The sequence below is a fragment of the Labrus bergylta genome, chromosome 3 (assembly GCF_963930695.1).
Source record: "Labrus bergylta chromosome 3, fLabBer1.1, whole genome shotgun sequence".
NCBI lineage: Eukaryota > Metazoa > Chordata > Actinopteri > Labriformes > Labridae > Labrus > Labrus bergylta.
Genome location: NC_089197.1, coordinates 7,928,866 through 8,050,761, shown reverse-complemented (window position 1 = coordinate 8,050,761; position 121,896 = coordinate 7,928,866). Strand labels below are relative to the sequence as shown.

The following is a 121,896-nucleotide window of genomic DNA, read 5'->3' as shown; positions in this document are numbered from 1 at the left end:
GTTGAGACCCTAAGGCAGCCATGCATGCACTTCTTGGATTGTCACATGGAACAAAACAATAGCCATTCGGGAAGCAGGCAGACTAAATACAGAGGCAGAACAATGACTGCAGAAATACATTTTTATTCACTTCCTGCTCAACATGTTTCAACATGTACAGTCCAACTTCACGCCATCCTTAAGTCTGTACCCATAGTTTAACTTTTTTCCTCATGAATTTTCATTGAAATTCTCCCTGGCCTATAGCTACCATGTTTGCTTAATCTAAGTCACGTTTGACTGCAAGACATTTTGTGAGATTTCCAGTTTTTAGAGTCAGGACTCTTGAGGACTCAGGTCTTTTACTGTTCTGGTCACATTATTGCTCTCCACTCACTAAAGGTACAAAAGTGCTTAATCTATGATTATTTGTCGTCATGTGTGCATGGGGTTTCTCTCAATTTTAAAATGTGTTAAGATTTTAGTGTGTGTCAGGCTTTAGTGACTGTCCGCCAGAAAGGAACCATGGTGCTGAAAAAGAACCAAGCAGTAGGTACTCAAACAGGCCACAGGAAAGGAACCAGACTTCTAGAAGGGATTGGAGTTGCTAAAAGCGAGACAGGCTAGTCATGGGACCTGGGTGCTTAAATGGCAACTGACTGTCAAGCTGGACTGCCAGAGGGAAACCAGATTGCTATTAAATCAGGAACCAGGCTGGTGGGAAGCATCTGGGCTGCAGGAAACTATAACAGGGCTCTAGTTAAGAAACGTTCTGCCACATGGGACAAAGCTGCTGAATCTCAAACTGTATTTGTCAATTTTGTGTTTAGAAATATCTCATTATACATAACTTAAGTCACATTCAACTGAGAAGTCAAGATTAACGTCTTATTTCATGATTTCATGATTCATATTTTCAAATTATAATTGAATGGACTGGTCAATCATTTGAACTTCTGAGGTCCTTCTCTTAGAGCATCTATTTATGGAGCGGCTGAAGTGTCCTAGTCTCCTTCTATGTAAAAAAAATCTGCCAATGGGGCAAGCAAATTTTACTTTTTAAGTGTCTTGAAATGAGATGTACTAATTCATTTAGAAAGTGCATCTCAATTCAAGATACTTAAATAACATGTGTCTTGTTTATCTTGACTTGTCGGGAAGTCTAATTAGATATTTCTGACTAAAAATAAGACAAATACACTTTCTGGGATTTGAGTTTTTGCAGTGTAAGGAAGCGGACTGCAGGGAAGGAGACAGGTTGCCCAAAGGGAACCTGGTGTCTTGAAAGGATCCGGCTCTTGAGAAGCACTGGGGTTGCTAGAAAGGAGACGGGCTTCTGAAAATGATCCAGGTTGCTATAAAGAAAGAAAAGTTTGAAAAAGGTGTCTGCCTGCTTGAAGGTAATGGAAAATGAATGCAGTAGCAGACCTAAGCAGCCAGAAGGGAACTGCTAATAAATAAGTGGGCTGCTGGGGAGAAACAAGGCTGCAGTTAAGGAACCCTGTGCCAGAGGGGAACCATGCTGCTAAAGCCCGTTGGATCAGAACCAAGCTGCATTAAAGAAAGAGGTTTCTGGAAAGGTGCTTGACTGCTAGAAGGTTGCTAGAATCACAACCAACTGCAGGAGCAAAACTGGTCAGTCAGTAGGAAACCAGACTTCTGGGTGGAGTGGGTTGCTGTAAAGGAACAAGGTTGGTGGGAAGCATCTAGGAAGAAGGAAACAAACAAGGCTGCAGGTAAGAAATCTCCTGTCAGAGGGAACCATGCTGCTAAGAGAGAACCTGGTTTCTTGAAAAGACTCTGTTAGAAAGCACTGGGGTTGCTCAAAAGAAATCATGCTACTGGATAGGAACCAAGTTGCTGTAAAGAAACAGATTTTTGGAAAGGTGCCCACCTGCTGGAAGGGAACCAGCAGGCTGGAATGGAGGGTGACCGGGCTGCTGGAAGGTAACTAGACTGCTAGGGAGTGACTCGGCCGCTGTAAAGGAACCAGGCTGGTGCAAGGCATCTGGCTGCAGGAAAATAACTCTCATGAAGATAAAGGTCCAGGCTGCAGGATAGGAACCAGGCCTCTAAAAAGAAATCCTGTTCCTGATAGTGACTGAGCTTTCAAAAGGGAACAAGGTTGCAGGAAAGAAGCCGTGCTACTAGAGAGAATTTGAGCTGCCAGCAGAGAGCTAGGCTGCTGGAAATTAACCAGGCTGCAAGGAAGAAACCCAGCTGCTTGAAAAGAAGTACAATGACAAAAACCTGCGACTCCCAGGTGAACTTGGCTTCTAGAATGGAAACAGGCTGCAGCAAAGGACCTGGGTTCCTGGGAACGGGGTTCCTGGAAGGGGACCGGGCCTCTAGAAAAGAATTAGGGAGGTGAAATGAAGATCCCAAGCTGCCCTAATGCCCTTGGCAGGAAGAAACTGCAGAAAACCCAGCTAAAGAAAGAGACCTGGACACCTGGGAAGGCCCAAGCTGTTTGAAAGGAACCAGGCAGCAGGAGAGGAAGTAGGGTGGTTAAAATAACCTAAACTGCCCTGATAAACTTGGCAAGTAGAAAGGAACAAAGCTCTGAGAAAGGAACCAGGAAGAAGGAAATGAATTGGGCTACATGAAAAGAAGGAAGAAGGTCGGATGATCCTTAGCTGAACCTGGCTGCAAAAAGAACCATGCTGCAGGAAGTTGTGTCCTTCTGTGCATCAAGAGTGACAAAATTTGACGTTTACATGACATCATCACTTGATGCTTCACAGGATAGGCCTCCATATTGCTGTAGGTGAATTTATACTGAAGTACTTGTAAACTGGTATTGAAGTAATGTGGGAAGAAATGAAGATCACAATCTTTACACGTCAAATAAACAGAACAGAAAACCATTGTGAATGTGCTTCAGTTACATCTGGTCTTGGGATACAAAGAATATTGTTTGTTTTTTTTTAAAACCTCTCTATTGTGTTTCTTTGTTTCCATGTCTTTAAGAACTCGAAGAAAACATTATATATAGCCTTTTAACTCAGGTTAACTGCACCTTAAATTCTGATTGATGGAAGTCATCACAAACAAATAAACAGGAAGAGAGCCTCAGGACTTCTTCTATGGTTTTACAGCAGCACTTAAAAACAGATTAGGGAGCGCTTTATTTACCCCTGAAGGAGGGAGGTCAGCTGCTGCACAGGTAATAGAGCAAACAGCGTTTATAAAGAATATACAAATCTGGGGAGATATTCATGAAACTCAACATTAACAATCTATAAATAAAAGAGAAGCATGTAAAGAAATTAAGAGGAAGAATGTTTTGGATTAAAGGGGGAAACTGTGCCCAGATTTCTGTCTGCAGGCGTTTCTCTTTACGACTAGAGTGATAGTGAGCTGATTTACAGTTTACACCTGAGCTCAGACTGCCAGGTGATCACCTGCAGGCTGGACAGGTGACAGAGAAAGAGGGGGCGGAGCTTCTGCCTCTGGTCTGTCTGATAACCTCAAGGTGAACAACCTGCTTCCTGCTCAAGCTGCTGAAAAGTTCAAAAAAGGTCAGAACAGAAGGGTTTTTTTGCAAACAGGACTTTATCTTACCAAAATAAGATTGAAGGAGTTATTTGGTTCTTTGTTAACACACAGGCTACATAAGTCCAAGTTGCAACAGTTGCAACAGTTGCAAGCGCTAACTATGGTGGCTGGGAGGTGTCAGCTGAATGCATTTACAAAATCGCTTTGCAAACTACACAACACAAATGCAAAAAGCTGTAACACAAATGCAAAAAGCTGCAAAAGGAATTCAAGCGGACCTCAGCTCATCGCTTCCATTGTGTAGAAACTTCGTCGTCTCATGTCTCAGCAGATGCTGAATGTATTTTTAGGTAGGTTACATTATTTCTACAGTTTCTGCGGAGATGAGGATAAACATATCTTCTGTCTGATGATGTCGTTCAGACTGAATGTATACAGAGCAAATTTACAGTGTTGATAATTCTTCTTCTAAAAGATAGCAGACGGTTAGGTTTCTATGTTTGCAGCGTGTGCTTATGTTTCTTTAAGAAGCAGCACCCAATTACAAGAATGAAAGCATCGACAGTATCTGTGGGGTTCAGAATAATAAACAGGAAATGGCTTGAATCACCATCTTTGATTTATTGTCATGAACCGTCAGCCTGTTTGTTTTAAAACCTGAGTGGAAATTATCACATTATTTGTTATCACACTTTCTTTTTTTAAACCTTTGTGACCTTTTTCAGGATTCTCAAGGATCCCTTTCTTTTTTTTTTTCTCTCTCTCCAGTTGGTTGTTGGCCGGGCTCTGGGCCATGCAGCGAAGGAAGGCGATGGTGATCTACCTTGATAGATGGATGGATGGATGGATGGAGTTATCGATTAATAGATGGGCACTTACCCTGATATTTCAGGGATGCTGAGATGAAATGTAAGGAGACTTCAGCCCCCCTAGAAAGGGTCTAAAATCAGATATGAAAACAACCTAAACTCCATGTTTCAGTTTTGATGCTGTGATGGTGTTTTAAGGATGGACTGTATGACCGCTGATTGGATCATGTGTTCATGTTTCTGGATCGTCACAGTTATTCATTGTGTCTTAATTCCTGGTATTTCTTGACTCAGACTGGCGTCAATGGGACAGGCAGCATCAGAGAGCAGTGTTTCCCTCAGCGTGTTCTGACAGGCATCAGCTCTGTCCTCAGTGTTTCCATGTACCGATGGAAACAAAGACAACAGAGCAGACTTTTTCCATCTTTATCAGAAACTCTCTGATTAATGACTGACAGCATGCTGCCTTCAGGCTCCGTTGTTTACAATATCTTCAGGAATGTTAACAGTTTTCCACTTTATTCTCTGTGAAGACAAACCGGAGAGCCATAAACCCTCATCTCCTGCAAAGTGCCCTTCAGCCGGATCATCGCTGCAGTATGAGATTCGGCTTTAAAACCACCTTGTTTGTGAACGTGTGAAGAATCTGGTGACAAATTGAGTCCTGCTTTCAAACACTGTGATCACTGACTAATGGAAACCATTTAATTTGAAACAGGGTCATCAACAGGGTTTCAGGGACCAATGGAACGATCTCACAGTGGGCCCCTCCTCCACAGCTTCGGCATACCCTGTGATACTGCTTCAGTACACAAATTCACCATTAAATCTTTACATTAAAGGAGATCTATTAAGCTCACTTTCACCATTCATGATGTGCGTCTGGGACACCTGTTGAGTAGCGTTGTTAGATGCGTAGCTCAAAAACCTCCTTATTTATCTGACACTGGCATCAGTAAAATCCCTCATTTCATCCTCTGCCTGAAACGCTTCATTTCAGCTGCTGTCTCTTTAAGGCCCCTCCTCCCGACGTCCAAACTCTCCTCTGATTGGCCGACTCTGTTTGCAGTCGCAGGGAAATTTGAGTTAGCTTCTGTGTCCTCAAAAGAGCTGCCGGAGGTGGGCGTGTCTTACAACTCTGCTCCATGATTTGCTCTGATAAGTCAGCAGAACCTGACGCCGGGTTCTGGTCTTATGTCTCGTTTAGAGCAACAGGAAACCACGTCCTGGGATTACGCCAACAACTGTGTGTCTTTTTAAATGGACATCCAACAAAAAATTATATGTATGTATTTAAATATGAATCAGCAGAATAGATGGTTCTCCTTCAGTACTTTTCGATACCACACACATTCTAAAAGGATGCCATCTCTTCTGGACGCTATCAAAAAGAACTGTAGCTTCATAAAATCTGTGACTATTTAATAAGAAAAGCGTGTAGGAGAAGAATGAGTTCATCAGAAGTTGCAGGTAAACGCCTTCACATTGTCTAAAGGGCACAAATATGTTGGCAACGTGCGGGTACTGTTAAGCTGCCTACATACCGTAATGTTGCCAGTCACAAAACATTGCCAACATATTTTTGCAATTTCTTTATTTAAGGCTTCATCCATCTTCGTCTTCATCCTCTCTCCTGGCATCCCATGGTTCAGACTCCTTTCTGATCTCAGATCAGATTGATGATCTCAGCAGATAATAGGTCAGACGGATTTTTACAGTCTTTGACCTCTGGAGCTCAATCAATCGGAGTCACACTGACATGCATTTTCTTTGATGTTTAGCTGTGGTTAGTGTGGTAGTGTGCCTTGCTGAAGGGGACCTCCACTGCACGTGCTCAGGAAGTGAACTGGCATCTCTCCAGCTTCCAGACCAGTTTCCAGATTTGGTCCGAGCCGCGACTCAAACCGGCAACCCTCCAGTTCCCACTCCCAAGTCCCTACAGACTGAGCTACTGCCACCCCAACCTCTATCAACATCAAGGATGCATGGTGGGCTGTATCATCCATATGGAGACACTGAGCAAAAGGTGAGCTTGGACAAAATATCACCATAGTCTAAAACTGGTGAAAAAAAGTTGCAGCAACACGACGCTAAAAGAAAAAGTGATGCAAACAAAGTTATAAACATGTCCATGTCCAAACTTTTTTTATGAACATGCTGCTGGCATCAAATTCAATTCAGGTGTATAATTTAAAAAAGTATTAATCATAATCCAATCGGTTTGAATGTGACATTTCATCCCAATTTTTCAGGATTCGGGGTTTGTGCGTTTTATAACTGTAAATCCAAAAGAAGCATTTGATGGAAACATCTGACCAAATTCAGGAATGAAGAGATGAATGTTTGTGTGACTATAAACTGTTGCTTCTCTCTTTGTCTCCGTGCACCTCACCTGAGGCTCCCTGCTCAGGAATGCATCTCTGTGTTTAATACAAAAGCTCCATTTAAAAAAACAGCCTCATAAAACTGAAAACAGTGGTTAGTCTGAGTGATGGAGTCTGGGTGGTCTGAACCTCCACCCAGGCAGGGTGGGGCCTCAAGGGGGGGGTCAACACATGATTTATGAGATCTGATACAGTTTTTTTTTTTGTTTCCATTGTGCAGTCGTGTTTTTACCGCCTCACTCTGTTGTTCTTTTTAGAATAAAAACATCAACAGTTTTTTATCAGCGCTTGGTCAGGTGTTGACACGTCTGCTCGCTCTCCACGTTTGGAAGTTAAAATCCTCTAAGTGAGACTGAGCTCGGTTTTGTTTCTAATAACAAAAGGAAAAGGTTTACATGTGTGAATAATAATCATAACTTTGATGTTGCATGAGTCAGACTGTTTCATCACTCTGAGAGCAAGCTGTTTGCATGGAGATAAAACTCACAGCAGACCTCTGCGGCCCACTGCTCCACTCTCCTGCAGGCAAAACGCTCGGGGCAGAACCGAGCTCACACACAACAATCTGAGAATGAATCAATAAAAGTCTGATCTTCTGTTCGGCCGAGCAGCATCTCTGGATTGTCTCTAGAATTTGGAGTTGATTCATTTATTTGTTTGTTGTGCCTTGATTGTAGAGACAGGTCAGAGCAGGGAATGACTTGTGGGAAAGCAGCCACAGGTTGGATTTTGAAGCCGGGCTGCCCGCTTATAGAGGACCACAGCTCCTGCCCATGGGGTGTGCAAACTGAGGGTTGGAAGAACTTTAGGGAACTTGAAGGGTCTATGTAACTTGTGGGGCGTGGGGAACTTCAGGCAACAGAAGTATTCGAGGAACTTAATGTGCCTTAGAAAACGGACTCCATCTTGACAGCACCTTTTTCACCTTGATACAGAGATGTGATTTATTGATGTGGGTGAGGTGAAGGTTATCATTATTATTATTTCCAAGTTTGGTATTAAAGGATTGAAAAACAGTGATTTAATGCTCCGAGTTTAGAGCGTGCTCTGCGACACAAATCAGACACACCCAGAGAGTGTTTGTCATGTCGTTATCATCACAGGGACTGCTGCTTCTACAGTTATCTATGTGTGTGTGTGTGTGTGTGTGTGTGTGTGTCTGTGTGTGTGTGTGTGTGTGTGTGTGTGTGTGTGTGTGTGTGTGTGTGTGTGTGTGTGTGTGTGCGTGTGTGTGTCTGTGTAAGTCAGAGGTCATTGGTAGCGGTTTATTTTAGGGAGCAGCAGATATGAAACATCCTTTAGCTCCAGGAAGCCTGCAGGATGTTTTCTCCTCTGTGTCCCATCAAAGAGATATTTCAAGGTCGTACAAGTTCATTACCATCTCTGAAGTCGACTAATTAATACTTTTCTTTAAATTCAAAGACAAGTTTGAATGTGTGGACATGAAGGGGGCTCACAAAGATGCAGGGTGAACAAATATATGAATAATTCCACTCAAGTGAGAAAAGCTAATAAAGATTGAAGAGTGCAGATGTTTGTGTCTCAAGTCAAATACAGAGACCTGACACTCTACGTCCCACCTTTGAGAGAGTTAGACTCTGCTGAGGTTGTGGAAAAACTAGCAGATTCATGCTCTTAATTTTTATAACACACGTCAAAGTTGACACTATATTTGAGAAAAACTGATTCAAATTGTAATTTTTTGCAGTGTATCAATAAACCATGCTATGTTTCCATCAGTACTGGACACTACTGTGACCTGTCACTCTTTGCGCTGGTCTGGTACCCAGCGTGGTTCTGGTCTGGTTCTTCTGTCACTTCTGGTGGTGTACAGGTGAGGGTGCGGAGGCTGCACGTGTCTGGTTTCTCCTCCGGGAGGGGCGGGGTCAGTTCGGGGGGGCGGTGATGAAGAGGAGGAGCAGCTGGTCTCGGTTCAGTCTGTCGCAACGTTTTCTTCTTCTCTTTGTTTCTCATGAAAAGTTCTGATGGACTAACTCTGACCGGATCAAACCGGACTTCAGACCGATCTAACCTGGATTAAAGAGTCAGGATCAGCAGGACTCGGAGCGGGACTCGGACTCGGTGTGGGATAGAGGAGACTGGACTCTGCTGCAGGTCTGCTTTCTGGGGTGTTTGGATCCAGACCATGGGTTGGTAGAACGGACTTTTGTGGAAACTTTTACTTTTGTCTCCATGGAGATGACTTTTTCCCGCCACCTGCGGAGCTGATCACACTCTGATCAGGTATCGATACTCTGCATTGATCGTGTATTGATCGGCGGGATGGCCGCGCTCCTCCCGCTGCTGCTCGCGCTCTGGACCTGCGGACTCGCCAAGAGCGCGTTCCCGCAGAGGAACTCCTACAGCCTGTATGCAGGCGCGCACACGAACACGCACGGAGCTCGCGCCGCCAGCAGACACAGGTAGGCTGACACGTGCACGGAAAGCCTGACGATGATGATGATGATGATGATGGCGTTGTTGATGATGAGGGAAGAGATGAAGGAGGAGGAGCTGACGTCAGTTTGACTTCACCATTGTGTGTGTGTGTGTGTGTGTGTGTGTGTGTGTGTGTGTGTGTAGGTCCAACAGATGTTTTATTGTGAAACAGTATACAGGAAGTGTCAGTAGGCTGCTGGTTTGGATCCTGGTCTGGTTCTGCTGCTAATGTCATTGTGATGTCACAGGATTGATACCTGTGTTGGGTCCCCATGGTAACAGAGCTCTCAGTGGCTCCTGATGCTGTTTGTTACAGTCAAAGGGGGGCGTCAGCACGGGAGGGAAGACAATGAAGTAAAGACACTTAAAGAATGGGTAGTAGTTTTTAAAACAGTCGTGCTACCGTCGCTTAAATGAATTTAAAGTGAACTATAAATAGCTTTTAATTTTGCCTCTGTGCACAGCCTTACCAACTAAACATCCAGACAGATTTCAGGCTGAACGGACAGACGACAAACAAAGAGAAGACAATTCTTGACATTTGCATTGGCGTTTCTAGAGTCTGTTTGGGGTGGGGGGGGGTCCTTGGCAAAAACTTACAGGGGGCCCCTCCAACCAGCCTTCATCAAACATTATGTCGTAAATGATCTGACACCAACAAGAAACAAAAAAAAAATAAAATGTGAAAATGTTGTTTATTTCCAAAGTTCACATTAGTATATTTTCAAAATGTTCAAAACTTCATTTTCTTCAATGTCTTTAATTGACAAACTTTGATTTTTCACAGCAATAACATGTGCAACTCTTAGCAGCACAATGAGAATGAGTTCTGTAAGATCTTAGGGAGGTTTCCCACGCCCCCGTTTTCACCAAGCGGTCCCATTCGGTTCAGTACGGTAAACCCTGACGTTGCTTGTGTTTCCACAGCCAAACGGACCCTCACTTGGTAAACTGAGTGTTAGCTGGATAGCGATAGTTGTGTCAGCTGTGTAATACTGTGACATCATATCATAACGACACATTGTAGCCCTCCAATACAAGAAGATGAAGAAGAGCGTGACGCAGAAAACAAAGGGAAACGATGCAGGACGTCCAGTAGAGGTCTGCACCTATAAGGTCGTCCATGGGGCGATGCTATGCGCTGTCATTAATCCACAAAAGACAAAAACAGCCTTGAAATTTCACTCTTGAAATCCATGGGACATTAGCCCTGTCACACAGGAAGTGACGCTTCTTTCAACAAATTAACAGACTGCTGTGATTAGCTCTATCTCTTTAGGTTCAGATGTGGTACCCTAACAGAAGGGGACCAAAACTGTCAGACAGTACAGGTCAGTTATTTCTCTACCATCCCAAATTTCTGACAGTTGAAACGCCAATGAATGCAAACTGCACCAAATGAAACCGGACCGCTTGGAGGAGATGGGGCTCGCTCTTCTGTCAGGCCGTTCAGAGGTGATGGGGCTCGCTCTTAAGTCTGTCTTGTGGTGTAAATCGCACAAATGAGATGTTATGTGCATGATGAAAAGATGATGTAAAAGATGCATCAAGACGAAAATGAATAAAAGGTCAAAAGAGGCACCAACAAAATGTGATGTTTTGTGGCCGACATGGAGAACTTGTTGCTGCATGAATGAAAGTGAAGAAGCAAACATAAATTAGTGATTTATTTGCATGAAGTTAATGCTTATTATTTTCATTAGTGTTTTCTATGAGAAGTAAGAATCATTTAAGGTTGACGATCTCCCAAACATGAAGTGAGGTTCACTTAACTTTCAAACGGCCAGAACGGGGGCAAAGGAAGCAAAAGATGTTCAATCCTATAGAAGTGTTTCAGGTAGTGAGCCTACTTCGCGCTTAATTTATGACCTCACTAAATATTTTCCTAATGAGTGTATGATCCCGATCTTTGTTTTGAGTCTTCTTCAATACAGCATGATGTTCATTTGGTAATTTATGGTTCCTTTAAGAGCCAAGTATGAGACGAACAGAGACCGTAAAGCAGGGTATGCTTGAGGGCAGGGCATAGTTACCTATCACTGACAGGTCCCTACCTTGGTGATCAGTCAACCAGGGAAAGGCTGTATCCATCTCTTTGTCCAAACAGGATTGGTTGTGGTTGTAAAAAAAAGGGCCAAATTGCTAAACAAGTGGCAACCTCTGGTGTTGAAAATGAAGCCAACATGGAAGTGCAGAAAACATGAGAGAACAAAAAATCCCCATTAAGGCCGACTTTAACGTTGTAGTTAGCCACATGAATAAACTATTTTACAATATGTACACAAATGGCTTTGGTCTCTATGGTTAATTTCTCTTTTAATGACAACAGTTGAGGGCCAAATTTTTATAAAAATCACCTGTGTTCATTTGATTAAAGGTCACATATTCCTATATTCCTATATTCATACTCCTCCTCTTCAATCAGTTTAAATAAGTCTCAGAGCTCCACAAAACACATGTGTGAAGTGTCTAGTTCTAAATTCACTCTGATCCTGTATTTGATCATGTCTATAAACCCCTCTATTTCAGCCCTGCTCAGAACAGGCTGTTTCTGTGTCTGTACCTTTAAATTTAAATGAGCTGTGTCTGACCACGCCCCCTCTCTGGAAGGGCTTGGGTGTCTCGGTGCGGTGAGAAGGCAGACTCAGAGGGCAGAACAAACACCTAGCTGTGGGAGTGTCACCCACCTGGGGGAGGGGTTACTGCCCTTTGTGATGTCATGAAGGGAAAATCTCCAAGCGGACTGTTTTCGCACATTTTCTGAAAAGAGGAGACAGGCAAAAGACGGAGAGAGTGGACTTTTCTCATCATTTGGGGGTTTGTAGACGGACTAGAGACACATATTAGAGTTAAAAAAACAGGGTCAAGTGGATTTTGGGAGTGTGGGCGTTTTGATTGACAGGTGGAGTCCTTTGGCTTTCTAAATCAGCCAATTCAGTCACTCAGAGTAACTCCTTGAACGTAAGACATGTTTGTGTTGTTGGTGGGAAATATTTTGTCAAGAAAAAAGAACAAATAATTTCTTTGTTTTCTTCTGTTTTTGAGTTTTTGTTTTTTGTACTAGCAGGCCGTCTCTGAGGCCGGGACTCATGCTTTTCTCATGAATGATATTGTAGTATGTTTGCATTTTCAAGCCTGCACTTTGTAGAAGTGGTGCTCACCGTACCCGGCTTGTTTGCTCATTCAGTGTTTTCATTACATTTATTAAATTGTCATTCAGTACATTGAAGACTGGATTGTTGATGGGTTTTTTTCCAGGACAGATTATAGAAATGATGAGAAGCTCTGAGCTTCTTTACTCTGAAAAATAAACAGCTGTCGTCAGTCAACCATCACTGTAAATGGAAGAAAGATCACTCTCCAGCTCATCATGACTTGGCCACAGATGTGGACTTTTTAGCATCTGTTTCTGGTGAGTCTCAGTTGAACAGTAAATAGTAAGTTACACAGACGCTTCACACAAGCTTTGTCAGTCTGTCCTGAAGAGGAGAAGAAAACAACTTTTAAAATGTTTGTTTGTTGAACGAAGGTCAATCATTCCTGCTGCATTCGAGGAAGTCAGGAAATCTAAATGCTGATTGGCCATTGAGACAAAGCATCAAGCAGATTGTTTGCTCAAGTTGAAGTGTTTGATGTTGAACAGTTTTTAAGATGCTCTTGCATGCAGATATCTCTTTGTAGAGATAAATAAGTCGTCATCAGATTACTGTCGAGGGAAGCCGAGATGTCAGTTCCACAGACTGCTTTACTACCTTTCTCTGCTCTGCATGTGGATTGTTTTTCCTGCCTTCATTAAAGCCTGCTGATCTGTATTAACCAGCACGACTCTTTTGTATGTTCCCTTATACTCGGAGTCAACCAATATCGGATTTTTGGGGCCGATACCGATTTTGGGGAAAGAAAAAGAAAACATGCAGAAATATTGGCCGATATCTTTCTAAGATCTATGTTCGATCTGCAGAGATAGTTAAGATAGATATACACACATGTATTGTGTTGATCCCTCAAAGTCATTTATCAAACACTTTTGAAAAGGATATTTAACGAAGACAAGATGGTCACTCAACTGGAAAGTCACTGAGCATGTACGTGCATCACGGCTCTACAATCTGGAGATTGATGATGTTTGTTGTAATCCATATAGCGCCCTCTGCTGGTGAAAGAGAACTGCTAGTTTGATACAATAAAGCTCAAATTAAAAGCTATTTATCTGGTGAATAAATCTATCTCTATCTCTATACAATTAGCCGATACCGATTGTCACTTGACATGCTAATATCGGCCGGTATTATCGGCTGGTCGATTAATCTGTCTGACTCTAATATCAACAAATTCTACATTTTTATGTTGAATCTGTAAATAGAGCTTTCCGCTATCTGTTCAGAGCTTCCTGGTGTGTGAAGTTGAACCGTGGATGTGGGGATGAGAAAAGGTCAAACATGGAGTATAATGAGGTAAGAAAACATCCTATCAGTGTAGAGTGATGAGGGGAGTGTAACCTTCCTCACACTAATACATTAAACGGACACTAATGTCATATTTATAAAATGTTTTCCACATGTTTTTCCATCACTTGAGCTCTGACTGTAACTCCCTTAATGACCTCATCGTCTTCTGCAGTAGTTTAACCGGCTCGCTCTGCAGAATGACATCCACACAGTCACGTTTTCACTTGGAGGATTTTCTGGAAATTCAGTTAAACGTCGAGTTTCGTTTGGATGAAACCCGACGACTGTTCATCACAGGGCTGCTGTGGATCCGATGGATCAGTTCCCACGCACACATGTTGACAGCTGGGTTTGAAATAGTTCACCGCTGTGTGTGTGTGTGTGTGTGTGTGTGTGTGTGTGTGGTTTGGTGACAGAAGGTCATGATGATAAGGGTGGCTTGTATTCTGGTGTGTGTGTTTGTAAAGATGATGTTAGATGCGGTCAGTGAAAGAATTTTCTTTCTGGGTGTGTTTTTTTGAGATCAGTGTTAAATTGGGGGACAGTGTGGGAAACATGTTAATGCTGTTGTGCAGTTTGTCAGAGAGTACATTTTTTGAGTGTACATTTTTTCAAAAGTGTCAAATTTGATAGGACAGAGGATAGAGTGTGGAATCTGGGAGAGAGAGAGAGAGAGAGAGAGAGAGAGGGGGGATGAAATGCTGGAAAGGAACCAGAGGATCTAACCGCCCGCTCAGAGGACTGTAGCCTCTGTTCACGGAGTGAGACCTAAACGCTCTTTGACCCGTTTGTGTAAATTTTGAGTCTCGCTTGCTGATAAAACATTTTATACGGGATTGCATTAGGCAAATGTTCAATTTGCAAAACCACTCATCTGAAACAACCCGATCTCTCTTATTGTACCAATCAATAGTTTTGAAACTTATCTTCAATCGTATTTTAAACCACAAGGCAAAGAGAGAATTGTTTAAATTAGGACTGCAAATTTCAGTCATTTTTTTTTAACTCATATTAAACACGTTAACAATCGATAATCAGTTTAATCATTAATGAGCTACAAAACTCAAGGACAGGACTTGAGCAAGGCCCCGAACCCCCAAAAGCTCAGGAGCGCTCGTATGTATCTGATTGGCTGATGCTGAGACAAGCCAGGTGACATCATGTTGCACACATCAGCTGTACATTATACCGCTGACGGGTCACTGTCAGCTGCTCGCTTCCTGCTGCAGCTGCCTCTCGTTTAGAGCTGCTCACCTGCAGACCAGCATGAGGCTTTTATTGTGAAATAGACACAGTGGTTTTACTTTGGTAATCACAGAAGTAGCAGAAAGTATTTAGCTACTTATATTATACTCCTTTGATGAAATATCTAGCTCCTGTGTGGGATTTTTAAACACTTATAAAACAGACTGATGCATGCTTGTGACTCATGAAAGCAAAAGAGACCATAACAGTCATTTTTATTGGCTTAAACTGCTGCCAGGGGAAAGGTATAAGACAAAGAGAATAACAGGACACTGAAGAAAAAAAGACAGAAACTCTGTACTGAAGGCAGTTTGGTTTAAATAGAAAGCAGTATCAAACTTCCAACATGGCCAAAGTTTAAAACTCAACAGAACAGAAGGCTCAAAGTAAAGAGACAACCAAAACAAGATAAAACAATCTGTGTTAGAGCGATAAAGACATCGGGAGTCTGTGTTAGTTTGCAGTTATCAGTTTTTATTCAGGGGCGGAACTCACACACACACACACACTCACGCACACACACACACACACACACACACACACACACACACATACACACACACACACACACACACACACACACACACACACACACACACACACACACACACACACACACACACACACACACACACACTCACACTGGCACTGAAGCAGCAGTGATGTCACCAGCAGAAAACTGAAACAAACGCCCGGGTGACTCATTTCCTGTAGAGAGAGAGTGACATCAATCACGCACGGTGTGTGTGTGTGTGTGTGTGTGTGTGAGTGTGAGTGTGTGTGTGTGTGTGTGTGTGTGTGTGTGTGTGTGTGTGTGTGTGTGTGTAGATGTGTGTGTCCTGCAGGCATAAAAATCTGTAGTTTTCTCCACAGATTCCGCTGCACGGTTAGATTTTCTCTTCAATATGAAAAAGCTGAAACATCAGTGGTACAATGTTTTGATGTTTTCTACAGAACAGTTTCCACACTCAATCCTGCTCTCTGATTGGCCCTCACAGAACTGATGTTTTTTTCTGAGTCGAAATATCGAATGCAACAGCACCCATCGGTTTGTGGACGATTTTTTTGAAGCCTCAAGTATCGAAGCGAGGTTTTGGACGATGGATTTATTGCTCTGTCTCTATCCTGGTGGCCGGCCTCGCACACACTGAAAGATTTCAAAAATCTTGTATGATTTTAAAAATGTGAGAGAGCCCACACATGACTTGACTGTCGTCACCATGGTTATGTTCGTTGTGCTTCCTGCTTCAGTCAGCTTGCTTCCCGATTGGCTAGTGGCTCCTTCCATGTAAGTCTTTGATTGGCCATCCTCGGTGTTCTCCCCACACAAAAGGATTTCTGATCGTAAATATTGAATACGAGATGATCGTCTCTTAACCGGAAGGTTGTAGGTTCGATCCCCAGCTCCTGCAGCAATATGTCCGATGTGTCGAGCAAGACACTTAACCCCCAATTGCTCCCGCTGATTCGTCTGCGGTGTATGAGTGTGTATGAATGGGATTAGTTACCTCTGATGGTCTCTTTACACAGCAGCCTCTACCATCAGTGTGTGAATGTGTAGGTGTGAATGTGTAGGTGTGACCAGGTCTGACTACTTTGAGTAGTCAGAAGACGATAAAAGAACGATACAAGCTCAAATCCGAGCAGCCCGATCGTCTTCCGAGCAGATCGGGGAGGTTAAAATGACTCGTAAAACACCTCACACCACAGGAACATCTGGCAAGATCATCTTGAGAACATCAGATGATCAGGTCTTTGCTGACTTCTGTCTGAAGAAGGGAATGTGGTGATTAAGGGACGTGTCCTTTTGTTTCTGTATCTTTTTGTGGCAATTGTGGCACCCATGGCTCTTTTGCATTTAGGTCATTTCAGAAAGAAGAGGCTAAATTTGCTTTTTTTGGCACCAATACTTTCAGATTGCACATTGGAAGAAACTGAAAATGCTTTTCTTGTAGAAAAGTTTTTTTTCTTACATGTGAACTTGTCAAATATTGTTTCCAGGGTATTTTTATTCATGCTTTTTTCCTTCTAACGGACGTCCTTCTTTCTGTTATCAGCTCTTTTCATTCGGTTCTCTACCTCTGGGTTTTGGAGGTCGAAAGGACACAGCTGCTCCTGATGCAGAGGATAAAATGACCGGAGATCGGACCAGGGCTTAACTTGTCTCTATGAATACTGTGGAGTCATTCTGTCCGAGGAATCTGCAGCTCTTAAACCTCTCTCTGAGCTGTGTCAGCCGATCGTTGTGACTACTGTTTTTGTTCTGAATCAGACACATTGAACCTTCAGACTCCGAGCACATCGTCACTGAGGGGTGTAGTTCTTTTTTTAAAGATGAAAGTGGAAGTCAAAGATGTCCTCCTAGATACCAACGACACCATCATGGCTGTCCTTTCAAACACAGGTGCAACCTTTCCATCAGTTAGAAGTAGGGCTGCACAATGAATCCCAATTTATGTTTATCAGAATATGAGATTCAACTTTATTGTCATTACACATATACAAGTATAGAGTAACGAAATGAGGTTTGGCATCTCACCAGAAGTGCAAATAAGCAGAAAGTGCAAGAGTCTGTGCTATGTACAGTAATTACAAAATTTACAGATGTAGACTAAAAAAAGTGAATTATTAGGTATAAATGGATGGCTGGATTAATGGGATGCTATAAATATAAATAAATGCTATAAATATATGAGCATTTGTAAATTACAAATCGCAACAGTCTGGATTTATCGCAGTAATTTAGAACAAATATTTCATGGAAACAAACAAACAAAGCTTTCCACTCTCCGCACTACATTTTCCCTGTTGAATGGAGGCCTCAGTATTGTGGCCATGCTGCACGATCAATGTGATGCAGCCAGGAGAAGCTCAAGCTCGTTCAATCAGGACAAATGTATCAATCAATCAATCAAACTTTATTTATATAGCACCTTTCAGACAAATTAAATTGCAGTTTAAAGTGCTTAACAAGAGTTGCAGAAAAGTTATTGACGAAAAGTAGTTAATAAAATTGATTAAAAATATTGAGAGACCAATGCACACCAATAAGAATTAAAAATAAAATATATGTATAAAAATAAAATATAATAAAATATGACACATAAAAGCAACAAGATATTAAAATAAATACATAAGAGGAAAATATTTAAAATTGTAGTGGGATAAAAAGACAATACAGTAATGTTACGATTTGAATTGATATAAAACACTATATAAAAGCCAGACTGAATAAATGAGTTTTAAGACTGCGTTTAAAAATCTCGATATTCTGGGTTCCTCTCAGACCCTCAGGAAGGTCGTTCCACAGTCTCGGAGCGTAACAGCTGAAAGCAGCATCGCCTAAGGTTTTTGTCCTGCTCTGTGGAACAACTAAGAGAGAGGAACTGGAGGATCTGAGGGGCCATACTGGTTCATAAGCTAAAATCATATCTGATAGGTAGTCTGGTGCAAGGCCATGTAATGCTTTATAAACTAATAAAAGAATTTTAAAATCAACATGAAAACTAACAGGCAGCCAGTGTAAAGATTTTAAAACAGGTGTGATGCGTGCTCTCCTTCTGGTCTTTGTCAGTACTCGTGCGGCAGAGTTTTGTAGTCGCTGAAGCCGATTTGTTGTGTTTTTTGGAAGACCAGAAAGGAGCTCAGAGCGGTTGTGTACTCTCTCTTGCGTTGTGTGATGAATCAAACACACGGCCACTCTTCTAGACAGTAATAAGCTCCAACACTGCTAAAACAGAGAAACAAATAATTGAGCTAACTGTTAAGCAAACGACACCACGGAGATCAGGAGTTACAGTTTTAGCTAGCAAAACACAACAACGTGGCGAGCCTAAATGACTCGAAAACAGTAATATAATCATAGATAAGTTTGACAATAATTTCAGACATTCTCTTTAACATATTAAATGGAAAAATATTACTTTCATCAAGAAAAACGAACTTATTTTATAGTATTTTTGCGGAGCTTATTTACACATAAACTTACCACGGGGACAGCAAAGTGCAGACATGGGCTGCACCGCTCAAGTCTGCACGAGCCCCAGCAGAGGGCGCTCATGTTACAAAGGGCATCAGTCCCAGTTACTCGTTAGCATAAATTATAAACAGTATTTACACAGTTGAATTAGTAAAATAAGGACATTCTATGCTATTACAATGGATAACATGAAAATGTATGTGGGCCAGAGCTTAAAATAAACGTAGTTATAAAATAATTACATTTGACTGTATGATTCAAATGTTAGTTTCCCATGGTTAAGCCTACACATAAACTCACTGAATTTATGTGGGATAACTTCTGTATTTATAACAATATTGATACGTATCGATTCTGCAATTATACAGTTCACTTATCAGACGACTTTCAATCCAAAGTGACAAACATCAGAGAGTACAACACAAGCGAGGATCTAGAAAAGAGGAAACAACGTCAACAGCTTTAAGTCCAATTGGACACACAGGTGCTGACAGGAAGTGACCAGAGTCAGAGCACAGTTGTTGTTGTTTTTTAAATTGAAGTTAATATTTCGTCATCAACAACAACAATCAGCATCATAACCATCCTAAATATCGCCATCATCATCATTAAGTGTGTACATGTTCAAGAAAGAGCTGGGTCTTTAGCTTTTTCTTAAAGGTGTTGGAAGTATCTTATTTCCTTCCTTTGCTTCTCCCTGTGAAGCACTTTGGTCAGCTCAGGCAGTTTTCAATGTGCTATACAAATAAAAGGACTTGACTTGACTTCTGTCAGACCTCACGTTGACTGCAGTCTTGCAGGAAATGTTTAGTTTTTGATGAGTCAGCGTTTCTGATGTCACTCGCCCTATAGGCGTACATACATTTTATTTGAAGGTGAGACAAGCCAGTGGCTTCCGTTGTTTTCTCAACATTATTCATCTCGTTATCTCTTAAAAACAAAGCTGTTTTTTTTCCATGATAATAAATGATTTCTTCATTTCTTGAGACACAACAGAAATGAAGTCATTATCCCCGGAGAAGCAACTTTGTTATGACAAGATAAAGAGATAAATATGTTGAGATCTCTGAAAAACAACCAAAATGTGCTTGTTGTCAGGGTAAAACTAAATAAATGTATTGATGATTGTCCTCTTCATGCTTCCATACCAGCTTTGTAAATGTATTTTTTCTTTTCATCAGATCGTTCATCTTTAAATCCAAACACTTCACTGACATTAACAGTTCATTTGTACAGACTTTGACAAAAGAAACAACGTTAGAAAATGATTTAAATCACGAGAGATGAGTAAATAAAGTGAAGATGATTATTTATTTGAACAGACGATGAGGTATTTAATTATTGTCAGAACGTTTTAGCGGTAAGAGTCCACAGGGAGATGTTGTAATGGAAGGGCGTCTGCTGTGAGCAGCAAGGATTTATCCCCACGTGGAGTCCAGACGCGGGTGGTGGAGGTGTCGGTGGACGGCCGCTGCCAAGGCGGATGAAATAATGATGGTGATGAAACATCAAAGACTTGGCACAGATGGGCGGTGTCTCTGGAAACAGAGAAAGAGTATTTAAAGACACAGCAGCAGTTTTATAGGCTGACAATGAGGGAATGTTACGCTGCTATTGGATAAATATGAACAGCTGATGTCTGCAGGAAAATATGAGCGAGCATGCACGAGAAGACAGAATGCAGACTGCTTTATAAACAACAGGCCCAGCATGCAAAATAGAAACTGACTCACTCTACTTGTGATAGAACTTCAGCAGTAAATAGTAACCATCCATCCACTCTCTATATCTATACCATTATCAGAGTCACAGGGGGGCTGGAGTCGATCCCAGCTGTCATTGGTCGAGAGGCGGGGTTACAACCTGGACTGTTCACCAGCCAATCACAGAGCTGACATATAGAAACCAGCCACAGTCACATTCACACCTATGGGCAATTTAGAGTCACCAGTTAACCTAATGAGCATGTCTTTGGACTGTGGGCGAAGCCGGAGTACCCGGAGAGAACCCACACGTGAACGGGGAGAACATGAAAACTCCACACAGAGAGGCTCCTGTCAGACAGGGATTCAAACCAGGAACCTCCTCGCTGTGAGGCAACAGCGCTAACCACTGCCCCACCATGCAGTGTGTGCCCATGAGGACAATAACTAATCGGTCCTATTTGTTTTTTTGAACCAGGCTGTAAACGTGTTAATTTCTGCTGTAAAAACTGCTTTTTAGAATGGGTGTGTATGTGACCTCTGGTGCTTTTGCAGCCAGCCTCTAGTGGACACTCGAGGAACTGCAGGATTCTGCACTCCAGCATTGACTTCATTTTTGAAGACCGGAGGTTGCCGCTTGGTTCATCACCAGGGCATACAGGATATTATAGTAGAAATCACTGATATAAAATACGTTTTTAAACCTCTTACTGTAGAAAACGTAGATTTAACTCGTCTGTATGGACTTGTGTTTGTTCTGAGGTCTTTTTTTCCCCTTTCTTTGAAGTAAAAGCAGCCTCGTTATCTGGACGTTTGACATCAGTTTGTTTCTCAAGCTGCAGAAATGTAAAGTCCTGCTTCCTGTTCTGCAGCCCGGAAAAAATAAATCATCACAATTAAATTAAGACACAAAGACACACAGTCCGTTTGCTCCAACATGGCCCACAGAAACACACTCCTCATTATCACACCACGATGACATCAGCACCATGCGCTGAACATTTCCTGTGATTTCAGTCACAGTATGACACACACACACACGCACACACAAACACTTAATGTGTACGGCTGTGTTTAATCGGTCTCTGTGTGTGTGAGAAAGTGTCAGATGATCTGCACAATGTTTTCATTTATACACTGAATTAATAACCGTAATAAAGAGTTGTTAAAGCAGAAAATGCAGCCGCTGTGCCTCGGGCTCTTTTGCTCTTTTCATGTGCTCTTTATTTGAACTTTAGTTCAGCATTTGAATGTCAAAGCGAGTCAAAACCCTCAAAAATGTCAGAGAACAATTGTTGCCCTTGAACAGCTCTAAAGAACTCGAACATTATGGTTTAGTGGACCGACCTCTGTGACTGATTGTTTAAGCATTGTTGTAAGGAGAAAATGTCAAAGATTTGTCTGAAATGAAAATCTTATTTTTGCATGAATTCACTGCAAGTGTCCTCTGGTAACTTGGGCTTGTTTTTTAGTAGGTAGGGTTTGTCATTTTCTCCAGATACACTTTTTAAGATTTTGGTTGAAATTGTCTTTAGGTCCTGACAGAAATTAATAACTCATGTTCTCTGAAAAAGGAATGAAGAAAAACCGTCATCTGTAGCAGCTGTAAGCCTGTAAAAACTTCAACCAATGTCTGCCACGAGGTACCAATCTGATGAACCAATCAGGCGCCTCTCTGTCTCCCTGCTCGTTCTCTACCCCTTGCATGCACGAGCCCACACTCAAAGCAATGAGCTGAGGTCCGCTTTTGGAACAACGGCGCTTGTGCATGTAAGTGAGGGGGCGTGGCTTTAGAGGGAGCACAGAGGGGAGGGGGGTGGGTGCAGATGGAGCACTGAGGGAATGCTACTTTCAAAATCATGCTAGTTTTTGAAAATTACCAACCGTGCCTTTAACTATCTGTGGGAGTAAGGGTGTCACTATACCAGATCACTTTTAAACTTCTGATAAAAAACAGATACTATTGGTGCCTGTTTTGTTACTAAGGCAACAACTATATAAGTCCCAGGTCCCCAGTATTGGGTCATTTTCTTTGTTTTTATATACCAGACATTTCAGGCAAACCTCTGCACACTGGTTAAATTCCACAAATACTTTGGCAACCTTTCATTACTGAAAATGTTTGAATGCAACTTTTGATGAATTCAATCCTCTTCTAAATCAGTGATTTCAGAAAGTCCCCTCCAAGTCAAATACCAACTGTTATTAAATCAGCTGATATCGAGATTGTGGAGAGCGACAAATATCTAGGTGTTAGATTGTGTTTTCAACTTCATGACGACACTACCTCTAAAAAGGTTCAGCAAAGATTATTATATTTGAATGTTCCTTCTGAGATGATGACTCTCTTTTATAAACATTTAATTGAATCTGTTTTACATTTTTGTATCGCTGCATGGTTTGGAAGCTTAACCAATAAGAACACAGTTAGGAAGCTTGTCACAACAAGCAGCAGAATATCAGGGAGGTGGTCAGGCTGGGCTTCTGACCATTTATGACCAGCAGGGCCTGAGGAGAGCTAAGGCTATACTGGTCTACTCAAATCACCCACTTCAGAGTGAGTTTGACCTTTGACCCTCAGGTCGTCGTTTTAGAGCTTCTGTGAGGACATTTGCACACCTCCACTTTGCACTTTACTGACTTGGAATTCCCATTTTGGTTTGAGCTCTTGACTGATTTGGTATTCAATGTTTTCTATTTCTTGTGTTGTCTGATTTCTTAACTTTGTCATAATTTAGATTTTGCGGTGATATTGTCCTTGTGTTTTTGTTGTCTTCTGTGTGCTCCTGCTGCGAAACAAACTTCCCCTCGTGGGACAGTAAAGAATCTGAATCTGAATCCTACGCACCTGTCTTCTGAAATAGAAGTTAGTTTCAGTACTATTCATCATTAAAATAACAAATAATGTATTGTTTTAATACATGTGGTAAAGTATTGAACATTTCGACACCCTTAAATGTGAGAAACATTTAAATAAACACTTAGAGATGAGCTGTGTGGAAAAAAGAGACACTACTCCAGAACATCTGCACATGCTCAGTCCTGACCTCATTTGACCCAAACAGATGTTTTTTGTTTAACGAAAATATCCTTAAGAAAGGTTTTTTTAACCCTCAGTGTCGCTGAGTGATTGTAATAAGTCATGTTGATAACAGGCGGAGCGAGACACTCTGTCATCAGTGTTTATAACAAGAAAGGAACAGAGTGAGACCTCCCTTATGCTGTATATGATTGTTAAGAAAGGTCATGAATAAATTAGACAGAGTCAGACCTCCCTTAAGTTGATTGTTAAGAAAAGTCATGAATAAATTAGACAGAGTGAGACCTCTTTAGTTAAATATGAGTATGTAGGCTTTGTAGTTCAGGTCAGTGTCATAGACTGTATATTAAGATGGACGGAGCAACAGCCGCCTAAGAGTGAAGCCAACACTTTAATAGCTCCCCCTGCTGGCTGGATGTGTATAGATTATAAACCGCACCCACTCCAATTGTTGTTTATTTTGTATTTTTGTACTGTTTTAAGCTCGGGGTATTTTACTTCCTGTTCGGATACAACCCTGCTTTTATTTTGAAGGGGGGACTAGCGGTAAACTGAAGTCAAGGTTACAACATTAAGAATCTTCGGATCAAAAAGTGAATGCAAACGGTTTTAGAGGACGGATAAAAAAGTTAAATGTTTGAGTTCAAGAGGTGGATATTACTATTTATTGGTTATCTGAGACGTCTTACACCTAATTTCCAGAGCCAAGGTTTTGTTCCGTCCTGCTGCCCCTGGATTCATTTCTGGTGAGCGCAGCTGTACACACATCACATGAGAACTACAAAATCAGAGTTAAACATGCAAGCATGTTGCTTTGTCTTTCTGATGATGATTTGTTCTTCATTCTGTGTCGGTTTTTGACGTCATGTTGATATAAAGTGAAGGAAAATACGATCGTGAGTCCGTATATTGTGTTTTATTTTGAAAATAACTGGACACTCTGTGCATTTCCTTGTCTGACTTCGTGTCCAGGTCGTTGTAGTCAGTCCAGCTTGACAAAACATGAGAAAATAGCACACGATCAATACCAAAAAAAAAAAAAATGTATGCATTGATTTCAGACCTTTATCAAATTGATTTGACAAGGAGGAGGCGGCTTAATTAGCTATACTGCAGCCAGTCAGCAGGGGGAGCTCCATAACTGTCATGTGGTAAATGTTTTTATTCAATCATTGGTGCAGATCATGTTCCCTCAAAGCTTTCAAGTTTAAATCACAATCTACACCTTATCAGTTGTTTCTGTTTGTCTTCTTTCACACCTGTATATCCTTTAACATCCTCACCTGTCTGATTGGGTTCAAATGTGTTAATGCTGCCTGCAGGTAACTCCTGAATTAACATCTGTGTGTGTGTGTGTGTGTTTTTGTATCAAACAGGAATTGGTGTGCGTTCGTGGTGACAAAGACGGTGAGCTGTGTGGTCGAGGACGGAGTGGAAACGTACGTGAAGCCTGACTATCATCCCTGCAACTGGGGGAGCGGACAGTGCAGCAGGGTGGTGGTGTGAGTACACACACAAAAACAAACACACACACACACACACACACACACACACACACACACACACACACAGATATTGATCTAACCTGTCATGGCTTAGGTCGGTGTCTGATACTTTAGTTTAGTTACTGATGGTTGAGATCACTGGTTGAAATGAATCGTAGTTTCTTTCCATTTTTACCAAAATAACAACAACAAGTTTAAGTTATCACATACACATTGCTATGGAAACCTGTAAATGAAAAACGATTATTTAAAGGTCCAATCAGTGAGATGTGTAGTGGCTGATATTATAAAGTGAGCTTACTATATGATCAGACATTAAGGAAACATGTTGAAGTGCTGGCTTCTCTGACAACAATGCAGCAGCCAGTATGTCCTCCTTCTAACTTTAGACTCTGGTCCTGAATGCTCTGGATTTGTTTGGACCAGAGAAGTTATGCGCTTTTAAGGCAACCCCCACACGGCCGTTTTGGACTCCCCTCGGTTTGCCAGATATGAGAGCAGTTATCAGGTCAACAGGTGTTGCAGCGATGGAAGCGGGCAAGAGAAGTGGTTCAGATAGAAGTGATTGTACCCGACCTAAAAAGCCTCTGCATGTTTCTAATAAGCTCCACGAGCAGAAACGTGCTCAAACTAGGATCAATATTGAAAATGCTTTTGAAAAATGGAGAGAGGTTAGAACACAGAAAGGTTTACAGACCGATGCAGAGCTGGATAAACACTGAAGCTTTAGTGTCCACCACATGGCAACCTGAGTGAGCATCGACTCTAGAGAGGAGGGGGTGGAGGGAGACAGCTCTCTATAATGTTTAGAATTTGGACTGCAGTACCCATTTGAAACACTAGGTGTCAAAGTTATATATTGCTCCTTTATTAAAAATTTAACCGTTAACTCATTCCCCTAATCGGATTGAGAAAACATTGAATGTTAAACCTGGCGTGGTGAATTGTATCGTATCATACTCAGAGATAATGGTTACATCCTTAGTTCAAACTCTTCAGATTTCCTATTTTTTTTAAACTCTTGTCTTGGTTATTTAAATCAAACATATCTTCGTCTCTCATGTCTCTGCAGCTATCGGACGTACATGAAGCCGCGCTACAAAGTGGCCTACAAAATGGTGACGGATATGGAGTGGAAGTGTTGCCATGGCTACAGTGGAGAGGACTGTAATGACAGTCCAGTCGGAGGAGCGGGAACCCAGATATCAACCACTAGACCTCAGCCCAGGCCGGGACAGGGAGGAGCTGGAGGGCAGGGAGGAGGAGGAGGAGGACAGGGAGGAGCAGGAGGAGGACAGGGAGGAGGACATGGAAGAGGAGGATATGGAGGAGGAGGACAGGGAGGAGGAGGACAAGGGGGAGGAGGACAGGGAGGAGGAGGATATGGAGGAGGAGGAGGAGGAGGAGGAGGACAGGGGGGAGGAGCATATGGAAGCGGCAGCTCTGGATCTGGACACAGTGGTGAGCAGGATCTCTTTATGTACAATCATTTGACCATTTTGAACATAAATCCTCAGAGAGGATCTGTGAAAATCTGTGTCGTCAAGCTAATTTCCTCTATGTCCTCTGTCATTTTACTGTATGAGAAATAGCAGCAACCTCAGTCCCTGCAATCCCTCGAGTGTCCACTAGAGGCAGGATGCAAAGGCCAAGGAATCCCCATTAGGTTCAATATTAAAATGCTCGATTTTTTAGCAGAAAGGAACATTTCTAGTGCAACATCTTTAATCTCAAAATAAATCATGGCTTCTTGGGGCATACATTAGAGCCAGAGGGATATCTGTGCAGACTACGCAGACAAGAACAACTTCTCAGTGAGGAGTGATAGGAGGGATTTGGGATGCACCCTGTGTGTAGGATACAACATGAGGTAATCTGTGAGCGGTGCTGACCCCTGCTGGTTAAAAGCATGAATTGCTTTTATTCTTTTATCAGTTGTATACCTCTGCCTTTGCTCTCGTGTTTGGAAAAGCTTCTCTGATTGAATCTCTAAAGTTGCTGCGTTTTATTATTTCCAGGCCGAGCAGAGAATGAGAGGGTGAGGCAGCTGGAGGAGAAGATCACGCACCTGACCAAGAACCTCCACGACCTTCAGACCACCATGACCACCATGAACGAGAACTTCCAACGAGAGGTCAACAAGCCAGGACGCGGTGGCGGAGGAGGAGGATCGGGAGGAGAAGTGGGAGGAGCCGGCTCTTCAGGAGGAAGAAACCCCGCTGATGCTGCTCAGCCAGAGATTAAAGAGACAATTAACAGCATTCAGAACAAACTGGACCAGCTGGACAACCGCACACAGGTTAGATACTGTCACATTAGCCGTTTTCACATCTGTACTCCTGAATATATCCAGACATTCTCCTGACCTGGCTGTTCACACATGCTCCTCACAGCGGGAGGAGAACAGAAAACATAATGCAGCAGTTTAATTACATGCAAAGAGATCGTAGCGGCTGCGTGCAGACACTCTTTGCACCGTGCGGCAGTCACAGGAAATAAATGTCACTCCCCCCTCATATTGGCTCGAGGTGAATTCTCCTGAAAATATCCTGCTGCGTTCTCACATCAGCTCACTCGGACTTGCTGCGGAAAAGACTGAGCGACTGACCAATTACGGCAGAGCCGACAGGCCGACCAATCAGATTAGACTTGGTACACGTGGGGACTCTGAACGTGGACACTTCAGAGCCTTAGAGAGAGAGAGTCAGAAGTGAGCCGATGCATGGAGCAGCAGTATGAAAACAGACACTTTTTAAGAACTTTAAGCTATTGTGAACATACTTTAGTAGGTACATAGATTAAATATATGAACCCCAAAAAGGGCATAATATGGGCTCTTTAAAACAGCTCTCCATAAGTTGATCTTTATGTCCGGTCTAAATGGGAATAAAAGTGACTTGTCTCTGTTCCAATAGGCTCATGATAAAACGCTGGTCAGCATCAACAACCACCTGGTGAACGGGAAAGGGAACGACCTGGACGGAGGCGCGTCGGGAGGAGGACTGAGCGGAGGGAAGCTGAACTCGCTGAAGGAGGAGATCCTGAGGGAGCTGGAGACGAGGGTGTCCCTGTCCTGTTCCTCCTGTCAGGTATCACATCCACCTGAGCGAGAAATGTCTTACTCCTGAAGCAGAGTTGTCGGGGTAAACTTTTGGAACAGCTCAGAGTTGTTATTGATAAATCAGACTGTAATAATCTTCCACTTCTCTACGACTCTACTTTGGTGATGGAGGTAGAAACTCCTGACTTGGTAGCTGTTCTTTCTGGTGTCCTACAGAGAGAACACAATATGTTAGTGTCACTATAATGGAAATACACAGTTACTATACTGCTGGTCAACAGAGCCATCTTGTGGCCAAGTGGTGTAACTGCAAATGCTTCTCTCAGTCGAAAAAGGTTGTGTGCTTTCATATATGAGATGAGATGAGATGAGATTCAACTTTATTGTCATTACACATATACAAGTATAGAGTAACGAAATGAGGTTTGGCATCTCACCAGAAGTGCAAATAAGCAGAAAGTGCAAGAGTCTGTGCTATGTACAGTAATTACAGAATTTACAGATGTAGACTAAAAAAAGTGAATTATTAGGTATATATGGATGGCTGGATTAATGGGATGCAATAAATATAAATAAATGCTTTAAATATAAGTGTATTCTTAGGATTATAATATACAGATTAAGGTGCAGTGAGCATGCTATACTAGATTACAGATAATATAAAGAATATGGACATATTGTACAGGTCGATAACTTAAATATCTTAAACACTCAAAATATACGTTATAGATTTTTTATTTGACATGCAGGAAACATAAAGCCACAAAACAAAGTTATCACAGTGAAAAGGAATATTGCAAGGTCAACGTCTAAAGTTATGACATTTATACATCCTCTCATATTCACCTCTAATAAGTGTTACAAACATGGAGGTTAATAATGAAACATGTTTTCTAAGGTGGTTGGATCTAAAGATCAGAGGGGTTTTGACTTGAGCTTGTGTTTGAACGTACTTCAACAATCATTCTCTGTTGCACCTTGTCAGGTTTAAGTTGGTATGACATCATCATGAGCTTTATTAAAACTAAACACACGTAAGGGAGGATTGACAATTAAAAGGACAAAAACAGACTTCCCTATAATGTCTTCAAAATAAGCCTGTAATTCAAAATGAACTGAAAGAGACTACACTTTCAAAACTCCAACCTTTCGATTCACAAGTCAGATTCACCTGACAGGTCTGGATAAAAATCTTATTCAGGATAAGATTAGATCATTCTTTATTCATCCCAAGTGGGGAAATTCAAAAAGACGAGAAGAGAGTGGCATAGAGTGTAAATAAAATGAGAAAAGAAAGGAATTAAATCAAATTAAAAATACAATGTATGAGGGCACTGGTGGCCCCATGCATGGAGGCTATGGTCCTCCAAGTGGGCAGCACAGGTTCAAATCTGACCTGTGGCTCCTTTCCTGCATGTCATTCCTCTCTCTCTCTATCCTCTGACCTCTCTCTCATATAAAGGCACAAAAATCCTAAAAATAAATCAAAAAAAAATTCAATAAATAAATGTACCTACAACTATTGAGTAGTAATTATAAAGTCAACTTTACACCAATTAACTGCCAAACAAAAACCTTAACAGGACCTTTAGGCCTAGTTCACTCGTAGGCAGACGTTTTCCACATGAGGACGGTGTTCCTGGAACGCTTCCACACACGTGTGTATGAAAATCCAAAATGCACAGAACAGGACTAGGCATCAGACATGTTAAAGTTTGAGATACTGTAAGGTGACAAAATGAAACATCCATCCATAATCTATCTGCTTTTTCCTGTTCGAAGTCACCGGGGGCTGAAGCTGAGCCCAGCCCCCAATCAATATAAAAATAAACACTGGCTAGAAGTATGACATGATAACAGTTCTTTAGCTTAGTGTAGTGTGTATGAAATGATTCAGGGAGTCAATGACAGGTCCTGGGTGTAACAGTGTGACAGCCACTTGGGGAATTTCAAGATATAAAACAAACTGGTGTTTCAGAAGATGGGGGGGGGGGGGCTTTGACCCAGTAGACCCTGCCTCCATTGGTCTGGTGTGTGGGGCTGCAGGCCAGTGTCTGAGGACCGTTGTTATGGGGACCAGGTGTGAGGGGTGTAGGATGTTGGAGAGGTACTGATGGGCATGGAGGGATTTAAAAGTGAGGAGGAGTATTTTGTATCTGATTCAGGATCTAATTGAGAGCCAGTGGAGGTGGATGAGGGTCATGGTGATGTGCTGCCAGGGCTTGGTGCTTGGTGCTGTCATACTGTAGTTTTTATTCCTTGAAAAAAGATCAGGTCAGGTGGACATGGCTTCATGAGTGTCTTGAGATACTTTTGACAGGAAATTAGACAAATACACTCGCTTCGATCTGAGTCTCTGTAGTGAGTTGTGTTTAAGGTAGAATTGAAATGACTCTAAAGATTGACACTGTGAACTACGTTGCAGGTGAAGTAAAACACACTTTGTTTCTGTGTTCTACAGGCCGGTGTGGAGGATCTGCGCAGACAGCAGCAGGTGGACAGAGAGAGCATCCGAGCTCTGCAGAAGCAGCTAAATGCCATGGACGTACGGTACCGGCAGGGCCAGGACGGGCTGCGACGGGAGGTGCTGCGCTCACAGGGCTGTTGTGACACTGTGGACGACCTTCAAAGACGCGTCACTGACGCTGAGCGCAAAATCAGCTCGGCCTCAGAGAACTTTGATCTCCTGAACAACCGCCTGGACAAGGAGCTCGGCGGGGCTGGTGGCAGCAGGGACAATGAGGACAGAGGCATCGGGGGAGGAGGTTTTGGGGATGGCGGTGGAGTTGGAGGAGGTGGTCAAGATTCTTTTGGTGGAGGTTTTGGGGGTGGCGGTGGAGTTGGAGGAGGTGGTCAAGATCCTTTTGGTGGAGGTTTTGGGGGTGGTGGTGGCGTTGGAGGAGGTGGTCAAGATCCTTTTGGTGGAGGTTTTGGGGGTGGTGGTGGCGTTGGAGGAGGTGGTCGAGATCCTTTGGTGACAAAGGATGGACTAGACAATCGGCTGAAGGAACTGGAGCGGCGGATCAACAACACAGTGCAGGAGACAGAGCGGAGCTGCTCCTCCCTGGAGAACGACCTGAAGGATTACTTCCACAGAGAGCTGGGAGACCTGAGGACGGTGTTCCTGGAACGCTTCGATGACCAGGCCTACAGGATCGCAGACGTGGAGCTGGACGTGGGGATGGTGAAGGACAGGGTGAGCGACCACGACAAGACGCTGTCCAAGCTGGAAAACAACACCATCGTCTTGAGCCGCAGGCTGGAGGAGTGCCGCTGTGGAGGCTCAGAAGGAGGCGGAGGTAGAGGTAGCGGTGGCCGAGGTGATGGAGGAGGTTGGGGAGCAGGAGGAGAGGGAGGACAAACAGGAGGAGGAGGAGGTGGTGGTGACAGGGGAGCAGGAGGAGAGGGAGGACAAGGAGGGACTACTGGAGGAGGAAGAGGAGATGGGGGAGCAGGCGGGGGAGGAGGAGGAGGAAGTCAAGGAGGTAGAGGAGGAACTACAGGAGGAGGATCAAGTGGTGGATTGTCTGGGATGGGAGGAGAACGAGAAAATACAACAAATAAGTCATTCGAGTGGAGAGTGATCGCCAACGAGGATCAGATCCGTCACTTCAGCACCCGGCTCAAAGACCTGTCGGTGTCTGGAGACTCTCTGCTCGACAAGGTGAGACGGATTATCTTAAAACACTTAATGATGTCTGCTTGTTTGGAAGGCACCACACTCCAGATAAATTCATATTTTAGTGTCCATCAGATGGTGTTTCTACTGTGGTGTGATTTTAAACTGATCTAAAAGTGACTCTAAAACAAAGTCAGAGTGAAAATGAGAAATAAATATTTATGAAAAGACTGTTGTTTTTTTTATGAATATTAACACGTCATCATCATCTCTGAGGTGGTGGACCTGAGCCATGACGTCCGTAAGATCAAAGCTCTGACGGGCGATCACGGCGAACACTTCAACCGCATCGTGACGGAGGTGGAGATGCTGGGCCACGACTCTGAGCTGTGCCAGAAGGTGGAGGACGAGCTGCGGAAGCTGAAGAATCAGTCCCAGGATGCACTGGGGCGCATGCAGAGCCACATCAACAGGATCCACTTCCGACTGGATTCGGGGAGAGAAGGCTGCTCTCAGGTCTGCTCACACCTGGAGGACGAAGTCCGCCTGCTGAGAGACGATGTCCGGAGGTGCACCGGCCAATGTAAAAGCGGCCCGGACACGCCCACAGGTCAGAGAAACCCAGACCCCTTAGATACTGCTGGAAACCAATCTTTCTGTTTTCAAAACAGCAAAAACACAAAGTACTATAAACACAGCAGCAGATCCTCTATACTGTGACATTTTAAACAGGAGATACTTAATTAAGAGTGAACAATTATTTATTTAACAGTTTGGGGGATTAGTCATGATGACATCATACACTCAGAGGGGGACTCCATATCCTATTCAGCTGATAGCTGGATAGAATATGGAGTCTAGACCCTGGTGGTGGTGGTCTAGAGAGGAATGCAGGATGTAATGAGGAGGGGGTTTCTGGATTATTGAAGTTGTATCTGTAACTCACTCCAGGTGGTGGTACTGGCAGCACTGGTGGGACTGGTGGACGGGGACCTGGTTTGGATGCTGAGAAGCCTTTAGACGGCCACAGCGTGATCGGAGGCTCCATCAACAACAACCAGCTGAAGACTCTGCAGGGCGAACTGTCTGAAGTCATCCTCACCTTCAGCTCCATCAACGACACTCTGAAGGGGCTGGAACACACGGTGCAGAAACACGGCAGCGTCATCACCGACCTCGGTGCGCCCAGCCTCGGAAACATCGACTCAATGCATTAAGTACTGCACGTTTCTGAGCTACAATTCATTCATTCATTCACCCATCCTCTGAATCCTAACAGGAAACACCAAGGATAAGATCATCTCTGAGCTGGACAAAATCCAGGAAGAGGTGACGGATCACATCGAGGACAGCCGCGAGCGTCTGGACGGGATGGACCGGGACGTGCGGCGGTTTGAGAGCACACTCCTGGTGGAGATGGGAGACTGTAAGAGGTCCGGAGACGGGCTGGAGAAGAGGCTGTCCAAGCTGGAGGGAGTGTGTGGGAGGCTGGATAGTGTCTCTGACTCCATCCTCAAGATCAAGGAAGGTAAGGTTCATTCTCATGGATCCTTCTGTATTTATTCATCATGATAAAACTCCTCTAAGTATACCTTTTTAAATGTAATTTATATACACAAACCAGTCTTATTGTGTCAGCCGGAACACTGGTGGAACAATAACTGAGTTGAAAGGTATTCAGAAATTCAACAAGGCGTTTTAACTCTAGAAGATTGAAGCTGAGAGTGCTGCTGTTAGAAAGCACAACAGAAGCTGGGTGGGTAAGAGATGACAGCAAACAGCAAAATTATTAAATTAAAAAGTTTAGCGCTGTTGCCTCACAGTGAGGAGGTTCCTGTTTCGAATCCCTGTGGTACAGGAGCCTCTCTGTGTTAAGTTTGCATGTTCACCCAGTGCATGCATGGGTTCTCGTTGGGTACTCCCGCTTCCTCCCACAGTCCAAAGACATGCTCGTTAGGTTAACTGGTGACTCTGAAAGTACCCGTAGGTGTGAATGTGAGTGTGGCTGGTTGTCTGTCTCTATATATCCTGTGATTGACTGGTGACCAGTCCAGAATGTACACCGCCTCTTGCTCAATGACAAGTAGGATCGGCTCCAGCCCCCCTAACCCTGAACAGGAAAAGTGGATATCCTGACTGAAATGCTCTCTGGGACTTGTAGTTTACTCCTCCTCTTAAGTGAAGACTGACCATGTACCAGCTGATTCTCGTTGAAATCATGAGCACAGATGATGTACACCGTGTCCGTGTTTCAGTGTGTCTTGTTATATGTTCGACTTGCAGGACTGAACCGACATGTTTCCAGTTTGTGGACGTGTGTTTCTGGTCTGAATGACACGGTCATCCATCACGGAGGAATCATGGACATTGTTCAAAAGAACCAGGACGACGTCTACACCAGGATGAAGACTTTGAACTCAAGTGTGAACCAAGTCATCAAAGACCTGCAGAGCTTCTCTGAGCACGACTTGACTGGTGAGCTCGACTCTCTGCTCTCTTTTATACTTTAACCATACCTGTATATAACTCACTCTCACAGTGATGGTTCAACGAAGCGGTCTAAACAGAACCATGTTTTACAGCAACTGAAATACAGTTTGGTTTCTTATTTTTTGGATGGATTACCGTATTTTCCGCACTATAAGGCGCACCGGATTATAAAGCGCACCTTCAATGAATGGCCTATTTGAGAACTGTTTTCATATATAGGGCGCACCGGATTATAAGGCGCATTGAATAGAACGTGTTTACAACTGAACAAGGCTGGGAGATATTGTGAATATATAAATATAAATACGTATAAAACGTAACGTATAAAACTACAAAAACAAAAGTACATAAGACGATTTCCCCAAATAATAAATTATTTCTTTGACGTTTCTCTTAACTCTCAAAACGTAGTTTTATACGTAGTGCATTCACAATAACTCAACGTTGTTCAAACGTTAATGTGCATATTCACAATATCTCCCAGCCTTGTTCAGTTGTAAACACGTAAAAGAAACACAGTCTGATACCGCTAATTCAAACGTTAGTGCAAGGGTGCCCAAACAGACGATCGCGATCGACAGGTAGATCGCTGACTGATTCTCAGTCGATCGCGAGATGTTTTGTCAATATAAAATACAATTGTAAAATAGAAAAGTGATTTCAATTTCATCTCATTGCACTGTTTCCCACACACGATACCTGTGTTGGGAGCCCAAGTATAATTCCGACCTGTGTGTATTTAATTTTTCATTTATTCATGAAATTGCTGCGTGCATGAGAGAGCGAGCGAGAGAGCGAGAGAGAGAGAGCGCGCGCAAGAGAGAGTGCAGGCATGCGCAAGGACGTGCAAGTAAAACCGGGGGGGTAAATGTTTTACCAAAAAGTCATATATAGAAACTATGCTACGAGTATTAAGCACATTTGATGAAACTGCAGCTACTTTTCTCTGCTCCTCTCTGCTGTCATGACTGTGAGCATCGCGAGGCACGAGACACACCAACAAACAGCGCAAACGCACACGCACACGCACACACACACACACACACACACACATACACACACACACTTGCACTGGAGCGCCAGCCACCACGCAAACCTTTTTACTTTTTACTTTTAGTGCTACAGCACACAGTTGATCCGTGATCCGTACGGACCGAGGTGGGAACACACGTGACCCGGTCAAACAGTCGGTTGGACTTTACTCCGTTCACTCTCACCGTGTCTGCAGCTAATTTAACAAAAGCAAAATCATCTCACAGCAGCCTGCTGTTGTCTGTAGTCTGCATTATTTTTTACAGAACTCTCATTTATTATTTTCTGTTTGTTGTGTGAGTATTAAATGCGTTGGTAGGCTGTTGGTAAAGGCTATGGCTCACTATGTGGACTGGTAGATCTCGGCAGACTGGTAACTTTAAAAGTAGATCTTGGTTCAAAAAAGGTTGGGCACCCCTGCGTTAGTGCATAACTCAACATTGTTCAGTTACGTGTAACACGTAAAGCTCACTTTTTCAGTTCATTCCCCGTCCACGAATCCCTCGAATTCTTCTTCTTCAGTGTCCGAATTGAACAGTTGGGCGAGTACGGCATCCAACATGCCCGGCTCCCTCTCGTCATTATCCGAGTCAGTGTCGCTGAGCGCCGTGTACAACCAGTATGGATCAACCAACTAACCAATTGATCCATAAATAAGGCGCTCCGGATTATAAGGCGCACTGTCGTTTTTTGAGAAAATTAAAGGCTTTTAAGTGCGCCTTATAGTGCGGAAAATACGGTACATGTTATTCTCAGTAGCTTTGGTACAAACTGGAGTAAACATTTTGATTTAATATGTGGTTTGACAGTGTTAGAAACACTTTGAAATACTTGGCTTTTGAGAACAGGTTGGTCAGCTCATCAAATGTTAAAACCAATGAACAGGTGACATGTCTTAAACCACATCGGGTGAAACTGCTTGGCGAGCAAGATGTGAAAGTAGCAATACGTCTCTATTGATCTTATATCAATTCAAACAAGAACAGTGACACTGTGATGACAAGGACTCGACTCTTTCTAACGTCCGTCAAAGTAAAATAGGAATTTTGAATAAAAGAATAAAGCTTGAGTTGAGGGGCTGACAGCACTGAATGCAACGAGAACAATGATTATTAAAATATATGCTGATGCTACTTATACTAAAACTGATTTTAAGGTCAGACTGTATGTTTATGATGTATTGTTTGTTTTGTAGGCACCACGCTGCTCAACAGAGGTTTGAATAAGCTCTTTTTGTTAACCCACTAACTGCAGTCAGAAGTGTTGGTTTGACGTTTCAACCATTATAGTAGAAAAATCACCAAACTTCAAGTCTGTCTCGTACACATGTTGAGTGTTGACTAATCTGTGAACACGTAGTTTGTGCTGGTGTAAGCTGATTTATTGAGTTCAGACAGAGCTCGAGGTTTCTGTGTCCATCCGCTGGCAGGACAAATAACACAACTTAAACATCAAATGGCCCTGACTGCTCTTACAGCATTGCTAACACCATCACCACAAACAGCACCCGAGCCAGTAACTCCAACTTTATTACCAATGTCACCATGACACCACCACCAACTTAACTTCCATCAACACGGCTAACACAAACACTATGACCACTAACACCTTCACCAATGCCACCATCAACTAGGCTAACACTAATAAAACCAATGCCACTAACAGCACAACAACCCCAACACATACTGATAATACTTACACTTCTCCACCTACAACTCAACCAACAGCACTTACACAGTCACCACATGCACTAATAATAACTATAAACACAATGACTGACATGGCGAGTTTAAAAAACTCTGATAGCAACATTACTAACAAAGAACAGACCATAAATAACAACACTTCTAGCATCAAGACTGACAGTAACAGCACACACACAAAAAAAAAACCCATACCACTAACACAACTTACACCAACATTAATACCACTTACACCATCCCAAAAACACAAAAACCACTTACACCATCCCACAAACACAAAAACAACCATGCACATAAAAGTAACACCGCCACTTACACCAACTTCACTAACAATATAAGCACACCAACAAAACCAACATCATTACAACAAACACAGACAATACTTACACCACCACTAACAAAACTAACACTACAGCCAAAACACCTAACAAACCCACCAACACAACATAGACATAGCAAACACAACTTAAACAAAAACCAACCCAGACCAACATGCAAACGGACACAACCAACTTCAACACAACAATTACCACACACAAGTAAACCACCACAAAACTAATGCTACAACTTACACAATTACACTAAAACCAACAACATTACAACAAACACAGACAATACTTAACCACCACTAACACAACTAATTCTACAACCAACACATCCAAAATCAAGACAACGCCAACACCACCAACACAATGAACGGAGTTTAAGTTTAAACCAACACAACCAGCATCAACACAGGAAACTTCTCCATTACTTACACCACCTTCTATGAAACTAACACTGTAACTATCACCACACCACATTATAACACCTCCACTAACAAAACATACAGCACAGCAAACACAACTTAAACCATAACCAACCCAGACCCAACCAACCAACACAAACAATATCAACTCAACAAACACCACACTACGTACACAGCTACTACCAATAACACATACTGACACTACTTGCACCACCACTAACGCAACTAACTCTACAACCAACACAACTTGTACCACAACCAACACATCCAACATCAAGACTCACACCACCACCAACACAACCAACACAAATACAACAAACCAACACAACCAACATCAACACAACAAACACAAGCACTTCTTGCAACTAACACTAGAACTAACACAACTGATACCACAAACAACACCATCAACGTCAAGAAAACTCACACCACCAACTCAATTTTTACCACAACCAACACAAACACAGCAAACCACCAACACGACGAACAACAGTACTCTGTCTTTAAATGTGTTGTTCTGGTTTCCAGTGTCTTGTTGTATTCTTACATGTGTTGTTGACATCTTCTGTGTCTTGTTGTCATCTTCAGTCCCTTTTTGTACGAGTCATTTCTCTATTTGTTCATTGTACTTAAGTGGTATCTTTAGTTGATGTTCCTTTACAAACAAACGATTCTGACATGTTGCTTTGTATGAAAAAAGACTTAAACTGCTGCTAACACTCTAACAGATATCCACACATAACCTTTGTGATGCTAATAAACAGAAAATAAAGCGTTTAAACACATTTTTGTGGATATGTAAAAGCATTTTATAACCTTTTTAACTTGATCTGCTTCACTTTCCTTCACATTTGTTGACTGAGCCATTTACACACCTCCACAACTCTTCATAGATCTATTTTCATTCCGCATGTTTTGCAGATTACGTACTAGGATGATGTTTATTTTTTGTTGTTTGTTCATTTCATTCATATTCTTACACAGGCCTGCCTGGACCTCCAGGACCACAAGGAGAGAGGGGCTTCAACGGACTGCCAGGTCCACGAGGAGCTATTGGACCTCCTGGACCTCTTGGACGATCAGGTGAAAGTGGACTACGAGGTCTACCTGGTACGTCTACCTGATAATTTAAAGATTGATAGAGGCAGTAGGGCATAGGGTTCATAGAGATATGAACTTTGAACACAGTGGCCCTAATATAAAGTTTGTTTACAGAGATTAAATTGATCAAGACAGCAAGATGATTATCTTAATAAAATAAAATAAAATTGATTTCTCTTTATGATATTTATTCTTCCCCCGTCTCTTATCTTCTGCTCTTTTTCCTCACAGGTCCCAAAGGTGAAACAGGTATGTAACCTATGTTTTAAAAAAAAAAGAAAAATGTTTCACATAGAAAATATGCCTGAATAAGCAGAGACACATCAGTTGTGTTTGTTTAAATATTGTTCATTCAGTTGGGTTCTTCTATTGCCTGGGTTCTAATAATGGGTTTTTATGACTTTCCTGTGATGTTTAGTTTATTTAGGTTGTTTGGGTTCTCACACTGTTTGGTTCTTGCGTTGTCATTTGTGTTTTTATTGTTGTTTGGGTTCTTAAGTGTTTGGGTTTCTCTGCTTTGTTCTAATGTTGCTTTTGCAACTTTTTAAACCTGTGTTTTAGTGTTCTAACATTAGTATGCTAACACAACAATGCAGGCCAGAGGAAACTGCAGCTCAAGCAAAGGACAATATTATCCACCGCTTGCACTTAACGGTGCTTAATTATGGTGCGTTCATATTAATAACTCCTTTGTGTGAACTCAAGTGGAGAGGGGTTGGAGGTGTGACTCTGGAGGAGAGCAGCTAGGCTTCAGTATGGAGGAGGCGTGGCCAAACAGCAGTTTGTTTTGGTTTAATGCTGGTGCTCAAGGGTGACATCTACTGGATCAAAAAGTCGCACATTCTTCCTTTAAAGATTCTAAGTAAACATAAATGCACTCTTCAGGTCATATGCCAGGTACATTGCAGTTGCAAAGTAATTGTAACTGCAAAGAAATGATGCTTACTAAGGAACCAACATCACTTTCAGTATTGGAGAAGAACGCATAATATAAACATCCTACTGTGATACGACCAGAGAAAGTTTCTCCACACTATCTCTACATTACACTTTGGATACTTGAATGTGTGTTTATGTGTGTGTGTGTGTGTGTGTGTGTGTGTGTGTGTGTGTGTGTGTGTGTGTGTGTGTGTGTGTGTGTGTGTGTGTGTGTGTGTGTGTGTGTGTGTGTGTGTGTGTGTGTGTGTGTGTGTGTGTGTGTGTGTGTGTGTGTGTGTGTGTGTCTTCTTATCAGGGCTACCTGGTGCCGACGCTCACATACCCAGACTGTCGTTCTCTGCTGCTCTCACTGTCCCCATGGAGAGATCAGGAACCATCGTCTTTGACAAGATCTTTGTTAATGAAGGAGACTTCTACGACCCGAGAACAGGTAAACGTGAGGGGAGGTTGAGTCTCCCCTCTATGCTTCTTCTATTAGCATAGGACCACCTACTGTCCTCATCCAATCTTGCTGAAGTGTTACCTGGTGCTAATCCCGACTCATTCTGTCACCTCCAGGTATTTTCACTGCTCCAGTAGACGGACATTACTTCTTCAGTGCCATCCTAACGGGTCACAGGAACGAGAAGATTGAGGCTGTTTTGTCCAAGTCTAACTACGGCATGGCCCGGGTGGACTCCGGAGGCTACCAACCTGAAGGTCTGGAGAACAACCCTGTCGCTGAAGCTAAAACCACTCCTGGATCTCTGGCTGTCTTCAACATCATCCTGCCTCTGCAGACCCGGGACACGGTCTGCATTGACCTGGTGATGGGCAAACTGGCTCACTCTGTGGAGCCCCTCACCATCTTCAACGGCATGCTGCTGTATGAAGACATGTAAAGAGTTCATACTGGAGAACCAGAACAACCCTGTTTAAGACTCATGACAAACCCACAGGAGGCTGCACCCTGAAGTATGATGTCACTTCTTCTTTCAGGAGTGTTTTTATGCTGATGACAGAATGTTTTAAACGAATGTTCACGCCCGAAGAGAGATCACTTGTTCCTAACAGAACTTTGACTGATTTTTTGTGTTTTTTTTTATTTTAAAGAGAGTGTTTTTCACTTCACATCTGGACGATTGAACAAGTCAATTTATTCATATGACTGGTTTAACCAGTCCGCTAAAGTGATGTGGTCCGAGGACCTGAAGTCAGAGCAGCACTGTGAAGACAGAAGTGCCCGACAACCAGGACCAGCTGTTCCTTGAAGCCTCTTACTGCTGCTATGTGGAATGACACAAACTCTTGTGTGGAACCATTTCAGCGTTCACAGTGGAAACTGCAGTTAGCACCCTCTACAGGCTACAGAGATTATTACAGCTTCAATGTGAACCAACAAAGTCCTCATTGCTTCTTAGAGGCTGTGTCCTAATTCAAGGGTAGCATCCTTCCAAGGGCCCAGCCTATGAAGGAAAAAGCCTTCATGTTCAGCGTCGACCTCTCAGGCCCATTAGAAATAAAACGGTCTGGTCTTCAGAGGAATCCCTGTTTGCATCACCAGCTGTTCCCTCCCTTACTTCCCTTAAAGCACTGCCCTTGTCACCTAGCAGCCTTGACTTGCTGCATCAGAACTTGTTAACATAACTTAGATGATTTGAAGTTTCAAAGCCCCCCTTTTATTTTGTAGTATAGGTAGCTATTTGATTGAGTTAAAAATCAATTCCTCACAACTGAAAGTGTATTACTTGGCCATTTGGGAGTAAGCAGTTTGAATTGGCGTGCACCTTGGGATATATTGGGCCACTGAGGATGAACTGGAAGGACCTTGAGTGGGTTGGTGAGAAGGACGCATTTGAAGGAGGCTTCAAAATGGGACAGTTACAGTCACTCAGCTGTGATGTTATCAGTGTTGAAATGCACGCCCTGAGGGATGGAGCCCCTGAATTGGGACATAGCTAGAGCCTCACTGATGGAGGTTAAAAAAGTCCTGAGGGTGGCGCTGCAGGAAACATTATGAGGTCACTTTGATAAACAAGGCCCACCTGGAGCAGGAAGTTGAAGTGAACATTTATTGATGATCTGACAGTCATGTGTTAAGATATCTGACAGTTGTTGATCTTTGGACTGGTAGATGTGATTATGGATTAAAATGTTGGGACAGACAGATGGACGCTCATCTTAAACCCTGCTCCTGGCAGGTCTGATGTCATGGCAACAAATGGCGGTGTGACTTTAAAAACAAACCAGGCTTTTTGCTTTGAAGCTCTATAAAGGCAGAATGTGTTTTCTGTTTGATTTAACGACTGAAATGAGTTCAGATTGTGAATGTTTTATTATAAAATGCACCTTTTATTGTTATGCCTGTATTTGTATGTCAAATATCACATAGTTCACATAAATGTTAAAATACTTAAGGACGAGGATGGAATTACTACATTTTTTCTAGCTTTAACAAATCCCTTTAAACCAGAGATGGCAAAAAAAATAAAAAACATCATATGCTTTACCTAAGTTAATGTTGCCACAGTGTACACATACTGCTTCCTGAATGTTTTTCACAATAAAACATCGAGACGATGTTCAGGAAATGTCCTTTGTGAATTTAAAGTAAAATGACGAAAATTAAGTTCTGTGTCACAGAAATAAAAACTAAAGGAAGAGGCTTTGATTAACTCGATACATTTATTTTGAAGGCCCTAAACAGGTTTTTTTTTTTTTTTTTTTACAAAGTAACAGAAATATTGTCAGAGGGGAATAAAGACACACGGATTCAGACGCATGAGAATTACTCTCATTTTACAACTGTCCCATGGGCGCCTTTGGCTCAGTGGTAGAGTCGGAAGTCTCTCAAATGGAAGGTCGGGGGTCTGATCCCCAGCTCCTGCAGCCACATGTCCAATGTGTCCTTGAGCAAGACACTTAACCCCAAGTTGCTCCCTCAGTGTATGAATGGGATAAGTTACTTCTGATTGCCACTTTAAATAGCAGTCTCTACCATCAGTGTGTGAATGTGTAAGTGTGATCTGTAGTGTAAAAGCGTTGTGAGTTGTCAGAAGACTAGAAAAGAAGCTCAAGTCCATTAACTGCCCTGACCCAGCTACGGGCCGTCATGTCGGCCCGGGCTTGGACAGAGAATCTCACCTCTTGTATAGATACGTAAAAACAGGGACAGTCACTTTCTCTGAGCTCTAGCTTAGTCTGAAACAGGGAATGGGAGGTCAATATTAGCCCATCGAGGTGACAGAATGTGGATGCTATTTAAAATGATTTTTTTTTCTGTCCCCGACTAAGGATTTACATAGTTGAGACTGATTTGTCAAATTTTGCCTTAAGTCAACTGACAGTCGAAAAATTTGTTGTTGATTTTTGTGATGATTGATCTATATTCTCATTTGAGTTAAATAAACAACAAATAAAATAACAATTTATTCTATGATAGGACATCGTTTTTCTTACTCATTTAGTCTGCATTAATGTGACATTATATCGATATCACCCATGTCCAATACAGCAGGCGACCATTTTAATTTGTCAACCAAGAAATAGAATTTTATCACTAAGATAAAAAAGAACCTTATTCAGTAAGTGTTCGATTTCAAAAATAGAAGAAATTGTCAATGTAATGATGATATACAAATTGGATCTGTGTCTGACTCTTTGACGGATGGTCATTGCATTGCAGAGTGTGTGTGAAGGAGAGTTTACTGTCAGTCAGCAGAATGTCTGAGACTCTTAGACCTACAGAGAGCACAGAGACACTGATGAACTATAATATCTGTTCTGGAAAGCAAACCCAGCATAAAGAGGTTCAGTGAATGTGGTTTTGAACGTGCGGAGGTGCACCAGCGTGCCATCATTGACTATGTAAAAGGACAAAGTGCCACCAGGATGGTCCAAGTACACTGCTACTCTTTCTGAGGAACAGGAGGGTGAGATGTATGTTCCAACACCATTGTGACAGACTTTATAACCACCATGTCTACATCTTCTCAGACTCCAGGACTGATCACAATCCCCAAACTCTAAGTCAATTACTCCTCTGTTGTTCTTTCTTCTGTAAGCCACTGATACATTAACCTTTCCTGTACACTCAACCTCCCAGTAACAGCGACCTGTTAAAGCATTTGTACAAAACACCTGAGGACATTTGAAACTGTCCGGATGATCAGGATAAGGCTGATACTTCTCCACATAAGTCACCGTCCTTTTGTCAGCAGACAGTGTGAGGTATCTGCTCAGTGTGTTTGTGTCTACTTCCAGTTCACAGACATCTGATGGAGAAAAAGATAAATGAATCAGAACAATCACACTACATATATACTGTCTATTCATACCATCAGAACAATCCCACTACATGTCTATACAAATATTATATACACACACACACACACACACACATATATATAATTATATATTATTGTGAAGATGCTTCTTGGCAATAATTCTTATTCCGTTGGAAAGCCTGTTTATTTCCCCTTTAAATGGTGCCACAATCTTCCCTTGCTAGGGAAGGTGGTGGTAGGGATGATTTAAACAATTATCGTCCCATCTCCAAATTACCCTGTCTGGCAAAAGTCATGGAAGCCTGAGTAAATAACCAACTCAAGCTCTTTCTTTTTCACCACTCAGTACTGAGCCCGCAGCAATCTAGTTTCAGAGCCAATCAGCACAGTTTCAGCCATCACATTGGTGTCAAATGATATAAAACTAGCACTAGTCAAGAAGCATCATTGTGCTGCTCTTTTTATGGATCTTTCAAAAACTTTTGATTATGGTTGATCACCACATTCTTTTAAAGAAATGATCTACTATTGGGTTGGATGAAAGTGTGTGCGTGGTTTTAGGATTACTTGTTTGACAGGCGTCAGTGTGTTAAGTTAGGTCACGCTAAATCTGAATTTTTGTTCATTAACAGAGGTGTGCCACAAGGTTCAGTCTTGGGTCCCATGCTCTTCACTGTTTATATTAATGAAATTATTTCTTGTTTGAATGGTTGTCATGCCCATCTATGTGCAGACAACACTATTTTGTATTGTACAGCAGATTATATACAGTTAGCCATCAAAAACTTGTGACTTGCTTTTAATTCTGTCCAAGAATATCTCATTAGCCAAAAACTGCTACTTAATGAGATTAAAACCAAAAGTATGCTATTCTCCAGAGCCAAAAATATTGATTATGAGAGGGGACACATATCTTATCTAAGTGGCTCAGAAATTGAGAAAATACATGAGTATAAATATCTTGGCATGTGGCTCAATGAGTAATTTACTTTTAAGTTTCATGTTGAAACTCTTGTATCCAAGTTGTGACTGAAAGTTAGCTTTATGTACAGAAATAAATCAAATTTTCCATTATTGTGCAGAAAAATAGTTATTGAAGCTCTATTCTTATCAGTGATGGATTACGGTGATATCAGCTTCAACAGTAAAGCCTCTTGACGCCGTCTATCACTCCGTCCTCAGGTTTTTAACTGGTGATAGATTTGGCACACATCACTATGAGCTGTATGAGAAGATTGGTTGGCCTTCTCTTGAATAGAGACATTGTTTTTTATATATGTTCAAAGCTCTTATTGGTTAACTTCCACCTTATATCACAGAACTGTTGAAGTGGAATTTGGGCACCTACATGACTCGTTCTTCTGAGTGGCTTGTTCTTAAAGTCTCACAAGCTTTTACTGAACTCAGTAAATCTACATTTTCTTTTGATGCCCCAAATTCATGCGACGCCCTCCAGCAAACTCTAAGCATCGGAGTTCTTCCCTCTCCTCCAGAGAGCACTTTTTGTGCAATGCAATAAATATATATATGTATATGTGCATGGTTCAGTGCATGCAGCTTTTTTTACAACACTCACACCCCAATCCAGGTGGCTGTAATGCTTGTAACTGTTGCTGACAACCGCTGACATGGCGGAGCTACAAGTCCCATCTGCTTCTTAAAATTAGCTGTGTTCACAGTCTATCATTGGAAACACCTTGTTCATGCTAAGGAATTAGCTTAGCATTGGGGTCCTTCTCATCCTGTAAGAGTTTCATTGTTGGATAACAACCCGCGTATGTGTGGAGCTTAAAAGCCCCCGGATATGAAAGCAGAGAGTTGGAGGCATTACCTATGGGCCTATATGTAATTGTAGAGGACCATGGCTGGGTTTAGCCTATAATTGAAAGAGCTGTAATTACAGACCATTTGCATGACCAAAAGGAAGAAGAAAGAAAATACATGCATATTTCACAATGTAATAGTCTTTGACATGCTTACGCTTTTTGATACCAGGTTTAAGTCTCTGCAGTCCACCATAGTCCACCCTGGAAGCAGAAACAAATACACAAACAACCTCATACAACTATAGTTGTTCTATATCGACCATTCAATATAAAGTAGAGAACACTGGTAAGTCAGACAAACAGATAAACTGTTTGAAAGCAGCTTTTGTCTCTCTCTCTTAATTCCATACTTGAGGCAGTGTGGATCCTCCAATACAGCAGACAGCTGCTTCACTCCTAACTCCAAAGGTTGATTGTTGCTCAGGTCCAACATTCTCAGATGGGAGGGGTTGGAGCGCAGAGCTAAGGCAAGGGATAAACATCCTTCCTCTGAGATTAGACAGCTTGACAGTCTAAATGAACACACACATGCACAAACACAGATATTTACAGTTATTTACGGGAACCATTGCCCATACCAATGGAAATATGTAATGATGCTCTAAATAAATATATATTGATTTACATATTGTATGACACAGGGGTTAAGTAATACTTAACAAATTCATTTTTCCTCATGAAATTTGCATTGATTGCTCTTTAAACCAGTTGAACCCTAACCTTAATGTTTCCAGTTTACAGTTTAGACTCTCCAGTCCAGCAGACAGCAGCTTAACTCCTGAATCCTGAAGGTTGTTGTCACCCAGGTCCAGCTCTCTCAGGTTAGAGGACTGGGAGCTAAGAACTGAGGACAGAGCTTCACAGCTTCTTGCAGACAGTTGGCAGCTTCTCAACCTGAAAGGTAGAGTCAGTCAGTTAATTTAGAGGTAAAACATGCCAACCATGAAGACGCTGGATAAAATCAAACTAATAGCTGATTCCTGACCTGAGAGTTTCCAATGTACAGTTTGGACTCCTTAGTCCTGCTGAGAGTATCTTCATCCCTGAATCCTGCAGGTTGTTGTTACTCAGTTCCAGCTCTCTCAGATTAGATGGCTGAGAGCTGAAAACCGTAGACAGGTCCTCACAGCTTTCATGAGACAATGAGCAACCACTGAACCTGAAAAACATTTTCAATAGGTCCCTTCAATGATTAATATACAAATCCAGATTATAATTTTGAAAAGTTGAACACTTACCTGAGTACAGCTAGTTTGCAATTTGGAGTATTTAGTCCAGCAGAAAGCAGCTTCACCCCCAAGTCTTGCAGGTTGTTGTTACTTAGGTCCAGCTCTCTCAAGTTAGATGACTGGGAGCTGATAACTGAAGACAGGGATTCACAGCTTCTTTCTGTCAGGTCACAGCTACTCAGTCTTAACATGATCAGGAAACACAGAAAGTATGTGCTTAATGACATTATTGCTTGTCAAATAAAAACAAAATGTTTTTTATGTGGATCGTTATGAATGCACATACAAAGCTTTGTTTGAGGCTTTAACCACTGGCAGCAGCCTCAGAAGAGTCTGCTCTGAAACAGAGTATTTCTTCAGGTCAAACACATCCAGGTCTCTTTCTGGTGATAGTAAGATGAACACCAGGGCTGAACACTGAGCATGACTTAGTTCATCAATCTCAAGACGTCCTGATCTCAGGTACTCTTGGATCTCCTCCACTAGAGAACTGTCATTGAGTTCATTCAGGCAGTGGAACAGATTGATGCTTTTCTCCAGAGACAACTTATTACCGATCTTCGTCTTGATGTATTGAACCGTTTTCTTTTGGATCTGTGAGCCATGTCCTGTCTTTGTAAGCAGAAATTTTAGATGTTTCTGATTTGTCTCTACTGAAAGACCGAGAAGGAAGCGGAGGAACAAATCCAGGTGTCCATTTGGACTTTTCAAGGCCTTGTCGACTGCACTCTGGTAGAAACTTGTTCTGTCAACTAATAACTGAGACAACCAGGATGGTGTCTGTTCTTCTGACAGAAGATTAACACCAGAGGTGGTGAATGTCAGATGGACATGAAGAGCAGCCAGAAACTCTTGAATGCTGAGATGAATGAAGCAGAACACCTTTTCCTGGTACAGTCCTCTCTCCTCTTTAAAGATCTGTGTGAAAACTCCTGAGCACACTGAGGCTGCTTTAATATCAATCCCACTCTCTTCAAGGTCTGATTCATAGAAGATCAAGTTGCCCTTCTGCAGCTGCTTAAAAGCCAGTTGTCCCAGAGACAAAATCACCTCTTTGTTATTTCTATTCCAGTGTGGATCAGTCTCAGCTCCTCCGTCATACTTGATGTTCTTCACTTTGGACTGAATCACCAGAAAGTGAATGTACATCTCAGTGAGGTTCTTGGGCAGCTCTCCTGGCTCTCTTGTTTTCAGCATGTCTTCCAGAACTGTAGCAGTGATCCAGCAGAAGACCGGGATGTGGCACATAATGTAGAGGCTTCGGGATTTCTTGATGTGGGAGGTGATTGTGCTGGCCTGCTCCTCGTCTTTGAATCTCTTCCTGATGTACTCCTCCTTCTGTGGGTCATTAAACCCTCTGATCTCTGTCACCCTGTCAACACACTCAGGAGGGATCTGACTGGATGCAGCTGGTCGTGTGGTTATCCAAAGCTGAGCAGAGGGAAGCAGTTTCCCCCTGATGAGGTTTGTCAGCAGCACATCCACTGAGGTGCATTTTGCAACATCAGTCAGGATCTCATTGTTGCGGAAGTCCAGTGGAAGTCGACACTCATCCAGACCATCAAAAATGAACACGACCTTAAAATCTTCAAACCTGCAGATTCCGTCTTCCTTGGTTTCAGTAAAAAAGTGATGAATGAGTTCCACCAAGCTGTACTTTTGTTCTTTCAGCACATTCAACTCTCTGAAAGTGAATGGAAATATGAAGTGTATGTCCTTATTGGCTTTGTTTTCAGCCCAGTCCAGAGTGAACTTCTGTGTTAAGACTGTCTTCCCAATCCCAGCAACTCCTTTAGTCATCACTGTTCTCATTGGTTCTTCTCGTCCAGATGAGGGTTTAAAGATGTCTACAAGTGTGATCATGGTTTCAGGTTGGTTCTGTTTCCTGGATGCTGTTTCAATCTGTCTGACCTCGTGTTCATTATTGACCTCTGCAGTCTCTCCCTCTGTGACGTAGATCTCTGTGTAGATCTGATTCAGAAGAGCTGGGTTTCCTGCTTTAGCAACCCCCTCAAACACACACTGAAACTTTTCCTTCAGATTAGACTTCAGTTTATTTCTGCAATCTGCAGTTCCTTCCGTCTGAGTTCCTAAATAAACAAAAGAGGAATAAGTAAGTGGATCCTCAGCAACTCAGGGTTTCTAAATATTTAAGAGTCTCAACATTCTTTCCTTATGTATAAGTTTAATTAAGCTTATTGGTGGCTGAATTTAGACATGTAAACCTCTAAACCTTGATGTCTTAAACTTCTTTTTAAATCATATTTAAGCTTTGAAAAAACACTTACTGCTCTGCAGGCAGTAAGCTAGTTCCTCCTGTTTCATTCTCTTCAGGAATTGCAGCGTGATCTTCAGAAATGCTTCTCTGCTGACCCCCACCTGCTCGTCTTCATTGCTGACCAGCTTCTCCTCTTCCATACTCTGTAAGCATCCTGGGTCATTTGATAACAGAACCCTCTTAACTCTCTTCAGCTCGTTCTTAACAAAAGTGACGATGCTCTCCTCAAGCAGCTGGAACAGATTGATAAATTGAAAGTATAATTTTAGTGAAGTGACACAAATTTGTCAGTCTGAAGACCCTACTGGCCTTAGCAGACCAGCATAGAGACTGTTAGGATCATCCATCCATCCATCAAACCATCCATCCGTCCATCCATCCATCCATCCATCTGTCCATCCATCTATCCATCTATCGGTCCGTCAGTCTGTATGATCATTACTTCCATCCATCCATCTATCCATCCATCCGTAAAACCATCCATCCATCCATCCACCAACCCACCCATTAATTCATCCATCTATCCAACAATATCTAAACTCAGTTTTCTTAAAGTAATGCTGTTGTGATACTGTTGAAAGCGATGTTTAATCCGTAGGAAAACACAACTCAACCCACTTTATGTCACCTTTTCTTACCAAATGTTTGATAGAGCGTCTCACATTAAGGGTTAGTCTTGTCCAATGAATATATGGAGCCAAAAATGCTTTTAATTAATGTGAAGGAAAAAATTGGCCAGGCCCTAGTTCTTCACAAAGTCAAACCACTCCCTTGTGAGTCTCGGTCTCAAACAACTCAAGTTTCTTTCCTAAACAAAAGAACTCCCCATGATGCCAGGGCTTAGTTATATACATGAGTTCTGGAATACTACATAATGCTTCACATGTCCTTTACCTTGAATGTCACACTATAACTCTGTTTTGATAATGGCTATATAAACGTAGACAATTATTACTATTACATGTACACACCATTATTATGGAGTCCAGGTCTACTTGATGGCGCTCAGTGGACTGATCGCTAAGAACCTCTGAGTCATTCTGCTGTACTCTGTGGAGAAAACATAAATTTTTGGGGACTTCCTTATTGAAATCTGAAAAATGGTTAATTGAAATATTTATAAACTGATAAACAAGTTTCAGACCTTCCAAAAGTTTGTATTTGGCAAGACCTTCATTGGTGTTAACTGCACTATTCTGAGAGTGAAATTCAGTTTTGGGTAATATTTTCAGACTCAAAACTGGTTTTACCATTTCAGTTGTCTTCTTTCTCTAGATATGAGCACGCTCGTCAAAGAGGCTGAGGCAGAGTACCAAGTCCAAAATACATTGAACAGCAGCCCATTGGGTTTTCAGGCACACATTTAATACATTGTCTCTGGGCAGCAGATTTATCCCTAAGGTTATTTTTAAAAGCCTACCATGAGGACAAATCCAGGTCCCTGGTACTACAAAGTACCAAGTACCTTTCCCAATGCCATTTCCCTAAAAATTTAATTGGAGTTTTTGATAGAAACATAGGAGGTCCAGTGTACTATCAGTATCGAGAATGACGAGGTGTATAGAGCCCACATAACCAAAACAGAAGAGTATTTTATGTCCTATAATTTTTTTTTGTCAACATGGCCCTACCAACAATGGTGAAGGAGGAACATGTTTCAACATCCCCTTAGCAACTTTAAAACCTCCGCACTCAGATTCTGCAGCACTAGGATTTGTAAATGCAAAGTGTTGGCTGCAGACATAGTTGTTGAATCAGAGAAGAAGAAGCAGATATGTTCTTTATACGCCAGTCCACAATCAAGACAAGATGTTGGATGGTAGTAAAGATTAAGCATTACCAAGACGACATATACTTCATCCACTCCAAGTTTAGGATGAAGGTATTGCTTACATTTTTGGAGCAGATGATAGCTTGGACCAGGAAATAGACCAAACGAGATTCAACCCCGCCTTTATGTGGTGTCAGAGTAGTCAAAAAAAAAAAAGGCTTCCCCACTGGGGAAAACCCTGTGATCGCCCCCTTCAGTTAAGGAAACAATTAAGAGAGCTTGGTAAATGCCCAGTTCATACACTTGACATCATGTTTTCCAGAAACAAAGAAGATGAATCTAAATGTTTATGATGTTCTGTTACTGTCCTCAACCATTTTGTTTTCTTGTGTTTTGTGGGTCCTCATGTTCTAGTCTTAGAACACATACTCAAATGTCTGCTCCAACACTGCCCTTAGGAGAATACTTCATCCAGGTAAGGCCGGCTCTATGCATAGACAATATAGGCAAGCCCTGGTTTACATTTATAAGGCCAAAATGGCTGTAGCTGACAATGCATCCAGGCAAAGTGGTAAGTTTCTGCTTTGATACCATGACGTGGGATCAGATCATCCCTAGTGCTGAAAGATCGTTAACCTGCTCAAATGATTTATCTACAATCACTATTATAAGCCTCACTATTATATCACTTATCACTATTATAAGCCTTAATCCAGCAGGTTCTATCTTTGAAGTTAGCCTAGGCTAACATACATTCATGTCATCTGCTGTTGTGGTTATTGGAAGGAGCTTTTCCAAAGACATAAACATATTGATGTTCTTTCCTCAGATGAGTCAGATAATAACAAACATCAGTCAGTTCTATAATACTTACCCTTTATTATCAAAGGTAAGAGGACCAACCATAGACTGGTCACTTTTAATGGACACATGGATCGGTTCAGGACTGTCCGGTCTCTGCTGCTGCATCCTGTAAAAATTATAAAGTAATGAACAAACAAGTTTCAACTTGACAAATGATTACATATGACCAGATTGTCTCCAGATAAAATATAAAACTGTGGACAAATTTCATACTTTCCAAAAAGATGACTTTAGATGTTGTTTTTTTATATCATTATACAGCTTCATATTACACAGAACATACAGTTCAGTCTGACAAACCATGTTTGTAATGTTTCAAATATTGATTGCTGCAGAACATCGTTTGTGTTTGGAGCCTAGGCTCCGATAGTATCACTCCTCACAGTTTTATTTTACATGCAGAAATTTGAGGAATGATGGGATGATATATTAAAACCCCCAGTCGAAGCTTACAGGTGGATGTTGGTGGTGCTCAGAGACGCTGCTTGTCAACAGGCAGGGCAGGCAACTGACTGGAGCCTGATGCCAGTATGGGGACCCCTGAGGGCTCACAGCAACTGAACTGTGACAGTATGTGTGGACTCACTCTGTCTCTGGTTGTTTAAAATATGGTGGTGGAGTCATGGACCGAGCACTCTTCATGAACACACAGCTGGCAGCAGATCCAGGTCCAGGTCCAGGTTCAGGAGAGTCTGGTGTGTACTGCTGCTCTGGGCTTTTAACACACACACACACACACACACACACACACACACACACACACACACACACACACACACACACACACACACACAGAGCTTAGAGTGACCTTCCCCCTGACATGGAGAAAAGTCACAGCCAGTATTAGATCACCATTTCACCTCTGAGCTTCATGTTCCTGATGCAGGGTGGTTTTAGAGGGACCGTCTCCCTGCTCTTCGTTCTCACACTGATCCATCACAGAGCTCAAACCTGCAGAGAGATCCACACTCCGTTACTACAACAAGGTTTACACCAACGACACAATAGTTCTCATGTTATTGTAATTTCTTACACTGTCCTAATGGGACTATTTTAACCTTGTGATTTTATATTCACGTTTATTGTTTATTAGCCCGAGTTGATTTGTACTCTGGGGGCCAGATGGGAAGCTTTGTGGGGCTGGATGTGGCGTGTGTGTGTAACAGCTGATGATCACTGGCCTAGTTGTTAGTTCGTACCCCATATATCCTACAGTCCTTTAGGTTCGAGGTCGCCGGTTCAAGTCCGACCTGTGGCTCCTTTCCCGCATATGGTTCCCAGATCTTGCTCTCCTGACTTTGTCTCAAGACCACTTTTTGGAGTTTTCGTTTAAAAATCAAATGCTTTTTGACTCTGTCTTGTCTTGAATTCAGACTGGGCAGACTCCAGATTTTTATATCAAGACCACCACTGATAGAGTATTCTTTTCACATCATTACTTTGACCTGAAGGATTTCTATCCCCCGTATATGGCCGCAACCTTTCCGGTGTTACAGTCTAAGTGAGTGACATGCCCCCTGTACAGAAAATGATGATTTTCTGTGATATTTATGGTCTTGTTCTTGTATCTCACCGTGCCTTGTTCTTGGTCTTGATCCCTAAATGTCTTGGTCTGGTCTCGGTCTCAGAGCACTCTGGTCTCGGGTATGTCTTGGTCTCAGTTAATGTGGTCTTGACTACAACAGTACTTGATCGTTGTGTATTTTTCTTGAATGAGAAAACATAAAACTAAACTGTAAATACTACCTGTGTTTGCTCATTCTACCCTCTCTCCTCGAGATGCATTTGAGTTAGGAGGATCTCCATGAAGGTAACAATTGTAGGGTTATGAGAGGAGATAGGACGTGAGGACGATGACGACAGTGTTTGAAGACTGTTGTCATTTAGATAAATGGCACCACAGTGTTTATGATCCAAGCGGTCCGACTAGTTCTGACACATTTTTTTACCTGTGATTTGATCTTATAAAATCAGTCTGCTGTTTGTTCTCCTCAGAAACTATACTTACAGAGGTTCATGAAAATCACACTTTAAACACTCTCATGTTACACAGAAAGAAACACTTAAGAATCCTCTCTGAAAATCTGAACAATCAAAAAAATAAATATTATAAACAATCAGACACAATGTGCTAAAAGTGATCCTGTTCATTAAAACATTCACAGACTCTTACCTGAACTGGCTTCAGGTCGACTTAAGGACAGTTTCCTCTTCAATGTGTCGATTGAACACTGGGAGAAAAGACGCAGTTCATTCTGGCTCATCAGTCCTGGTCTTTTGAGGAATCTGATCAGAGTTCAAATCTATAAGGAGGAGGGTGAGGAAAGAACCGGTCTGACCTGTGACACAATCCAGGGCGTGTCTCAGTTTTTTGTACTTAGCTGGCTTAACTTTTGCACTGATTTCTAAGGCATCGACATGAAGTTTGTGTGATTGAAAAACATGTATTTATCTTTTCTGTCTCCAATGCTGCACCTAAAACAGTTCAACAGTCACAGGTATGTTTCTGAGTGCAGGAGGAAGCTGAGACAAACCCACACTGCAAAAACTCTAACCAAAGCAAATTAATTTGTTGAATAAATATCGAATTATGCTTATTTTAAGCAACAATTCACCTGACGGATTCAGATAAACAACTAATTTCAAGATGTAAAAAACAAAAAAGGAGGGAGGGGGAGAGCGGGAGGAGAGAGGAGAGGAGAGGTATGAAGGTAGGGAGGAGCACGGCAGAAAAAATTATCCTCTGCTCGAGCTGCAATCACCTGTGGCCTGCATTGTTGTGTTAGCATGCTAATGCTAGCTCGTAGCTTCATATTGCATGTAAATTGACACAGAATAACCGTGATCTAAAAACTATTACCTAACATCCAAATAATCAGTGAGTATGTTCTTCTTCTTCTCTCTAGTCCTTGACTAAAACAGCTTTTATACACAAGGGGAGGAGCCGGCCGTCCCGTCCATGTAAACACGGCTCTGAGAACAACACAGCCAGCGGGACTCGAGCTTCTCACTCCTTGTAGACAGTCATGACTCAGAGACACATTTACACAGGAGAGACTTGATTTATGATTTATTTATGTGGAACATGTCGCAAATTCTTCCTTTAAGTCTCTTGAAATGAGATGCATCATTGAATTACTTAGTACATGGGGTCCCCCAGGGCTCAGTTCTAGGCCCAGCACTATTTTCAATTTACATGCTCCCTCTTGGTAACATCATCCGTAAATATAATGTCAATTTTCATTGTTATGCCGATGACATACACCTTTACCTCCCGATTACACCTGGTGACCATTCAAATACAACTACTATCCTCAAGTGCCAGAAATAAAATAATGGTCAGACAATTTTCTACAACTCAACGACGCAAAATCCGAAGTCATAGTCATTGGTCCCCCATCCAAAAGAATCCAAATTACTGAACACCTAGGAGAACTAACCCATTATGTGACACCCTCAGCCAGAAACCTTGGGGTTGTTTTTGACCAGGATTTGTGTTTTGAGCCCCAAGTGAAGAAAGTTGTACAGTCCTGTTTTTACCAGCTCAGAAATATAGCCAAGATCGAATCACTCATGTCCCACAAAGATCTGGAAAAACAAATTCACGCCTTCATTTCCTCCCCACTTGATTACTGTAATTAATTATACGCCTGTTTAAGTAAGACAATCAATCCACTGTCTTCAAATTATCCAAAATGCAGCAGCCCGGCTTTTAACAAAGACAAACAAATGTGCCCATATCACGCCAATCTTAGCATCCCTTCACTGGCTCCCTGTTGATCTTAGAATTGATTATAAGATTATTTTAATTACTTTTAAGACACAACATGGGCTGGCCCCTTCCTATATTTCTGAGCTTTTAACTCCCTATGAACCAGGACACAGTCTGAGATCCTCTGGCGGAGCTCTACTGGCTGTTCCAAGGTCCAGGCTAAAAACCAAAGCAGACAGGGCCTTTGCTGTCAGAGCCCCCAGACTTTGGAACAGCCTGCCAGAGGAGATCAGGCTTGCAGATGTAGTCCATTGTTTTACTGACATGGAGAAAAGTCACAGCCAGTATTAGATCACCATTTCACCTCTGAGCTTCAAGTTGCTGATGCAGGGTGGTTTTAGAGGGACCGGCTCCCTCCTCTTTGTTCTCACACTGATCCACCACAGAGCTCAAACCTGCAGAGAGATCCACACTTCGTCACTACAACAAGGTTTACACGTACGACACAATAGTTCTCAGTCCGCTGATGGCTTAGTGCAGGGGCCATCAACTACATTTGTACCAGGGTCAATATGCCTGCCCATAAGCCTGACAGCTGTCAAGCCCGATGTGAAGAAGTCGGCGTCAGAGAGGAAATGTAACTTCTTACATTGACCTAATGCAAGTATTTAAACCTTGTGATTTTAAATTCATGTTTACTGTTTATTAACCCGAGATGATAAGTATTCTGGTGGTCGGATGGGAAGATTTGGGGGGGGCCAATGTGGCCCGCTGGCCGCCAGTTGTTGATCACTGGCCTAGTTGTTAGGTCAAACCCCATGTACCAAGGCTACAGCCCTTTAGGCGGGGGGCCCCGGTTTAAGTCCGATATGTGGCTTCTTTCCAATAAACGCAAACGGCCAAAAATTAATCTTTGATTTACTGATGTAGTACTAGAAATCGGTATTCGTCTCAAGACCGTTCTGGAGACCAATTTTTGAAGGTATCATCTCTGAACTGAAAGCATTTTTACTCAGTCTTGTCTCTGTCTTGGACTGGGCGGACTCCGGATTTTAAATCAAGACCGGTCAAGACCACCACTGATCAGCTATTTTTCCACATGTGAACCTTTCAGGTGTTACGGTCTAAGTGAGTGACACGCCCCCTACACACAAGATGATGATTTTTCATTTATTGTTATGGTCTCGTCCTGCATTTCATCTTCGAGCATTTCAGTCTTGGGTATGTCTTGGTCTCGGTTAGTGTGGTCTTGTCTACAACACTACATGGAGTTTTCTTCCTCTTCCTGCACTTAGTATTTGGCTTTTGTGTATTTTAAGAGTAACTTAACCCTAAAACCACTTTTTTCAACTATAAACCTCTGTATTTGAGTATTAAGTAGTGTTATGGATCAATCCAAGTCCAAATCTCGACATTTGAGTACAAAGTATTGAAATTCGAAATATTGTGTTAGAAATGTGCATAGTGTCTGCCCTTCCGTTTGAAAAATTCCAACGGCTGTGTGGAGTACAGTACTATAGGAGTAAATTACTATGTCACCAAACCTATAAAAGCCTCATCACCTGACTCGGCGAACTGTGGGGAGTCAAGTGTATGTGTGTATTTGTGTGTGTGAGGCAAACATTGTATCATGTTGCGGCTGATAACGGCGTGAAAAGAGTGAGTGGGCAAGTTTACCCCTAACCCTTATGAATCTGATCTGAAGCTAAAGTTCAAATCTAATAAAGGAGCAACGTGACTTCAGCAATGGTCTGACCTGTGGCAATTTTTTTGTAAACAATCAGACACAATGTGCTAAAAGTGATCCTGTTCATTAAACATTCACAGAGTCTTACCTGAAGTCGCTTCAGGTCGACTTAAGGACAGTTTGCACTTCAGTGTGTCGATCGAACTCTGGGAGAAAAGATGCAGTTCCCCGTCAGTCCTGCTGTTTTAATGATACCTGGGACACAATCCAGGGCGTGTCTGCATTTTTTGTACTTGCTTCGATTGGAATCAACATGACGTTTGTTGAAAAGCATGTCAGTACAATAGCCAGGTATTTTTAGCACACTGCCAATCTCAGACTTGTTAGCATCCTGCATACTACATTTGAGCTGAATCAGTACGTACTATGAGTTTCATAGGCAGTTAAGAAAGCAGCCAGCCTTACCATGTGAAAGTGTCCGAGAAAAGAACAAACAACAGAGCAATGAAGAGTGATTATTTTATTCAGAAGTTGCTTAAAAAGTTGTGTTAAAAAAACATTTTAAGATTATTATAAAGACAAAGGATAATAATAAGTTGGTTTATAAGAATATTCATGGTTTAATAGGTTCTTCTCGATTTAAGTAGATTTTCACATTAATACAAACATAACGACCATATATGGACATGCTGTTATAGTGCATGGACCGACAGGGAGTTGGATTAAAAGGACTCCTTGTCCAAACTCCTCATGATGCTCTTAACCCAGGGCATGTTTGGATCCACACAGAGTTGAAGAGACCTTTTCGTGACCAGACTGGAATAAAAAGAGTTGAAAATGATTTTAGATTAATTATCAACCTCTCATTCTCAGAACTTCAGATTGAAGGAAGAAAATTACCCTGTTTGGATTGTAGATTTACTTTTTTGTTTTTTTGTTTGACAATGAATGCAACAGATTGTAAACGCTTTAAAGTCATTAGTGGACCCCTTTAAAAAACGATAAAAAAAGAAGAAGAAATGAACTAACATGCTGCATGTTGGAGTTTTGTTTTGTATTATATCTGACACATCAGCTTCAGGGTTCAAATCCGACCTCGGCCCTTTGCTGCATGTCATCCTACGACTCTCTCCTTGTAACATTTCCTGTCTCTCTTCAGCTGTCCTATCCAATTTTTAAAAAAGTTCCTGGGAGCAGGTACATTATCTGTGCCCTGCATGAATCTGGTTGTATTTATCAGATTGTTTAGAAAAAAAAGATTTCATTTCAGATGCAGATGTCTAAAAAAAAGTGTATCAAATCTGATTCATGGCTTTATGGGGATGTATTAAAACTAGGACTGTAGAGCTGAGCTCCTTTAATGACTTTATCTTATTTCTTCCCAAATACATGTATGTTTTTATTCAAACAGGAAGTAAGGTACCCTCACCTCAACACATTACAAACATTCAAAATAAAAGCCTAACAAAACCAGTTTTTAAATGTAAAATAATAGAACTTCAAACATGCAATTAAAATACAATTAATCGTGATTAAGATTAAATACAATGCAAAAGAGAAAATGGGACATTTAAACCCACTTTGTGACAAAAGGACAAAAAATAAAGATGTGTAAAGAAAGTTGAATCAACCCCTGCTGAATAATCCTGATGTATAAATAAAAAACAAAAAGGCATAAAATCTAGTCAAATTCAAAATGAATAATCAAAGTTCAATCGAAGCGTCAAAACGGGATCAAACACTCACATGGCTGCAGTCAGCTGGCAGCGTTCATCGCTCATGAAATAAGAGCGGATCTGGTTTTTGTTCACCCTCCCCGAGTATAATCTGAAGCAGCAGACCTCGAGGCCGGGTTCATCTGAAGAAGAAAAGACCACACAGTTGTGTAGACTTTCAGATTGTCTCAAAAAGAGTACATTAAAATGATTTTTTTTATTATTTCTTACCGCTGCAGAGGCCAGAGGAGAGCAAAGCAGCTCCCAGCATGCACAGCAGGAGGACGTGAGCGCTTCTCATGATGAAGATGTTTTTCTGTGTGGTGATGATGATAAAGATGAGTTAACACTCAGCTGCTCTCTTTATCGGCAACAACGAGCTCCTAAACAAAATGTGCTGTGGTTTTTGACTTTATTAAGATGAAAAAGCGTCACTCACTGCTGTGGAGGGGGAAGGGGGAAGGTGGGGAGGGTGTTTTTTTCAAGTCGGCTGTGAAACTAACTTTCCTTTCGGCTTTTTAAAAAGGTTGAGTGGTAGATGCAGAAAATTCAGCTGTGGTTAATTCAGATCTGTAGTTCAAAGCATGGCGATGTAGGAGAGCGAAAACAATGTCTGTAACTACAACTACGGCTATTTGTTCTTTATTTAAAGAATAGAAAACTTTTGTGCCAACATGGATGGAACGTACCTCAACACTTTTACCACTCTTATGTTACAGAGATAGAAACACTTAAGAATCAGAATCCTCTCTGAAAATCTGAAGACGCAAAAAATTTATTTTGTAAACAATCAGACAAAATGTGTTAAAAGTGATCCTGTTCATTAAAACATTCACAGACTCTTACCTGAACTGGCTTCAGGTCGACTTAAGGACAGTTTCCACTTCAATGTGTCGATCGAACTCTGGGAGAAATGATGCAGCTCCCCGTCAGTCCTGGGGTTTTATGAAACTTGGGACACAATCCAGGGCGTGTCTGCATTTTTTGTACTTGCTTTGACAAGAATCGACATGAAGTTTGTGTTATTGAAAAGCATGTATTTATCTTTTCTGCCTCCAATGCTGCACCTAAAACAGTTCAACAGTCACAGGTCTGTTTCTGTGGACTGCAGGGGGAAGCTGAGACAAACCCACACTGAAAAAACTCTAACCAAAGCAGGTGAATCTGTCAAATCTGTCAATCGACTAATTTCAAGGTATAAAAAACAAAAAAGGAGAGTGAAGAGGAGAGGTGTGGAGGAGAGGGAGGAGCATGGAGGAAAAAATTGTCCTTTGCTTGAGCTGCAATCACCTGTGTCCTGCATTGTTGTGTTAGCATGCTAATGTTAGCACACTTTAGTTAGCTGGTAGCTTCACATTGCATGTAAATTGACACAGAATGACCGTGATCTAAAACGCTATGTTCTTCTTCTTTTCTCTAGTGCTTGTGTAAAAAAGATGATTTTATAAACAAGGGGAGGAGCCAGCCGTCCCATCCATGTGAACATGGCTCTGACAACAACACAGCCAGCAGGACTCGAGCTTCTCACTCATTGTAGACAGTCATGACTCAGAGAGACATTTACACAGGATATACTGGATTTCTGCTTTATTTATGTATAACATGTTTTTTGCACTAGAAGCCAGTTTAACTTTTTACAAGCAGTTCATATATGAGCCGACATCCTGCACAACAAATAACTATAAAGTTGCTCATGGCATTATTAGAAAGATTGGTCTGATATCACACTTAGCTGTTCCTGCTAAAACTACATGTAGTTACCATCATTACTGACTTGTAGCCATAAATGTGTAGTTGGGAATGACGTCACAGCCGAGTTGAACACGTACCGGTTGCGAGTTGGCAACAAGTCAGGATAAATGTAGACGCCTTCAGGAGTAGCTTTATTTTGTTAGCTAATACCAGACGATAGCGGCACACTACGTGATAGAATGTGCGCGAAAATAACACGACAACATGTCCATGGATAGAAGTTTTAGCATGATACTATCCGTGTGATCGAGTTAATTACACTACAAGAGGATTAAGCTGCTGCTATAATGTGATATAATATAATTTAACTCGGGCTGCTGTAGGTTCTGTGAGTTTCAAAGTCGGAATCCTACTTCAGGGGAGCATTCCTGATTATGACATGGGGGCTGCATGGGAAGCTTTGGGGGGCCAGATGTGGCTGTGGTTATATTGTTGGAGTTGGTGTAAGTGGTTTTAGTATTGGTGCCAATGGCGGTGTTACTGTTATGTGTATGGTTGATTTTGGTGTGTTTGTTTGTGGGATGGTGTAAGTGGTATTAATGTTGGTTTAAGGTGTGTTACTGGTGGTGTTAGTGGTATGGGTGTATATGTGCCTGTGGTGTTACTGTCAGTCTTGTTGATGTTAAAGGTGTTGTTATTTATGGTCTGTTCTTTTTAAGTAATGTTGCTATCAGAGTTGTTGACACCCACCATGTCAGTTGTGTTTATATAGTTACTGTTAGTGTAATGGATATAAGATTATGCACTATTAAGTTAAACTAATAATACATGTCTTTTAAAAACGCTAAAAATGACACTTAACCCCAAATGGTTCCCGGTTCTTCGTCGGCGACATATGAGTGTGTATTAATGGGATTAGTTACTTCTGATGGACTCTTTACACCGCAGCCTCTACCATCAGTGTGTGAATGTGTAGGTGTGACCTGAAGTGTCAAAGCACTTTGAGTAGTCAGAGGACTAGAAAAGATATATACAAGATCAAGTTCATTTACTGTTAAAATTAACTACAGATTACAGATATTTGAAGCGCTTTAACTCTGATGAGTCATCTTTAATTACACAAAGAAAAGGACTTGTTACTGTCTTAGTGGATGTTTAAAAACTTTATTGGATGAGTATTGATGACATTGTATTGTGATTAAAGTTAACAGAAGTCAAACAGGTTCTTTAAAAAAATCTGTGCTGTGATTTTTATGAAAATGGAAATAAAAATCATTGAAACAATACCACACTAAAGGTTGTGATGTCAAAGTGAATATCAGCACGGCTGTGAGCCGACAATAGGCACAAAGCTTTGGGCTGAACGCTGAAGAAGTGTCTGACGTTCAGAAACACATCGAGTCAACTTTAAAAATTATTATTAAAATGTATATCACACATTTAAAAACAACAAAGGTTGACCAAAGTGCTTAACAAAGAAAAAAGGTAAAACATGAAAAGAATAAGACGTCATAAAATGAGACCGTAAGTGGGTCGGGCTTGGGCAGAGAATCTGACCTCTGGTATAGATACATAAGAATAGGGGCAGGCACCTCATTTGAGCTCTTATTAGCTAACTTAGACTGGGAACAAGGAATGGGGAGTCAATATTGGCCCAACGAGGTGACAGAATGCGTAAGCCATTTTAATGGATCAACAGAATTTATTCATAAAAATGAATTATTACAGAAATACAGTGGGAGATCAGGAACAGGGGGCAGCAGCCTAAAGATCCTCATGAATGTAATGTATTTGGATTAAATCTTTCTCTGTATTTGTTTCGTGCAGACCCTTGTTGATGTAGCAGGACCATTTGAGTTGGAATAGTAAGAGTGCAGGGTACAATTAATCCTCGAATGGTACGTCACAAAACAGTAAAAATCGGTGTTTCTTTGTCAGTGGTAGGAAAGATGCATAGATTGTAGCTGCTGTAGGTTCAATGATGTAAATCCGTAGTTGGAGACACCCCTAATTTTCTACATCAAAGATTCTCGATGCATTTGACTGTTGAAAGACAGCAGGTGGAGGATTGTCTAAATCAGGGGTGCCCAACCTTTTTTGAACCAAGATCTACTTTTAAAGTTGCCAGTCTGCCGAGATCTACCAGTCCACATAGTGAGCCATAGCCTTTACCGACAGCCTACAAACGCATTTAATACTCAAACAACAAACAGAAAATAATATCAGATATAATAAATGAGAGTTCTGTAAAAAATAATGCAATATCGACATACTTTTTTAAAAACTCTTATTTTAGGGTAGGCTACATTTTAATATTACGTTTGTATTTATATCACATATGTTTTTCCCTTAATTTAGTTTACAACAAACAACTTTAATCTGTGTGGAGATGTTCACAGACTACAGCAGGCTGCTGTGAGATGATTTTGCTTTTGTTAAATTAGCTGCAGACACAGTGAGAGTGAACAGAGTAAAGTCTAACCGACCATTTGACTGGGTCACGTGTGTTCACGCCTCGGTCCGTACGGATAACGGATCAACTGTGTGCTGTAGCATTAAAAGTAAAAAGTAAAAAGGTTCGCGTGGTGGCTGGCGCTCCAGTGCAAGTGTGTGTGTATGTGTGTGCGTGTGCGCTGTTTGTTGGTGTGTCTCGTGCCCCGCGATGCTCACAGTCATGACAGCAGAGAGGAGCAGAGAAAAGTAGCTGCAGCTTCATCAAATGCGCTTAATACTCGTAGCATAGTTTCTATATATGACTTTTTTGTAAAACATTTACCCCCCCCCGGTTTTACCTGCACGTCATTGCGCATGCCTGCACTCTCTCAAGCAATTTCATGAATAAATGAAAAATTAAATACAAACAGGTCGGAAGTATACTTGGCTCCCCACACAGGTATCGTGTGTGGGAAACAGTGCAATGAGATGACATTGAAATCACTTTTCTATTTTACAATTGTATTTTATATTGACTAAACATCTCGCGATCGACTGAGAATCAGTCAGCGATCTACCTGTCGATCGCGATCGACTGTTTGGGCACACCTGGTCTAAATGAATGCTGACAGGAAAACATTGAGTTATGAATTAAATGTGAGTCTGAGACAGATGGTCATTGCATTGCAGAGTGTGTGTGAAGGAGATAAAAGTTTACTGTCAGTCAGCGGAATGTCTGAGAATCTTAGACCTACAGAGAGCAAAGAGACACTGATGAACTATAATCACTATCCTGGAAAGCAAACCCAGCATAAAGAGGTTCAGTGAATGTGGTTTTGAAGGTGTGGAGGTGCAGCAGCATGCCAGCGTCGACTATGTAAAAGGACAAAATGCCAGCAGGATGGTTCAAGTACACTGCTACTCTTTCTGAGGAACAGGAGGGTGAGATGTATGTTCCAACACCATTGTGACAGACTTCATAACCATCATGTACAGATCTTCTCAGACACCAGGACTGATCACAGTCCCCAAACTCTAAGTCAATAACTTCTCTGCTGTTCTTTCTTCTGTAAGCCACTGCTACCTCAACCTTTCCTGTACACTCAACTTCCCAGTAACAGCGACCTGTTAAAGCATTTTTACAAAACACTTGAGGAGATTTAAATCTGTTCAGATGATCAAAATAAGGTAGATCCTCCTCCGTATATGTCACCGTCCTTTTGTCAGCAGACAGTGTGAGGTTTCTGCTCAGTGTGTTTGTGTCCACTTCCAGTTCACAGACATCTGACGGAGAAAAAGATACATAAATCAGAACAATCACACTACATATACATATATTATATATATATATATATATATATATATATATATATATATATATATTCTCTGAATCTCATAGCGTTGCCTATTTGAACTTGCCAGGACTACGACTTTTACACAAATCGAACTGCGTGGCCGGCTGCTTAGACAAATCCTGCTGCTGCTGCACTCCCACGGTCGCGACACACCCCGACATGCACAGGGGTGCGAGGGCCCTTCATCACCGCTTGCGTTTTTAATTTTGTTTTGCATCCTACTGGGGCTACACATGTTAAAGGCCACACTCTCGATCTGGTAATATCATATATGGCCTAAAGATCGATAGTGTAGATCTTATTAATTTTTGTTTATCAGATCATTATTGTGTCAGCTTTAACTTGTATGCTCCTGTGACTCCTAAACTCCCACCTGCTCCGGTTTGCTCCCGTATCATCAACTCAACTACCGCAAGTCAATTTTCGCTTTCTCAAATATGTCAGCATATCTGCCCCTCATCCCTCACACGATCATCTGGTCAACTCATTTAATGACATCTGCCGGGGAACACTAGATTCAGTTGCCCCGGTCAAATCTTGTTCAAGATCTTCCTCAAAAATCCTCCCATGGCTCAATGACCATACTCGCTCCATTAAGGGAGAGGCACGTAAAGTTTAGCGTAAATGGAAGACCGCTAACCTCCATGTTTACTTTGAGCATATGAAAGCACTTATGAAAAAATATAATGATGCAGTTAGGGATGCGAGAGCAACCTATTTTTCCACCCTGATTTCACAGAACACCCAAAACTCTTATTTGAAACCCTTGACCGGCTTGTTGGTCCTCCCACCAACAGCAACCTGCACCTATCACCTGATCTCTGTGAGCAATTTAAAGTATTTTCTATTGATAAAATTGGGAAAATCAGATCACGGACCAATAGCACCCATACTAACAGCTCACCTGTCCCTGAACCATCAAATCACAGACCGCCAGGTTAACCTGGCGGAGGTAACCTCTGGCTCTGTCCCTGTCTATTTTAAAACTGCTTTGATTGAACCCCTTCTTAAAAACCCCAACTCTGATCCAACCACTCTGGAAAGCTATAGGCTGATTTCAAAGCTCCCATTCTTAGCCAAGATTGAAAAAAATGAAAAAATTGAAAAGATTGTATTCAATCAACTTCAAGCTCATTTAACAAACAATAATTTATTTGAAAAACTCCAGCCTGGTTTCTGATTTCTTCACAGCACTGAGACAGCTCTTCTTAAACTTTTTAACGACCTTCTTTTGTCTGAAAATATTGGTAACTGCTCCATACAGGTACTTCTGGATCTGTAATCCATATTACTGATCTGTATCAGTAATATGGCCTTAAACTGGTTCAGGTCTTACCTCTATAACAGAAGTTTTGAGGTGTTAATGGCTGGGTCAGTGTCGTCATCAGCAGAATTAGTGCATGGGGTCCCCCAGGGCTCAGTTCTAGGCCCAGCACTATTTTCAATTTACATGCTCCCTCTTGGTAACATCATCCGTAAATATAATGTCAATTTTCATTGTTATGCCGATGACACACACCTTTACCTCCCGATTACACCTGGTAACCATTCAAATACAACTACTATCCTCAAGTGCCAGAAATAAAATAATGGTCAGACAACTTTCTACAACTCAACAACGCAAAATCCGAAGTCATAGTCATTGGTCCCCCATCCAAAAGAATCCAAATTACTGAACAACTAGGAGAACTAGTCCATTATGTGACACCCTCAGCCAGAAACCTTGGGGTTGTTTTTGTGTTTTGAGCCGCAAGTGAAGAAAGTTGTACAGTCCTGTTTTTACCAGCTCAGAAATATAGCCAAGATCGAATCACTCATGTCCCACAAAGATCTGGAAAAACGAATTCATGCCTTAATTTCCTCCCCACTTGATTACTGTAATTAATTATACGCCTGTTTAAGTAAGAAAATCAATCCACTGTCTTCAAACTATCCAAAATGCAGCAGCCTGGCTTTTAACAAAAACAAACAAATGTGCCCATATCATGCCAATCTTAGCATCCCTTCACTGGCTCCCTGTTGATCTTGATTTTAAGATTCTTTTAATTACTTTTAAGGCACAACATGGGCTGGCCCCTTCCTATATTTCTGAGCTTTTAATCCCCTATGAACAAGGACACAGTTTGAGATCCTCTGGCGGAGCCCTACTGGCTGTTCCAAGGTCCAGGCTAAAAACCAAATCAGACAGGGCCTTTGCTGTCAGAGCCCCCAGACTTTGGAACAGCCTGCCAGAGGAGATCAGGCTTGCAGATGCAGTCCCTTGTTTTACATCCCTACTTAAGACTTTTACAAAAATGTTTTATTCGCGCGACATTTTACAAAAACGGTAATTACTTACAAAACACCGGTATGACAGGAAAGCACTGTGAGATTGAGAACATGTTACTGTCTATCTTTTTTTTCAGTCAGTATTTTAACTCAGTCAGTTATAATGTTGAGTCCTGATATATATATATATATATATATATATATATATATATATATTTATACACTACCAGTCCAAAGTTTGGACACACATGATAACAGTATTATCAATAATACAGTATAATATATTATTATAATATAGCTACTGTAAGCTTTATCTCGGGCACACCTACTAATAGAATGGGTTTTCTTTATTTTTTACTATTTTCCACATTTTAGAATAGTAAATATTAAAACTATAAAAACAAAACATTTAATTTTTGTTTTGGAAATAAATGCAAACATACGTAAGCATCAACTTCACTTTACAGTCACAGACAGCAGTATACCCAACCCCATTTTTTTAAATGACAAATGCAAAAGAGGAAGCAGACAAAACAAAAAACACGAAGAAGAGTAATATATGGTAGCAAGATGACATGGCAGAGCCTCTGGATATGAAAGCAGAGAGGCATTACCTATGGGCTATTGGCCTATATGCAATAGTAGAGGATCATGGCTTTGTGTTGCCTATTTATTGAAAGAGCTGCATGCAATCATTACAGACCATTTACATGAACAAAAAGAAGAAATAAAATACATGCATATTTTACAATGCAGCTTGCCTTTCACATACTTACACTTTTTGATACCAGGTTTCAGTCTCTGAAGTCCGCCATAGTCCACCCTGGAAGAAGAAACAAAGTCACACACTCCCTCATACAACTATGGTTGTTCTATATCTACCCTTCAATATAAAGAACGGAACACTGGTTGTATTGATAAGTACTGTTAAGTACAGTGTTGCCACTAGGGGCAGTATGTGCATCCTCTTCAGGATGTTAGGATACTCGAGTGTGAGTAATAAAGTTGTGTCAATAAAGTGTCAATAAAGTTGTTCTGACTATGCTACTCGGTGTGTGTGCTGCATATCAATACACTGGTAAGTCAGACAGACAGCGAAACAGTGTGTTAGCAGCTTTTGTTTCTTTAAGTCCATACTTGAGGCTGTGTAGTCTCCAGTGTGGATCATCCAGTCCAGCAGACAGCTGCTTCACTCCTGAGTCCGCTGGATGATTATAGCTCAGGTCTAACTTTCTCAGATGGGAGGGGTTGGAGCTCAGAGCTAAAGCCAGAGATGTACATCCTTCCTCTGAGACTAGACAGCCTGACAGTCTAAATAAACACACACATGCACAAACACAGATATTTGCTGCAATCTGCTGGTACCAATGCTCTAACCCATACAATTATGTGATATTGCTGCAAGCAAATGTGTATCTATTTGCATCTTGTATGGCATATTGGTATGCATATGTAATACTTAGCAAATCCTTTTTTTCCCTTTGCATTGATTGCTCTTTAAACCAGTTGAACCCTAACCTTAGTGTTTCCAGTTTCCAGTTTTGACTCTCCAGTCCAGCAGACAGCAGCTTCACTCCTGAATCCAACAGGTCGTTGTCACACAGGTCCAGCTCTCTCAGGTTAGAGGACTGGGAGCTAAGAACTGAGGACAGAGCTTCACAGCTTCTTGCAGACAGTTTGCAGTCCCTCAACCTGAAAAGGATTGTCAGTCAGTTAATTTAGAGGTAAAACATGTCAACCATGAAGATGCTGGATAAAATTGAACTAATAGCTGACCCCTGACCTGAGAGTTTCCAATGTACAGTTTGGACTCTTAAGTCCTGCTGAGAGTATCTTCACCCCTGAATCCTGCAGGTTGTTGTTACTCAGGTCCAGCTCTCTCAGAGCAGATGGCTGAGAGATGAAAACTGAAGACAGGCCCTCACAGCTTTTATCAGAGAGTGCACAGCCACTGAATCTGAAACATATTTTCAGTAGATCCCTTCAATAATTTTTTATACAAATCCAGATTATCATTTAGAATAGTTGAACATTTACCTGAGTACAGCTAGATTGCAATTTGGAGCATTGAGTCCAGCTGACAGCAGCTTCACCCCCAAGTCTTGTAGGTTGTTGTTACTTAGGTCCAGCTCTCTCAAGTTGGATGACTGGGAGCTGATAACTGAAGACAGGGCTTCACAGCTTCTTTCTGTCAGGCCACAACTTCTCAATCTTAACATGATCAGGAAACACAGAAAGTATGTGCTGAATGACATTGTTGCTTGACAAATAAAAACAAAAAGCATTTGATGTGGATAGTTATGAATGCACATACAGAGCTTTGTTGGAGGCTTTGACCACTGGCAGCAGCCTCAGAAGAGTCTGTTCTGAAGCAGAGTATTTCTTCAGGTCAAACACATCCAGGTTTCTTTCTGGTGACAACAAGATGAACACCAGGGCTGACCACTCAGAATTACTTAGTTCATCTGTCACGAGACGTCCCGATGTCAGGTACTCTTGAATCTCCTCCACTAGAGAACTGTCATTGAGTTCATTCAGACAGTGGAACAGATTGATGCTTTTCTCCAGAGACACATTTTTACTGATCTTCTTCTTGATGTATTGAACTGTTTTTTCATGGGCCTGTGAGCCATGTCCTGTATATGCAAGCTGAAATTTGAGATGTTTCTGATTTGTCTCCACTGAAAGACCGAGAAGGAAGCGGAGGAACAAATCAAGATGTCCATTTGGACTTTTCAAGGCCTTGTCGACTGCACTCTGGTAGAAAGTTGGTGATCTGTCTACAAATAACTGATACAACCAGGATGGTGTCTTTTCTTCTGACAGAAGATTATCACCATAGGTGGTGAATGTCAGATGGACATGAAGAGCAGCAAGAAACTCTTGAATGCTGAGATGAATGAAGCAGAACACCTTCTCCTGGTACAGTCCTCTCTCCTCTTTAAAGATCTGTGTGAACACTCCTGAGTACACTGAGGCTGCTTTAATATCAATCCCACTGTCTTCAAGGTCTGATTCGTAGAATATCAGGTTGCCTTCCTGCAGCTGCTCAAAAGCCAATTTTCCCAGAGACGAAATCATCTCTTTGTTATTTCTATTCCAGTGTGGATCAGTCTCAGCTCCTCCGTCATACTTGATGTTCTTCAGTTTGGACTGAACCACCAGAAAGTGGATGTACATCTCAGTCAGGGTCTTGGGCAGCTCTCCTGGCTCTCTTGTTTTCAGCATGTCTTCCAGAACTGTAGCAGTGATCCAGCAGAAGACCGGGATGTGGCACATAATGTAGAGGCTACGAGATGTCTTGATGTGGGAGGTGATTGTGCTGGCCTGCTCCTCGTCTTTGAATCTCTTCCTGAAGTACTCCTCCTTCTGTGGGTCATTAAACCCTCTGATCTCTGTCACCCTGTCAACACACTCAGGAGGGATCTGATTGGATGCAGCTGGTCGTGTGGTTATCCAAAGCTGAGCAGAGGGAAGCAGTTTCCCCCTGATGAGGTTTGTCAGCAGCACATCCACTGAGGTGCATTTTCCAACATCAGTCAGGATCTCATTGTTGTGAAAGTCCAGTGGAAGTCGACACTCATCCAGACCATCAAAGATGAACAAGACCTTAAAATCTTCAAACCTGCAGATTCCATCTTCCTTGGTTTCAATAAAAAATTGATGAACAAGTTCCACCAAGCTGTACTTTTGTTCTTTCAGCACATTCAGCTCTCTGAAAGTGAATGGAAATGTGAAGTGTATGTCCTTATTGGCTTTGTTTTCAGCCCAGTCCAGAGTGAACTTCTGTGTTAAGACTGTCTTCCCAATCCCAGCAACTCCTTTAGTCATCACTGTTCTCACTGGTTCTTCTCGTCCAGGTGAGGGTTTAAAGATGTCTACAAGTGTGATCATGGTTTCAGGTTGGTTCTGTTTCCTGGATGCTGTTTCAATCTGTCTGACCTCGTGTTCATTATTGACCTCTGCAGTCTCTCCCTCTGTGATGTAGATCTCTGTGTAGATCTGGTTCAGAAGAGTTGGGTTTCCTGCTTTACCAACCCCCTCACACACACACTGAAACTTTTTCTTCAGGTTAGACTTCAGTTTATTTCTGCAATCTGCAGTTCCTTTGCTCTGAGTTCCTAAATAAACAAAAGAGGAATAAGTAAGTGGATCCTCAGCAAGTCAGGGTTTTTAAATATTGAAGAGTGTCTCAACATTCTTTCCTTATGTATAAGTTTAATTAAGCTTATTGGTGGCTGAATTTATACATGTAAACCTTTAAACCTTGATGTCTTAAACTTCTTTTTAAAATCATGTTAAAGCTTTGAAAAAAACACTTACTGCTCTGCAGGCAGTCAGCTAGCTCCTCCTGCTTCATTCTCTTCAGGAATTGCAGCGTGATCTTCAGAAATGCTTCTCTGCTGACCCCCACCTGCTCGTCTTCATTGCTGACCAGCTCCTCCTCTTCCATACTCTGTAAGCATCCTGGGTCATTTGATGACAGAACCCTCTTAACTCTCTTCAACTCGTTCTTAACAAAAGTGACAATGCTCTCCTCAAGCAGCTGTAACAGATTGATAAATTAAATAAAAGTTTAATTTTAGTGAAGTGACACAAATTTGTCAGTCTGAAGACCCTACTGGCCTTAGCAGACCAGCATAGAGACTGTTAGGATCATCCATCCATCCATCAAACCATCCATCCATCCATCCATCTGTCAAATCATCCATCCATCCATCTAAAATCTAAACTCAATTTTTCTTAAAGTAATGCCTTTAACTGTTGAAAGCAATATTTAATCCGTAGGAAAACACAACTCAACCCACTTTATGTAACCTTTCTTACCAAATGTTTGATAGAGCATCTCACATTAAGGGTTAGTCTTGTCCAATGAATATATGGAGCCAAAAATGCTTTTAATTAATGTGAAGGAAAAAATTGGCCAGGCCCTAGTTCTTCACAAAGTCAAACCGCTCCCTTGTGAGTCTCGGTCTCAAACAACTCAAGTTTCTTTCCTAAACAAAAGAACTCCCCATGATGCCAGGGCTTAGTTATATACATGAGTTCTGGAATACTACATAATGTTTCACATGTCCTTTACCTTGAATGTCACACTATAACTCTGTTTTGATAATGGCTATATAAACGTAGACAATTATTACTATTACATGTACACACCATTATTATGGAGTCCAGGTCTGCTTGATGTCGCTGGGTGGACTGATCGCCAAGAACCTCTGAGTCTTTCTGCTGTACTCTGTGGAGAAAACACAAGGTTTTGGGGACTTCCTTATTGAAATCTGAAAAATGGTTAATTGAAATATTTCTAAACTGATAACCAAGTTTCAGACCTTCCAAATGTTTGTATTTGGCAAGACCTTCATTGGTGTTAACTGCACTATTCTGAGAGTGAAATTCAGTTTTGGGTAATATTTTCAGACTCAAAACTGGTTTTACCATTTCAGTTGTCTTCTTTCTCTAGATATGAGCACGCTCGTCAAAGAGGCTGAGGCAGAGTACCAAGTCCAAAATACATTGAACAGCAGCCCATTGGGTTTTCAGGCACACATTTAATACATTGTCTCTGGCCAGCAGATTTATCCCTAAGGTTATTTTTAAAAGCCTACCATGAGGACAAATCCAGGTCCCTGGTACTACAAAGTACCAAGTACCTTTCCCAATGCCATTTCCCTAAAAATTTAATGGGAGCTTTTGAAAGAAACACACAAGGTCTAGTGTACTATCAATATAGAGAAAGCCGAGCTAACAGGTGTAGAGCCCACATAACCAAAACAGAACAGTATTTTATGTCCTATAATTTGTTTTTGTCAACATGGCCCTACCAACAATGGTCAAGGAGAAACATGCGACATCCCCTTAGCAGCTTTAAAACCTCCGCACTCAGATTCTGCAGCACTAGGACTTGTAAATGCAAAGTGTTGGCTGCAGACATAGTTGTTGAATCAGAGAAGAAGAAGCAGATATGTTCTTTATATATCAGTCCACAATCAAGACAAGATGTTGGATGGTTGGAAGATTTAGCTTCACCAAGACGAGATATACTTCATCCACTCCAAGTGTAGGATGAAGGTATTGCTTACATTTTTTGGAGCAGATGATAGCTTGGACCAGGAAATAGACCAAACAAGATTCAACCCCGCCTTTATGTGGTGTCAGAGTAGTAAAAAAAGGCTTCCCCACTGGGGAAAACCCTGTGATCGCCCCCTTCAGTTAAGGAAACAATTAAGAGAGCTTGGTAAATGCCCAGTTCATACACTTGACATCATGTTTTCCAGAAACAAAGAAGATGAATCTAAATGTTTATGATGTTCTGTTACTGTAGTCAACCATTTTGTTTTCTTGTGTTTTGTGGGTCCTCATGTTCTAGTCTTAGAACACATACTCAAATGTCTGCTCCAATGCTGCCCTTAGGAGAATACTTCATCCAGGTAAGGCCGGCTCTATGCATAGACAATATAGGCAAGCCCTGGTTTACATTTATAAGGCCAAAATGGCTGTAGCTGACAATGCATCCAGGCAAAGTGGTAAGTTTCTGCTTTGATACCATAGCGTGGGATCAAATCATCCCTAGTGCTGAAAGATCGTTAACCTGCTCAAATGATTTATCTACAATCACTATTATAAGCCTCACTATTATATCACTTATCACTATTATAAGCCTTAATCCAGCAGGTTCTATCTTTGAAGTTAGCCTAGGCTAACATACATTCATGTCATCTGCTGTTGTGGTTATTGGAAGGAGCTTTTCCAAAGACATAAACATATTGATGTTCTTTCCTCAGATGAGTCAGATAATAACAAACATCAGTCAGTTCTATAATACTTACCCTTTATTATTAAAGCTAAGAGGATCAGCCATAGACTGGTCACTTTTCATGGACACATGGATCGGTTCAGGACCGTTTGGTCTCTGCTGCTGCATCCTGTAAAAATTATAAAGTGATGAACAAGTGTCAACTTGACAAATGATTACATATGACCAGATCGTGTCCAGATAAAATATAAAACTGTGGAACAAATTCATACTTTCCAAAAAGATGACTTTAGATGTTGTTTTTTATGTCATTATACAGCTTCATATTACACAGAACATACAGTTCAGTTCAATATTTATTGTAGCAGAACGTTGTTTGTGTTTTCCGTCTAGGCTCCGATAGTATCACTCCTCACAGTTTTATTTTACATGCAGAAATTTGAGGAATGATGGGATGATGTCTTAAAACCCCCAGTCGGAGCTTACAGGTGGATGCTAGAGGGGTGGTGGTGCTCAGAGACGCTGCTTGTCAACAGGCAAGGCAGGCAACTGACTGGAGCCTGATACCAGTATGGGGACCCCTGAGGGCTCACAGCAACTGAACTGTGACAGTATGTGTGGACTCACTCTGTCTCTGGTTGTTTAAAATCTGGTGGTGGAGTCATGGACCGAGCACTCTTCATGAACACACAGCTGGCAGCAGATCCAGGTCCAGGTCCAGGTCCAGGAGAGTCTGGTGTGTACTGCTGCTCTGGGCTTTAACACACACACACACACACACACACACACACACAAACAGAGCTTAGAGTGACCTTCCCCCTGACATGGAGAAAAGTCACAGCCAGTATTAGATCACCATTTCACCTCTGAGCTTCATGTTCCTGATGCAGGGTGGTTTTAGAGGGACCGTCTCCCTGCTCTTCGTTCTCACACTGATCCATCACAGAGCTCAAACCTGCAGAGAGATCCACACTCCGTTACTACAACAAGGTTTACACCAACGACACAATAGTTCTCATGTTATTGTAATTTCTTACATTGTCCTAATGGGAGTATTTTAACCTTGTGATTTTATATTCACGTTCATTGTTTCTTAGCCCGAGTTGATTTGTACTCTGGGGGCCAGATGGGAAGCTTTGTGGGGCTGGATGTGGCGTGTGTGTGTAACAGCTGATGATCACTGGCCTAGTTGTTAGTTCGTACCCCATATATCCTACAGTCCTTTAGGTTCGAGGTCGCCGGTTCAAGTCCGACCTGTGGCTCCTTTCCCGCATATGGTTCCCAGATCTCGCTCTCCTGACTTTGTCTCAAGACCACTTTTTGGAGTTTTCATTTAAAAATCAAATGCTTTTTGACTCTGTCTTTTTTTATATCAAGACCACCACTGATAGAGTATTCTTTTCACATCATTACTTTGACCTGAAGGATTTCTATCCCCCGTATATGGCCGCAACCTTTCCGGTGTTACAGTCTAAGTGAGTGACATGCCCCCTGCACAGAAAATGATATTTATATTTAAGTGATATTTATGGTCTTGTTCTTGTATCTCACCGTGCCTTGTTCTTGGTCTTGATCCCTAAATGTCTTGGTCTGGTCTCGGTCTCAGAGCACTCTGGTCTCGGGTATGTATTAAAACATTCACAGACTCTTACCTGAACTGGCTTCAGGTCGACTTCAGGACAGTTTCCACTTCAATGTGTCGATTGAACACTGGGAGAAAAGACGCAGCTCATTCTGGCACATCAGTCCTGGTCTTTTGGGGAATCTGATCAGAGTTCAAATTTATAAGGAGGAGGGTGAGGAAAGAACCGGTCTGACCTGTGACACAATCCAGGACGTGTCTCAGTTTTTTGTAATTAGCTGGCTTAACTTTTGCACTGATTTCTAAGGCATCGACATGAAGTTTGTGTGATTGAAAAACATGTATTTATCTTTTCTGTCTCCAATGCTGCACCTAAAACAGTTCAACAGTCACAGGTATGTTTCTGAGTGCAGGAGAAAGCTGAGACAATCCCACACTGCAAAAACTCTAACCAAAGCAAGTTAATTTGTTGAATAAATATCGAATTATGCTTATTTTTAACAACTCATTTCAAGATGTAAAAAACAAAAAAGGAGGGAGGGGGAGAGTGGGAGGAGAGAGGAGAGGAGAGGTATGAAGGTAGGGAGGAGCACGGCAGACAAAATTGTCCTTCTCCCTCATTGTAGACAGTCATGACTCAGAGACACATTTACACAGGATAGACTTGATTTATGATTTATTTATGTGGAACATGTCGCAAATTCTTCCTTTAAGTCTCTTGAAATGAGATGCATCATTTAAAAGTTAGAATATCTCATTTTAGTCATTTGTTGCCTTCTGCATTAGCATAATATACTTATTAAAGGGAATTCATTTTTGTTTTTATTTTACTTCAAGTACAATGTTTATCTGGACTGTCAGGGGAATGGAACTTACAATAAAAGTATTTATGTATGATTGACAAGAAATTTGATTAAATATACTTGCTTATATTTGAGTTTCTGCAGTGTAAGCAGCTCAAGATGAGACTGTTTGATGAAATGACCACCAGAGGGCAGCAGAGCCCCACAGATGATTTAACAGGGCAAGTCTCTACTGTCTCCATGTGTGCTTTAGTCACTGAGTGAGTGTTTAAAACAGACATACAGACAGTTCAGTCAGTAATCTGTACACTTTGAAAACTCAAATCTTACCAAGCGATAACACACGGTTCACCTGACAAGTCCATTCACAAATCTCAAGTAAAGGTGTACCACCTGAACTGTTTGTAATGAGTTAAATTATCCATCAATGTAGCATGCCAGATTTAGGGAAGTTTCTTGAAATGAGATGTAACAGTACGTTTTGCTTTTTGCACTTGAAGCCTGTTTAACTTTTACAAGCAGTTCATATGAGCCGACATCCTGCACAATCTACTGCTATAATTATCATATAAATTGCTCATGGCATTATTAGAAAGATTGGTCTGATATCACACTTAGCTGTTCCTGCTAAGACTACACATACGTTTCCTATCATTACTGACTTTGTAGCTATAAATGTGTAATTGAGAATGACGTCACAGCCGAGTTGAACACATACCGGTTGTGAGTTGGCAACAAGTCAGACACCAATATAGACGCCTTCAGGAGTAGCTTTATTTTGTTATCTAATACCAGACGATAGCGGCACACTGCCTGATAATATGTGCGCGAAAATAACACTTACGGTCTAAGTGAGTGACACAGAAGATGATGATTTTTCATTTATTGTTATGGTCTCGTCCTGCCTTGGTCTTGGTCTTGTCTCGATCTTGGAGCATTTCAGTCTCAGGTATGTCTTGGTCTTGTGGTCTAAACTACAACACTACATGGAGTTTTCTTCCTCTTCCTGCACTTAGTATTTGGTTTTTGTGTATTTAAAAAAACGAGAAAACATGAAACTAAACTGTGTTGTGTTAACATAAGCCTACAGTATATACAATACTATCTGTGGTTCATGAAAATCACACTTTAAACACTCTCATGTTACACAGAAAGAAACACTTAAGAATCAGAATCCTCTCTGAAAATCTGAAGAAGCCAAAACTATAAACATTCAGAGACAATGTGCTAAAATGATCCTGTTCATTAAAACATTCACAGACTCTTACCTGAACTCGCTTCAGGTCGACTTAAGGACACTTTCCACTTCAGTGTGTCGATCGAACTCTGGGAGAAAAGATGCAGCTCCCCGTCAGTCCTGGGGTTTTATGAAACTTGGGACACAATCCAGGGCGTGTCTGCATTTTTTGTCCTTGCTTTGACAAGAATCGACATGAAGTTTGTGTGATTGAAAAGCATGTATTTATCTTTTCTGCCTCCAATGCTGCACCAAAACAGTTCAATAGTCACAGGTATGTTTCTGAGTGCAGGAGGAAGCTGAGACAAACCCACACTGCAAAAACTCTAACCAAAGCAAGTTAATTTGTTGAATAAATATCGAATTATGCTTATTTTTAACAACAATTCACCTGACGGATTCAGATAAACAACTCATTTCAAGATGTAAAAAACAGAAAAGGAGGGAGGGGGAGAGCGGGAGGAGAGAGGAGAGGAGAGGTATGAAGGTAGGGAGGAGCACGGCAGACAAAATTATCCTCTGCTCGAGCTGCAATCACCTGTGGCCTGCATTGTTGTGTTAGCATGCTAATGCTAGCTCGTAGCTTCATATTGCATGTAAACTGACACAGAATAACCGTGATCTAAAAACTATTACCTAACATCCAAATAATCAGTGAGTATGTTCTTCTCCTTCTCTCTAGTCCTTGACTAAAACAGCTTTTATACACAAGGGGAGGAGCCGGCCGTCCCGTCCATGTAAGTTGCTCATGGCATTATTAGAAAGATTGGTCTGATATCACACTTAGCTATTCCTGCTAATACTACACATACGTTTACCATCATTACTGACTTTGTAGCTATAAATGTGTAATTGAGAATGACGTCACAGCCGAGTTGAACACATACCGGTTGTGAGTTGGCAACAAGTCAGACACCAATATAGACGCCTTCAGGAGTAGCTTTATTTTGTTATCTAATACCAGACGATAGCGGCACACTACGTGATAATATGTGCGCGAAAATAACACGACAACATGTCCATGGATAGAAGTTTTAGCATGATACTATCCGTGTGATCGAGTTAATTACACTACAAGAGGATTAAGCTGCTGCTATAATGTGATATAATATAATTTAACTTGGGCTGCTGAAGGTTCTGTGAGTTTCAAAGTCGGAATCCTACTTCAGGGGAGCATTCCTGATTATGACATGGGGGCTGCATGGGAAGCTTTGGGGGGCCAGATGTGGCTGTGGTTATATTGTTGGAGTTGGTGTAAGTGGTTTTAGTATTGGTGCCAATGGCGGTGTTACTGTTATGTGTATGGTTGATTTTGGTGTGTTTGTTTGTGGGATGGTGTAAGTGGTATTAATGTTGGTTTAAGGTGTGTTACTGGTGGTGTTAGTGGTATGGGTGTATATGTGCCTGTGGTGTTACTGTCAGTCTTGTTGATGTTAAAGGTGTTGTTATTTATGGTCTGTTCTTTTTAAGTAATGTTGCTATCAGAGTTGTTGACACCCACCATGTCAGTTGTGTTTATATAGTTACTGTTAGTGTAATGGATATAAGATTATGCACTATTAAGTTAAACTAATAATACATGTTAAAACTAGTGTCTTTCTAAAATGTTATATGTCTTTTAAAAACGCTAAAAATGACACTTAACCCCAAATGGTTCCCGGTTCTTCGTCGGCGACATATGAGTGTGTATTAATGGGATTAGTTACTTCTGATGGACTCTTTACACCGCAGCCTCTACCATCAGTGTGTGAATGTGTAGGTGTGACCTGAAGTGTCAAAGCACTTTGAGTAGTCAGAGGACTAGAAAAGATAAATACAAGATCAAGTTCATTTACTGTTAAAATTAACTACAGATTACAGATATTTGAAGCGCTTTAACTCTGATGAGTCATCTTTAATTACACAAAGAAAAGGACTTGTTACTGTCTTAGTGGATGTTTAAAAACTTTATTGGATGAGTATTGATGACATTGTATTGTGATTAAAGTTAACAGAAGTCAAACAGGTTCTTTAAAAAAATCTGTGCTGTGATTTTTATGAAAATGGAAATAAAAATCATTGAAACAATACCACACTAAAGGTTGTGATGTCAAAGTGAATATCAGCACGGCTGTGAGCCGACAATAGGCACAAAGCTTTGGGCTGAACGCTGAAGAAGTGTCTGACGTTCAGAAACACATCGAGTCAACTTTAAAAATTATTATTAAAATGTATATCACACGTTTAAAAACAACAAAGGTTGACCAAAGTGCTTAACAAAGAAAAAAGGTCAAACATGAAAAGAATAAGACGTCATAAAATGAGACCGTAAGTGGGCCGGGTTTGGGCAGAGAATCTGACCTCTGGTATAGATACATAAGAATAGGGGCAGGCACCTCATTTGAGCTCTTATTAGCTAACTTAGACTGGGAACAAGGAATGGGGAGTCAATATTGGCCCAACGAGGTGACAGAATGCGTAAGCCATTTTAATGGATCAACAGAATTTATTCATAAAAATGAATTATTACAGAAATACAGTAAAAATCTGTGTTTCTTTGTCAGTGGTAGGAAAGATGCATAGATTGTAGCTGCTGTAGGTTCAATGATGTAAATCCGTAGTTGGAGACACCCCTAATTTTCTACATCAAAGATTCTCGATGCATTTGACTGTTGAAAGACAGCAGGTGGAGGATTGTCTAAATCAGGGGTGCCCAACCTTTTTTGAACCAAGATCTACTTTTAAAGTTGCCAGTCTGCCGAGATCTACCAGTCCACATAGTGAGCCATAGCCTTTACCAACAGCCTACAAACGCATTTAATACTCAAACAACAAACAGAAAATAATATCAGATATAATAAATGAGAGTTCTGTAAAAAATAATGCAATATCGACATACTTTTTTAAAAACTCTTATTTTAGGGTAGGCTACATTTTAATATTACGTTTGTATTTATATCACATATGTTTTTCCCTTAATTTAGTTTACAACAAACAACTTTAATCTGTGTGGAGATGTTCACAGACTACAGCAGGCTGCTGTGAGATGATTTTGCTTTTGTTAAATTAGCTGCAGACACAGTGAGAGTGAACGGAGTAAAGTCCAACCGACTGTTTGACCGGGTCACGTGTGTTCACGCCTCGGTCCGTAAAGATCACGGCTCAACTGTGTGCTGTAGCATTAAAAGTAAAAAGTAAAAAGGTTCGCGTGGTGGCTGGCGCTCCAGTGCAAGTGTGTGTGTATGTGTGTGCGTGTGCGCTGTTTGTTGGTGTGTCTCGTGCCCCGCGATGCTCACAGTCATGACAGCAGAGAGGAGCAGAGAAAAGTAGCTGCAGCTTCATCAAATGCGCTTAATACTCGTAGCATAGTTTCTATATATGACTTTTTTGTAAAACATTTACCACCCCCCGATTTTACCTGCACGTCATTGCGCATGCCTGCACTCTCTCAAGCAATTTCATGAATAAATGAAAAATTAAATACAAACAGGTCGGAAGTATACTTGGGCTCCCAACACAGGTATCGTGTGTGGGAAACAGTGCAATGAGATGAAATTGAAATCACTTTTCTATTTTACAATTGTATTTTATATTGACTAAACATCTCGCGATCGACTGAGAATCAGTCAGTGATCTACCTGTCGATCGCGATCGACTGTTTGGGCACCCCTGGTCTAAATGAATGCTGACAGGAAAACATTGAGTTATGAATTAAATGTGAGTCTGAGACAGATGGTCATTGCATTGCAGAGTGTGTGTGAAGGAGATAAAAGTTTACTGTCAGTCAGCGGAATGTCTGAGAATCTTAGACCTACAGAGAGCAAAGAGACACTGATGAACTATAATCACTATCCTGGAAAGCAAACCCAGCATAAAGAGGTTCAGTGAATGTGGTTTTGAATGTGTGGAGGTACAGCAGCATGCCAGCGTCGACTATGTAAAAGGACAAAATACCAGCAGGATGGTTCAAGTACACTGCTACTCTTTCTGACAAAGAGGGGTACGAGATGTTTGCCCTACCATTGTGACAGACTTTATAACCACCATGTCTAGATCTTCTCAGACACCAGGACTGATCACAGTCCCCAAACTCTAAGTCAATAACTTCTCTGCTGTTCTTTCTTCTGTAAGCCACTGCTACCTGAACCTTTCCTGTACACTCAACTTCCCAGTAACAGCGACCCGTTAAAGCATTTTTACAAAACACTTGAGGAGATTTAAATCTGTTCAGATGATCAGGATAAGGTAGATCTTCCTCCGTATATGTCACCATCCTTTTGTCAGCTGACAGTGTGAGGTTTCTGCTCAGTGTGTTTGTGTCCACTTCCAGTTCACAGACATCTGACGGAGAAAAAGATACATAAATCAGAACAATCACACTACATATATATATATATATATATATATATATGCAGCAGCACAATTTGCAGCTGTGCAACATGACAGTTCCGGCATGAACCGCTCTGCATACTAATATTCTCTGAATCTCATAGCGTTGCCTATTTGAACTTGCCAGGACTACGACTTTTACACAAATCGAACTGCGTGGCCGGCTGCTTAGACAAATCCTGCTGCTGCTGCACTCCCACGGTCGCGACACACCCCGACATGCACAGGGGTGCGAGGGCCCTTCATCACCGCTTGCGTTTTTAATTTTGTTTTGCATCCTACTGGGGCTACACATGTTAAAGGCCACACTCTCGATCTGGTAATATCATATATGGCCTAAAGATCGATAGTGTAGATCTTATTAATTTTTGTTTATCAGATCATTATTGTGTCAGCTTTAACTTGTATGCTCCTGTGACTCCTAAACTCCCACCTGCTCCGGTTTGCTCCCGTATCATCAACTCAACTACCGCAAGTCAATTTTCGCTTTCTCAAATATGTCAGCATATCTGCCCCTCATCCCTCACACGATCATCTGGTCAACTCATTTAATGACATCTGCCGGGGAACACTAGATTCAGTTGCCCCGGTCAAATCTTGTTCAAGATCTTCCTCAAAAATCCTCCCATGGCTCAATGACCATACTCGCTCTATTAAGGGAGAGGCACGTAAAGTTTAGCGTAAATGGAAGACCGCTAACCTCCATGTTTACTTTGAGCATATGAAAGCACTTATGAAAAAATATAATGATGCAGTTAGGGATGCGAGAGCAACCTATTTTTCCACCCTGATTTCACAGAACACCCAAAACTCTTATTTGAAACCCTTGACCGGCTTGTTGGTCCTCCCACCAACAGCAACCTGCACCTATCACCTGATCTCTGTGAGCAATTTAAAGTATTTTCTATTGATAAAATTGGGAAAATCAGATCACGGACCAATAGCACCCATACTAACAGCTCACCTGTCCCTGAACCATCAAATCACAGACCCCGCCAGGTTAACCTGGCGGAGGTAACCTCTGGCTCTGTCCCTGTCTATTTTAAAACTGCTTTGATTGAACCCCTTCTTAAAAACCCCAACTCTGATCCAACCACTCTGGAAAGCTATAGGCCGATTTCAAAGCTCCCATTCTTAGCCAAGATTGAAAAAAATGAAAAAATTGAAAAAATTGTATTCAATCAACTTCAAGCTCATTTAGCAAACAATAATTTATTTGAAAAACTCCAGCCTGGTTTCTGATTTCTTCACAGCACTGAGACAGCTCTTCTTAAACTTTTTAACGACCTTCTTTTGTCTGAAAATATCGGTAACTGCTCCATACAGGTACTTCTGGATCTGTAATCCATATTACTGATCTGTATCAGTAATATGGCCTTAAACTGGTTCAGGTCTTACCTCTATAACAGAAGTTTTGAGGTGTTAATGGCTGGGTCAGTGTCGTCATCAGCAGAATTAGTGCATGGGGTCCCCCAGGGCTCAGTTCTAGGCCCAGCACTATTTTCAATTTACATGCTCCCTTTTGGTAACATCATCCGTAAATATAATGTCAATTTTCACTGTTATGCCGATGACACACACCTTTACCTCCCGATTACACCTGGCGACCATTCAAATACAACTACTATCCTCAAGTGCCAGAAATAAAATAATGGTCAGACAACTTTCTACAACTCAACAACGCAAAATCTGAAGTCATAGTCATTGGTCCCCCATCCAAAAGAATCCAAATTACTGAACACCTAGGAGAACTAGTCCATTATGTGACACCCTCAGCCAGAAACCTTGGGGTTGTTTTTGACCAGGATTTGTGTTTTGAGCCGCAAGTGAAGAAAGTTGTACAGTCCTGTTTTTACCAGCTCAGAAATATCGCCAAGATCGAATTACTCATGTCCCACAAAGATCTGGAAAAACGAATTCATGCCTTCATTTCCTCCCCACTTGATTACTGTAATTAATTATACGCCTGTTTAAGTAAGAAAATCAATCCACTGTCTTCAAACTATCCAAAATGCAGCAGCCTGGCTTTTAACAAAAACAAACAAATGTGCCCATATCACGCCAATCTTAGCATCCCTTCACTGGCTCCCTGTTGATCTTGATTTTAAGATTCTTTTAATTACTTTTAAGACACAACATGGGCTGGCCCCTTTCCTATATTTCTGAGCTTTTAACCCCCTATGAACCAGGACACAGTCTGAGATCCTCTGGCGGAGCCCTACTGGCTGTTCCAAGGTCCAGGCTAAAAACCAAAGCAGACAGGGCCTTTGCTGTCAGAGCCCCCAGACTTTGGAACAGCCTGCCAGAGGAGATCAGGCTTGCAGATGCAGTCCCTTGTTTTACATCCCTACTTAAGACTTTTACAAAAATCTTTTATTAGCGCGACATTTTACAAAAACGGTAATTACTTACAAAACACCGGTATGACAGGAAAGCACTGTGAGATTGAGAACATGTTACTGTCTATCTTTTTTTTCAGTCAGTATTTTAACTCAGTCAGTTATAATGTTGAGTCCTGATATATATAAATATATTTATACACTACCAGTCCAAAGTTTGGACACACATGATAACAGTATTATCAATAATACAGTATAATATATTATTATAATATAGCTACTGTAAGCTTTATCTAGGGCACACCTACTAATAGAATGGGTTTTCTTTATTTTTTTACTATTTTCCACATTTTAGAATAGTAAATATTAAAACTATAAAAACAAAACATTTCATTTTTGTTTTGGAAATAAATGCAAACATACGTAGGCATCAACTTCACTTTACAGTCACAGACAGCAGTATACCCAACCCCATTTTTTTAAATGACAAATGCAAAAGAGGAAGCAGACAAAACAAAAAACACGAAGAAGAGTAATATATGGTAGCAAGATGACATGGCAGAGCCTCTGGATATGGAAGCAGAGAGGCATTACCTATGGGCTATTGGCCTATATGCAATAGTAGAGGATCATGGCTTTGTGTTGCCTATTTATTGAAAGAGCTGCATGCAATCATTACAGACCATTTACATGAACAAAAAGAAGAAATAAAATACATGCATATTTTACAATGCAGCTTGCCTTTCACATACTTACACTTTTTGATACCAGGTTTCAGTCTCTGAAGTCCGCCATAGTCCACCCTGGAAGAAGAAACAAAGTCACACACTCCCTCATACAACTATGGTTGTTCTATATCTACCCTTCAATATAAAGAACGGAATACTGGTTGTATTGATAAGTACTGTTAAGTACAGTGTTGCCACTAGGGGCAGTATGTGCATCCTCTTCAGGATGTTAGGATACTCGAGGAAGTGTCAATAAAGTTGTTCTGACTATGCTACTCGGTGTGTGTGCTGCATATCAATACACTGGTAAGTCAGACAGACAGCGAAACAGTGTGTAAGCAGCTTTTGTTTCTTTAAGTCCATACTTGAGGCTGTGTAGTCTCCAGTGTGGATCATCCAGTCCAGCAGACAGCTGCTTCACTCCCGAGTCCGCTGGATGATTATAGCTCAGGTCTAACTTTCTCAGATGGGAGGGGTTGGAGCTCAGAGCTAAAGCCAGCGATGTACATCCTTCCTCTGAGACTAGACAGCCTGACAGTCTAAATAAACACACACATGCACAAACACAGATATTTGCCGCAATCTGCTGGTACCAATGCTCTAACCCATACAATTATGTGATATTGCTGCAAGCAAATGTGTATCTATTTGCATCTTGTATGGCATATTGGTATGCATATGTAATACTTAGCAAATCCTTTTTTTCCCTTTGCATTGATTGCTCTTTAAACCAGTTGAACCCTAACCTTAGTGTTTCCAGTTTACAGTTTTGGCTCTCCAGTCCAGCAGACAGCAGCTTCACTCCTGAATCCAACAGGTCGTTGTCACACAGGTCCAGCTTTCTCAGGCTAGAGGACTGGGAGCTAAGAACTGAGGACAGAGCTTCACAGCTTCTTGCAGACAGTTTGCAGTCCCTCAACCTGAAAAGGATTGTCAGTCAGTTAATTTAGAGGTAAAACATGTCAACCATGAAGATGCTGGATAAAATTGAACTAATAGCTGACCCCTGACCTGAGAGTTTCCAATGTACAGTTTGGACTCTTAAGTCCTGCTGAGAGTATCTTCACCCCTGAATCCTGCAGGTTGTTGTTACTCAGGTCCAGCTCTCTCAGAGCAGATGGCTGAGAGATGAAAACTGAAGACAGGCCCTCACAGCTTTTATCAGAGAGTGCACAGCCACTGAATCTGAAACATATTTTCAGTAGATCCCTTCAATAATTTTTTATACAAATCCAGATTATCATTTAGAATAGTTGAACATTTACCTGAGTACAGCTAGATTGCAATTTGGAGCATTGAGTCCAGCTGACAGCAGCTTCACCCCCAAGTCTTGCAGGTTGTTGTTACTCAGGTCCAGCTCTCTCAAGTTGGATGACTGGGAGCTGATAACTGAAGACAGGGACTCACAGCTTCTTTCTGTCAGGCCACAACTTCTCAATCTTAACATGATCAGGAAACACAGAAAGTATGTGCTGAATGACATTGTTGCTTGACAAATAAAAACAAAAAGCATTTGATGTGGATAGTTATGAATGCACATACAGAGCTTTGTTGGAGGCTTTGACCACTGGCAGCAGCCTCAGAAGAGTCTGTTCTGAAGCAGAGTATTTCTTCAGGTCAAACACATCCAGGTTTCTTTCTGGTGACAACAAGATGAACACCAGGGCTGACCACTCAGAATTACTTAGTTCATCTGTCACGAGACGTCCCGATGTCAGGTACTCTTGAATCTCCTCCACTAGAGAACTGTCATTGAGTTCATTCAGACAGTGGAACAGATTGATGCTTTTCTCCAGAGACACATTTTTACTGATCTTCTTCTTGATGTATTGAACTGTTTTTTCATGGGCCTGTGAGCCATGTCCTGTATATCCAAGCTGAAATTTGAGATGTTTCTGATTTGTCTCCACTGAAAGACCGAGAAGGAAGCGGAGGAACAAATCAAGATGTCCATTTGGACTTTTCAAGGCCTTGTCGACTGCACTCTGGTAGAAAGTTGGTGATCTGTCTACAAATAAGTTGGTGATCTGTCTACAAATAACTGATACATACTTTTCTTCTGACAGAAGATTATCACCATAGGTGGTGAATGTCAGATGGACATAAAAAGCAGCAAGAAACTCTTGAATGCTGAGATGAATGAAGCAGAACACCTTCTCCTGGTACAGTCCTCTCTCCTCTTTAAAGATCTGTGTGAACACTCCTGAGTACACTGAGGCTGCTTTAATATCAATCCCACTGTCTTCAAGGTCTGATTCGTAGAATATCAGGTTGCCTTCCTGCAGCTGCTCAAAAGCCAATTTTCCCAGAGACGAAATCATCTCTTTGTTATTTCTATTCCAGTGTGGATCAGTCTCAGCTCCTCCGTCATACTTGATGTTCTTCAGTTTGGACTGAACCACCAGAAAGTGGATGTACATCTCAGTCAGGGTCTTGGGCAGCTCTCCTGGCTCTCTTGTTTTCAGCATGTCTTCCAGAACTGTAGCAGTGATCCAGCAGAAGACCGGGATGTGGCACATAATGTAGAGGCTACGAGATGTCTTGATGTGGGAGGTGATTGTGCTGGCCTGCTCCTCGTCTTTGAATCTCTTCCTGAAGTACTCCTCCTTCTGTGGGTCATTAAACCCTCTGATCTCTGTCACCCTGTCAACACACTCAGGAGGGATCTGACTGGATGCAGCTGGTCGTGTGGTTATCCAAAGCTGAGCAGAGGGAAGCAGTTTCCCCCTGATGAGGTTTGTCAGCAGCACATCCACTGAGGTGCATTTTGCAACATCAGTCAGGATCTCATTGTTGTGAAAGTCCAGTGGAAGTCGACACTCATCCAGACCATCAAAGATGAACAAGACCTTAAAATCTTCAAACCTGCAGATTCCATCTTCCTTGGTTTCAATAAAAAATTGATGAACAAGTTCCACCAAGCTGTACTTTTGTTCTTTCAGCACATTCAGCTCTCTGAAAGTGAATGGAAATGTGAAGTGTATGTCCTTATTGGCTTTGTCTTCAGCCCAGTCCAGAGTGAACTTCTGTGTTAAGACTGTCTTCCCAATCCCAGCAACTCCTTTAGTCATCACTGTTCTGATTGGTTCTTCTCGTCCAGGTGAGGGTTTAAAGATGTCCACATGTGTGATCATGGTTTCAGGTTGGTTCTGTTTCCTGGATGTTGTTTCAATCTGTCTGACCTCGTGTTCATTATTGACCTCTGCAGTCCCACCCTCTGTGATGTAGATCTCTGTGTAGATCTGGTTCAGAAGAGTTGGGTTTCCTGCTTTACCAACCCCCTCACACACACACTGAAACTTTTTCTTCAGGTTAGACTTCAGTTTATTTCTGCAATCTGCAGTTCCTTCGCTCTGAGTTCCTAAATAAACAAAAGAGGAATAATTAAGTGGATCCTTAGCAAGTCAGGGTTTTTAAATATTGAAGAGTGTCTCAACATTCTTTCCTTATGTATAAGTTTAATTAAGCTTATTGGTGGCTGAATTTATACATGTAAACCTCTAAACCTTGATGTCTTAAACTTCTTTTTAAAATCATGTTAAAGCTTTGAAAAAACACTTACTGCTCTGCAGGCAGTCAGCTAGATCCTCCTGCTTCATTCTCCGCAGGAATTGCAGCGTGATCTTCAGAAATGCCTCTCTGCTGACCCCCACCTGCTTGTCTTCATTGCTGACCAGCTCCTCCTCTTCCATACTCTGTAAGCATCCTGGGTCATTTGATGACAGAACCCTCTTAACTCTCTTCAACTCGTTCTTAACAAAAGTGACAATGCTCTCCTCAAGCAGCTGTAACAGATTGATAAATTAAATAAAAGTTTAATTTTAGTGAAGTGACACAAATTTGTCAGTCTGAAGACCCTACTGGCCTTAGCAGACCAGCATAGAGACTGTTAGGATCATCCATCCATCCATCAAACCATCCATCCATCCATCCATCTGTCAAATCATCCATCCATCCATCTAAAATCTAAACTCAGTTTTTCTTAAAGTAATGCCTTTAACTGTTGAAAGCAATATTTAATCCGTAGGAAAACACAACTCAACCCACTTTATGTAACCTTTCTTACCAAATGTTTGATAGAGCATCTCACATTAAGGGTTAGTCTTGTCCAATGAATATATGGAGCCAAAAATGCTTTTAATTAATGTGAAGGAAAAAATTGGCCAGGCCCTAGTTCTTCACAAAGTCAAACCACTCCCTTGTGAGTCTCGGTCTCAAACAACTCAAGTTTCTTTCCTAAACAAAAGAACTCCCCATGATGCCAGGGCTTAGTTATATACATGAGTTCTGGAATACTACATAATGTTTCACATGTCCTTTACCTTGAATGTCACACTATAACTCTGTTTTGATAATGGCTATATAAACGTAGACAATTATTACTATTACATGTACACACCATTATTATGGAGTCCAGGTCTACTTGATGTTGCTGGGTGGACTGATCGCCAAGAACCTCTGAGTCTTTCTGCTGTACTCTGTGGAGAAAACACAAGGTTTTGGGGACTTCCTTATTGAAATCTGAAAAATGGTTAATTGAAATATTTCTAAACTGATAACCAAGTTTCAGACCTTCCAAATGTTTGTATTTGTACCTTTCCCAATGCCATTTCCCTAAAAATTTAATGGGAGCTTTTGAAAGAAACACACAAGGTCTAGTGTACTATCAATATAGAGAAAGCCGAGCTAACAGGTGTAGAGCCCACATAACCAAAACAGAACAGTATTTTATGTCCTATAATTTGTTTTTGTCAACATGGCCCTACCAACAATGGTCAAGGAGAAACATGCGACATCCCCTTAGCAGCTTTAAAACCTCCGCACTCAGATTCTGCAGCACTAGGATTTGTAAATGCAAAGTGTTGGCTGCAGACATACTTGTTGAATCAGAGAAGAAGAAGCAGATATGTTCTTTATACATCAGTCCACAATCAAGACAAGATGTTGGATGGTTGGAAGATTTAGCTTCACCAAGACGAGATATACTTCATCCACTCCAAGTGCAGGATGAAGGTATTGCTTACATTTTTTGGAGCAGATGATAGCTTGGACCAGGAAATAGACCAAACAAGATTCAACCCCGCCTTTATGTGGTGTCAGAGTAGTAAAAAAAGGCTTCCCCACTGGGGAAAACCCTGTGATCGCCCCCTTCAGTTAAGGAAACAATTAAGAGAGCTTGGTAAATGCCCAGTTCATACACTTGACATCATGTTTTCCAGAAACAAAGAAGATGAATCTAAATGTTTATGATGTTCTGTTACTGTAGTCAACCATTTTGTTTTCTTGTGTTTTGTGGGTCCTCATGTTCTAGTCTTAGAACACATACTCAAATGTCTGCTCCAACGCTGCCCTTAGGAGAATACTTCATCCAGGTAAGGCCGGCTCTATGCATAGACAATATAGGCAAGCCCCGGTTTACATTTATAAGGCCAAAATGGCTGTAGCTGACAATGCATCCAGGCAAAGTGGTAAGTTTCTGCTTTGATACCATAGCGTTGGATCAGATCATCCCTAGTGCTGAAAGATCGTTAACCTGCTCAAATGATTTATCTACAATCACTATTATAAGCCTCACTATTATATCACTTATCACTATTATAAGCCTTAATCCAGCAGGTTCTATCTTTGAAGTTAGCCTAGGCTAACATACATTCATGTCATCTGCTCTTGTGGTTATTGGAAGGAGCTTTTCCAAAGACATAAACATATTGATGTTCTTTCCTCAGATGAGTCAGATAATAACAAACATCAGTCAGTTCTATAATACTTACCCATTGTTATCAAAGCTAAGAGGATCAGCCATAGACCGGTCACTTTTCATGGACACATGGATCGGTTCAGGACCGTTTGGTCTCTGCTGCTGCATCCTGTAAAAATTATAAAGTGATGAACAAACAAGTTTCAACTTGACAAATGATTACATATGACCAGATTGTCTCCAGATAAAATATAAAACTGTGGAACAAATTCATACTTTCCAAAAAGATGACTTTAGATGTTGTTTTTTATATCATTATACAGCTTCATATTACACAGAACATACATTTCAGTTCAATATTTATTGTAGCAGAACGTTGTTTGTGTTTTCCGTCTAGGCTCCGATAGTATCACTCCTCACAGTTTTATTTTACATGCAGAAATTTGAGGAATGATGGGATGATGTCTTAAAACCCCCAGTCGGAGCCTACAGGTGGATGCTAGAGGGGTGGTGGTGCTCAGAGACGCTGCTTGTCAACAGGCAAGGCAGGCAACTGCTTGGAGCCTGATACCAGTATGGGGACCCCTGAGGGCTCACAGCAACTGAACTGTGACAGCATGTGTGGACTCACTCTGTCTCTGGTTGTTTAAAATATGGTGGTGGAGTCATGGACCGAGCACTCTTCATGAACACACAGCTGGCAGCAGATCCAGGTCCAGGTTCAGGAGAGTCTGGTGTGTACTGCTGCTCTGGGCTTTTAACACACACACACACACACACACACACACACACACACACACACACACACACACACACACACACACACACACACACACACACACACACACACACACACACACACACACACACACACACACACACACACAACAGAGCTTAGAGTGTGAATAAGAGCTTCTCCCTGACATGGAGAAAAGTCACAGCCAGTATTAGATCACCATTTCACCTCTGAGCTTCATGTTCCTGATGCAGGGTGGTTTTAGAGGGACCGTCTCCCTGCTCTTCGTTCTCACACTGATCCATCACAGAGCTCAAACCTGCAGAGAGATCCACACTCCGTTACTACAACAAGGTTTACACCAACGACACAATAGTTCTCATGTTATTGTAATTTCTTACACTGTCCTAATGGGACTATTTTAACCTTGTGATTTTATATTCACGTTCATTGTTTATTAGCCCGAGTTGATTTGTACTCTGGGGGCCAGATGGGAAGCTTTGTAGGGCTGGATGTGGTGTGTGTGTGTAACAGCTGATGATCACTGGCCTAGTTGTTAGTTCGTACCCCATATATCCTACAGTCCTTTAGGTTCGAGGTCGCCGGTTCAAGTCCGACCTGTGGCTCCTTTCCCGCATATGGTTCCCAGAGCTCGCTCTCCTGACTTTGTCTCAAGACCACTTTTTGGAGTTTTCATTTAAAAATCAAATGCTTTTTGACTCTGTCTTTTTTTATATCAAGACCACCACTGATAGAGTATTCTTTTCACATCATTACTTTGACCTGAAGGATTTCTATCCCCCGTATATGGCCGCAACCTTTCCGGTGTTACAGTCTAAGTGAGTGACATGCCCCCTGCACAGAAAATGATATTTATATTTAAGTGATATTTATGGTCTTGTTCTTGTATCTCACCGTGCCTTGTTCTTGGTCTTGATCCCTAAATGTCTTGGTCTGGTCTCGGTCTCAGAGCACTGTGGTCTCGGGTATGTATTAAAACATTCACAGACTCTTACCTGAACTGGCTTCAGGTCGACTTCAGGACAGTTTCCACTTCAATGTGTCGATTGAACACTGGGAGAAAAGACGCAGCTCATTCTGCCACATCAGTCCTGGTCTTTTGGGGAATCTGATCAGAGTTCAAATCTATAAGGAGGAGGGTGAGGAAAGAACCGGTCTGACCTGTGACACAATCCAGGACGTGTCTCAGTTTTTTGTAATTAGCTGGCTTAACTTTTGCACTGATTTCTAAGGCATCGACATGAAGTTTGTGTGATTGAAAAACATGTATTTATCTTTTCTGTCTCCAATGCTGCACCTAAAACAGTTCAACAGTCACAGGTATGTTTCTGAGTGCAGGAGGAAGCTGAGACAATCCTACACTACAAAAACTCTAACCAAAGCAAGTTAATTTGTTGAATAAATATCGAATTATGCTTATTTTTAACAACAATTCACCTGACGGATTCAGATAAACAACTCATTTCAAGATGTAAAAAACAAAAAAGGAGGGAGGGGGAGAGCGGGAGGAGAGAGGAGAGGAGAGGTATGAAGGTAGGGAGGAGCACGGCAGACAAAATTGTCCTTCTCTCTCATTGTAGACAGTCATGACTCAGAGACACATTTACACAGGATAGACTTGATTTATGATTTATTTATGTGGAACATGTCGCAAATTCTTCCTTTAAGTCTCTTGAAATCAGATGCATCATTTAAAAGTTAGAATATCTCATTTTAGTCATTTGTTGCCTTCTGCATTAGCATAATATACTTATTATAGGGAATTCATTTTTGTTTTTATTTTACTTCAAGTACAATGTTTATCTGGACTGTCAGGGGAATGGAACTTACAATAAAAGTATTTATGTATGATTGACAAGAAATTTGATTAAATATACTTGCTTATATTTGAGTTTCTGCAGTGTAAGCAGCTCAAGATGAGACTGTTTGATGAAATGACCACCAGAGGGCAGCAGAGCCCCACAGATAATTTAACAGGGCAAGTCTCTACTGTCTCCATGTGTGCTTTAGTCACTGAGTGAGTGTTTAAAACAGACATACAGACAGTTCAGTCAGTAATCTGTACACTTTGAAAACTCAAATCTTACCAAGCGATAACACACGGTTCACCTGACAAGTCCATTCACAAATCTCAAGTAAAGGTGTACCACCTGAACTGTTTGTAATGAGTTAAATTATCCATCAATGTAGCATGCCAGATTTAGGGAAGTTTCTTGAAATGAGATGTAACAGTACGTTTTGCTTTTTGCACTTGAAGCCTGTTTAACTTTTACAAGCAGTTCATATGAGCCGACATCCTGCACAATCTACTGCTATAATTATCATATAAAGTTGCTCATGGCATTATTAGAAAGATTGGTCTGATATCACACTTAGCTGTTCCTGCTAATACGTTTACCATCATTACTGACTTTGTAGCTATAAATGTGTAATTGAGAATGACGTCACAGCCGAGTTGAACACATACCGGTTGTGAGTTGGCAACAAGTCAGACACCAATATAGACGCCTTCAGGAGTAGCTTTATTTTGTTATCTAATACCAGACGATAGCGGCACACTACGTGATAATATGTGCGCGAAAATAACACTTACGGTCTAAGTGAGTGACACAGAAGATGATGATTTTTCATTTATTGTTATGGTCTCGTCCTGCCTTGGTCTTGGTCTTGTCTCGATCTTGGAGCATTTCAGTCTCGGGTATGTCTTGGTCTTGTGGTCTAAACTACAACACTACATGGAGTTTTCTCCCTCTTCCTGCACTTAGTATTTGGTTTTTGTGTATTTAAAAAAACGAGAAAACATGAAACTAAACTGTGTTGTGTTAACATAAGCCTACAGTATATACAATACTATCTGTGGTTCATGAAAATTACACTGTGAACAATCTCATGTAACACAGAAAGAAACACTTAAGAATCAGAATCCTCTCTGAAAATCTGAAGAATCCAGAAATAAATCAATCAGACACAATGTGCTAAAAGTGATCCTGTTCAATAAAACCTTCACAGACTCTTGTCTGAACTCGCTTCAGGTCGACTTAAGGACAGTTTCCACTTCAATGTGTCGATCGAGGACTGGGAGAAAAGACGCAGCTCATTCTGGCTCATCAGTCCTGCTGTTTTTATGAATCTGATCTGAAGCTAAAGTTCAAATCTAATAAAGGAGCAACGTGACTTCAGAAATGGTCTGACCTGTAACACAATCCGGGGCGTGTCTGCACTATTTGTACTTGCTTTGACAAGAATCAACATGAAGTTTGTGTGATTAAAAAGCATGTATTTATCCTTTCTGCGTCCAATGCTGCACCTAAAACAGTTCAACAGTCACAGGTCTGATTCTGTGGAATGCAGGAGGAAGCTGAGACAAACCCACACTGAAAGAACTCTAACCAAAGCAAGTGCTTTAGTCAAATTTAATATGTTGAGGGATGAGATAGGGAGGAGAGAGGAAGGACAGGAAGATGAGATCGGGAGGGTGGAGGAGAGAGAGAAGAGAGGGAGGGAGCGCCTTGGCTAGAACTGCAATCACTTGTGTCCTGCATTGTTGTGTTAGCATGCTAATGTTATCACATGTTAGCTCATAGCTTCACGGTGCATATAAATTGACACAGAATGACTGTGATCTAAAAACACTTACTTGACAATCAGTCTGCTCTTTGTTCTCCTTAGAAACTATACTTACAGTGGTTCATGAAAATCACACTTTAAACACTCTCATGTTACACAGAAAGAAACACTTAAGAATCAGAATCCTCTCTGAAAATCTGAAGAAGCCAAAACTATAAACATTCAGAGACAATGTGCTAAAATGATCCTGTTCATTAAAACATTCACAGACTCTTACCTGAACTTGCTTCAGGTCGACTTAAGGACACTTTCCACTTCAGTGTGTCGATCGAACAATGGGAGAAAAGATGCAGCTCCCCGTCAGTCCTGGGGTTTTATGAAACTTGGGACACAATCCAGGGCGTGTCTGCATTTTTTGTACTTGCTTTGACAAGAATCGACATGAAGTTTGTGTGATTGAAAAGCATGTATTTATCTTTTCTGCCTCCAATGCTGCACCAAAACAGTTCAATAGTCACAGGTATGTTTCTGAGTGCAGGAGGAAGCTGAGACAAACCCACACTGCAAAAACTCTAACCAAAGCAAGTTAATTTGTTGAATAAATATCGAATTATGCTTATTTTTAACAACAATTCACCTGACGGATTCAGATAAACAACTCATTTCAAGATGTAAAAAACAGAAAAGGAGGGAGGGGGAGAGCGGGAGGAGAGAGGAGAGGAGAGGTATGAAGGTAGGGAGGAGCACGGCAGACAAAATTGTCCTCTGCTCGAGCTGCAATCACCTGTGGCCTGCATTGTTGTGTTAGCATGCTAATGCTAGCTCGTAGCTTCACATTGCATGTAAACTGACACAGAATAACCGTGATCTAAAAACTATTACCTAACATCCAAATAATCAGTGAGTATGTTCTTCTTCTTCTCTCTAGTCCTTGACTAAAACAGCTTTTATACACAAGGGGAGGAGCCGGCCGTCCCGTCCATGTAAACACGGCTCTGACAACAACACAGCCAGCGGGACTCGAGCTTCTCCCTCACTGTAGACAGTCATGACTCAGAGACACATTTACACAGGAGAGACTGGATTTATGATTTATTTATGTGGAACATGTCGTAAATTCTTCCTTTAAGTCTCTTGAAATCAGATGCATCATTTAAAAGTTAGAATATCTCATTTTAGTCATTTGTTGCCTTCTGCATTGGCAGATAGTTTTACTTGTTATAGGGAATTCATTTTTGTTTTTATTTTACTTCAAGTACAATGTTTATCTGGACTGTCAGGGGAATGGAACTTACAATAAAAGTATTTATGTATGATTGACAAGAAATTTGATTAAATATACTCGCTTATATTTGAGTTTCTGCAGTGTAAGCAGCTCAAGATGAGACTGTTTGATGAAATGACCACCAGAGGGCAGCAGAGCCCCACAGATAATTTAACAGGGCAAGTCTCTACTGTCTCCATGTGTGCTTTAGTCACTGAGTGAGTGTTTAAAACAGACATACAGACAGTTCAGTCAGTAATCTGTACACTTTGAAAACTCAAATCTTACCAAGCGATAACACACGGTTCACCTGACAAGTCCATTCACAAATCTCAAGTAAAGGTGTAACACCTGAACTGTTTGTAATGAGTTAAATTATCCATCAATGCAACATGCCAGATTTAGGGAAGTTTCTTGAAATGAGATGTAACAGTACGTTTTGCTTTTTGCACTTGAAGCCCGTTTAACTTTTACAAGCAGTTCATATGAGCCGACATCCTGCACAATCTACTGCTATAATTATCATATAAATTGCTCATGGCATTATTAGAAAGATTGGTCTGATATCACACTTAGCTGTTCCTGCTAATACTACACATACGTTTACCATCATTACTGACTTTGTAGCTATAAATGTGTAATTGAGAATGACGTCACAGCCGAGTTGAACACATACCGGTTGCGAGTTGGCAACAAGTCAGACACCAATATAGACGCCTTCAGGAGTAGCTTTATTTTGTTAGGTAATACCAGACGATAGCGGCACACTACGTGATAGAATGTGCGCGAAAATAACACGACAACATGTCCATGGATAGAAGTTTTAGCATGATACTATCCGTGTGATCGAGTTAATTACACTACAAGAGGATTAAGCTGCTGCTATAATGTGATATAATATAATTTAACTCGGGCTGCTGAAGGTTCTGTGAGTTTCAAAGTCGGAATCCTACTTCAGGGGAGCATTCCTGATTATGACATGGGGACTGCATGGGAAGCTTTGGGGGGCCAGATGTGGCTGTGGTTATATTGTTGGTGTAAGTGGTTTTAGTATTGGTGCCAATGGCGGTGTTACTGTTATGTGTATGGTTGATTTTGGTGTGTTTGTTTGTGGGATGGTGTAAGTGGTATTAATGTTGGTTTAAGGTGTGTTACTGGTGGTGTTAGTGGTATGGGTGTATATGTGCCTGTGGTGTTACTGTCAGTCTTGTTGATGTTAAAGGTGTTGTTATTTATGGTCTGTTCTTTTTAAGTAATGTTGCTATCAGAGTTGTTGACACCCATCATGTCAGTCGTTGTATTTATATAGTTACTGTTAGTGTAATGGATATAAGATTATGCACTAAGTTAAACTAATAATACATGTTAAAACTAGTGTCTTTCTAAAATGTTATATGTCTTTTAAAAACGCTAAAAAGCTAGTTATAAATGAATTCATGTTGCTAAGGTTAAGTTTAAAAGCATATCTGTAATTGATTGGTTTGGTCTTAACATTTTGTTATTGTATTACACTTCTGGGTTTAGGCCAGCAGGGGGAGCATGTTGTCTGAGCAAGATTAAAATGTTTTAACATAAAACAAGCAGTAGATTATACAGCATTGAGAAATGCTAGTCTGTTATATCACAGATGTAAAGGTGTTAACCAGTGCATGTATGTTCGTCTAAGTGTACAATTGTGAACAATGAAAATGTGTATTATTGCAAATTATTCATTGTACCATTGAATGAAAGCCAGCAACACTGTGTTTGTTTCCTTCATCTTTATTTCTCCCCTTACAGTACACTGCACATGGGTGTAACATTAGAACATGTGGTGTCGGTATTGGTTGGGTTGTGTTAGTGTAAGCATCATCAGTATGTGCTGTGGTTGTTGTGCTTTTAATGGCATTGGTTTTACTAGTGTTAGTCTCGGGGCCAGAAAGTCTGAAGTTCGATCCCCAGCTCCTGCAGCCACATGTCTGACGTGTCCTTGGGTAAGACACTTAACCACAAATTCCTCCCGCTTCAACAGTCAGAAGACTAGAAAAGATATATACAAGATCAAGTTCATTTACTGTTAAAATTAACTACAGATTACAGATATTTGAAGCGCTTTAACTCTGATGAGTCATCTTTAATTACACAGAGAAAAGGACTTGTTACTGTCTTAGTGGATGTTTAAAGACTTTATTGGATGAGTATTGATGACATTGTATTGTGATTAAAGTTAACAGAAGTCAAACAGGTTCTTTGAAAAACATTTGTGCTGTGCTTTTTATGAAAATGGAAATAAAAATCATTAAAACAATACCACACTAAAGGTTGTGATGTCAAAGTGAATATCAGCACGGCTGTGAGCCGACGATAGGCACGAAGCTTTGGGCTGAACGCTGAAGAAGTGTGTGATGTTCAGAACCACATCTAGTCAACTTTATTTATATCAAAAATTTAAAAACAACAAAGGTTGAACAAAGTACAAGGAAAGAGGGTCAAACATGAAAAGAAGATGTCATAAAATGAGACAGTGGGACAACACATGAAAAGTTTGTCTGGCCTGACCCAGCTTCGGGCAGAGAATCTGACCTCTAGTATAGATACATAAGAACAGTGGCAGGCACTTCCTCTGAGCTCTCATTGGTTAATTTAGGCTGGAAACAGGGAATGGGAGGTCAATATTGGCCCAACAAGGTAAAGGAGGACAGATGCCTTTTTAATTTATTGTAGTCAACAGAATGTATTCTACGTGCTACGTACTACGTGTGAGCGTATTGCATCATTTCCTGTTCTCCGCTGTATTGTGTTGTTCAGTGCTGATCGTTAGAGCTAAAAGCTTAATTGTTAATTTTGCCTAGTTTCTTATGACTGTTGTTTCCAACACACTGTACGTTCAGACAGACAGAAGTAATCGAAAAGCACTCTTTCTCTCTAGCGACAAACCTGCTTAACAATTTTGTTTATTTTAGCTACCTACTCTTAGCTTAGCTTTGCAGTTAGCTTTATTTACAATGGCTTCGTTTTCTGTCTCTCCCTCTTCCTGCTCTCTCCTGCTCTACGTGTCAGATGTTAAGTTACTGCTCGTCCTCCTTTAGTGATAATGATACATGTAAGAAATGTAGTTTATTTTTAGCTTTGGAGGCGAGGGTGTCTGAGTTAGAAAGATGGCTCCGCACCATTGAGTCAGAGCCATCGTATGCAGCAGTAGTTAGCCAGCCACCTGTAGCCGGTGCGGGCCGACATAGCTTGGCTTCCCCCCAGTAGCTCCCGAGCAGCCGGGAGGCAGTGGGTGGGTTACTGTCCGAGGGAAGCATAGTCGAAAATCGAAGCACACGGTTCCCCACCAACCACTTCACATTTCAAACAAATTTTCCCCACTCAGCGACACACCCGCTGAGAATAAAACCCTGATTATTGGAGACTCCATAGTCCAAAACGTGAAGCTAGCAAAGTCAGCGGGCATAGTTAGGTGTATACCCAGGGCCAGAGCGGGTGCATCTCATTTAAAGTTGCTGACAAAGACTAAAGGTAGATTGGATACAATCGTAATTCATGTCGGCACTAATAACTCCCGACTACGCCAGTCGGAAGTCACTAAGGTTAATGTGGAGTCGGTGTGTACTTTTGCTAAGACGATGTCGGACTCCGTAGTGTTCTCTGGACCCCTCCCACATCAGACCAGTGATGACATGAAAAGCCGCATGTCATCAGCAAACGATGTGGGCTTCATAGATAACTGGTAGTATTTTTGAGGAAAACCTGGTCTGCTAGCTAGAGACGGCATCCATCCCACTTTGGACGGCGCAGCTCTATCATCTAGAAATATAGCAGAGGCTATTAGTCCAAAACCTTGACAACAACACAGAGTTCAGACCAGGAGGCAGAGCTGCAGTCTTACACGCTTCTCTGCGCCTCCCTTAGATCTGTCTCCCAGTCACTATAGCTGTAATTCTGAATCAAACTGTAGTTATACTATAGGTACTGTGTCTGTCCCCCGGCCCAGACCAAGTCATCCAAATGAAGAAAGAAAAGGTGTAAATCGTCAAAATCTCATTAGAATCAAAACTACGAATACGATTTTGCAAAAAAATCAGAAAATTCACTGCAGACTTTTGAACATTAGGTCCTTAGCATCCAAATCTCTTTTAGTGAATGATCTGATATCAGATCAGCATACTGATTTACTTTGTTTGACTGAAACCTGGCTGTGTTGAGATGAATATGTTTGTTTAAATAAATCCACTCCTCCCAGTCATTTTAGTACTCATATACCTCGAGACACCGGATGAGGTGGTGGAGTAGCAGCTATTTTTAATTCTAGTCCTCTAGTTAACCCTCGACCAAAGCTGAATTTTTCTTCTTTTGAAAGCCTTGTTCTTAGTCGCCCATATTCTGAATTTCTATCTGAGTTTGCAGAATTTTTATCAACTGTAGTCCTTAGCAGTGATAGAATAATTGTTGTAGGTGACTTCAATATCCATGTGGATGTTGATAATGATAGCCTTAGCACAGCTTTCATGTCATTATTAGACTCTATTGGTTTCACCCAGCGTGTAAACAAACCAACTCATCGTTTTAACCACACCCTGGATCTTGTTTTAGCTTATGGCATTGAAATCCAAAACCTTACAATTTTCCTAGAAAATCCTCTTCTATCAGACCATTTCCTTATTACTTTCAACTTTGTCCTACCAGAATTATCTCTGCTTAATAAAAATGTGCTCTCTAGAAGTTTATCAGATAGTGCAGTAGCTAGATTTAAGGAAGCTATTTCAGCTGCTTTTGATTCAGTACCGTGTTTCAACCCAGTTGGAAACTCTTATGATAGCTTTAGTCCCTCTCAGCTAGATCAGTTTGTTGATAGTGCAGTGGATTCGCTGAGAGTTACTCTGGATTCGATTGCTCCCCTAAAACAGAAGGTAAAACAAACGTCGCGAAATTTTGAAAGAATATGGCGCTCTACCGGTAGAATCTTGTTTATTCTGGCAGGATAGTCATAGAAAATATTTGAAGCCTACTACTCCTCTCTAATTGAGGAAAACAAAAGCAATCCTAGATACCTTTTCAGCACTGTAGCCAGGCTGACAGAGAGTCATAGCTCCATTGAGCCTTGTATTACTTTAGCCCTCAGCAGTAATGATTTCCTGAGCTTTTTCAACAACAAAATTCTAGACATCAGAGACAAAATTGGTAACCTCCTGCCCTTACCTGGTGCAGATACGTCTGATATGGCAGAGACAGTTCAAGGACCTGATATTAATCTAGACTGTTTTTCTCCAATCAACCTTTCAGAGCTGAATTCAATTATTTCTGCATTGAAACCGTCAACCTGTCTTTTATACCCAATCCCAACCAAGCTGTTTAAGGAAGTCTTTCCCTTAGTTAGCAACTCTATATTAGATATGATCAATTTGTCTATACTGGCAGGCTATGTACCACAGTCATTGAAAGTAGCGGTAATCAAACCTCTACTCAAAAAACCTACTCTAGATTCAGGAACTCTAGCTATCTATAGGCCTATATCCTTTTATCTCAAAGATTCTGGAGAAAGTGGTAGCTAATCAGCTGTGTGACTTTCTCCATGACAACAGTTTATTTGAGGAGTTTCAGTCAGGATTTAGAGTCCACCATAGCACTGAGACTGCACTAGTTAAAGTTACAAACGATCTACTTCTAGCTTCAGACAGGGGACTTCTCTCTGTGCTCGTCTTGTTAGATCTTAGTGCTGCTTTTGACACTATTGACCATCAGATCCTATTATACAGACTAGAACATTTACTTGGAATTACAGGGACTGCTTTAAGTTGGTTTGAATCCTACTTATCAGACCGATCTCAGTTTTTACATGTTAATGATAAGTCCTCTATGCACACCAAAGTTAGCCATGGAGTGCCAGAAGGTTCAGTGCTTGGGCCAATTCTCTTTACATTATATATGCTTCCTCTGGGAAATATTATGAGGAAACACTCCATACAGTTTCATTGTTATGCAGATGATACTCAGCTTTATGTATCAATGAAGCCCGAGGCACCAGTCAGTTATGTAAGCTAGAAACGTACCTTAAGGACGTTAGGACCTGGATGACCAGAAATATTTTGCTACTTAACTCAGACAAGACTGAAGTTATTGTGCTAGGCCCTAAAAACCTTAGAGAGACTTTTCTAGTGATGTGACTATCCTTAATGACATCAGCCTGGCATCTAGCACCACTGTTAGGAATCTAGGAGTTCTATTTGATATTTGATGTCCTTTACCTCTCACATCAGGCAAATTTCAAGAACAGCCTATTTTCACCTTCGTAATATATCTAAGATCAGGAATATCCTGTCGCAAAATGATGCAGAAAAACTAGTTCATGCATTTGTTACCTCCAGGTTGGATTATTGTAATTCTCTTTTGTCAGGGTGCTCTGGTGAGTCTCTAAAGACTCTTCAACTAGTCCAGAACGCTGCAGCTCGTGTACTGACTAGAACTAGGAAAAGGGACCATATTACTCCTGTGTTGGCTTCTCTGCACTGGCTCCCTATACAGTCTAGAATAGAATTCAAGATCCTTCTTCTCACTTACAAAGCTCTAAATGGCCAGGCACCATCTTATCTTAAGGAGCTACTAGTGCCGTACTACCCTTTGAGAAGATTACGGTCCCAGAATGCAGGCCTGCTAGTGGTACCTACAGTCTCTAAATGTACTATGGAAGGTAAAGCCTTCAGTTATCAGGCTCCTCTCCTCTGGAATCATCTTCCAGCCGGGGTCCGGGAGGCAGACACAGTCTGTATTTTTAAGAATAGACTTAAAACTTTCCTTTTTAATAAATGTTATAGTTAGGGCTGGTGCTGGTGTAGACCAGCTCCTAGTTATGCTGCTATAGGCTTAGACTACCGGGGGAACTGGCACCTTGAGCTCCTCTCTCTCTCTCTCTCTCTCTCTGTGCATATACAGTACATCATATTACTGCATGTATCTATCTGTAAATCTCTTGAGCTCTCAGGCCCCTCGAGATCGTTGGTTGACGGCCTGCCAGAACAACCCCCCTCCCCACCGGATTGTTGATGGATGGCTTGCCAGAACAACCCCCCTCCCCACCGGATTGTTGATGGACGGCTTGCCTCCCCCCACCCTCTTGCTCCCTGTCCCTCTTCCTGCATTTTATCCCATCTCTCCCCTTATCCCCTTCCAAGCCCGGTTGCAGTCAAGGCCTGTGAAGGCTGTTTCATCATGAGCCGGGGATCTAGCCGAAGGTTTCTGCCTTTTAATAAGGCAGTTTTTTCTTACCACTGTAACTTTTGCTGCTTTGCTAAAGTGCTCATGATGGATAGGCCGGGTCTTTGTAATATAGCAATAAGTAAGGTCTTATACCTGCTTTTTGTAACATAACAATGAGTATGGTCTTTTCACTTGTATGGTCTTTTCACCTGCTCTTTTGTAATGTTAAAAGACAAAGAGTAAGGTATTTTACCTGCTTTTTGTAAAGTGTCTCAAGATAACACTTGTTATGAGTTGACGCTATACAAATAAAAATTGATTGATTGATTGATTGATAAAGATCAATTATTACATAAATACAGTGGGAAAATCAGGAACGGGGGAGGGGCAAATTTAAAGCAACCCGTAGATCTTCATGGATGTAATGTGTTTGGATTTAATCTTTCACTGGATTGGTTTCATGCAGACTCTTTCTGATGCAACAGGACTGTTTGCATTAGAATAGTAAGAGTGGGTATAGTTCATTTTCAAATAGTAAGTCAGAAGATGGTAAAAAGCTGTGTTTCTTTGCCTGTTGTAAGATGCATAGATTGTAGCTGCTGTAGGTTCAATGATTTAAATCCTTAGTCGGAGACACCCCTAATTTTCTACACCAAAGATTCTCGATGCATTTGACTGTTGAAAGACAGCAGATGGAGGATTGTTTAAACAGACAGGAAAACATTGAGTTATGAATTAAATGTGTGTCTGAGTCAGATGGTCATTACATTGCAGAGTGTGTGTGAAGGAGAGTTTACTGTCAGTCAGCAGAATGTCTGAGACTCTTAGACCTACAGAGAGCACAGAGACACTGAGGAACTATGATAACGATCCAGGAAAGCAAACCCAGCATAAAGAGGTTCAGTGAATATGGTTTTGAAGGTGCGGAGGTGCACCAGCGTGCCAGCATCAACTATGTAAAAGGACAAAGTGCCACCAGGATGGTCCAAGTAGACTGCTACTCTTTCTGAGGAACAGGAGTGTGAGATGTATGTGTCAACACCATTGTGACAGACTTTATAACCACCATGTCTACATCTTCTCAGACTCCAGGACTGATCACAATCCCCAAACTCTAAGTCAATTACTCCTCTGTTGTTCTTTCTTCTGTAAGCCACTGATACATTAACCTTTCCTGTACACTCAACCTCCCAGTAACAGCGACCTGTTAAAGTGTTTGTACACAACGCCTGAAGAGATTTAAATCTGTTCAGATGATCAGGATAAGGTAGATCCTCCTCCGTATATGTCACCGTCCTTTTGTCAGCAGACAGTGTGAGGTATCTGCTCAGTGTGTTTGTGTCCACTTCCAGTTCACAGACATCTGACGGAGAAAAAGATAAATAAATCAGAACAATCACACTACATATATACTGTCTATTCATATCATCAGAACAATCCCACTACATTTCTATACAAATATAAATGATATATAAATATATATATATCTATATATAATAAAAAGTAAGGCAATTTTTGTTTGGTAGATTATATCTTGTTGTAACAATGTTTCTTGGCAATAAATCTTATACCGTTTGAAAGCGTGTTTATTTCCCTTTTAAATGTAAAGTTAGGTCATGCTAAATCTGAATTTTAGGCTTAATATGCGATTTTTCACACTTAACTGTAATATAAATCAAGTATATCCTCCGTGAGTCATGACTGTCTACGATGGGTGTAACACCCGAGTCCCACTATCTCTTATGTTTTCCGAGTTTTCCTAGCCGTAGCTTTACTTTGTTTACATCGCCGGGACGGCTGGCCTGCTCATCCCCTCGCGTACAAAAGTTGTTTAATTGAGGGACTAGAGAAAAGAAGAATAACATACTTTACTCACTGCTTCATTGAATGTCACGTAAGTGTTTCTATATCAGGGTCATTTTGTGTAAATTTACATGCAGTGTGAAGATACGAGCATATTAAAGATCGCTAGCATTAGCATGCTAACACAACAATGTAGCACGAGTCGTTTTGGTTTCAGGCTGGTGCTAAAGGGCGACATCTGCTGGATCAAAAAAATGCATATTAAGCCTTTAAGAGAGGTGTGCCACAAGTTTCAGTCTTGGGTCCCATGCTCTTCACAGTTTTTTTACATTATAATGACATTGTTTTTTCTTTGAATGGTTGTCATACCCATCTCTATGCAGACGACACTATTTTATATTGTTCTGTATTGTAATCTGCTGTACAGTTAGCTATCAAGAACATGCAACTTGCTTATTAATTCTGTCCAAGAATATCTCATTAGCCAAAAACTGCTACTTAATGAGATTAAAACAAAATGTATGCTATTCTCCAGAGCCAAAAATATTGATTATGAGAGGGGACACATATCTTATTTAAATGGCTCTGAAATTGAGAGAATAAATTAGCATAAATATTTTGGCATGTGGCTCAATGAGTAATTTACTTTTAAGTTCCATGTTGAAACTCTTGTATCCAAGTGGTGACAGAAAGACTGCTTTATGTACAGAAACAATTCAAACTTTCCATTATTGTTCAGAATAATAATTGTTGAAGCTGTATTCTTATCAGTGATGGATTACGGTGATGTCATTTATAGACTTACTGCAGCTTCAACACTAAAGCCTCTGGATGCCATCTATCACTCTGCCCTCAGGTTTATAACTGGTGATAGATTTGGAAACAAATGAGCTGTATGAGAAGGTTGGTTGGCCTTCTCGTGAAGAGAGGCGCAACAAACTTTGTTTTTATATACTGTATGTTCAAGGCTCTTAATGCTTAACTTCCACCTTACATCACAGACCTGTTGAAGTGGAATTCGAGCACCTACATGACTCGTTCTTCTGAATGGCTTGTTCTTAAAGTCCCTTGAGCTTTTACTGAACTCAGTAAATCTGTATTTTCTTTTGAGGCCCCAAACTCGTGGAACGCTCTCCAGCTAACTCTAATCATCAGAGTTATTCCCTCTCTTCCAGAGTTTAGGAAGTGGCAGAGTTTCTAGCCACTTTGTTTGAAATTAAAAAAAAATGTTTTTAATGGATCTCAGTGGTTTTTGTCACTGATTCTGAGTGGTTGTTTTGTTTCTGCTTGCTTTACTGTGCTTGAAATCTCAACGGCATTGGAAATAAGGGAAACCTCAGTGTTCTTTAGAGAATAATTAAAGGTTTGAAATGAAATGAATAATTTGTAAGGAACATCCATTGTGGGATGAGCAGCAGAGCTGAGTATTTGGGTTGGGCCCATGAAAAACTAGACAAATCGTCTCTGCCAATGCCAAACAGTTTATTCTGCTGTTGACTCTTGTTTGGTGTCATTTAGTAAATTGGATGATTGAAGTCTGAAGAAACAAGATATATTGGCAATTTAACGATTCATTCATATAACAAACAGGAGCCTCAGTAGCGTGTGGAAGAACCATACACAGCCACAACAGCCTGGCATCTCCTCTTCTTGCTGATCGCCAGCCTGATCACACACTGTAGTGGGATGGCACTCCATTCTTCAACCAGCATTTGTCACAAAAAAGCCAATGTGGTTGTGTTGGTCACTCTGGCATAAACAGCATGCCCAATTTGATCCCATAAGTGTTGAATGGGGTTGAGGTCAGGACTGCAGACAGGCCATTCCATCCTCTCTACTCCAAAATTATGGAGGTAGTCTCTGATAAACCCCGCTCTGTGGGAGTGAGCGTTGTCATCTTGGAGGATAGAGTTCGGTCCCAGACTGTGCAGATTACCACTAGTTGCAGAATCTCATCTAGATATCTGTCTTTACTGCGATTGCCTCCAATGATGACAAGCCTTGTTTTTCAAGTTTTCCCCACACCATCAAACTGCCTCCACCAAAAGCTGTTACCCTATCGGTACAGCAATCAGAATAGCATTCTCCACTGCTTCTCCACACTTTGACTCTACAATCCAACTTGCCATAGGCAGAATCTGGACTCATCGCTGAACATAACGTTAATCCGAATTTCCAGGTTCCAGGGCACGTTTTGCTGATACTTACACAAACGCACCTGATGGTAAAGGGCAGTCACAGCAGGCCTCCTGGCAGCCCTATGAGATCAGAGATTGGCTGTGTGCAGTCTGCTCTGGATTGTCTGGGTAGAGAGCCATTGGCCATATCGTCCTGCAAACCTTGACTTCAAATCTGTAGAAGACTGCCTACAGTTCCTAAGAGCTGACAGGGTTAGGAAACGGTCTTCTTGGGGTGTCTTCTTCTTGGGCAGCCAACTTCGTGACCTGTCTCTGACATCCCCCGTTAGTACTAAGGTTTATTCCAAATAATGCTTCAACGTGGTTGTGCGGATCTCCAGCTTGAAGTAGTCCTATGGCCCTATCCAGATCAGTCATGTATATCTGTATATGTATATATATGTATATATATATACTTATTTATATAAATGTGCATGGTTCAGTGCATGCAGTTATAAAACACGTACATTTAAATGGACAAAAAAAGGCAGTCACACACTGCAGTGCCCACACACCATTCCAAGTCCCATCTGCTTCTTAAAATTAGCTGTGTTCACAGTCTATCATTGGAAACACTTCGTTCATGTTATGGAACTAGCTTAACATCAGGGTCCTGCTCACCCTGTAAGGGTTTCATTGTGTGATAACAACCCACATATATGTGGGGCTTAAAAAACCCCTGGATAAGAAAGCAGAGAGTTGGAGGCATAACCTATGGGCCTATATGTAATTGTAGAGGACCATGGCTTGGTTTAGCCTATAATTGAAAGAGCTGCATGTAATCATTACAGACCATTTGCATGAGCAAAAAGAAGAAGAAAGAAAATTTATGCATATTTCACAATGTAATAGTCTTTGACATACTTACACTTTTTGATATCAGGTTTAAGTCTCTGCAGTCCACCATAGTCCACCCTGGAAGCAGAAACAAAGTCACAAACAACCTCATACAACTATGGTTGTTGTACATCTACCATTCAATATAAAGTACAGAACACTGTTAAGTCAGACAAACAGAGAAATGGTTTATAAGCAGCTTTTGTCTCTCTTTAAGTCCATACTTGAGGCTGTCTAGTTTCCAGCATGGATCATCCAGTCCAGCACACAGCTGCTCCACTCCTGACTCCGATGGTTGATTGTAGCTCAGGTCCAACATTCTCAGATGAGAGGGGTTGTAGCTCAGAGCCGAAGCCAGAGATAAACATCCTTCCTCTTTGACTAAACAGCCTGACAATCTAAATAAACACACACACACACACACACACACACACACACACACACACACACACACACACACGCACAAACACAGATATTTCGAGTTATTTAGGGGAACCATTGCCCTAACCCATACAATTATGTAATAGTATTCTAAATAAATATATATTGATTTACATATTGTATAACACAATATTTCCGTAATATTTAACAAATCCTTTCCATTTTTCAATGATGAAATTAACATTGATTGCTCTTTTAACCAGTTGAACCCTTACCTTAAAATTTCCAGTTTACAGGTTAGACTCTCCAGTCCAGCAGACAGCAGCTCCACTCCTGAATCCAGCAGGTCGTTGTCATCCAGGTCCAGTTCTCTCAAGTTAGAGGACTGGGAGCTAAGAACTGAAGACAGAGCTGCACAGCTTTTTGCAGACAGTTTGCAGTCCCTCAATCTGAAAAGGATCGTCAGTCAGTTCATTTAGAGGCAAAACATGTCAACCAAGAAGATTCTGGATAAAAATGAACTAATAGCTGACTCCTGACCTGAGAGTTTCCAATGTACAGTTTGGACTCCTTAGTCCTGCTGAGAGTTTCTTCATCCCTGAATCCTGCAGGTTGTTGTTACTCAGGTCCAGCTCTCTCAGAGTAGATGGCTGAGAGATGAAAACCGTAGACAGGTCCTCACAGCTTTTATCAGACAGTGCGCAACCACTGAACCTGAAAAATATTTTCAGAAGGTCCCTTCAATAATTAATATAGAAATCCAGATTATTATTTCAAAAAGTTGAACACTTGCCTGAGTACAGCTAGTTTGCAATTTGGAGTATTTAGTCCAGCAGAAAGCAGCTTCACCCCCAAGTCTTGCAGGTTGTTGTTACTTAGGTCCAGCTCTCTCAAGTTAGATGACTGGGAGCTGATAACTGAAGACAGGGACTCACAGCTTCTTTCTGTCAGGTCACAGCTACTCAGTCTTAACATGATCAGGAAACACAGAAAGTATGTGCTAAATTACATTACTGCTTGTCAAATAAAAACAAAATGCATTCGATGTGGATATTTATGAATGCACATACAAAGCTTTGTTGGAGGCTTTGACCACTGGCAGCAGCCTCAGAAAAGTCTGCTCTGAAACACAGTATTTCTGCAGGTCAAACACATCCAGGTCTTTTTCTGGTGACAGTAACATGAACACGAGGGCTGAACAATGAGCATGACTTAGTTCATCAGTATTGAGAGGTCTTGATCTCAGGCACTCTTGGATAACCTCTGCTAGAGAACTGTCATTGAGTTCATTCAGACAGTGGAACAGATTGATGCTTTTCTCCAGAGACAAATTATCACTGATCTTCATCTTTATGTATTGAACCGTTTTCTTTTGGATCTGTGAGCCATGTCCTGTCTTTGTAAGATGAAATTTGAGATGTTTCTGATTTGTCTCCACTGAAAGACCGAGAAGGAAGCGGAGGAACAAATCCAGGTGTCCATTTGGACTTTCCAAGGCCTTATCGACTGCACTCTGGTAGAAACTTGTCGATTTGTCAACTAAAACCTGAGACAGCCAGGATTGTGTCTGTTCTTCTTCTGACAGAAGATTAACACCAGAGGTGGTGAATGTCAGATGGACATGAAGAGCAGCCAGAAACTCTTGAATGCTGAGATGAATGAAGCAGAACACCTTTTCCTGGTACAGTCCTCTCTCCTCTTTAAAGATCTGTGTGAAGACTCCTGAGCACACTGAGGCAGCTTTAATATCAATCTCACTCTCTTCAAGGTCTGATTCATAGAAGATCAAGTTGCCTTTCTGCAGCTGCTCAAAAGCCAATTTTCCCAGAGACAAAATCATATCTATGTTATTTTTATTCCAGTGTGGATCAGTCTCAGCTCCTCCATCATACTTGATGTTCTTCACTTTGGACTGAACCACCAGGAAGTGAATGTACATCTCAGTGAGGGTCTTGGGCAGCTCTCCTGGCTCTCTTGTCTTCAGAACATCCTCCAGAACTGTAGCAGTGATCCAGCAGAAGACCGGGATGTGGCACATAATGTAGAGGCTTCGGGATTTCTTGATGTGGGAGGTGATTGTGCTGGCCTGCTCCTCGTCTTTGAATCTCTTCCTGATGTACTCCTCCTTCTGTGGGTCATTAAACCCTCTGATCTCTGTCACCCTGTCAACACACTCAGGAGGGATCTGACTGGATGCAGCTGGTCGTGTGGTTATCCAAAGCTGAGCAGAGGGAAGCAGTTTCCCCCTGATAAGGTTTGTCAGCAGCACATCCACTGAGGTGCATTTTGCAACATCAGTCAGGATCTCATTGTTGCGGAAGTCCAGAGGAAGTCGACACTCATCCAGACCATCAAAGATGAACACGACCTTAAAATCTTCAAACCTGCAGATTCCATCTTCCTTGGTTTCAGTAAAAAAGTGATGAATGAGTTCCACCAAACTGTACTTTTGTTCTTTCAGCACATTCAGTTCTCTGAAAGTGAATGGAAATGTGAAGTGTATGTCCTTATTGGCTTTGTTTTCAGCCCAGTCCAGAGTGAACTTCTGTGTTAAGACTGTCTTCCCAATCCCAGCAACTCCTTTAGTCACCACTGTTCTGATTGGTTCTTCTCGTCCAGGTGAGGGTTTAAAGATGTCTACAAGTGTGATCATGGTTTCAGGTTGGTTCTGTTTCCTGGATGCTGTTTCAATCTGTCTGACCTCATGTTCATTATTGACCTCTCCAGACTCTCCTTCTGTGATGTAGATCTCTGTGTAGATCTGATTCAGGAGAGCTGGGTTTCCTGCTTTAGCAACCCCCTCAAGCACACACTGAAACTTCTCCTTCAGATTAGACTTCAGTTTATTTCTGCAATCTGCAGTTCCTTTGCTCTGAGTTCCTAAACAAACAAGAAATAAGTAAGTGGATCCTCAGCAACTCAGGGTTTCTACATATTTAAGAGTGTCTCAACATTTCTTCCTTATGTATAATTATAATTAAGCTTATTGGTGTAAGACAGACAAGCTTTGAGGTAATGCAGATGTGTGCAGTATATTTACTGCAGAATTTAGACTTGTAAACCTCTAAACCTTGATGTATTAAACTTCTTTTTAAATTTTAAAAAACACTTACTGCTCTGCAGGCAGTCAGCTAGCTCCTCCTGCTTCATTCTCCTCAGGAATTGCAGCGTGATCTTCAGAAATGCCTCTCTGCTGACCCCCACCTGCTCTTCTTCATTGCTGATCAGCTTCTCCTCTTCCATACTCTGTAAGCATCCTTGGTCATTTGATGACAGAACCCTCTTAACTCTCTTCAACTCGTTCCTAACAAAAGTGATGATGCTCTCCTCAAGCAGCTGGAACAAATTGGTAAATTGAATGTTTAATTTAAACGAAGTTACACAAATGTAATAAAAGTGTCAGTCTGAAGACCTTGCTGACCAGCATGGAGACTGTTAGGACCATCCATCCATCCATCAAACCATCCATCCGTCCATCCATCCATCCATCTGTCAAACCATCCATCCACCAACCCACCCATCTATTCATTCATTCATCCATCCATCTATCGGTCCATAAATCCGTCTGTCTGTATTTTCATTATTTCCATCCATCCATCCATCTATCCATCCATATCTAAATGAAGCTTTTCTTAATCAAAGTAATGCCTTTCACGGTGGAAAGCGATGTTTAATCTGTAGGAAAACACAACTCAACCCACTTCATGTCACCTTTTCTTACCAAATGTTTGATAGAGTGTCTCACATTAAGGGTTAGTCTTGTACAATGAATATATGGAGCCAAAAATGCTTTTAATTAATGTGAAGGAAAAAATTGGCCAGGCCCTAGTTCTTTAACTTAAACTGTTCCCTTGTGAGTCTCGGTCTCAAACAACTCAAGTTTATTTCGTAAACAAAAGAACTCCTCATGATGCCAGGGCTTAGTTATATACATGAGTTCTGTTATACTCCCTAATGTTTCACATGTCCTTTACCTTCAATGTCACATTATCACTCTGTTTTGATAATGGTCATGTAAATGTAGACAATTATTACTATTACATGTACACACCATTATTATGGAGTCCAGGTCTGCTTGATGTCGCTGGGTGGACTGATCGCCAAGAACCTCTGAGTCTTTCTGCTGTACTCTGTGGAGAAAACATAAGGTTTTGGGGATTTCCTTATTGAAATCTGAAAAATGGTTAATTGAAATATTTATAAACTGATAACCGAGTATCAGACCTTCCAAATGTTTGGCTAACATACATTCATGTCATCTGCTGTTGTGGTTATTGGAAGGAGCTTTTCCAAAGACACAAAAATATTTATGTTCTTTCCTCAGCGGAGTCAGATAATAACAAACATCAGTCAGTTCTATAATACTTACCCTTTGTTGTCAAAGCTAAGAGGATCAACCATAGACTGGTCACTTTTCATGGACACATGGATCAGTTCAGGACTATCCGGTCTCTGCTGCTGCATCCTGTAAAAATTATAAAGTGATGAACAAACAAGTTTCAACTTGACAAATAATTACATTTGATCAGATCGTCTCCAGATAAAATACAAAACGGTGGACAAAATTTGTGTTTGATGACTATAGATGTTGTTTTTTATATCATTATACAGCTTCATATTACACAGAACATACAGTTCAGTATGACAAACCATGTTTGTAATGTTTCAAATATTTATTGCTGCAGAACATCGTTTGTGTTTGGCGTCTAGGCTACGATCGTATCACTCCTCACAGTTTTATTTTACATGCAGAAATTTGAGGAAGTATGGGATGATATATTAAACCCCCCAGTCGAAGCCTACAGGTGGATGCTAGAGGGGTGGTGGTGGTCAGAGAAGCTGCTTGTCAACAGGCCCCTAAGGGCTCACAGCAACTGTACAGTGACAGTCTTTGTGGACTCACTCTGTCTCTGGTTGTTTAAAATCTGGAGGTGGAGTCATGGACCGAGCACTCTTCAGGGACACACAGCTGGCTGCAGGTCCAGGTTCAGGAGAGTCTGGTGTGTACTGCTGCTCTGGGCTTTAACACACACACACACACACACACACACACACACACACACACACACACACACACACACACACACACACACACACACACACACACACACACACACACACACACACACACACACACACACACACACACAGCTTAGAGTGTGAATAAGAGCTTCTCCCTGAAATGGAGAAAAGTCACAGCCAGTATTAGATCACCATTTCACCTCTGAGCTTCAAGTTGCTGATGCAGGGTGGTTTTAGAGGGACCGTCTCCCTGCTCTTTGTTCTCACACTGATCCATCACAGAGCTCAAACCTGCAGAGAGATCCACACAACGTCACTACAACAAGGTTTACACGTACGACACAATAGTTCTCAGTCCGCTGATGGCTTAGTGCAGGGGCCATCAACTACATTTGTACCAGGGTCAGTTTTTTCTTAACTGACTTTGTGGGGTCCAGACTTTAAAATATGCCTGCCCATAAGCCTGACAGCTGTCAAGCCCGATGTGAAGAAGTCGGCGTCAGAGAGGAAATGTAATTTTTTACATTGACCTAATGCGAGTATTTAAAACTTGTGATTTTAAATTTATGTTTTCTGTTTATTAACCCGAGATGATAAGTATTCTGGTGGTCGGATGGGAAGATTTGGTGGGCCAATGTGGCAGCCAGTTGTTGATCACTGGCCTTGTTGTTAGGTAAAACCCCATGTACCAAGGCTACAGCCCTTTAGGCGGGGTCCCCGGTTTGAGTCCGACCTGTTACGGCCTGTTTCGTGTTACGGTCTAAGTGAGTGACACAGAAGATGATGATTTTTCATTTATTGTTATGGTCTCGTCCTGCCTTGGTCTTGGTCTTGTCTCGATCTTGGAGCATTTCAGTCTCGGGTATGTCTTGGTCTTGTGGTCTAGACTACAACACTACATGGAGTTTTCTCCCTCTTCCTGCACTTAGTATTTGTTTTTTGTGTATTTAAAAAAACGAGAAAACATGAAACTAAACTGTGTTGTGTTAACATACGCCTACAGTATATACAATACTATCTGTGGTTCATGAAAATTACACTGTGAACAATCTCATGTAACACAGAAAGAAACACTTAAGAATTAGAATCCTCTCTGAAAATCTGAAGAATCCAGAAATAAATCAATCAGACACAATGTGCTAAAAGTGATCCTGTTCAATAAAACCTTCACAGACTCTTGTCTGAACTCGCTTCAGGTCGACTTAAGGACAGTTTCCACTTCAATGTGTCGATCGAGGACTGGGAGAAAAGACGCAGCTCATTCTGGCTCATCAGTCCTGCTGTTTTTATGAATCTGATCTGAAGCTAAAGTTCAAATCTAATAAAGGAGCAACGTGACTTCAGAAATGGTCTGACCTGTAACACAATCCGGGGCGTGTCTGCACTATTTGTACTTGCTTTGACAAGAATCAACATGAAGTTTGTGTGATTAAAAAGCATGTATTTATCCTTTCTGCGTCCAATGCTGCACCTAAAACAGTTCAACAGTCACAGGTCTGTTTCTGTGGAATGCAGGAGGAAGCTGAGACAAACCCACACTGAAAGAACTCTAACCAAAGCAAGTGCTTTAGTCAAATTTAATATGTTGAGGGATGAGATAGGGAGGAGAGAGGAAGGACAGGAAGATGAGATCGGGAGGGTGGAGGAGAGAGAGAAGAGAGGGAGGGAGCGCCTTGGCTCGAGCTGTAATCACTTGTGTCCTGCATTGTTGTGTTAGCATGCTAATGTTATCACGTTAGCTCATAGCTTCACGGTGCATATAAATTGACACAGAATGACTGTGATCTAAAAACACTTACTTGACAATCAGTCTGCTCTTTGTTCTCCTTAGAAACTATACTTACAGTGGTTCATGAAAATCACACTTTAAACACTCTCATGTTACACAGAAAGAAACACTTAAGAATCAGAATCCTCTCTGAAAATCTGAAGAAGCCAAAACTATAAACATTCAGAGACAATGTGCTAAAATGATCCTGTTCATTAAAACATTCACAGACTCTTACCTGAACTTGCTTCAGGTCGACTTAAGGACACTTTCCACTTCAGTGTGTCGATCGAACAATGGGAGAAAAGATGCAGCTCCCCGTCAGTCCTGGGGTTTTATGAAACTTGGGACACAATCCAGGGCGTGTCTGCATTTTTTGTACTTGCTTTGACAAGAATCGACATGAAGTTTGTGTTATTGAAAAGCATTTATTTATCTTTTCTGCCTCCAATGCTGCACCTAAAATAGTTCAATAGTCACAGGTATGTTTCTGAGTGCAGGAGAAAGCTGAGACAAACCCACACTGCAAAAACTCTAACCAAAGCAAGTTAATTTGTTGAATAAATATCGAATTATGCTTATTTTTAACAACAATTCACGGATTCAGATAAACAACTCATTTCAAGATGTAAAAAACAAAAAAGGAGGGAGGGGGAGAGCGGGAGGAGAGAGGAGAGGAGAGGTATGAAGGTAGGGAGGAGCACGGCAGACAAAATTATCCTCTGCTCGAGCTGCAATCACCTGTGGCCTGCATTGTTGTGTTAGCATGCTAATGCTAGCTCGTAGCTTCACATTGCATGTAAACTGACACAGAATAACCGTGATCTAAAAACTATTACCTAACATCCAAATAATCAGTGAGTATGTTCTTCTTCTTCTCTCTAGTCCTTGACTAAAACAGCTTTTATACACAAGGGGAGGAGCCGGCCGTCCCGTCCATGTAAACACGGCTCTGACAACAACACAGCCAGCGGGACTCGAGCTTCTCCCTCATTGTAGACAGTCATGACTCAGAGACACATTTACACAGGAGAGACTGGATTTATGATTTATTTATGTGAAACATGTCGTAAATTCTTCCTTTAAGTCTCTTGAAATGAGATGCATCATTTAAAAGTTAGAATATCTCATTTTAGTCATTTGTTGCCTTCTGCATTGGCAGATAGTTTTACTTGTTATAGGGAATTCATTTTTGTTTTTATTTTACTTCAAGTACAATGTTTATCTGGACTGTCAGGGGAATGGAACTTACAATAAAAGTATTTATGTGTGATTGACAAGAAATTTGATTAAATATACTTGCTTACATTTGAGTTTCTGCAGTGTAAGCAGCTCAAGATGAGACTGTTTGATGAAATGACCACCAGAGGGCAGCAGAGCCCCACAGATAATTTAACAGGGCAAGTCTCTACTGTCTCCATGTGTGCTTTAGTCACTGAGTGAGTGTTTAAAACAGACATACAGACAGTTCAGTCAGTAATCTGTACACTTTGAAAACTCAAATCTTACCAAGCGATAACACACGGTTCACCTGACAAGTCCATTCACAAATCTCAAGTAAAGGTGTACCACCTGAACTGTTTGTAATGAGTTAAATTATCCATCAATGTAGCATGCCAGATTTAGGGAAGTTTCTTGAAATGAGATGTAACAGTACGTTTTGCTTTTTGCACTTGAAGCCTGTTTAACTTTTACAAGCAGTTCATATGAGCTGACATCCTGCACAATCTACTGCTATAATTATCATATAAAGTTGCTCATGGCATTATTAGAAAGATTGGTCTGATATCACACTTAGCTGTTCCTGCTAATACTACACATACGTTTACTATCATTACTGACTTTGTAGCTATAAATGTGTAATTGAGAATGACGTCACAGCCGAGTTGAGCACATACCGGTTGCGAGTTGGCAACAAGTCAGGACCAATATAGACGCCTTCAGGAGTAGCTTTATTTTGTTAGCTAATACCAGACGATAGCGGCACACTACGTGATAATATGTGCGCAAAAATAGCAAGACAACATGTCCATGGATAGAAGTTTTAGCATGATACTATCCATGTGATCGAGTTAATTACACTACAAGAGGACTAAGCTGCTGCTATAATGTGAAGTTTGAACATAACTGTTGATGAACCTAGCAGCCATGTTGGAATTTAACTCGGGCTACTGAAGCTTCTCTGAGTTTCTGGGTGCGTTCGAATTGTCCCTCCTATCTCCTTTTACTATCCACTTTACCTTAACCCCGCGAAAACGTCATGAGGTCAAGGAAAGATGTTAGGAGAATTCATAAAGGACTTAGGGAAAGGCGATCTCGTTGCTCTGACAATCTGACCGCATTTTCCACTAGGCGACGTCATTAAATGTGACAGGCCGGCGGAGGTTAATGACGCGGGACTGCTGTATTGAAACTACAATGTTCAGAAAATGGACTACAAAAAACGCATTTAAAAAACTTTCCCCTGTGCCTTCTTACCGGTGAAATAATCCTAATTACCACAAGGTTGGGATTGAAATAAAAGCAATATAGACTACCAGGCTACAAGTAACAAAAGTGAAACAATTAGCTTCCTGTCCAATCAGAAATCAACATCAACATAAATATGATTGTATGAAATTAATTGTTACATTTCTGCAAGATATAGCCTAGACATAACATTTTAAGCATACAAATGTACAACTGCACAGCATTCTTAAGTGAATTAAATATGTTGAATAAAACATGATCTGCATCACTTTACGATCATCGTTAATGTTCGTGAACGGTCGGATGCACGACTCGCTTTAAATGTTGCAGCCGCAAGGAATTGTGGGGCGTCATATCTCATCTCCTTTGGTAAAGGATGGTCCAGTGTATCCTATGCTAAAGGAGGTTATAAAGGAAGCATTGACCCACCTTTCCTTAACTTTTAGAGAATTCGAACAGCTCTTATCATGAGTCAAAATCCAACTTCAGGGGGGCGTTCCAGATGACGACATGGGGGCCGGATGGGAAACTTTGAGGGAAGGGGTTTGTCTGCCGGCGGCCAGTAGATGATTACAGGCCTAGCGGTTAGGTCACACCCTATGTACCTAGGCGGGGGGCCCCTCGAGTCTGACCTGTGGCTCCTTTCACACATGTAATTCCCAGATCTTGCTCTCTTGATTTCCTGCTCTGTCCACTGTCCTCAAATAAAGGCAAACTGACAAAAATGAATCTTTTAATTAATGTTGATGTTCTCCAAATCAGTCTTGGTCAAGGATTAAGCCGGCAACTCTGACTTCCAAGATCAAATGGAAACGCACCATTAGCCCCATATAAGTGCGCCTCATGGTGAGGTGTAACATGCATTAAGTAAAAAGTGACCGAAATAATAATTTGACCTTCACTTCTTAAAATGATCAAGCAGGGTTCGGATTAGTCGGAGATGTGGCGCCTCTGACTTTGAGTCGGGGCGTCACACTTCAAACTTTCTCAGGGTTTGTGGGATGAAAATCTTAAACCACAGGAGAACTTTTCACTGGCGCTGATCCTCATCGAGTCCTATGAGAGTCATACTGAAGTCGTGGCTCGGGGCTAAAACATCAGACTTTGTTTTGTTTGAAGTTGATCTATAAATGTATGACGATAAAACATTAAAAAAATTAATTAAATCTCCCATTTTCACAACAAAGTTTGTTTCTGAGCTGCACTTGTCCCCCGTCGATGGATCAGTGTTTGTTGGATCAAAGTCGGCATGTGATGTCAAAATATTGGTTATTAATTACTCCCCAGTAGACTAGCATAGACACATATTTGTGATGTGAGTTTGTGTTTGTGTAATCTCACATTAATTCATGTTTGATCATTAAATCCAGTGGAAGTCAGATAAAAAAGATTCCTCTGCTTCAGGTTGTTTTTCCTTTAATCGTTCGTATGTTTTGTATTGTTTGTTTGCTGCTAATTTTTTAATTAAAGATGCTAATTTTACCTCCAGCAACCGTCGCTAATTTGCATTTCTGCTGCAGCAAGAAGTGAAAAAAAAACAACTCTCATGGATTCTGCTGTTTAGTCTGAGAGAGAGAGAGAGAGAGAGAGAGAGAGAGAGAGAGAGAGAGAGAGAGAGAGAGGATTCAGGGGATCTTTGGTAGAAATATGGTATTCAGAGGTCTGTTGTTATTGATCATCTAAAATAAGTATCGTAATCGTTGTGGTCTGATCTGCTACAGTTCTAATACCACATGCATCACTTTGGTGATCAAAAAAATGAGACCGCCACTCATTAAATTTGACGCATACTTTATTGAAGGAGACTTGAAACTACCTGAGACCATGAACTGATTAGGAAAGTGTTTAGTGAGGTGATTAAAAATCTTAGTTTAGTTCTTTATAGTTTGTAGCATATAAACTTATGCTGTACATCTCAACCAAGCAGTGGGCTGAAATATGAAGCCAAATGAACATGCTGTTCCTTGAGTGTCCACTTGAGGCTGACTGCAAAAGCCCCGGCTGTCACGATAACAGCCTGATACCAAAAAAAAAACAAATACTCATGGTCAGAATAGCTCATGTCTTTATTGGTACACACTCTATGGGGGATAATTTCTTTTTACAACTCAACCAATTTCATGATATTAAGGCGAGGAGTTAAGCATAATCAGGGGGCGTGGGGGGTGTTGTAGCTGGTTCTCAGGAGGTTTAAGGCCCGCTGAAGCTCCATGTTTCTGCCTGTTACTAAGTTGACTGAAAGTTTAGTTGAGACAGCATTTCCAAAATGGCGATGTCCATCGTTTGGCTTCAAAACGCCCCTTCAGGAACCAATGGGTGACGTCGCCGGGACTACGTCCATGTTTTATACTCTCAGTGATCACAACGTACATAATCTGTGAATAAATACTTAAATCTACAGAAAATGTGGCGGTGTACATCGCTGTTATAAAGCAAAGGAAGCTAAGACTTTATTTCAGGGTCAAGTTTTAAAGTAAGCCTGTAAGCCGTCACAGGACCACATGAAAGTCTACTACTGTTCTGTTCTTTTATAAATAGTTCTATAATAAACACACAGATAAATAGATTGATGATGTCTTATTGAAGTCGGCAGCGGCTCCTCTGTCAGCTCTCCACGCTGAGTGCTGATCTGCTGACCTGCACGAGTGTTATTTGTTTAAAGCAGAGCTAATCCTCAATTGTCACGCTCCCATAATCCCATCGCTGGCCTTCCTTTTCAATCCCATCATCCCCCTCTCTCCCCAGACCTTCAGACGGCGAGGAGAAATCACCACGACGGCCACTCCAACATGAACCAAATGTCAGCGTCTCCTTCCTCGCCGAGCCGCAGACGGACATGATAATTAAAGCCGCCGATCAGCACTCATCGGCCGCCATCTTTTCCTCCTCTGACTGCGACTGGATGCCCAAATACAACATCTGAAGGACTGTGAAGGTGACGCCAGAGGAGGAGAATCTATTAAATACAATAATAAAGGGATTTGAGTTTACGACTAATCCACCCTAAAATCTGAAGTGTTTCTGAAGTCCAAAAGTCACGGGGACATTTCAGAAATATTTCTTTAAAAAAGTATATTTGCTGATGACAGGAGATTTTTCACCTCTGGAGGTTTTGGCTGTTCGCTGACGGTGCCGCTGGTTAATTAACCTTCGAGCTGCAAAAGATGAACGGTTCATGAAGAGAAGGAGGCAGAACTTATCAGATTAAAAAAAAATCATATTCATGGTTATTTCTGTAAAATGTTGGTGCTGTTGTGACGGATGATTTCCTGGATGCCCTTTCACAACACGCTTACAAAACAGGAAATTAATAAAACAACGTTGGATACTTTGTTGTTTGGTCTCCGTTTCTATTGGTTGAAACTAAGTGCTTGAGGTCAAGAAAAACAGTGATCATGTTAATTTTTTGTTGTTGTTGTTGTGAATCAGTAAATTTTACATCATTTAAATTGTTTATGACTTTATATGTCTTCGTAAAACATGTCTGCAATTTTGGATTTTTAACGACCATTGACGATAAAACATGGACGTAGTCTCAGCGACATCACCCATTGGTTACTTAAGAGGAGTTTTGAAGCTCAATTACAGCTGTCGCCATGTTGAAAATGCAGTTTCAGCCTCAGTTTTTTGATCATTTTACATAATTTTAAGTTGTACATTTTTTATCATCATCAATCAATCTTTGTTTGTATAGCGCCAATTTCTAACAAATGCTCTCTCTCCCTCTCGATAGGCTTAGCAGGTAAAAGACCTTACTCATTACAAAGACCAAACGCTAAGCCATCATGAACAATTAGCAACATTTAGCAAAAGTTTCAGTGTAGAGGAAAAACTTCCTTTTAAGAGGCAGAAATCTTGGGCAGAACCAGACTCATGATGAACAGCCATCTGCTGAAGCTGTGTTGGGCTTGAATGAAGTGAAAGAGGGAGATGGGATGAGATGCAGGAAGAGGGATAGGGACAAGAAGACATGAGAGCTCAGGAACTCCCAGGACAATATGTGGTTTGTAACTAAGATTTTTACAGAGTGACATGAAGAATCTCTATATTTCTTCTTGAACCATGACTTATAATTTTGACTTTTTGCGGTCGCCTTATTGAAAATGCTGTCTTAACGTACGTTTTTGTCAATTTAGTAAAAAGCAAAGAGGTGGAGCTGAGGTGGGCCTTGAGTCTCCTGGCAAAGAGCTGAACAAGTGTTATCTTGAGACGCTTTACAAAAGAGCATATTGGATAATATGCAGGAAGGATTTCTCCTTTGTGTTCCTCGGGTTCCTGTTGACCACACTTCCACACGCCGCTGAGGTGGAGATCAGAGCAGGCCGTGCATGAATGAGGACGGCGGT

The 121,896-nt window shown here is 41.3% G+C and overlaps 5 protein-coding genes and 1 pseudogene across 7 annotated transcripts; 1 reads left to right on the top strand and 5 right to left on the bottom strand.

Annotated features, from left to right (window-relative positions):
* Positions 1-8,581: 8,581 nt before the first annotated feature.
* On the top strand, positions 8,582-43,137 carry LOC110003655 (EMILIN-1-A). Of its 2 annotated transcripts, XM_065952589.1 has the most exons (15): positions 8,582-9,093; positions 24,901-25,026; positions 26,102-26,490; positions 27,048-27,328; positions 27,945-28,118; positions 30,552-31,754; positions 31,986-32,319; positions 32,661-32,888; positions 32,989-33,237; positions 33,993-34,184; positions 36,427-36,447; positions 38,667-38,792; positions 39,015-39,032; positions 40,018-40,152; positions 40,281-43,137. In XM_065952589.1, the coding sequence occupies exons 1-15, from the start codon at positions 8,954-8,956 to the stop codon at positions 40,601-40,603; spliced, it is 3,939 nt and encodes a 1,312-aa protein (XP_065808661.1). In that variant the 5' UTR covers positions 8,582-8,953; the 3' UTR covers positions 40,604-43,137. The 2 variants fall into 2 exon arrangements, with proteins under 2 accessions (XP_065808661.1, XP_065808662.1); XM_065952590.1 differs by lacking the exon at positions 36,427-36,447.
* A 305-nt stretch (positions 43,138-43,442) lies between these two features.
* LOC110003652 (NACHT, LRR and PYD domains-containing protein 3-like) lies at positions 43,443-54,346 on the bottom strand. The gene is made up of 13 exons (XM_065952591.1): positions 54,129-54,346; positions 52,816-52,906; positions 52,542-52,670; positions 51,966-52,061; positions 50,292-50,370; positions 49,331-49,553; positions 47,329-49,132; positions 47,052-47,225; positions 46,799-46,972; positions 46,534-46,707; positions 46,164-46,325; positions 45,968-46,014; positions 43,443-43,975 (listed from the first exon to the last, which is right to left on the bottom strand). The coding sequence occupies exons 1-13, from the start codon at positions 54,217-54,219 to the stop codon at positions 43,443-43,445; spliced, it is 3,777 nt and encodes a 1,258-aa protein (XP_065808663.1). The 5' UTR covers positions 54,220-54,346.
* Positions 54,347-57,859: 3,513 nt separating this feature from the next.
* On the bottom strand, positions 57,860-60,052 carry LOC110004107 (C-C motif chemokine 3-like 1). 2 transcript variants are annotated; one of them, XM_065952592.1, is made up of 5 exons: positions 59,916-59,964; positions 59,759-59,827; positions 59,301-59,385; positions 59,101-59,212; positions 57,860-58,170 (listed from the first exon to the last, which is right to left on the bottom strand). In XM_065952592.1, exons 3-5 carry the CDS (start codon positions 59,368-59,370, stop codon positions 58,077-58,079), a joined length of 276 nt encoding a protein of 91 aa, XP_065808664.1. In that variant the 5' UTR covers positions 59,371-59,385; positions 59,759-59,827; positions 59,916-59,964; the 3' UTR covers positions 57,860-58,076. The 2 variants fall into 2 exon arrangements, with proteins under 2 accessions (XP_065808664.1, XP_020515320.1); XM_020659664.3 differs by lacking the exon at positions 59,759-59,827 and having other exon boundaries at positions 59,916-60,052.
* A 1,671-nt stretch (positions 60,053-61,723) lies between these two features.
* LOC136178570 (NLR family CARD domain-containing protein 3-like) lies at positions 61,724-77,429 on the bottom strand (annotated as a pseudogene).
* Positions 77,430-80,252: 2,823 nt separating this feature from the next.
* On the bottom strand, positions 80,253-92,370 carry LOC110004109 (NACHT, LRR and PYD domains-containing protein 3-like). Its single transcript, XM_065952588.1, has 13 exons — positions 92,082-92,370; positions 91,294-91,384; positions 90,961-91,083; positions 90,403-90,498; positions 89,031-89,109; positions 88,194-88,416; positions 86,174-87,992; positions 85,897-86,070; positions 85,643-85,816; positions 85,378-85,551; positions 84,997-85,170; positions 84,660-84,706; positions 80,253-81,516 (listed from the first exon to the last, which is right to left on the bottom strand). The coding sequence occupies exons 2-13, from the start codon at positions 91,368-91,370 to the stop codon at positions 80,987-80,989; spliced, it is 3,690 nt and encodes a 1,229-aa protein (XP_065808660.1). The 5' UTR covers positions 91,371-91,384; positions 92,082-92,370; the 3' UTR covers positions 80,253-80,986.
* A 10,652-nt stretch (positions 92,371-103,022) lies between these two features.
* On the bottom strand, positions 103,023-113,590 carry LOC110000779 (protein NLRC3-like). Its single transcript, XM_065952587.1, is given in 12 exon segments — positions 103,023-104,456; positions 107,942-107,988; positions 108,135-108,308; positions 108,567-108,740; positions 108,832-109,061; positions 109,063-109,258; positions 109,362-111,171; positions 111,405-111,627; positions 112,343-112,421; positions 112,661-112,756; positions 113,195-113,311; positions 113,514-113,590. Coding segments are annotated over 12 exon segments (3,756 nt in total). The 3' UTR covers positions 103,023-103,923.
* Between the last annotated feature and the right edge of the window lie 8,306 nt (positions 113,591-121,896).

Coding starts and splice junctions, on each gene's coding strand:
- LOC110003655 (XM_065952589.1), top strand. CDS start 8,954: ATGGCCGCGCTCCTCCCGCTGCTGCTCGCGCTCTGGACCTGCGGACTC. Junction 32,889..32,988: donor CAGCGTCATCACCGACCTCG/GTGCGCCCAGCC, acceptor GAATCCTAACAG/GAAACACCAAGGATAAGATC. Junction 33,238..33,992: donor CATCCTCAAGATCAAGGAAG/GTAAGGTTCATT, acceptor TTCGACTTGCAG/GACTGAACCGACATGTTTCC.
- LOC110003652 (XM_065952591.1), bottom strand. CDS start 54,219: ATGAGCCAGAATGAACTGCGTCTTTTCTCCCAGTGTTCAATCGACACA. Junction 46,973..47,051: donor TGCAAACTAGCTGTACTCAG/GTAAGTGTTCAA, acceptor AATGTTTTTCAG/GTTCAGTGGTTGCTCATTGT. Junction 46,326..46,533: donor TGTAAACTGGAAACATTAAG/GTTAGGGTTCAA, acceptor GTGTTCATTTAG/ACTGTCAAGCTGTCTAATCT.
- LOC110004107 (XM_020659664.3), bottom strand. CDS start 59,370: ATGAGAAGCGCTCACGTCCTCCTGCTGTGCATGCTGGGAGCTGCTTTG. Junction 59,213..59,300: donor CTCCTCTGGCCTCTGCAGCG/GTAAGAAATAAT, acceptor TTTCTTCTTCAG/ATGAACCCGGCCTCGAGGTC. Junction 58,171..59,100: donor TGCCAGCTGACTGCAGCCAT/GTGAGTGTTTGA, acceptor TTTTTATTCCAG/TCTGGTCACGAAAAGGTCTC.
- LOC110004109 (XM_065952588.1), bottom strand. CDS start 91,370: ATGGATCAGTGTGAGAACGAAGAGCAGGGAGACGGTCCCTCTAAAACC. Junction 88,417..89,030: donor ACCTGGACTCCATAATAATG/GTGTGTACATGT, acceptor AATCTGTTACAG/CTGCTTGAGGAGAGCATTGT. Junction 85,552..85,642: donor TGTACATTGGAAACTCTCAG/GTCAGGGGTCAG, acceptor AATCCTTTTCAG/GTTGAGGGACTGCAAACTGT.